Genomic DNA, 121,896 nt, shown 5'->3' on the forward strand with positions numbered 1-121,896 from the left:
GCCAGGAAGTTGGCCAAAAGGATCTAGCAGGTACAAACAAACACAAGGCACTGTTTGCATAGCTGGAATACTGGCACCTGGTGCTTGAGCCCATACCAAGACCTAGCCTAGACTTACAAATCTGCTTTAGCACTGTGGCAGTAAAGTATGTATCAATTTTAATACTGGCAGTAAAATATGTATCCGTTTTAGCTATTGCTTCTTACCTCAGAGTGCCAGGGGACTTAGACACTATTAACACATGTACTAAAGTCCATGTATCCAAAGACAACCAGGACAGTTCTGCAAAATCCTGCTCCTGCTCAAGCTGGCAGCAAGTTTCCTAAAGGCACCAGAGGAGCCTGGACTTCACACAGCCCTTTCACACAGTATAATCTATGATTTTATCTCATTCTACACCACCTCATGGAAAGCCAGGTGCAAGGATTAGTCAAAGGTAAATACAGATGTATTTACTTATCTGTATGCAGGAAATCCCCACAGCTTACCATACACCAATCCCTACCAATGCAGTGCAAGGTTCTAACTAATTGCTCCCAATCTAATGCTAGCCTGCAAATTTATTTTGGTTTTCTCCTACCTGAAGACACAATAAGCCTTTTACAGTCAAATGAAACCTTTTTTCCTGTTCTTTTGTGAAGTCATACTTAGAATTTTCACTTGTATTTGGTCTTACTTGACAAAAGATTACTATTACACAATGCTAATAGCACTTGTAATCTCAAATCACAACAAGAGTGAAATTCAGTGACTAAAGATGCTTTTTGTGAAGTATGCAGGAAATAGTTAACCAGAACATGTTTCCACCCTCAGAAGTTAAGAACAATTTTAGTTCATTGAAAATACTTAGTCAGATGATAAACTAAAAACTGGACAGGTTATGAGCATCTGTATAGAAGGCCATCACCCCAGCCATTAACGATTACATTCTCCAAATTTTGTTCTAGAATTTAATTCTTGAAAGCTTTGTCAGAGATGGTGCCACATCAGGTCTGAGAATTTGCTTCTTCCTACTCTACAAAAACTACATTTCTTAAAATTCTTCAAGGAATTTTAAACACTTAATGGCTCAACTCTTTCCAGCTTCAGTAGGCCCACAGTAAACACCACTGTCACTGCAATCACTTCAAGAATAAACATACCACTGCATTACATGTTACATATAACTTGCAATTATAATCTAGGTATTTTTAAATCTGTTGTGACTGTTGACAGAGCTTTTGTGTAGAGTTTCAAAGAGACAGTTAGAAATATCACATACTGCAATATCAAGTAAGCTTCAGTGCCTTGAGCCACAAGAAATGGGGTGCCCTGACAAAGAACTCACCTTGTGATGCAAGCCATTTCTGATGGGGTGCTGGGTCTGCACTGGGATCAGGAAGTCACAGGGAATCATGCGAGTTCCTGCAAGAAAAGCCAGGTAAATAACTCTGCTTCAGGTAAGTCTTAGAAAACCTTCACTTCTCACCCTATTTTCAGAGCTGCTGGCAGACTCAGTCATTTTTACAAGCTTTATAGAAGACCATTATTATTTGCAGCAGGGGGAAGTAACAATACAGCTCAGGAGTTTCAGCTTTGTTTGTCCTCCTTACTGTAGTTAAAACCTGCATCTTGTAGTCTTCACAAGCTGCCAATTAAAACCCATAGCAATGTGATGCTAGCTTAGATAGGAGTCCAACCTCTAAACAAGTGCAGACTCAGCAGCCATTCAGACTAATTCCAGAAGAAGGTATTTAACAGTTTGCTTACCTTGGTGAATGAGCTGGTAGAAAGCATGCTGCCCGTTGGTGCCAGGCTCTCCCCACACAATAGGGCCAGTGCTGTAGTCCACACGAGAGCCTTTCTTGGTAATGTATTTGCCATTAGACTCCATGTCACCCTAGAGAAGGGAAGGGCAGGATCACTCAGTATCAGTTTCCATATATACTTCAACTGCAATAAATAGTGCTTGTTTATAGAAATTTTCTAAGCATGAAGGATACAGCTGACTCATTTATGGACGCCAAGATAACAGACATATGAGGAAAAGGTCTAAGTGAGGAAATAAGCTGTATTGATCTTGGCACCAGCCTTTCAAGGCAATTGAAGGCACGCACTAAGGGACTGCAGTTTTATCTCACACACACACAGAGGATGCTGAAGCAGGGCAGAATGCTCCCTGCACTGGCTGCAGGCTGAGGCCAGCCCTACCTGCTGGAAGTAGGCAGCGAAGCGGTGCATGTATTGGTCATAGGGCAGCAGGGCGTGCGTCTCGCAGCCGTAGCAGTTGATGTACCACACCCCCAGCATGGCCAGCAGAACCGGCACGTTCTTCTCCAGGGGGGCAGTGTGGAAGTGATTGTCCTGCACCACACAAAGCAGAGTTACACTTCTGACAAAGCAACTGCCATCCCTCCCAACTCCTACATTGGTTTTATTGTTGTGTTGGTCCTGTGCAAGCTCCCCACAAACTGTCATTTTATCATCATTGAGGATGTGGGGAGCTGGACTTTAGAAATCAACATGCCTTCCATTTCCTTACTAACAGGAACAAATCTGAAATGGGCATCCCACACTCACCATCCAGTGGGCTCCTGCAAGCAGATTCTCAAAGTTGTCAAAACCTAACAATGGAAAGAAGACAGTTTGTATTTACTATTACAACTCAAACTTGATTTTTCCTATAGAGACAACTGTGAAACAGTTTTGATTCCTTGTATGCAGCCAGACTCCCAACTACTAATCAAGTTTAAAGGTGCACTCAGACTTCTCCTGATATTGCATCCCGTAAGCCAGACATTGACTTATGCTTAAAGCCCAGATTTCAGAGCAAGTCCAACTTCATAAAACATAACTCAAAAGCCTTTGCCTAAAATCTCCATTCAGACAGAATGAGCAACCAGAAGGAAAACAGAGGCCTTTAATACAGAGTCTACTTTGAGGCCACAGTTTTTAGCAAGTTTGAATACTTAATCACAGCCAGTGGGAGACACATCTGCCAAAAACAGGGCAAGGCTAGCACAGCAGGGATTTCTGCACTGGTGTGAGGAAGAACAGCTCTAATAAGATATTCTCAAAGAAAAAGGCTACCCCTCCCTTCCCTGTTCTCACCAACAATTCACCTGAGCTTTCTTTGCTTTGTAGTTAGGGTATTTAAACCTCCACTCACTTTCCCAAATTAATAGTTTCACTAAGGCTAGTCTTGAAAAAACAGAAATCCTGATTCCTACACAGCAATTGGGAGGTGAAGTGTTTGGACTCAAAGCAGCAGCTCTACCTACAGTCAGAGGCCAGCTGTGGGAGTTGAGGGGTCTAAGAGGAAGAAGTGGAGATAGGCTGGCATGTCAGCAGTCAGCACCAAATCTGTCTGACAGCAGCAGTGAACAGCTTATTGCAGATGAAACACTAAGTGCCTGACTTGTTTATTTTGCTCTTATAATAGGTTTTTCTACACATGAAAACTCCTATTCATATAATTCCAAAAAATACTAAACCAAATGTTATTCTCCTAATCCCAGTCTAAGGGAATTCTAGTTTTTGCCTAGAAAAATAAATGACATTACAGTTTCAGACTTTAAACATCTGAAAACAGTGATGAGGGAACAAAAGTAATCATCAGGCTCTATAGCCTAGACAAAGTACTGGAAACAAAAGGAATTAATAGTATAAGAACATAGTTAACAATGCTAAACAGAGCTCATATGCAGAACCAGAGACAGGATTTGGTGTTTGTGTGTGTATACTAAAAGATACTAAATATCCTGCTTAAAGTTTAGCAGTGTCACATGCAAGGTCTGATTTTCAACACTGCCACAGCTTTACATTAATCAGGCACTTTTGGTTTTGTGAATAAAGCAATGCAATTTGACTATTTGTCCCCAAGTATGGGGTAATTTCCAAAACTGTATTTGCAGTACTAAAATACCAACATTTCCATTACATTCCAGATTGTTTTTTAGCACCCACATTCAAGCACTCAGAGCAGGCAGGTAAATACTATTTGCCCCAAGTCTGATTCACAATCCACTGCTGTTAATGCACTCCACAGTTACATTCCTGAAGCAAACAGAGCAATTCTTGGCACGGTGACATCCCAGGAACACCTACCAATATGCAGGGCAATGGAGAGACCAATGGCAGACCACAGGGAGTAGCGACCACCAACCCACTGCAAACAAGACATGGCTGAGTTGGAGAAGTGCAAGGATTTTACATTCAAACTATTAGAAAACAGCAGTGTGTGTTTAGAATGTTCCCAGCAAAATCAATTATCCTTCTGGTTATAGTGCACTATGGATACTTGGCATAGTCAAGGGAACCTGCACTTTACAGTGCACCCTAATGAATGCCTTTTTTGAGTCTGACATTATCCTACTTGTCCAATTTTTATAACATCTCTTAAGTAAATAGCTTGATTCCAGTTAACTTCCAAATCCATTATTTGTAGCTTGTATAACTGCTTTCATAATATCACTCCTCTACAGGGAAAGCCTGCTTCAGCAAAATTCTGACACTTGGGAAAGGTAACATTCCAAACAACTCCTGAACAGCAGTTTATTTGTCAGGCAATTAGTCAATGAGACATACCAACCTGTTTCTAATTAAGTATAAGAACCAAGACTAAGGGCAGTGTACTTAAAATATGCATCTGCTACAAAATCTCTGATCAGGCTCCCATTTCTGATGCCTGACCTTTACCAGGCCTAGGTTATATACCATAGACACCAAGAGGCAAATGTCACAGCTTATAATAACTACTTGCATAGAGCAGTAAGTCAAGACTATCTCCTGTTACTCAGCAGCTGATTAGACAGCCAAGAACATGGAGGGCTCCTCTTCAGACCTTTGACTGGAAGATTTTAACAGACTGGGCAAGAGTTCTCTATTTTCCTTTAGTCAGGGGTTTTCAGTGCACTGCATACAACTCCTACAATTTAGGAGTTGCTGTTTTAAAACTGCATTTGCAGTTTCAAGACAGCTAGTTCAAATCATCTTACTTGCTTCAGAAAAAGCTAACAGTTAACATCTACCACATAACATCAGACATTTACTTACATCCCAAAACTCAAACATGTTCTCTGGGTCAATTCCAAAGTCTTTAACTTTAGGCTAAAATAAAAAACACCATCAGTTAAACCAACAATCACAAAAAGCTTTACACCAAGCAAGCAAATACAAGTTTGGTATCTATTAAATAAACAATCCTACAACTACATCTATTTTAAAAAATGCATTGCATCCATCACAAAAATTACATTTTCATTCCCAGAAATAACTATCACTACTCACAATTAAAAAATCAATGCCATACATTCATTTCCTGATGAATCTAAGTGGCCATACAGTTAAAGCTGGACTGATACTCAGTTTACATTTACCAGAACCATAATGTCAGTCCCTGACACCCTGCCAATGACTTCAGTGCTTTTCTAGTTACTGACAGTCTCTCTACTTCAAACTTTTGCATGAAGCACCACACAGTGTGCTCATCATAAGCATTTTTCAAATTGCCTCCACTATTTCAGCTCTTACCTAGAGTTTGAATAACATTTGCTTATATAACTGCATTCATACACAACTTAGGCAATTAGAGGTAACACTCATAAATAACAAGTCATTCCAGGCACAAGAGCTCTTGATTTCAGATTTAAAGCTTTAGCAGAAGAGCACACATCTATAATCTAAGTCCAGTCTTAGTACAGTTCAATACTCTAGAAGTATTTCAGTTACTCTGAGTAGGAAAAAAAAGCTTCCATTCAGGAGGAATGCAAAAATTTGGTACTCAAGTATCTTAAAGGATAGGCTTCCTTGCTAGATTTTAAGGTAAGGCTGCCTTAAAGGTACATAGGAAAAAATTAACTAGATTGACTATACTTACAGCATTGGTAGACAAGGCAACAAAATGCTTGGCCACAGCTGAAGGCTGAAATAAAAATAAAAAAATAGTTAGATCTAGAATATTAACTATTTTAATTTCTGGTTGTAAAGCTGATCTGCTACCATTTAAACAAAATGCTGTTGACTATCATCAGTTGTTATTAATTTGAAATCATCTTATTCACATTCAGTGTGGGATTTGGGAGCATACCCAAAGAGAACCCTCTGGGATATTCCCATCAAGCCCTCCAGAGAGGGGCACAGCCTCTCCTTCAGTGTTCCCAGCCTGGACACCACCACAGCTCTGGAGCAGATGGAGCTCCATGGACACCCACCACCCTTCCAGCCAGGGCAAAAAACCAAGACAACTGGAATTACTGATAAATACCAAGCTCCAGAGTCTTTTAGAAGGTGTTGTGACAAAGATGAGTTGACTGAACAGTAGTGTAAGGGGGAATTTCAAAGCCCAGCTTTCAAACTCAGTACAGCTACCCAGACTGGAACAGGTCACTGACCACATCTTAATCACCTGAACAGGCACTATCTGCTTTTTTCCTTTAAGAGATCAAAATAGGAGAGAATGAGCCAAACACAAGGTTTCTATTCATAGCACAGCCATCTGCCATAGAAATGTCAGTGTATTGTTCCAACCATAGCTTCACTTCTAGTTTTTAAAGACTTAGCAATAATTTCAATAATTTAGTACCACACACACTATCTTGTTTTCTCATTACTAGTAGTTCTACCAAATTATTGGTTAGCTCTAAGCAAACACTACACTCTATTACTTAACAGGCAAGATTTGGAGGAACAATGCATGAGAACCATTTATAATGAAAAACTAGTGGGTTATCACTTTGATTGGACAAAACAGCCTGTCATTACCAAAGCCCTGAAATGATCTAAGTACATCATCTGCTAAGCTTGTTTGGGCTGTTACTGGCTCTGCTCCAAGGCACACAGAATGACCAGGAAGAAACTGCACAACAAAAACTGCTGCATTCTGTTACTAAGGCTGCACATCTGGGACTTACATCGTTAGCAGCACGCAGGAACCACTCTTTGGCTGTTTCTGCATTGGTGATGGTTTCCTGTGTGGTGAAGGTCTGCACAGTGGAAAACAAGCAAATAAGTAAAACAGTACTCTTCACATGGAAACAACTTCAGGTTACTACAGCATCACATGTCAGATAACTAGAGCAGAGTGATTCTAGATGTTCATAACACAGCTGCTGCCAGATTACAGAAAAAAAAAAGCTTATTAATCCAGTGAACACTAATATTGCTAGATTTACCCATCTAGTTTTAAACTAGTATGTATCTGAAGTTGGAATAATTATTCCTCATCTCCTGCCTTCCCATTCCCCAAACTGTTTTGCAAAACCTTGAGACTAAAATTCTCTACTTTAGTATTTTTAGTAAAAGACCCAAGTTTTACTGTTCAACTAAAAACAAACTAATTGAACATCTAAACAGGATAACCCAGATGGACTGTCCTATTGTTCTTCCATTCCTACTTTTTCATGGAAGAGCACTCATTTCTGCCAAGACTCTCATCATAATTTTCCTTTTGCTGATTAGAGGAAAACATTTTCCTGCTTTACAAAATGTGCACAGAAGTTCAGTCATGCAGCTTTGCAAGTATCTACAACCATTCTGATTTACTCAGCCATCAAAATTTAGCTTTAAGGGTGAACACTAGACTCATCCTACTCTCATCCATCTCCAGAAATACTTCATTATGAAACATAAGCCTGTTATGGAAAGAAAAAAAATGTCATTCATCCTCTTCCAAACATACCCAATTAGCTAACTACAGTCTGGCAAACAAACTCAAGTGTTACTCTTTCAATCTGGCAGTTTTCTAAGCCTTTGAACTGTGATCCCTGGACTCATTATTGCAAGTGACCATCAGTATTACTGTGTGCAGTTTCCTTATTGCTCCATAAGCTGTGCTCAGCTGCAGCAGAGCCAAGATAAGCTAATGAGCACTGCAGAGCATGACCAGCACTGCACACACATTCACCAACAGCAGAAAGGTTCTACTGTGCTTGACAAATGAAGGCAACCCAAGTTATGTAACCATGGAGTTTGTCCCCACCTCCTTCCTCTGCCCAGACAAGCATTCCTCAGAGGGAGAGGGCTGCTGGAATTATTGCTTACAGAGTAAGTTCTTAGCAAGGCAAGACTTAAAGGCAGCTATTCAGTCTGCAGTCAGAAATAGGTGTCACCTTATGAAGTAGCAGCAGACTATCTTTACCTCTTTAAGTAAAGCAGCTTAGCTTTTATAGTGCTCAAGGAACTCAGCATTTAAGTTATTTAGGTGAAGGTGTTGTGACTACCCTATAAAATGGAGATTCTTAAAGAACATGCAATTCATTAATGCAAAAAAACCAGAACATTTAACAAGTCCACTGTACATAAAGGATCAAAAGTCCTTTAGGAATGAAATAATATCCAGAATTCCAAAGAAATAGCTACATTGGATCCTACATTCCACCTACAGAGACGTGCAGGAAAATAAACTTCTGTGAATAAAGCCAAAACTTGCATTGACTGAGAAATAAACCCCAGACAACATGAAATTGTTCCTATCTCTTATTTAGGTTAAGTAATTATCAGCATTTGACTTACAGATCCCCCAGTATTTCAGCAGCAACACAACTTTGTACTACAAGTTCAGAAAAAATCACAACAGGCCTGCTTAGAAATAATCCACAATGGAAGCCCCTGGTCTGGATATTCCTGTGGACAGCCCTCTCTGACTGAACTCTTCACAGCAGAGCAGGCCAAGGCAGAGCTTGTCTCAGACATACCTTTGATGCAATGATGAAGAGAGTGGTGTCTGGTTTGAGTTCAGCCAGGGTTTTGGCTATATGAGTACCATCAATGTTGGATACAAACCAGACACGAGGGCCTCCCTTGGAGTATGGTTTCAGGGCTTCAGTTACCATCAGAGGGCCCTGCACAGAAGCCACAATTAGATTTTATCCTCACTGGAAGCGTACACAGAGATGGGCAGGGTGTAGAGAAGTCAGGGCTTACCAAGTCAGAGCCACCAATGCCAATATTGACCACATCAGTGATGGCCTTGCCAGTGTAGCCTTTCCATTCCCCACTGCGCACCCTCTGTGGCAAAAAAAAACCATAAAACACACAACGACCATTTTATACTTGCACTAAAGCTACTGATGCTAACCCAGGACCAGGAAACAGGCTTTGTTTTCAGGTACTGTTGTAGAAAGTTGCCAAAGACAGCTTTCAAGCCTCCCAACATTAAGGCTTACACTCAGAGCCACCTTCTTAGCTAGACATTGTGTTATGTCTGAGATAGAAGCAAAAACACTGCAACATCAAACACTTAAAGAATTTAAAGCTCTCTCCCTACTGTGTGAACTGCTGTAGCATTTACAGTGTTTGCTAAGGCAAGAGACACCTATCCAAAAATGATAAAATCTTGGGCATTAAACTATGTGCAACAAATACTTGAACCTGAAGCTGTTCTTTAAGTGTCTTTAATTAGAAAGAGCTTCACTAACTAAGCTGAAGACAGTATGAATAAAGCCACAGAGATAAGAGATGTATTGGCAAACCACTCTAAAAGCTTTTCTCTTGCAAGTATGCTTTGCATTAGGATTTATTTCTGGGCTGCACCTTAACAGCACATGGTCTGTTCCTGTTCTATTCCTAATCTTTAAGCATCACTGAAACAAAACAAAATTCCAATCATTAACTGAAACTCTACACTGAATTTTGTCCATCATCTACCACCTATGCATTCAATCTGCTCCAATCACAAAAACCATCTTCCTGGTATCATGAATACTTCCAATTACATTCTCCAATTCTAAAGCAATTTTTCTACATAGCATTTAGTTATGCTGATATTTGCTCTCCTTCACTACAAATGCTTAAGCTTCTCATTTTTCCAAACAGAAAATCCATTTTTAGTAACAGCTTTCCTGTACCCATAGATGATATTGCCACAGTCCAAAAATTCCATCTGCTAAGTCAACTGAAACCAGCATTTTTGTTAATATTTTTAAAGAAACTGCTTGACATTGTTTTTATTTTGCAGAGAAGATACAGCCACATGAAAGTGATATTCACAGATTCTGATCATTGAAACCATAGAGCAAACAAGAGGATGGCACCAGTGAAAACCCTTGTTTTGCACTACCAAAACCTTGGCACTGTAGAATTTCTAGCTGATTAGACACTACAGAATTTCCATGGCCATTCAAGTCTCAGAGCATATGAAGAAAGTACCAAATCCACACCAGCTGGTGTCAGTTATTGTGGTTTTGGCATTTATTATTAAGAACAGAACAGAATGCAAGCCCATTCTGCATGGGTTAGATGCAAGAATTTGCAGTGAAACAGGGCTCTAGCACCTGGCTAAGACTCACAACAGCAACCAAGCAGGTCCAGGTCCTCACAGCCTCGTTTAAAATGCATTAAAACTACCCAGGTGGATACTCTGCAAAGAGAATAGAATTAAAGTAATTTGACCTAAAACCAGGAGATCCTTAAGGAACTATTTAAGTAGAGCATAATCAAATTGCAATTGAGCTGGCAACTTCTACCTCCCTCCTGATCTTGCACAAATGTTAAGAGGCAGTTTCTACCTGGTGCAGCCAATTAGTTGAAAAATTAGCAAGAAATAAATAATATTTGAATGGTACTTAATGATTTACAGGACTTCCCAAGTACACACAAGATTACTGCTGAAGGAACAAAAACTAGGGAGCCCATTAAAGAAAAACTGGAAACAGGGAGAGAAAAGTGGATCAATAAAATCAGCTCCAACTCCATGCTTGAGCCAGAACTACTGCAAACCTTAAAGAAGGACACAATTCAAGTGAACCAGCCTACAATCCACATGTAAGAACCTGGATGGGTATAAAACAAATACATAAAAAATAAGCTGTGGTGGTACTATACCTGACAGAAGTGTTTCATTTTGTCCAACACTTTGTTGACTTCTGGAACAACATCCTTCCCATCCACGAGGATCGGCACATTGGAGCGATTTCTCAGGGCAATGTGAAGCACAGCTCGGTTCTGAAACAAGGGGAAAATCAAGATGAGGATCTTCCCAAGTTACACCCCAGGGCCTCAGATCCTCATCCAGAAGGCAGTATAGTCATCAAGATTTAAAAATCCTTTAGATTAACTGGGATTAGTAGAGCAGCATTTTCAGTGTGTGTGCATACTCACAGCAGTGGCCACCTCAATCACCCCCTACTTCACCAATTCAGTGAGGGGGCTTACAACAGCACAGTATGCAAAGTAAGAGTTCACTTGGGAGAAAAGGCTGAAAACCCCTTTAAAAGTTCAGAATCCAGCAATATTCATGACCCAGCTATCTTTATTTTGGCATGCTTTAGGTATTCAAGAATGAAATTGTTTCTTACTGATGACAACACTAAAAAAATCAATTACAACAAGCAGCTGAAGTTATTTTCCCAGACATCTTCTCAATTATCCTGAGTACTCCATTTAATATAGGAAGAGAAATAATTTAAACATTTGACAACAAAGAATACAATAGCCACATCCCTCTAACCACTGCTCACAATTAAATACTGCCTAAACACTTGCACACCAAATATATGTAGTGGTTGTGCTATAAGAAAAAAATCTCTTAGCACACAGGATTTATGTTATTTCTCCACAGCTGCACATAAGTCAAAGCACCAAAATCTGCCCTGTGGTTTTAAGAGCTTAACAGTTTTAATCCAGAATGAAGGAATTAGTCAATACTAATGAACAAATTAAAAAATTAGTCTGCTCTACCTCATTGTTCCACAATGACAGGCACTGTGAGACAAAAACAACACAGACAATATGAACTGCCAAGTTATGATTTAAATACCAAATGCTAATTCAAAAATCATTGAGTTTGTGGTTACTGACTTGGAATACAAAAAACCCTCTTTCACTTGCTAATTAAAGTATACCCACTCAAATTTGGGGTGAACAGAGAAAATTTTTTGCAGCACTCAGCCATGGAATGGTATTTGCTAAGTACTGCTCACTATCAAGCTTGAAGGATGCTTTGTCTGGTCAAGAGGAGGAATGCTTCACCTGATCCCTATGGTTAAGCAGAAGTATTCCCTAAACACCATGCAGGCCATACAGCCTGTCCCCAGGATGAATGCTCAGATGAGTTATCCTGTAATGCTCTTTGCACCATATCCAGCTCCAAGTTTTAACTCATCTGGGACAAACACCTGGCAGTGACACACATGGGTGCACTATAAAGAACTTCCACATAAGCACACACCATGCAGCCAATGCCTGCAGCAAACAGACAAGTGTGGAATACTTCAGACAAAAATCCAAAGAATGTTCTACAGCAGATTAAGAGCAGTGGACGAGTCAGTTCTTGCCATCAAGAAGCTCCCTCCTGTCTTACTGCTTTAGGTTTATTCATGCTGTTTGACACCTGACAGCTTCACATTGTCCACATTCTCCTATGCCAGAGCCAAACCAACCTGATTTGATATTCTATACAAACAAAAATTACACAAACCCCATCTAAGTCACCTTCTGAAATGGAAGGAAGTAACTGAGGAATAGCCTGATATGAAGAGGTGTTTCTAGACTTACAAGATACACAAAGTGGTATCAAGACAGCAGGAAAAGAGGAAGCTAGCAGCAGAAACCAAACACAGAGTTTGATATTGTGTTTAGGTGCTTTCTGTGCAAACTGTACCCTTCTGACACTATAACTGCTACACCTGCTCTCAATACACAATGAAGAACAACTCTATAATACAGAGATGGCTAACTCCATGATAATTTGTGTTCCATAAGGCTAGTGAAAGGCAGTATGAGACAAAACAACCTCCAGACAGATTTAAGACTCCTCACCCTCCTTCCCTGCTTTCTTTTTTCAGTAGCTACATCTGTGAAATGAAGGCAATAATGCAGAAGGAACAGGAACCACTTCTCCAGTGAAACTGTATTTCTTTCTGTCTGTGCCTTTTCACAAACATGAATCATTCACAAACAATACAATGTCCAACTGCTGAGTTACTTTAGGCAAATAGCTTGTGCAATAGCTAAACCAGTCAATAGCCAACTCAAAGGAAATACTGGTTCCTCTGAATTTGCCTCAAACATACTTAGTAGCCCTAATTTTTAATGCAGACTAATTAAACCGACTGTACTGTGGAGTTCCCAGTTTTCATCCCATTTTTAACATCAGAAAAAGTACAGTTGGCTTTCTATATGTTTTAGTAAAGATTTAGTCATAACTAGAACCTTCAGATTTACAAAAGGAGGAAGGTACTCATCCTCTCACTGAAATACATGGCTAATTTCCCAAGACTGTTTATATTCTCAACTGTTAACTGCACCAAAAGACAAGCAGCATCACAAGAGATGAGGTCTTACACAATCCTCCCTTCACACCCTTTAGGCAGTTTACTAAGCTTTGTGAACAGTAACACCAGGCAAAAATCATGTAATGCAATACTCTGCTCCCTGTCCTTTGCAAGGTCTAACTCATCTTCCTCTCCACAAAATAGAAAAGAGAAAAAAAATACCACCAAAATCTCTAAAATAAGATGTACTGAAGGAAGGAGGTATTTTTAGTAAGAACTGTAAAATTTTCTCTTGAAGTAGTGCAGCAAAAATTACAATCACTGAGTATTTCAATGAAGTATTTAAAGTAAGTTTTTTCAGGCTTTGCATAAACATCCATAATAAGCACAACTGAAGTGGAAAGAACCATAGACAGAAATAGCCTTACCTCAGTGAAGTTGATCTTCTCTCCACTAAACATGCGCTCCCTGGCACTTTCCACACCCCTTGACTTTGCCTGAGAAAGGTAAATATAGATTCCTCTTAAAATAGTGGAAGCCAACATGCATTACAAAGATTCAGCTACATTAAAGAGTATGAACATTTAACACAAGACAGGGAAACAAAAATTATGGTAGATTAAAAGATCCACTAGATTCTAGGTAAAAAAAAAAAATATTTTCCTTTTCAAAGTACATTTTTATGCAAATATGCATTGAAAAATGGCTTTGTAACTCGGGGCTAGATGACAATGCAAAAATTTGAATCCTGCCAAGACTTGTAAACTGATGCCTTTTAACTTATATGTTAGCTAATGTTTATAAACAATGCTAGAATAGTGAGTTGCAGGTAAAAGTTATTTTGTTTATTAATGCAAGATTTTAAATAGTTACCAGTTCCATCAGCATTTTCATCACTTCTTCTGTAACAAGGTTCTTGGAGTAATCCAGCAAGATATCCCCATGGTCAGTATTCAGGGTCAAGCTGCCAAAAATCAACAGGTTGTTTAATTGCACATTCCTGAGGGGTGACTGTTTTAAGGGAGACAATGGTAACTCTGTATAGATTACAAAAATAATGGGAATCCTAATAACACTAACTCAGTAAAGAAGAGTGACGAATTTGCCCAAAAAGTTTCATAAAACGACTGCTGGTTTTTGAAAGCCGTGTTTTTCCACAATCTGAATTAGTGTCCACTTTCTGCTTGTGAAAACCCAAATACAATTAAGTGTATTTGATGTATAGTTGGACAATGACATATTGTTTCCACTAGCATTCTCTAGCAATAATCAGCTTTTTCCTAATGTATTATCAGTAAAGAGCTTTTCACATTGTTCTGCTGCTGGAAAATTAAACTGTCTTCCTAAAGGTCCTGTCATTCTTTCATACAGAGTCTTAAACAAGTCTAATTGAAAAATCTATACAACATCATGAACAGAAACATTGCCAACTACTATGCAGAATTAAATCCCATTTGTGCATGGTTTAGTCTCACTATCCTCATTGATTCAGTGGAGGGCTCCAAATTGTTTTACAAATTACCTGCAAGCTGCAGCCTAACCCATCAGAATAGAGGCACTTGTAGGTTCACATCTGAGAGGAAACACAGCAATGGGAGCCCAGCAGAAGCCAAGTGAGCCCATTTGTATTTACTATCCTTGTATCTGTGTGACAGGTTCCGTAGTTCCTCTAATCCTTTACAATATTGTTTTACCGATTTCTTCTTAGCAATAATTTCCAACCAAATCTATAAATTACTCTAACTGAAGAGCTGAATTCTGTAAGTTAGCCTTTGATAAAAGCACATCTTCCTCTCCCTGTTGCTCCACACACACCCCACAGGAAATTGCAGCCATCTAAATTCTGTGTTTCTGCCCTGTTCATTGTCTCCCCTGCTTCTTTCTCAATACCTGAGCACAGAAACATGCTCTGTTATTTTAGCCACCACACGTGCCAGGGACTTCACAGGGACACACCACAGCATAATTGCTCTTCACATATAACATGACAGAGCAGGCAAGATTCTTCAAAGGAAGAATGGAGCTGAACTCACAATAACAGTAATAACCAGCAAGGCCTTAACATTTCAGTGGTTTCACTTACTGTTAACTTCATTAACTGTTCATTAACAGTAACATCCTTCTTATGGCCCTAAAGTATAAGCATGAATGAGGAAAGGAAGGTGTCTTCAAGCACAGTCTCAGAACCATGTTTCTTTAATAGGAAAAGCAGTATCAGTGCTGCTAACCACCCTTCTGCTCAGGATGCCAACATCAATCCTGACACCCTGACCCCCAGCACCAGGATCCCTGGAATATGGCTAGCTACTGGAAGGACTGGTTGGGCTCACCTGCCACAATTGTTACTCAGATACAGCATGGAAGGAAAAGAGAACAAGTCTTTGATATTTGATGCAATTTATTTAAAGACATCTCAGACTTGAAGACATTTCACTAATGGTACAGCAAGACCATCAGCACACTAACACTTCTTCAGTTTCACTTCAGAGAAGTAGAACTCTTGGAATTCTCCTTCTACATTATACTGCAGCTGATAGCCTCTCCCAGTGCTCTACTCCACAAAGAAAAGGATTTCATGTTTACTTGAAATGTCTCCCACCTACAATTCATTACTTTACATATATGAACGAAAATCAATCTCACTAGACCTAGAAGACAAAATCTCTCATGAAATTATGGCTGGCTCTTCAAGCCACTGCTCACTTGAAGAAACTGCAGAAATGTGCTACCCAAGACTTTCCAGGCAAAGCCAAATCAAGGAATGGCCTCCCGATTTAACTTGCCACACACAAGGTGGAGCACACAGTGTACAATGCAATCCTGTGTAAGCCCTTATAGCAAGGGATCCATCCACCCTCTGTTTGAGCAGAGGCCCCAAGCCCTGCAGCTGAGCTGTGCTCTCCCAAGCACCCACTCTGCAATGCAGCAGCTCTGGCAGTGCTGCTCAGGGGGACAAGAGCCTTGTCACGTAGGCCACAGGCACCTCCAGGTGATGCAGCCTTAGCCTGCAGCATCCCAATGATTGCATCTCCCACCACATTACCCAGGTACACTCACATTCCATTTACTCTTATCCTTGACAGCGGACAAGCCAAGCTGCAGGAGTGTCATTCTAACACTTTCTGTCTGTATCAGGGGTACCTCTGTCACACCCAGACATCCCTTACCTGCTGAGTATGTGATGGCTGCATCATATCTCTTCTAACCCTTTCAAAACCAGCAGTTTCCACTGAACAACCCATGTTGATAAGAAGTCCTGTTCCTATCAGGCCTTACCTCACCACCTTGGGTGGCAAAGAAGGCAAAGATCACTTACAGGTGTGGCTACACTCCTTATCAGGCAAGCAGGACATACAAACTCTGAACTAGGAAAAAAAGTCAAAAGGAAGAAAAGATGTTTTGTATATATACTTGATAGGATGCAATCAGCGAGTGTAAGGTTCTTCCAATAATATTAAATAGACACTTGTGCCCAGATATAAAACACTCAGATTAAAAACTATTAACACCAGTCTGAAATCCCTCCAGAACCAGTATCAGGAAGCACTTTCACCTGGGTAGGTTTCTCTTTTCCTTTTAAATGAAGGAAGTCAATGATTTTACAACAACATCTACCAGAACTAAAAAATACTCATAAACCTTAATTTCACATGAGGGAGGTTGCAAATGACACAGGACCACGTGGCCAAACCACCAGAAAACAATTTTCCACAGATATTAGCTACCATCCTCCTGCTGATCTGGCTCAGAGCAGCCAGCACTGGCAAGAGCACCAGTGAAGCTATCAGCTCTGCAATTGTACTTTGCTATGAGGAAGTTCTCCTGGACTAGAATGAGATGGCTTTGCAGGAAACAGGACTGAAATAATTAAAAGAAAGGATTAAGACAGATGAAGCAAACTTAAGACTCTGCAACTGTTTACTTATGGGCAGCACAAAAGGGCATGAATTAGAGGAGCTATTTGAAATAAATAACTGCAGTAAAGACCATCTCACCAAAAAATACTGGAGATAAAGAAAACTTGCAATGGGAACTAAGTCTATTAGTGAGGATCTAGCAGATTTAATAAGATATTACTGATCAATTTCTTAAAAATAAGAAATGGCCCCTATTAAAAGGGCCAGGTGAAGTCAGTACTCAAAAAATTCAGCATAATTTTCTCATCGATTCAAATTATATTTTATCTCACATATATATATATGCAGGACTTCATATACCATCTTCAGTTACAACGTAAGAATTTTCTAATGAGCTCAAAACGGGGGAAAAATCCCTCTACGCAGGACAGCAATGAAAAGCTTGATGCACGCAACAAGTCTTATCACAACACTCTAGAATGGAAGGTCGGTTTATCTCTGTAACTCAGGCTCACTTTAAAACTCAAATCTGGGATGCATCACATAATATCAGACTTTTCCGACTGCTGCTATAGTACAACAACGTAACCACACACATGCTCTCTCAGCACGGCCTCCAGCAAACAGAAAATCCGCGTCCCATTTTACAAGATGAAGGCTCTGAACGCTATCACCATGCCTCCACTTGTTACTTCCTCCCCTACGCTGCAAGGCATTTTCCGTAGCAGCGATGGCGAGAGGCGAGGGAGGGCTAAACCCCCTCACGGCCCCCGCTGCCGCCTCAGGGCGGGCTCGTACGGGCACAGGGGGCTCAGGGGATGCGCGGTCCCTCGCGATTGTATCGCGGAGCTTATCGTGACTAAGCACGGCGCGCAGGAGGCTGCGAGTGCCGCCCCACAGTGCGGCTGTGCGAGCGCAGCGGGCGCTGTGCTGCCCGGCACGTACCCTGCTGCAAGGATGAGTCAAGGGCAGGCGGCGCGGCCGCCCCCCGGGCGCTGCGAGCGGCTCCCCCGCCCCCGGCCCGGCCCCCCCCGGCTCATGTGCCCGGGCCGCCATCGGCCTCGCACCGCCCGCCGTGGCGGGCACAGCACCGCGGGCCGAGCGCCATCCGCTCCCCGCCGGGGCTGCGCGGGGGGAGCGAGCGGAGCGGGGCCACGCCAGCCCTGCCCGCCAGGCCCGGCCGCGCCGCGCCCCTCGCGGCCCCGGCTCTCCGGGCCTCGTACGCGGCACCGCCCGGGCGCGGCAGCCCCAGGGCCCGCGGCCGCTGCCCCGCTCAGCCGTGGGGCCGCCCGGCCTCACCTGAACTTCTGGAAGCGATCCTTGTCGGCCTCGAAGAGCTGCCGCAGGACGAGCTTGGAGGAGTTGGCCTTGTGCCACTCCACCAGCTTCTTGAAATGGGGGTCGCCAGACAGCGCCATGTCCGCGGGATGAGCAGGCGAGGCGGGATGAACCGGGCAAGGCAGATGAGCTCTTGCCTCCTCTTCCGCTTTTATAGCAGCGACGCGGCCTCCTGCGGCCGCCCCGCCCCGGCCGAGCCCGGCCCGGCCCCGTCCCCGCCCTCCGCCGTGGGATTCCCTCCGTGCCGCGCCAGACGGGGAGGAGCGGCCTGCGGGTCCCGGCGCGGGGGCGGCGGGGACTGGAGCCGGAGCCGGAGCCGGAGCCGGAGCCGGAGCCGGAGCTGGAGCCGGAGCCGGAGCCGGAGCCGGAGCCGGAGCTGGAGCTGGAGCTGGAGCTGAGGCCGAGGCCGAGGCCGGAGCTGGGGCCGGGAGCCCCGGGGAACGCGTAGCGCTCTCGGTTGTAACTCCCGTGTGAGGGAATCGCGGTGTCCCCGCCACGGCTCAGCGCCTCCCGGGGCCAGTGTCCGCCCGCGGCTGTGCGGGTGCACGGTGAAAGCGCCGTATCTGGTCGGGCTGGTTTTACCCCGGGCCCGCCCGCGGCCCGTCCTGCGGCAGCGCTCGGAGGCGGCCTCAGCACCAGCTGGGACAGGGCTGGTGACAGGGCTGGTGACAGTGCGGACAGGGCTGCGTGACACCCGCAGCACCACAGCCGTGCACGCCGGGGCAGCTGCTGCTGGCCTGGGTGCCGGACCCCTGCCCGTGTCCCTGGATCCCAAACCCCTGCCCGTGCCCCTGGATCCCAAACCCCTGCCCGTGTCCCTGGGTGCCGGACCCCTGCCCGTGCCCCTGGATCCCAAACCCCTGCCCGTGTCCCTGGGTGCCGGACCCCTGCCCGTGTCCCTGGATCCCAGCCCCCTGCCCGTGCCCCTGGGTGCCAGACTCCTGCCCGTGTCCCTGTTGCCCTCATCCCTGCCTGCCACCCCGTGTCCATCGCACCTGGCTGAACTCTGGGCAGGCCGGGGCAGGCAGAGCAGCAGCTGTGCCATCCTTGGGGGCAAAAGCTGTTCTGGGTAAAGCAGGATGTTGTTGAAACATGGGTGTATAAAGGAGTTTGTCAAATTCCAGAGATTGCATTCTGCAGCTTAGGGGAGCAAATCCCAGTGAAATCATGTTTTAAGTACCTAAGCTCCTTTATGGATCTCAGCCCAAATCAGAGTCACAAAGCATGAAGTTGACTCAGAGCACTAAAATCACAGCCCAAGTCTTAAGCTGCAGAATCAGCATCTTGTCCTTGTTGCAAAACAAAAAGCATTCATAATTGATCCTTAGCAAAAGTCCTTCCATACCTCACTCTTGCTTGTTTCTAAGGTTTGCTTTTTCAGACTTAAAATAACTGTTTAATAGACCAAAACATTTTTCTTCAGCAAAATAAATCTTAATCACTTGATATATTCTCAGGGTTTTTTTACATCTTTGGAGGCCACTCTCAGCCTTGCCAGTCATAGGTTTGGACAACTTCACCAAGACAGAGCTGCTTCTTTCATGCACCCAAATCTGCCTGACCATTTTTCACTGCATGTGGTTCCCTGCATGCCTTCAAGTAAGGCAGGAAAATAAAATGGCAAAAATTAAACTTTGGAGTTGATTCCACAGAGGAGAACACAAGGGCCCAGTAAGTTTTTAACAAGACATGTCATGCACACTGCCATGTCATCTTTACATATTTTCCTTCCTGTCCAAGACCTTTATAAACAACCCTGAATAATCACAGACTCCTTTTCAGTCAGAAACTATAACCAAGTTGTAACGTGTGATGTAAAGTTCTTTGGCTTAATAAATATCTCCTATTAGTCACAGGGAGAGAACAAATACCCTTTTTAAAAATGTTAATATTACTGACAGCATTTGATATTCAGCCGTGAAACTCCTGACTCACCTGTCAGATTTCTCTCAAATCAGGGGAAGCAGAATTCATTAAAGTGTTCTTACCACATCTCTATCAAATCCAGGAGTCTCATACACACATTTTCCCAAGCTTTTCTGCTGTTATTAGCAGTAGGCATTGTTCTCAGAGCACCTTCACCTCTTTCTTCTGATCAGCCAAAGGCCTGCCATGTTTACACACTAACAGTCACTTCTCCTGCAGCTCCTCCCAGCTATCCTGTCATTTTTAATTGATGATAATGTCTCAATTTTGCACCAACTTTTCCACCTTTATTATTTCAAAACCGGCAATTCCCATCCTGCCTTTCACTGTGAAATTTGGATGGTGTCTGAGCTGTTACTCTCTTCATGTTCAGGATTTCACAGTCAGGTCACAATACCTGCTAAAAGGTCTTTTGACAATTCTTAAATCCTCATTCATTACTATACTTCTGTTTTATGGCCACCTCACTTTTCCACTTTCTTTCCAAACTACAGAGCCACATTAGCTTCTTACTGCTCTGATCACAAGAATTGTTATTATTGAAATTATTACCTTCCCTTTTCACACAAAATATGAATCCCATGGCCTTGTGCAGCACAGCTGCTCAACTGTATCTCAGTCCAAGTCTGAATTTCAGTTCATTCCTGTTTGACTGAGACACAGGTCTCAATTTTGTTTCCCTTTCCCTGTCTTATTTTATCATAGTTCTTGCGCTGTTTGAATTATCTCAAAATCCTCCATCTTTTAAATCTCAAAGATCTTCAAGTTTATCTGACTCAATCCCAAAATAAGCAGGATTTTTTAAACTTTAAATTCCAAGTCTACACGCATTCTTATGCTTAATTGTATCTGTGCAAGAACTTATAGGTTCAGGTAATCAATAAGGTAATTGATAATCTATTGATTCTAGTTAACAGTAGGGACAAACTGACTGTGACATCACAATCACAGGTTTGGTAGTCTGGCTACCAATTCTGTCTTCTAGAACACTGATTTGGTTACCCATTGCTAATGTGCCTGCTGCTCACATAATGTATATTCCATTGTCTTCCTTTTGGAACATTTTATTCTAAGATTTTGAGATATTCTTTCTCATTTCATTAACCTTAAGTTATATAAATTGTCTGCCATTCATATTTTCTTTCCTTAGATTGCTTTCCACAGAATCCTTTGGTTCCAGCACCTTCCTACTTCCTCTCTTTTTTTCTCTAGAATGCAGAGAGTTCTAGAATTCAAACTATTCCTGCAGCAGACTATGCAAATTTTATGACATATGAGGAAGATAAGAAGGCCAAGGTCCTGAAGGAGCAGAGGACAAGGTTTGTCTCTCCATAAGCTGTGCACCAGCTGAGCACCACAGGGACAGCATGGCCTGTCCCCAGTGAAAGCACCAGTTGATTTTACTGTGGAAGGTTTGGACTGGGTGTTCAGCAGGTGAACCAGCTGAGAGCTGTCATACTCATTTCCCTCAGGATTCATTTTAAGGCAGCTCTAACGTAGATAGAAGTGATAATATGGAGTCAAGGTAAGCCCTTATCTCATGGCAGGCAGAGAGTGTGAACACAGTGGTGCCTCAGCTGCTGCAGGATAACCCACTGAAACACATTCCCATTCCAGAAAAGGCCAAAGGCTACCACAGTGAGGGATGACATCCTTTGGGGCTGAGAAAGGGCATTTCAGTAAAGGATATTCTGTAATTGATGGAGATCAATTTTGTGGCTGATAGGGTACAATGGTGGATTTACCATTCCACAAATGCCAGCCTCTTTAACAACAGCTGCACAATGACCTACTTTAAAAACAGACAAGTGAAAATTCCATTTTGGAAGACAGCTGCCTAGAAATTAATATTTCCAAATTAATGTGGAGAGCCTAAATACTACTGCCTCAGGCACTTATGCCAGAAAGGTTAAGTACCACGTTTAATAGATAATCTCTATGATTAATTTATCAGAAAGAACCAAGTGGCTAATTTCCCCTAATTGAAATTTTCTGGCATGATAAAAAATTTTCATATATAATTCCACTTCCATTTAAATCCATTGTACTAACTTATTATATGAAAGCAAACAAAACTACGGTCTTGAATCCTGCTTTCTTCTACCAGTAATGGAACAAAATACTTCCACGGCCTCATAGAAAGTAGTAGAATGGATTTTCCTGAGGACAGACAATAAAAAAGGGATTAAACACTCAAGTCCAGTTCCTGGTTTCAAAGACAAAAAAGGACCCAGATTTTGCAGAGTGCTTCACAGCCATCAGCTTTTGTTTTTAGCTCTGGGACGAACCTGGGTAGGCAATTCCAGCCTGGGGAATTGGGTGGACTGGGGCTCACTGAGAGCACTTTGGAGGGGTTGGAGCAGCTGTGAGGCAAAAGCACAGCCTGAGGTCAGGGGTCTGTGTCACTGCACTAACTCAGAAATACTTGAGCTGCTGGTCTATGCCTACATTTTGGAGTATTTCTGATAAAATGTCCTGCATTTTCCTAAGGATGGGATGTTTGTCAAGGAGAGGTAATCTTTTTTTCCCACACTGATGTTCAGATACCAACTCCTCTTCAGATGTGGCACAGAGAGAGCAAATTTATGCTAAGCACAGACAGAAGAAATTGCTCTGAATTTAACTTTGCTTGATAAATGAGTTAGACAACATGAGGGGGGAAAGAAAAGGATACCTGGTACCTTCAACAGCGGAGGAACCTCACAAGGGGAAAAGTAATGCTGGTCTTGTACAGAACAGAGAACAGCAGTTACCTGTTTCCTTTGGGCACGAGGTGATTTGTGTGTGGAAAATGCCAAGTACTGTAAGATCAATGTCTCCATTACATCCATGTTGTCATTTTTGTTCCTGGGCTTGTCTTTGCAGAATACTTTTTAAAGCTTTCTAGGTGGTCAGGAGAGCAATCACAGGTGGTGCTTACTTTGGCAAGGCTCCCATTCTAATTCTGTCTGTATTGCTTTTCTATTGAAATTAATGGTTCTAGTAACTGTGTGGTTCATGTAGTCCTCATAAGGACTTTTGATTCATTAGATAACAGAATGTTTTGGTGTGTCCAGGTTTAGGAAACATGGATATTGGTGGATCTTGTGCAGAGTTCAGCACCTCCAGGACTTTGACTTCGCTGTACAGATCCTTGGCACTCCTGACACTTGCTGCAGAGCAGTTCCGTGTGGCAGTGCTGAGAAAGTGAACCTCTGCATGGTTCCTGGTGAGTCACTGGGACTGGGACTCCACACACCCAATCCCAGGTCTTGCACCACATCTTTTGTACTTAAAACTACAGCTGTCCATTAGATTCGTGATAGGTAAACATGTCTTGGCTAGAAAGTAGAGCTGTGCTTTTAATGCGCTGTTTATCTATCACAGGTTTTACAGGTTTGGAAACCGCAGAGAAGTTCTGCAGATTACACTCTCTACTTTCCCCTCGGAGGGGTGGGGGATTCTTAAATACTCCTGTTACAGCCCTGCCGGGTGCCCGCAGGCTTTGCCCTGGTGTAGAGGAGGGCGTGAGCAGTGCGAGCAGGGCTGGAGCCCCGGCAGCGCAGGGCGAGTCCTGCCGGGGAAACGCCGCTCCCGGGAGCAGCCGGCGGGAATCGCATCCAGCGGGACTGCGGGGGAGCTCGGGAGCGCCGAGAGCGGGCTGCGGGAGCGCGGAGTGCGGGAACGTCCAGCACGGGATGCGGAGGGCGGGATGAGGAGTGCGGGATGAGGAGTGCGGGATGAGGAGTGCGGGATGCATAGTGCGGGATGAGGAGTGCGGGATGAGGAGTGCGGGATGCAGAGTGCGGGATGAGGAGTGCGGAGCGCGGAATGCGGCGAACAGGATGCCGAGTGCAGGATGCGGGCGCGCTGCGCTGCTGCGCGGAGCGGTGCCGAGAGATGGCGGTACCGCACCGAGAATTCGCCACCCGCGTGTGGGGCCCGCCTGGTCCTTCCCTGCCCAGGAGCTGCCAAACCATCCTGGAAAGGAATTCCGAACGCCCCGCTGTCGCTGTTTACACACGCGATGGTGCTTCTGGGTGCCATCAGGGCGGTCCGTCTCGTTACCCACGGCAGGTAACGGGAGAGCCGGTGGTTTCACTGGGGATTCTCTTAATAATAAACATTTTTGAAAGATGTCACTCTTAAAACACTAGAGATTTGTCCAAAGCATGAGATTATTTTTTTTTTATATAAAACTCAGTTTCTGAAGTGTGAAACTATATTTTTTTAGTACGACATTTTGCTGGTTTCAGCTGGGGTAGAGTTAATTTTTTTTGCAGTACAGAGCTATGTCTTCAATTTGTGCTGAACAGAGAGCTGGATAGTATTAAAATGCTTTTGGTCTTGTTATTGCTGAGGTTACACAGAGATCTTTTCTACTTTTTGTACTGCCACACTGGCAAGGAAGTTGGGGTGCTTGGGAGGCTTAGGGGGGCAGAGCCAGGACAGAGGACCCCAACTGACCAGAGGGGCATCCCATGCCCTATGGCATCAGTCAGCTGGGACCTCCCCAGATTCCCAAGACTGCTCAAAAATCTTTCTCCTTTAAAGAAATCATTATGTGGGCCAAATCCCATGTAACACAGGCAGGCTAAGAACATAAATTCTACAATTGTGGGGGAAAAAATCTGATTCTGTATAATAGAGGTATTTCCTATCAGTTTCTCTTTATTATAGATAGTCTTATCTCTGGAAAAGGGAGCCAGAGTAGAAGTGAGCTTTAAACCACCATGTTTTAATTACTTGCCATTCTAAAAAAAGGTAATGGCTACTGAAGAGTAAAACACAGGTAGAAAACAGGCTAACTTTCAGAGAGACATAAAATTGTCAAACTACAGATTTTTTATATTGGAATTATACCAGCAATTGTACTGAATAAAATAATAGCTTTCTGTGATTCAGTTTATTTATCACTGATTTAGAAAAGAGCAACATTTGACAAGGGAGCAGCAAAATCTGTAGATGACAGGTTATTTATGTGAGGGTTAGAGAGGCCTAGAAAGAATTTCAAAAGACTGAGTTGGGCATCACCTGGGCAGGCTGATGGCACACAAAACTCAAATTTGTTAAGTACAAAGCATTGAGCTATGGAAGGCAAGAAGATGAGCTACTTCTATGATTAATTCTTATAAATGGTCCCAACTTAGAGAGCAGACTGAGGTCATGTTTAGCTGTGGTCAAAACAACAAAATACTGGTGTGCATAAAAAATGATAATTAAGAAGTTGACAAATGTTAGATAAATCAGTATTTCCATATGGAAGGAAGTGTAATGATATGAGTGGCAATGATCTCAATATAGGATATCTCAGGGATAGGTGAAATTAATAAAAGGATGAGAAGAATGACCTGGGCAAGAGAAAAGACAAAGTGAAAGATGTGTGGTTTTTACCCTAGAAATGAATCAAGCATGAAAGACCTTGATTAAAAAACAACAACACCACAACCATAAAAATTGTAGCATATTACAGAAAAGGTAGAACTTGAACCTCAGTCCTTGCTTTCTTGTAGCAGGAAACAAAGCAAAATTTGTTGTGAAATGAAATAATAATAATAACATAAACATGTAATTATATTACAAAACCTAATTCTTAAGAAAAATCATTGAGACCAACAGTTTCACAAGATTCAGAAGAGTTTCAGTGGCTAAATTGTTACCTGTGGGACTGGAGAGCAGTCATTTCTTTGATTAAAAACCTGTGGGAAGTATATGAAAATGCCATGCTTCATGTTTTTGCCATTCAAACAAATTTAAGGCTGAGATCTAATGCATACAGCAGATTATTCTTTACCTATGGGGCTTCTACATCTTCCCCCAAATTATCTGCTGGGGGCTTCCATTGGAAACAAAGCAGGAGGCTGTGTGTGCACCAGGTGAGCAAATTCTGTACTACACATTGTTGTGGTGAGTTGTGTTTTGCAGTGATCCGGTTCTTTCTTATACTGAAACCACAAACAGGTTGCAGCAAGCCTGAGATGCAACTCAATGGACCAAACAGTGGCTTCCTGATTTGCATATTATTTACCCTGAATTATAAGAGCAGGCAGCTTCCTGGGGAAAAAAAAAAATTACTTAAAGTGATGCAAACCTTTACATTTCTGCAGAACAGACAAAAGGGTCTCTGTTATTTCCCAGAGCATGCAACTTCTTCAAACCTAAGAACACTGCCTAGCTTCATAGCTATCAAATTTGGGCTCCCAAATACCCAACATGAAGCTTAAGGCTGCAGAAACATCCTTCTTTGGGTCCTGCTGAAGTTGTTCCATCTCTCTCCAAATTGTTGCTGTTCCTTTTGGGCTGACTTGATTGAAGATCCATGGAGTTCAGTACTGCATGAACAGTTAAATCTCTGTAAATACCTGATAAGGAATACACATGGAAGAGAACCCCAATCTCATTCTTTCTGGAAAATATAATAATTCCATGCTTTGGTTATCAGCCCACAAAATGAATGTAATGGTAACACTTTATGTGAATGGTAATGAGTTAATTAACATTTCTCAAAGTCCTAGAACCTCAGATTAATAGTGCTCTGGAGTATAAAGACATAATATTATTTCATTGAGCATTTGTCATTTAAAAAGCTCTATGCCTAAAGCTTTAATCAAGCTCTGTAAGAAGAGGGCAATTTCCTTTTTGCCACATTTGGGTCTCATCTCTGCTAAGATGCATGTGTAGTTAAACCCTGTATTCCTTGGGGAGGAGCATGGGTGCCACTGTTTGTAGGATCATGGGAGGCAAACCCAGCAGTAGAATCCTACACTTGAGAAAGTTGGAAGAGTTATTTTAGGAGATGCTTTTCCTGAGTTTACAAATTGTGTAATAAGTTGCTTCTATTAGCACAGAATAAAATCTTTTCAGTTAATTATTGTTTTGCTAAAGTTACCAAGTAATAGAGTTTCTAAAATGTCTTTTTTTCTAACAAAGACTGCTATTTTTTGTTAGATGAAACAAATACCGGCTACCATATATGAGTCAGTTTTGGTAGCCCACGAATACATTCATTTTGGGTACAATTCCTCTTTACACAATGGATTTTAACCATTGTGCAGGAAATTAATGTATAATTTCCCATTATATCAGAAAGTAAGGGTACTCTTTTGAACACCCACGAATTTTCAATAACACTGCTCAAGAAGGCAGAGCTTTCAGTGCTGGTCAAGAACACTTATTTGAGTGGCACAATTCCCTTCAGGTATGTATGTGTGACTAAAGGCTAAAATTCCACCGTCACTTGGCAGGAGCCCAGCTGAAAGCGCTGTGATCCCGGTGACTGGGACGGCTGAGCCAGCACCTGCAGGTGACACTCTCCACACAGGGACTGCAGAGAGCCCAGGAGCATTCCCTTCTCCATAAAAAGCTGGCAAAAAAAACCACACAGAGCTCCAGGTGTCACCCAAGTGCCACACCAGGCTGAGCGCATGGTGCCAGGGCGGTGCCAGGTGCCCAACAGGGTGGGAATGCCCCTTCCTGTTGTAGTGTGTTTTTATGTTTTATAATGGTTTTGTCTTTGTATCCCCTTATTTTCCCCAAATGGTTTACCCCAGAGTGCATCCCCTCCCTCTACCTGTGTAATCCCTTCCTTTGCTGAGATCATCCCCAAATCCCCGCCCTGTCAGTCTGTCAGTCACTCAGCATCCCATCCCCTCCATCTAGAACTTTCAGTCCAGGACATCGAGTGATTAGCCAGAGGCCAGGGGTCAGCCCCCCAAGTGTTACCCCACATTTCCCAGTATCCATCCCTTGAGTTTCCTTATTGGTCAGTAAATGTTATCTACTTTAGCTTTGCACCTCTCCCGGGCTCTCACAGCAGGAGCCCCCTGAGGTGTAGGGGCTCCCCGGAGCTCCTTGGATTAACCCTTGCTAAGAGTCGGCCCCTTCATCTTCCACCGCTGTCCCAGCATCTCCTCTGCTGCAGGCGATCAGCCTGGCTGTCCTTCTGTACCCGCGGGATCAGCCTGGCTGTCCTTCTGTCCTTCCACACCCCAGGGATCAGCCTGGCTGCCTTCTGTACCCCCGGGGATAGGGATCAGCCTGGCTGCCTTTGGTACCTCCGGGGATGGGGATCAGCCTGGCTGCCCTCTGTACCCCCGGGGATCAGCCTGGCTGCCCTCCGCACCCCCGGGGATAGATGGGGATCAGCCTGGCTGCCTTTGGTACCCCCCGGGCACGGGAGAGTGCCCCCACCCCTCTGTCCACGGTGTTGGGGGTGGCCAGGATTCCCTCAGTGGCACTCAGAGGGACTCAGTGGCACTCTGAGCACCCCAGGGCTGTTCCCACTCCTGCCTGGGAGCTCTGCAAGCAGAGCGTGGCACTGTGAAACCCCTGCCAATTGTTAAAAACAGGTTAGAAACTGTGGTAAAATAGTTGATAGTCGTTATGCATCTACTGTTAGTTTGGTTGTTATATGTAAAAGGGGTTAAAAGGGGAGTTATGAGAAATACAGTACTCAAGGTACCACAACATATTGTCTTATATATCAGGAGTTCTATATCATTATAATGCAAGGATTCCATATTGCCAGAGGTTCATACCTCCTCAATGCTTCACATAGGCAACTCCCCTAAGCACAGACTCTTCTTAGTCCTTACAGCAGCCATCTGACTCCAGTTCCCACCAATCCACTCTTTTATACCATTGTTCTTATTGGGTACAGGTGTGGCCTGTTAAGATCAGGCCTGCTCCTAATCTTTAGTAATTGCTCCAGCTGCAACTCTTTGGGGGTAAGATTACATTCTATACCATCTTCATTTACCCATACGGTGTCCCCCTACCATAACACACCTCAGTGAAATGCACCACGAGTCAGCCTGGACAGAACTGTCATGGTCAATCAAGCACATTAAACCTTCATGCAAATGAAGGATCCAAACAGAAACCAATCCAAAGGGACAAAAAACAGGATTAAAAAAGGGCATGTGACCCAGGGAAGCTGTGCTGTTCCCCTGGGACATCGGGGCCATTGCTGCTGAGCAGCCCCAGCACTGGCGCTGCTCCATCCCTGATGGGAATTGCTCGGCCCGGGCCCCCTCTCTTCAGGCCTTTCTGTTTGTTATAATAAATACTGAAATCACTTTAGTACTGGGAACCTGCTCCTGTTTTTATCAGCATGGGGGCTCATGACAGGTAAGCTCCTTCTGAGGTGTTTTTAGCCACAACACAGAAACTTCTCTTGCAACCCCCAGCGTTTCTTCTCCTTTACAAGCAGCGAAGCTGAAATAAGATTTTTACTCTTATTTCAAGTGTTTGGGAAAAAAGCAATGCTGACTCCTCTGATTTTTATATCACATTTTGTTTGTTGTTTCAATTTACTAGTTGTCAGCCTGGCCCATTTAATATTAAAAGCTACTACTGCTGACTTCAATATGAAAATGAAGATAAATTCAGGAAGTGCAAGCAATAATTCTGCTCATGATGCAACAGGCAGGGAGCTTATTCAGTCCTAAGTGCATTAGTGGTGACACAAGAACAGGACAAACCTGCAGGAGAAGGACTCGTCTAAAGAGAAAGCAAGCAGATCTTTCTTTCATGTAGAAGGGTAGCAAAGTTGTTAAAATAAATGTACTTTCAGCCTACATTCACAGTAAAAGCACAAGTTCACCTTGCCCAAGCCTGGTTTGCAGGTCTGTGATCCAGCTGTCCTGGTCTCGTTCTCATAAGGTGACTCCATCAGCCAGGGAAGTGGGGTTCTGCTGAAAACAATGGGGAATTCATTCTGTTGTTAATTGAATTACCTCACTTCCTATAACTATTACTTTTGGAAGTAATGTTTATCTTTATTATTTGTTGTACTAGCATTAATTAAATATTAATCATTATAATTATATACATATTACACAACATACTGATTTTGCACATATACTATACAATAGAGAGTAAAGGTCTTATAACATGCTATTGAGATTAAATGTTACATCTTTCCAGATTAGAGGTATTTTTCACAATGGGAATGCTTTAATACAGACATTTCAGTTACTTTGGTTTCTAGAAAAATATTTTTTTTGCTATCATAGGGCCTGATCTCCACAGCTTAATTTAACATTTAAATTTAAATATGCACATTTAAAAGGCAGCATAACTAAACTCTTGGAATATATTCCTTATTCTACACTCACTTCTCCAAATGTCCCTCACTGCTGCAGTGAATAGAATACATATCTGAGGATGAGGAATTCTCAGCACCAAACAGGAGGTGACTTTAACTGTTCTGGTCATGTGCATATTAATTCAAAGCTCTGGCAAATTCCCCACGTGTGATATTTCAATTGCAAGTGGAGTCCCTGAAGGGAAGCAAAGACAGCTTTAAAGCACTACTCACACGCAGTTCTTGGCAGCTGACCCACTAAAGCAGAGCTCTGAGGCTTGGGCTTTGCACCACTCCCATTTCTGCAATGGTTTCCTTCCTCCTCTCTTGGTGTGGCTCCTGCTGGGAATGTGACCCACATCACTGGAGAGGCAGGGATGTGCCAGCCTGCATCTGTTACAGAGCAGACTAAAAATACCCCCAACTGGACAGTGTCATTTGGTGCACAGCAGCACAAAGGCTGGGAATGAAAACTGGGCTGTCAGCAAAGACAAATGATGGTTCAGCTGCATGCCAAACCAATCTCGGGGTCTTAGAAAACCCAGAAACAACCATCTGATATTCTGCTCTAAACTTAATCTCTCAAGATTTATTATCATTGCAATTTAATGAATTTGCAGCAGTGAAAGCGTAATAAGAATGTCTCACCCAAGTTTACTATTAATATTTTAAGAAATGAGCTCATCTTGCAGCTTGTTTCAGTTCAAGGAAGTTCTCTGGAAATGTAGATTTTGTTCTAGAAGATGCTACCCTCAGGTTGACGTTTTTTCCTCTGCATATTAGATGATCCTGATTCTCTTGCCAGTCTGTCTCTTTAAAATCCCAGTTCTATAGACTGAATATTTTCAAAAAGATCTATATGTTACTGCTGCCCTTTCTACAGACTCTGTTTGAACCACCTGCCTGTTTGATTTTGCTTGTCTGTATTATGAGACACTTGAATTTAAAACGTATGGTCATAGAGGGGGTAAAAATCACTACACTGCAAATAACTGCCAGTTCTTAAATTACAGATACAACTTCATACCTCATCATTCACTATACCATCCAATTTTTCAGGGGATAAACTCTCCAGATCTTTGCATTTTTGAGGAGTTCAAATTCCTATTGAATTGGATTTTGAGGATATTTATAAATATTATTATTAATAAATAAATTGGTGACCTTGAACCAACTTCGCACCTTCATTTTATGTAAAATGGGAGTGTGATTAGATAGAGAATGGAATCATATTAAATGCAGGTCCTGGGCCTTCAATGAGATCTATGTGCAAATGGATCTCACTGGAAGAGCAGGACCATGGTTTTTAAAATTCATAAGAAAAAAACATGACTGAAGCTAACAAACTTTTGCTACTGCTACTATAGTCATGGCTGGAACTCCCCAAATTACCTGTATACCATTGTACAGATGGAGGAAAGATCTATACAAGGATTTCTGTTCATATGTTTTCAGGAAAATTATTGCAGACCCTTAAAAACATAGGGTGTAAAACCACTACAGATTGAACTTCATTCTTATTATGTTCTGTGCTGGTTTGCCAATTCTGCATACACAGAAACCATGAGAGAGAGAGAGCTCCAAAGCCTTATGAGCTTGTTTTCCTCAGGAAACCACCATTCCTAGAATTATATGATGAAGCAAAACATGGAGTTGCCTGGAACTTGCAATCAGAAAGGCCTAAATTAGCAACTCTGAACACTATCAGTGGCTTTTTAATCCACATGAGGAGAAAACCACAACTTCTGCTAGGGACATGTGTGTCTAATATCCAAATTTGACTTTTCTGTAACCATCCATCCCTGGGATCACCCTCCATACACAGGCAAAAGTTCATTAGTTTAATAGAGGGGTCAAGCTCATGTTTGTGGGGAGTTATTCCAGGAAATAGAAAATTGTGTTACCCCAACAAATCTACGGATTATTTATTCTTTAGAAACAATATTGAGCAGACTGGGGGATGCATGTGCATGTTCTACATTTTAAGTTGAAAACACTATAGGAGAAGTTTTTCATGCTTTTGTGACTACTTATTGATTAGGTTTTTTTATTTCCTATATGTATTTCAATCTCTTTTCTGCTCCTTTTTCTTTTATGCTAAACCAAACCTTTGTCAACTACATCACCATGGCTGAAATATTTTCCCATTAAAAAGGAAGAAGAGCTTACCCTGTATCAAATTTTTTATTGCCTTCTCATCTCCCAGCTCCTGGAATTACAATGATCCTTGAGATGTGAGCACAGTCTGTTGACACTCAATATCACTATCTAAGGTTAACTTTGCAAGAATTATATGATCTAATTTCCTAACTCTTGGAATTCTGAAAGAAAAACTAACATATGCAAAACTCAACAACAGAAAACAACTGATGTATAGAATTTGTCTTATCCCCCTTATCTTTTAGTAACTGGTGGCTTGATGGGTGCCTAAAAGGATCTGAAATGCACATATTAGACTTAGAGTATCTTGACTCATTACTGTGAAATGAAGAAAAGATGCATCTATAGGTGCTGTTTATCTTGTCTTTGAATTATTCAGCAGTGCACACACAAAGGAAGATCTTCCTCCCCTCAGCTGTCAGTTGTTACCACAGGGCTGTTGTCTCACGGTCCCCGTGCTCACAGATGTGACAACTCACACAAGAGTTGCATAATTCATATGTGCACTTCTGGTGGGACTGATGGTTTGTTTCCTGCCTCTCACACCAGGCACAACTGTGATCTGATAGTCTGATACAGACCTGGTAGCTTAATCTACCTTCTTTTACAATAATGCAATTGATTAGACATCATGCAAAAGAGCTGGGAACCACAATTATCAATTTCAGCAAAGCTACACACAATTTGTATTGACAGATGAATTGTGACCTTTGGAGCTCAACAACAACAGAGAGGTTTGTAGGTGCCTCTTGGAACAAGGAGGGCACAGAAATTGAGACAGGGGATGCAGAGAGCACCATTAAGCATCATTCAGACATCAAGGGCATCTCTGCCTGGTGCAGTTGAAGGATCTCAGTTCTGTGGGATGCCAGAGAAATAACTTCTGGTAGCCCTTAATTTTCAACTGTGGAATTTCTGAGCTGTGAAGAAGAAGACAACAGCAGAGTGAACCATAATCCCTGTGAGATCTGCTTCTGCATCCCTGGCATGTGTCCAGCAGTGCAGGATAGCTGCACCTGATAACAGAGCCCGTTGGTATTTTTGCTGAGAAAGCTTAAAGAGCAAACAAACAAACAAAAAATTACTGGGCACTGTATCATCAACTTAAGTTTAGTGATGAGGGGAGCAAGCTGCTCAAACCTGGTACCAGATGTGGGGAGGAGTGCCTGGCCCTGCAGAGCCTGATGATACAAACAAACCAAGCACAGCCTTGGCAGCAGTTCCTTAGAAAGTATGAAGGCATTGGAAGCTGACTAAACAAATCAGGAACTTGAAACCACCAGTGAGGTCACCTGTGCTGGTGCCAGGGAGGTCACCTGTGCTGGTTTTCCTGTTGGAGCCAGAGGAAAATGGTCCTCAGCCAGTCGAGCACGGAGGGCTGCACTCTCCATGGAGGACAAACAAGGCTGCATTGCCAGGTTTTGGTAGATAAGACCCACTCTTTGTCAACATCCTGAATATCTTCTCAAGCCAAAGCTCTGTGGTGGCCAGAGAGGAGCTGATGGGCATTTCATGATGCCACCAGGAGACCTGGCCTGGTTGGACAGGACACCCCAAAGAGGCTCTGCATGGTGGGTACAGCAGGGCTGGTTGGATCAGTCTCACAATGGTTCCTGGCAGTGGATTCCTGCCTTGCTGCACGGAGGGTACTCACATCCCAGTCTCAGGCACAGAGGGACCTGTGATACACAGTGAAACACTGAGCATTTCAGTAATTAATGAAGAATCTACTGAAGCAACATGTGACAAACATATGTAGATCTACTACAATTTCCTCTATGCTATCAAGTAATTCAGCAAAGTTTCATCCATAAAATATTAACTTATATGTTTCCCTCTTATCCTTCCGTTCAAACTTCTTTCACAACTCCATGTTCTCAATTACAAAATTACTCCTTATCTGGCAGTCTTCCACAATAAAAATCTGTATAGGCAAAAGGTAATAACAGTACCACTAAGGCAGCTGAAATTCAGTTGCCTTTGTTACAGTGCCCTGACAAAAACTAAGTCAATGCAATAGCATTTGGGCCCCTATCCAGTCCCCCTGCAACAATCCCATGATACAGGAATTACCACATGGAAATGATTTAAAACTACCATTTAGGCTTCTTTCTAGACCACTTTAAATATTTATATGTATTTATAAACATGTATTATTTTTGTGTATTTATATTAACATAACTTAAATAAAATTTACTATTTGTATGGTAAAATGTTTAGTATAGACTGTTAAAATAACAATTTTATATCCAATATAAGATATTTACTAAAAAAGTCAAATTTTGTTATCTGAAACATATACAACCCTTTAATGGAATCAGTTGAACGAGGTCAAACAAACACAACATCATTTGGTGGTCAGACTCTAATTTCTAACATTCAGTAGTAGGACACTATTTTTCTAGGCCTGTTTATAAATGTTCTAGAATTAATTCTAAATTTTGTTTCACTTCTTCCTAAATAGTATTTGGACTCTGTAATATTACAAGTCCTCAACACCCTATTAATGAGTGGGGTCAGTTACATAGATTTACATTTTACTTTTTGTCAAATCTTATTGTGCCATATATTTAAATGCCAAATTAAATAGAAAAAAAAAAATCAGTCTAGTTCTCATTCCCACATTTGCAGCATATCTGTTTTAAAACAATATTTGAAGTTCTAGTATGAACAGTTATTTTGTCTCACAAATATTCTCTCAGCTCCTCTGTGTTTGCAGCATACCTTGAATGGTTCTAAGGCAATTGTTAATGCCTTACTGAAAATGAATTCATGTTCATTTGTTAATCATCAGAATGATTTTTTAAATATAAAGATTTCTCCAGTATTGAGATGGCCATGCAAACTATTTTACCACAGCTGGCTGAGAAGTACATTTTTGTGGTTTTGCAAGCTGATTCCTTTTTGTGAAAGTTTTCAAAAAAACAAGGAAAATTAAACAAGGATCCCAGACATCTGAATCACCAGACAGTCAAAAAGAATTATGCATATGTTTAAGTATTTGACTTCCTAAAGCAAAAACATGGCAAGCCAGTGACCCCTTTGTGTGTGCAGTTGGGAGCAGCCAATTCCAGGCTGCAGCAGGCAAAGGATTTACCTCAGAGCCTAGTCCTTCACTCAAGCCCAACTGGAAGTCAATTCTGTAAGCAGAACAACAATTTAAAACCAAACACAGCTCCTTCTTCTCTGGACTAGGGACACTGACCTTATAAATATCTGAAATTCTTCCACTGCCTGTAAACAAAAATGGACTGCAGGCAGTCATGATCATGTGTCACTCTGACAAAACATTCTCACTCCTTGGCTACTTTTTGGAAAGGTTGTTTGCTGTCAATCAAGTCACAAGTTCTGTTTATAATAATGGTGATGACATCAGACCTGTGGAAGAGAAGATTAGTATGGGGAATCTAAATATATAAACCAGAAGGTCATGGGACACATCCAGTGTCAGCTGAAGTCAGTGGCCTCCGTTCAGTTCGATCACAACTGGGCTGATCCATGCAGGATTCAGAGGTTTATATACTTCATTTCTTTATTTTCCCTATAACCAGTATGGCTTGCAGCCTAGAATTTTTTTAAGGTGACCTGGATCTTTGATTTGTCTGACAAGAAAAGGTGATTGTCCCTCTTTTAATTTTAGGTGGCCATTTATAGCCAGCCAGGCTCAGTGTTTCCAGATGGGACTGGCCCTGTGGAGGGAGCAGCAGGAGCAGCTCCAGAGAGCTCTGGGGGCTCTGCCCACGCCTGCTTTTGCCAGTTGCTGCTGTTTACAGAGGCCTGGGCAGGAGGCCAAGTGTGTGCTAAGCCTCAGGTTGGACACAATGGTGGGCAGAGCACCGAGGGCACAAAGCACAGGTCAGCAGCTTTGTGGGAGGCAGAAAAGGACTCAATTTCATTTGTCTGAAATGGGATTTTCGTTGTCCAGGGCTGCAGGACAAAAGGACTGCTCTCACCCTGACAGCTGGAATGGATGATTTGTGAAATGTATTTTTAGAAGGCCGATTTGCCTACATGTATGCCTGCATTGTCAAACATGCAGGCAGCAGGAGAGGATCAGGCTGTGGCCACGAGGGCTGTGACACACTGTACAGACTGTACACCACAGCCCCAGCCAGAGCTGTGTGCTCAGCTCCACCTGCACACACAGCCCAAACTCCAGGGAACACTGCTCTGCTCGTCCTGCACTCCAACAGGCTCCCACTGCAGCATCCACAGGAATCACCGACCACAAAGGGAAAATCACTGCTCATACAATAGGACATTAGTGGTCAAGTCTGTTCTCCAAAATCACCCTGGTTTTCCCCACGTTTCCTTTTCCTAAACACATCTCCATCTGGTTAACAGAAACAACCTCCTGTGAATGAGGTTTTTCCTTTAACACACTCTTTGGGGATTATATTACTAACGTTCATCCTCTTAATCTTATCCCACACCTTGCTGATAGGCATATCCTTATTAACATCTGCACATGGCCATTGTGCCAGTGCTGCTCTTTTCCCAAGCTAATGATTTCTTCCTCCTACAGCCCATGACACTGAGTTGTACTCATAATACATTTCAAAGCTGCTTTCCTCTTTTTTAAAAAAAAAAAACATTGTTATATTTTTTTGTTTAAACTGTGCACTGATTTCCTTCCCTTCCTGTTCAAGGGAGGTCTTGGAAAGCACTCTTCTCTTATATGTAACATCAATGGGGAAAACATAACTGAATACATCTATTCTATGCTGATCTACATAGTACTTTACTAAATAGTTAATCATACTACCATCTTTCAAAACAGAATTAAAAAAAAATTTAAAAATAGACTACTCATTTTAGATATTGCATTGTAAGACCTCAGAAAAATAATTTTAATGTACAATGCCACAATAGATAGCTACACCACATATTTTCTAGCCCTTGAGAGTTTCCTCTTTATTCTTCCTTGGTTATTATACACTCTGTTGAATTGCATGTTTTCATGCCCCTTGTATATCAGGAAGTGTGAACTTCCTATTTATTTCACAGTCTGTCTAAAATTCCTGCCATCTGGTAAGACATATTAACTTTGAGGCTACAATTCTTACAAGTCCTTTGTGCCTTTATGCTCTCAACCTATAAATTTAATCTGCAGTAAATTTCAAATGAAATGTCTGCTCATTAGAGATAGTTATATGCTAAAAGTTGTTATACAGCACTGTAAAAAAAAAAAAAAAAAACAAATAATAAAAAAACCCAACCACCCTATAAGAATATGTAAATATATCCAGGGAGTCAAAATAAAAAATATTACTATTGTGTGTAACTCCACTGTTGGTGTTGACAGAACCACTTTCTGCACACTCACTGAATATACAATTAAATTTGTAGGATAACAGAATAGGAACAGATTTGGATACCTGCAGATAGTGAGAAAGAACATGTTGGTGTATTGAGCTGTAAGACTTAGTCTGCAGAACAGATTTCTCCCTGTGAATACAGGAACTTTAGTCAATATTGCTCATGTAGTGTTGGGATCTCTTGGTAAAACTGCGTGTTGGTAAAATGAGGAATTATGTGGGATTTTTTTTAGATTACCTTTAGATTTTGCCTCAATATCTGTCCTGGAAGGAAGGAAAATTCATCCCAGTACTTTATTTTCTCTTTCCCTTCCTCTTCAGCTTTTTTTGATTCCCTTTACACTCAGTTTTTCTACTTCATAGCCATACCTTCTTCCAAACAAAACCTTGTTGAAACCTCATCAGTCTATCTTTTTTTTCAAAATCAATGTCTCAGCAACCATTTAGTTAAAAGGAGAAAAAAAGGTAAAAAATTTACAATCTCCAGCCCTTTATTGAACTCTTCCTATACAAAGAATACTCAACACCTCTCTTTCTCTCTCTTGAAGGAACCAACAATATGACAGTCTTCTGTTCCCTTGTGTCTTTCCAAGTATTTCCCAGGTATCTCTTAATTTGAGGACTCAATTTACTAGGAAGAGACATGCTTAGTAGACATACAAGAATCAGAAGGGTTCAGAGGAAAGGCACTGATGAGGAGCCCGCTCTGCCAGCAACCATCTGTTCTGGAGAAGGAAACAAAGCCACAGATTGCTCCCAGGCAGCTCCCCGCAGACGCTACTTGAGGACTATTTCTAGCTTGTGGCTAGAAGGTGTCCAATAAATTGACAATTTCACTTCTTCCCACAGAGTTTTCTGATTAGCAGCACTGAAATTACTGTTATTTTCACTTGATGAGTATCATAGCCAAGTGTGTGGGTTTGGGGTTTTTTGGGGGGGAATGAGAGCCAGATGATTGGATGCTGAGCCCTGCAGGCAAAAATTTTGCTTACACGTATTTTAACAGTTTTTAACTACTCTCCTACTACTACACATTGCCTTATTTTCTAACTTTACTAGACATTTCTGTACATCATTAAATGCTTGTTCCATTTAGAAGGTAAGATTCTAAATAAGTCACAGAAATAAAAAGCAATCGCCTTTTACTAAGGAAGACAGGACTAACAGAGACTCTTTCTGTAGAAATAGGATTTGAAAATACATCATTTTGTACAGCAAATTTTTCTGTGTAAAACCTGCATTAAGCCTGAGAAATAATATGAAAGCAGTTTAAACTCACATCCTAGACCAGGCCTATTTCTTAACAATTCCTAAAGCTGGTAGCACCATGACAATTATGTCAAAGGGATCAGTTTGGGATGATGTTTGTGCGTTTTACATAATTCCCAAATAAATTGAACACTAGTGCTGAACCCTGCAGTTTGTTCAGCAAGTGACTTTGGACAGAAAAGGAATTCAGAACCTTGCAGGTGACGCCGGCGATCTCCATCTCCAACAGCTCTCCTGAATCGGGACGCTGCATCTGACCCCAAAACCACACAGTGGGAACCCTCACAATTTTAAGCTCATATAAAATATTCCCTGATTAATTAATCCCCTTCTCTCTCTTTGTGCCGCCGGGCCGCCCCTCGGGCTGTTCCCCCGCACCCGGTGCCGGTCCCAGGCTCTCCGCGCCCCCTCCGAACCCCGCGGTGCCGGTGCCGTCCGTGCCGCCCCCTCGGCCCCGCTGCCCGCGGCCGGCGCCGCCCGCCCGCTCCCACCGCCCCTTCCCGCTGTCACTCGCGGCTCCGCCCGCCCCTCGCCGGCCCCTCCCCGGCCCCGGCGGAGCCGCCGCCGTTTCCGGAGCGCTCGGCGCGGGGCCCGGGGCTGTCGCGGGCAGGTGAGTGAGCGCCGCGCCGACCCCGCCGAGCCCCGCGGCCCGGCCCGGCCCGGCCCCGCCCGCCCGAGCCCGCAGCGCGGCCCGCGGGCCCGGCCGGGCGGGCACCGGGCTGGCAGCGCCCGCGGCACCGGGGGGACGCGGCGCGGATGGCGGCAGCGCCCGGGGCAGCCCCTGGGCCGCTCGGGAGGCGCCGGCGGGGGCTGCGGCCGGAGGGGAGCCCCGGCCGGGGGGAGGCGAGGCGGCGGTGCCCGGGACCGTGGCCGCGGTGCCCCGGTGGGGCCGGGCCGGGCCGGCCGCGGTGTCGGGGGCAGCCCGGGGCGGTGTCGGGGGCAGCCCGGGGCGGTGTCGGGGGCTGCGGCCGCCCCCCCGTGACCCGTGTGCGGGCAGCCCGGGCAGCGCGGCGGGGCCGGGACTGCGCCTGCGGGAATTCCTGCGCACCTTCCTGCTCCACGGTGACCCGGGGCGCCCGCCCGGCCCGGCCCCGCCGGCCCCCGGCGCTGGGGCGGCCCCGCCGCGCGGCCTCTCCCGGGCGGCGCCGGCCGGAGCTCCCCGGGCACCGCGGCAGCGGCGCCGCCCAAAGCCCGGCCGGGCTCGGGGCCCCCGCGCCGCTCCGCGCCCCCCGGGCCGGGGCCTGCGGGCAGCGGCGTCCCCGGGCGCTGCAGGGGCTGCGTACCGATCCTCACCTGATGCGAGCTGCGAGTGCCGCTTGCTGTTGCCGAACCTTATGTTGGGTGCCTACGGTAGCTGCCAGCAGAAGAGGATAACGCATTTTGGGCTGTAGCTTCAAAGTTTACCAATGCTCCCTTGCTTCTGCCTGCTTGAGGGGTTTTATTCGTTTGAGCAGAGAGGAAATGGTAGAGGTATGTATTTGTCGGGTGGATGTCGGCTTAGGAACTTGAAAGCAGTCGGAAGGTCTTATTTATTTGTTTTATGTGAGGTTATAAACCCTGTCGGAGGTATAAATTGGCCGTTATTATTATCATTACTGATTTTATGGAGGCACAGATGTCTGGGTGTTGTGACGAGGGCCATGCCTCAGCGGTGCGTAGCTGCAGTAAACTTGGTGTTACCGGGTGGCTCCTCCGGAGGCACATGCAGCTGGCACGGGCTGGGGCTTGCCTCCCAAAATGGCACTGCATCTGGAACTGCCGGCTGCCCTTGGACAGTCTCTCATCTACAGCTGCTGGATTTTCAGGCTATTGTTGTGGATGTTTGTGTTTCCTCAGCTCAGTGCTGTGGGCAAATATGTAGTGGTGCTGTTGAGGAACTGTATTTGTTTTGTGTGGGCACAGGCGGCTGAAGCTCCCCTTCCCTCACCTCTCTGAGGTGTGTGCTGTGTGGCTCCTGGCCACATGAAGGTTTTGGTGTGCCGCTCATGGGATCAGCAGTGTTGGCCCATTTTGGTATGTGCACGGGTGCTGTTTGTGTATCATGGGTACCAACATGATTTTGCACTTGGCTCGAGTCTTCTACCGGGCAACGTTTCTACAGAAGATAAAGCTGGACCTTCTGTAAAGAGTGGCAAGTTTTCCATGTTCATGACTTGCAGGAGGTTTTTCTTTCTTCCTGTATTTTCTGTTCTTTCCTTCCCAGCAGACCTTTCTAAGTATTTAATGTCTGGTTGAGATGAAGGTGTGTTTTGTGTTCCTGGTGTTGGAGGAGCCAGGCTGGAGCAGCTCACAGCCACTACTTTCCGTGCCTCTCGTGGTGCTGCTCCCTTGGTTGGTGTAAGGCAGGAATGCTTCTGCTGGCTGCTCATTCTGCATCAGGGGTTACTCAGGGTGGTTAGGAAACTGGAAACAATGCATATGGAGAATATTTTCTAGTTGAAAGTCTGTTCTGAGACTCTGAAATTTGGCTAGCTGGTAAATAATCCCTCATAAAATGTAATAAGGCAAATGTCTGCTACCAACATGTAAACATGAAGTCTAGGTTTCTTCTGCTTCTTGGACGTCAGCTTGGGTTTGGTCACTGGCATTGTATTTTTCTGAGGGTGTGCTGTCTCCAGCTTGAGATCTTTATTCCTCACTTCTTCCCACTATTTATTATTTTTCAACACTCCCTCTGCCTCAGCGTACAAATGGCGGCCAGCTTTTCTTTGCAGCAAAACAATTGTATTTTTCTGTCCTAAGTAAGCTTTTCTTTGAATCTGACACTGACAGTGATTTTAAGTGCTGCCACTTGCCTTACTCAAAAGAGGGTTATGTCAAGAGAAATTGTGCTGCTGCTTTTGTTTTTGTGGTAGTACTGGAATAGGAAAAGACTTGTTCTTGGTACAATGAATGCTGGTACACCAGAAATCCTGCTAATGATAGTGATTAATGGGTGCTGCTCAAAATAGCTATCACTGCTGATATGACTAACTGTGCTGTATGAAAAGAGCTCCTTTATTCCCAGTAATCTCAAGGTGTTTCTAGAGTTCTAGAGAAGTGTCTGATCAGTGCAGACAGGTACCTGCACAGGGAGATGCAGAACCTGCTGGAGTGTGGCAGCTCTCAGAGCTTGCAGCACCAGTCAGGGCTGAGAATGAGCATTTTCTTGTGGTGATTGTAGGTAGATAGAATATTATTACTGGGATTGGGTGTTAGCCAGAGCAACAACCTACGTGTGGCAAACAATGCCAGGGTATTGTTATTAGCTACAGAAGGGGTTTATGTTGAACATGAAAGATGACATTTCCAGCAGCATGGGTAACCTCATCACAGGCTGCTCTGCTGGGGCTGGCTCTGAGGGCAACCGGCGCTGCTGCACTTGACAGAACTCTGTGTTGTAATTGCTCTGCTCTTCCTAGAGCTTGGTGATGTGTCTGGATGCCCTTCCCAGGCCTTTGCTGACAAGCTACAGGCAATCCCATGCTTCTGGGCCATGGTGCTTTCCAGGTTCTGTTTGGATTTTTTATGTGCTGGAAACTTAGTGGGGACTGTGGATCTAAACCATAGGAGGTCCTGTGTCTTGATACCTGTAAAATCTGAAATTCTGGCTTGGAGGATGAAAAAATGTACTGAAAATTAAGTAGAATATGTTAAAGATGGGTTTCACACTCAAGGAGAAGAAGCTTGAAGTTGTGTTTGTTGCACCTCTGGCTTTGTGTTTCTTCTCTTCTGCTGTTCATGTACCTCAAGACAGTTTTACATTAGGAGCTGTTGAGACATTTGTCCTTTCAGCCATCAAAGAAGCCCTTAAGGTGTGTGTCGGGGAATAGGACACATTCCATTCACAAATTCTGCTTTGCAGGTTTATTGCCAATTTGGTCTGATAGGATTCCAGTCTTGTAATGTTCTGTGGATAAACTGGTTTAGTCCAGTCCTTGAATTTTGTCAAAACGGTGATTAAAATGAGGAGAGAAAAAAAGAATTTTAAAATGGAACTTCAAAATGATAATTTTAGTGGTAATGAGGTGTGTTTCCCTTTGAAGAGCTCTAATGTGACTAGACAAATTGTTTTGAGAGCTGTGGTCTTGGAGTGTCAATCTGGTCTTACCCTGCTGTAATTAATGAATTAGTGTGTTGGTTATTTAAGATAAATTTTGGGGAATTGATCTGTGTGATTCTGTTAAGGTCACAAGCTTTGCATGAGGCAAACTAACTTCCAGGGATTCAGGCTGGAGTGCTTTGGAGTAAAAGAAAAAGGAGTGAATGTGTGTGAAAAAAAGCAGAATAGAAGGTCTAGAAATGCTGGTCAGGCTTTGAAGAATGACAGAAAAGGGCTGAAAAGGGGAATGTAAAGGAGCCCAGGTACAGCTAGGGGAGTCCTGGGATGTCTGTGAGTGCATGGGTGGGTCTGAGGTGGGAGTAGCTGAGGCTCTGTGAGCTTTCAGGCATCCTTGAGAGGCTGTGCAGCACGCCAGGCATTTTCCCAGCTGTGATACTGCATTCCATCGACGGCAAATTGGCTTCAGGCTGGTGATAACACACGGCAGCTTATCCAGCTCCAGTTGGAAGTGTGGTATTCCAGGACTTGGCTTTGAAGAACCATTTGCACTAAGGAAATAAATATTCTTCCTTCTAAGGAAAGCCCTCATAGGAGAACACAATAGCATTGGCAGATAGAATTTTTGCTGTATTAGCTGAAAAGCAAACGAAAAACTTAAAAAAAAATTTGCTGTAGGGTTTTACTGTTAGGGTCACACTGACAAAAGAATGCCTTGGGAAACATCTTTACAATGCATCCCTAAGTTGTGTCCAATTACTGCTTATGTTTTTAGTAACATTTCTCCCTGAAATATCTGATGAGTATTTTCTGGTTTAGGCTAGCTAGATTTTCATTGTTCCTTCTTTGTGATCTTTTGTTACTGGCTTTCCTAACAGTTTTCTGCTTTTTTAAAATGGTTTGGGGTCAGTGGGACTCTGTGGTTTATCAAGCATTATTACAGTGGGGTACTTGTCAGGCATTAACATTTTCTGTTAGCATTTCTGTACAACAGCATTGCAAAAGTTAGATTCTTTGGGAAATTTCAACAGGAGAATTCTTCCACCACCCTGTCGGGCACTCCTCATGTTGAGCTATTCTATTTTTGTTCTTTCCTGCCACTACCTCTGTGCTGGTTAGAATGCTGTGAGGGAACATGTCAACTGGCTGTTTAATAGCAGTGTTTTAGGTGTGACTCTTGTTTAGTTGTGCTCTCAAAGCTGACATTTAAATGGTACTGTCCAATTATAGAAAATTCCTCGGGCTCTGTGTCATGTACTCTGCAATCTGGGAGCAGAATAAATCTCCTCAACCTGAACAGCTTCTGAATGTAAGAGGAAGTTTGTTTCCCTCGATAGAAATAACAATTTTGAATTTAGTTTCTTTAATGCTTTATTTTAACACATTTTGGGAACTCTAAAGCAGAGTTGTAGAGGAGAGGGTAGGAGAAGAGCAGGAACAAGGGACTTCCTTTTTTCCATTTCCACAGGCATCTCTAGTGTGATTCATTCATGTGAGGGTTGTCCACCAATGAAATTTATCTCTAATTCTGTCAGTAACTGAGTGTTTTTAGTTTCCCAAGTAGATTACCTGACTGTTGTAACTGGTATGTTTGTGAGTTTCTGGATGGTGTTGGGAATTCCTCTGGATTTACTGAGGTAAAATGAGATCCTTTGTCCACATGATTTGTCTCATACCAGGATATTCAGGGCAACGATACTAGGCATTTTTAATGAAAGTTGAACTTCCAGCTCTTCTGTACATATCACAGACATTGGCTGTGTACCTGAGAACACTTTGAGTCCAAGCACAAGGACTTCCCTGGAGAAAGATAAAGCAATGAATGTCTGCAGCTCACATTCCAGGAGAATCTGGAGATCTTTCCTAAGAGTCTTAAGTACAAGGTAATATTTTTTGAAGTCCCTTAAAATATTTGTAGCTGGTAATCTCATCCTGAAGAAGCCAGATATTGTTTTTATATGATCATGTAACAAAACTCCTGAAAAGCAGAGAGGGCTGTAGTGCCTAGGAAGGACACACAGAAATACAGCTCTTCTTGAAAGATTCTTCTCATGGCTGCGTCCTCCCAGCTGCAGTGACAGCCTGGGGAATCACAGGGGAAGGAACACAGGGGGTAAATGTAATTCTGTGCCACACTCCAAAAGATTTGAGGAACGTAACCTCTTTCTGGTGACTATTTCAAAATGTTTCTCAGAATGCTGTTTGCAAATCTTGCACCAGATGGTTTTGTATCATGTGGAAGGAGGAAGGATGCAAGGAGGAAGAGGGTACCTAAAAATGCTATTCTTCGGTTCTGTGCGTTCTTCTTCAGGGCAACTTCAGTGTAGGATGAGTTTGTAATCTGCAAATACTCAGTTTGTCAAATGCAGGTAAAAATGAAGGAGGTGTTCATCATTTGTTAGAGGCCCCTGTGTTTGTAAAAAATGGAAAGATGCTGAGCAGAGAAGATTCTTGGTGAGAGGGAAGAGTAGCAGTGCTGCTTGTGGTCTGCAGCTCTTGGTCCGAGCAGGAGTCAAGGCCAGGTGGTGTGGAATAGCATTAACTCAAACTGTGTGAGGACATTGTTCCAGAATCCTGCCTCATCAGTGCATGTTTCTGAGCTGCAGAATAAACTTTATTTAGCCTCTTACCAAACACATAGTTAGATATTTATCTGTGGTTTTTCGGCTGAGCTACACAACTTGCAAATATTTAAATAATAAGGCAATAAGATCAACCCTTTCTGCTATATGAGATAAGCACTTGCAAGCAAGTGATGCAATCAAAAACTTTAATATGATGATGAAAAATAGATCTCCTCCTAAATATGCATGTATTCTTTAGGAAAAACGAAAGGCTTTAATTTACTAAATAAACAGAATGAAGAAACTTGGTAATGATCAGAATTTTGTTTTACTGAGTTCAGTTGTGAGTGGTGCAGATGAAACCAAGGCTGTTGTTGGCAGGAGAGCAGAGGTGTGAGTGGCTACTTGGGCATCCCTTACATACAGAGAGCAAACTGGGCATCCTTCAGTAACTCAGAGTGCAGTACAAATAAATTGTCCTTTCACCTGTGTGAATAGGTGCACATCTTCTGATAGAAACACAAGGTGGAGGCTTTGGTAGTGTTACACTTGTTCTGGCTGTTTTCAAAGAGAAGTTGCTGAAGTTTATGTGTAGAAGAGCAGAGTAGGTCAACCAAAAATTAAATTTCCTAAAGTAATGCAAGTGTATGTGGACTTGTAGTTCTGTGGCTTATTTTTCTTTTATGCTGATAAAAATTGTATGGAGTCCTGGAAAGAAATGTCAGTTTTTAGAACCAAACCCTGAAAAACAAAGCATGTTATAGGAACATTCTGCTTTGGGAACATGCTTGGCTCTACATTAAAATGTTGGAGAAGTCCTTACTCAAAGGAGTCTTTCTGTCTGTCTTGTATTGCTTTCAGAAGGAGAATGAAAACATTTTTTTTTTGAGCAATCCTATTAGATCTCATAATAAACTTCTTTGTGTAAACATTGCAATAATTTCCAGGGCAACAGATTGTGGTGTTGAATTCAGCACTTTGACCTCATTCCAGGCCCAAAGAGGAGCAAACCTTGTAAAGTTTTAGGCAGGTATTACAAAATAACTTTGGTAATTAGCAAATTTTATGTAAAACTTGGCTATGAATTTAACACAGACTTGTTCATACCTCCTTCTTAGCAAAGATATTCTGCAGATCCAGATTATCAACGCTAATTTAAATGTTGTCTTTCACATGAATGGCTATTTCAGTTTTAAGACCAAATGCTGGGTTGTGTGACAGTGTAAGCTCTGGTTTGGCAGTCTCTGGTCAAGTGCACTTAGAGCTTTTTCCATGTGGCAAAGTGGTACATCTGACCTGTGCTATTTTGAAGTCAATCTGTTGCTTGCTTTAGTGGTTAGAAAAGTTCCTTGACTGGTTAAGTGAATCTGTTGCTCTGCAGATGTTTCTGGATATGAAATCTGTTGAAAACCACTAATGATACATTTTTTGTTTTTGTATAGGAATGTTACATTTTTGTGGTGATGAATTGGTATGATAGATTAAATCTGTCGTTGACACACAAGATTTAGGGAAATGTTTTTTGGGTAAAGTGCATTTTCTCCCTTTGAAGAGGCAGCAGGGAAAGAGACTGTTTGGGTTTTTTTTCAAATCTTAGATTCTGGAATGGTTGGGTTGTAGGAGGTTTGACTGGGGTTGTCTGATACAGACAGACAAATGAATAACAGACCACGCTTTGCTCTGTACTTGTGTTTCTGCTGAACATGGGGTAGAAGATGAGAGCTCTTGTGTGTGCCCTCCTTTTCCACATTTCAGTGATCAGCAGGTGCCTGGTAGATGCCAGGAGCTCTCTCAGCTGGGTGCTGTGTGTTTGCTCACCTTTCTGAGGGCTGTTCTTGGCCAGGTGTGTTAGGTGAACACCATGGTGGGAATTGCTCAGGCTAGCAGGGGACAGGGCTGAGGAGCTCCTCTGCCTTTAAAGATACAGGAAATAAGTTTAATTTGCTTTTTTAATTTGCTCTTAAACAGCTGCACAGTTTGTTGTTTGTGCAGTGCATTGATGGGGGCGTTGTGACAATTTGCAGTGTTTTTTACACTAAGCTTCTGAGGACATGTCTGTAGGTTGGCATGTTGCTGTTCTTCAGGTTCCTCTATCCTTAACCCTCTTGTTCATGATTCCCATGCATTTAGGGGGATTATTGATGGAAATGTCTGTCTGTCTATTGATGGAAATGTCTGCCTTCTCCTGTGTTTCAGCATCTTCTGCTGTGTTTCACCTGAAAGACCTTCATGGCCCTTGACTTTGTGCAGTGTGAGAGATGAAGAAGACTGCTGCTGGTTTTATATGACTTGGCTTTATATGACTTTATATGACATTTGGCTTAATGTTGTGTTTTGTTCTTTTTCCTGAGACATTCACATTTTTATGAGGCTTTTTTTCAGCTTCACATTGCAGCCAGTGGGTGCTTTTCTCTGATGTCATGTGTTGTTACTGGTATTTTAAGTCACATTCTGAAACAGGAGAAAATGACATATTTCAGTCAGCTGCTTTCTGCTAAAAGGTTGTATCTGTATTTTGTTCTGAAATTGTTGTAAGACAGATGAAGCAGTTTCTTTCCAAAAATTCTTGTGCTCTCAGGGAGGCAATATATTGTGTCTTCTTTGCATATGCTGTTTGATATATTCTGGTCTGGAGCATGAGTTCTCTCTGCTGTGTTGATTGTATTTTGCTGCACATGAAATGAAAGACCAACAAAAACAGGTCTAATATAGTTTACTAAATTTTCTACACTACATAATAATGTTCCTTTTCCTTTTGACTTAAAGCTTTGTAAGTGATCCAGTCCTCATAATCACAAGTGTTCTTAGGGAGGTGTGCTGTGTTTTGATTCAGATGTTCAGTGTGTTGAAGAATAAATTATAATATGAATGCAGGGCATCTTGCATATTGCATCTATGCTAAATATTTTTCTCTAAAATGAATTCTAATGTGAGCAAAGTTAAACTGGTATAATTTGGAGCAGTAGACTTTAGGCAAAATTGGAAGTAGCTGTGTGTGAATATTGATTATTGTGCTCGGTAGCATGTTAAAAACCTCATTGTGCCTCAAAGCACTGTTGCCTTAGTGGACTTAAAATCCTTTATTTAGCTGTTGCTAAGGATTTGTGTTGAGGATTTTTAGAATTTCTTCTTTTACATCACACCATTGGCCTAAGTGCTGTAGCTCAGTGGCTTTCCCTGGCCTTACACTGTCACAGGCAGGCAGTGCTTTGGCCAAAGGATGGTGGGTTTCTGTCTGACACAGCCCAAACCTTGTGATCTCAGAGGATCCACTTCATATATTCTGAAAAAAAGCAGGGAATGGGAATTGCAGCTGCAGAATAGCCCTCAGAGGGGGGAAACACCTGACAAATTGACTTCCATCTATCAGTGTGTGTCCTCAGGTGTGAGATGCCTTTGTCTTCACTGCTGGGTGTTCCAGCACAGCAGGTCAGCTGTTGTGCCCCTCTCTGGTAAGAACCACCATTTACAGCACAAATACTTCAAAAGTGATGCTTTGTACGTGATGTGTAGGGAAGAACTGTTTTTTGTTTTCTCTGGTTAAATGACTTTTTTCCTAAAACTGCTGCTCCCTGTTCTTCCTTATGGAAGATGCTGCCTCAGCCTGGGCTGGTGGTGAGCTGAAGGTTGTGTGCCAGGTACTTGTGGCTTACTTGCACTTACACTGCAGTGCCTCTCCTTTTTTTTGTTTTCTTTTCTTTGTTCAAAATGTTGGGTTTTGTTAAATAGGAGAAGGCTGTAGTAAGAACCACAGCAAAGCAGTTACTCATAGTCATGAACTCAATAAGTAATTGAGAGAGACCATTCAATGGAATCCTTTAGAACTACAAATATTAGGTTAAAAACCCATATGAATAACAAGCTTAAATCTGTCACTTTTCCCAAAAGCATGTGATATGACAAGGGAGAATGGTCTTTGCTGAGTGGGGGGTAGATTTAGATTAAATATTAGGAGAAAATGATGCCCTGTGGGGTGCTGAGGCCCTGGCACAGGGTGCCCAGAGAAGCTGTGGCTGCCCCAGCCCTGGAAGTGTCCAAGGCCAGGTTGGATGTGCCCTTGGAATAACCAAGGATAACTGGGAGAGTGGAAGGTGCCCTAGCCATGGCAGGGGTGGGATGAGATGGGCTTTAAGGTTCTTCCAACCCAAAACATTCTGTGAATCCAGGATAAGTCAGGTATTTACAACATTGGTGTATGGTAAAAACGTCCGTGCCACAAGATGTTTTCATGGATGCTTTTTATTGAGTAGTATCTTCTAGGTGCTTACTAGTAGAGGTTGCTTAATTTAACATTGAAATAGTTTTTATTCGCAGTAAATAAGTGTTAGTTTGGACTAATAAAAATCCATTGTTGTGACCAAAGTGTGGACAAAGAAATGACCCCTAAACAGAGTGTATGCTTCAACTTCAGAGACAAAGAAATGCCAGCATAATCACCTGAAAAATATGAAAAGCAGTCCATGGAATAATTTCTGTTTCAGACAGAGAATAAAACATTAGCTCTAAGAGGAGCTAAGGTTCCATTTTACAAGTGACTCTGCTGTTTAAAGTGATTTTCTGATAGGCATGCAGCAACCCAGAAACCAGCAGGATGCCTCACTAATAGCATTTGAGAGCCCTAAAATATAGCGTCATCTGAATTTTGAATATTGTTATATTGATATGCTGTAAAAAAAACCCATCAGTTTCACTGCCAGGCACAGAATCATCTCCATTTTTTATGCTGCTGAATCCAGTCACTGTCCTTTCCCCTTGTGCTTATTTTTGTTCTTACTTTTAGTTTTACTTCGTTTTTTCCTGCTTTAAACTTTAATTGCCATATAAAACTCTCCTGATTGTATGTGTTACATAGTGAGGATTGGAATGTTAGCTGAAAGATGGGGAGAGGAATCTGCCATGCTGAAAATGCAAAAGATTTCCTGTTATTGTTACTGAGTTTGGTGCGAGTTAGTGTCCCTGGGGCAGCTCAAGCACTGCCCAAACTCTCCTTGCTTCATGGAAATGCACAAGTGGTAGCAGAGGATAAAACCCTTCAGTGTATATCCAATAATGCTGATTGTGGTTAGTCCCAGTTCTGTCTTTAGAACACATTGTTCCTAATAAAATAAATGCACAAAGTGGTATGGCCTGCTCCAGCTGCACAGTGTTACTGGATGCTTTGAAGGAAGGTAATTATCTGATTTATTTCTAGACTTGAAATTTTGAGAAAATGTCTCATTGAAATCCGACTCCCTCAGTGGGCAGAGCAGGAATTGTGCAGTGTGCACGTAGCAGGCATTGTTAGGTACATGCAGGAAATCCATATTTTGTATTGCTGTGGGTAAAACCAGATCTATAAATACCTCAGTGTGTAGTAAGGATGCTTGTCTGATGCTGTGGGGTTTAACTGGCTGGAGTTAATCTGAAAATAGGGAAAAGAAATTGCCAATGGACCCGTGTTGTTGAATTGGAAGTAAAAAAGCAGGATATGTTTTTAGTGTTCAGAATTTGCAGGAAACTCCAAACTTCAAGTTATGAATAGAAATGGAGAAAATAAATGTGGCATCCCTATAGTGTTCCCTGAGAGATTTCTACAGATACATATCGTGGGCTTATGTAGAATATAACTGTAATTGCCTAACAGAATAATTCTAAAAGCAGAGCAAAATCCTTACAGAGCTGTAGAAGGAAGGAGTGTTGGTGTAGAAGGAAGGAGTATTGGTGCAGTTGGAACACAGCTCCCTATATTTTCCCATCTAGCACTGTGGGGAGCAGGAGTGGATGGAAATCCTCCTGCAGGAACATTTGCTGCTTTGTTTGGTTGTGCTGCAGCCATTGGCACTTTCTGCTGCCATCAGTAATTCAGGGGCACAGGACACACAGGTTCAGGGTTTTATCAGAGCCTGCCTGATGGGGAAAATATGGAAGAAGGGGCATTATCATTAAATAGAGAATGTAATAGAGAACTGCAGTGGAAGTTGGAGCCTTAGATATCAAGGTCCAGCAGCAGGGCTCTTCCCAACCACCTCATTGTTCCCTGGGCTCTGTTACTTTGCTGCTTATCTTAAAGCAGATGCAAGGAGAAATTTTTTCCTAAATAATAACTTCACTTCCCTTCTCCAGAGCCATTGTGAAAGTTGTTGTTTCCATAGTATTGACTATGAAGAGCATGGACATTGAGTTTTGTCCAGAGTGAGCTGTGTGAGTGCTGTGTGATGGTTCCACTGGGGCTGGAGGGATTTGGAAGCAGTAATTGTGTGGGAAGGTCTTAGCTGAGGTCTGTGTTCATGTAGAAGATTCTTGGCTGAGGTCTGTGTTCAGGTAGAAGATTCCTGCTGAGGTCTGTGTTCAGGTGGAAGAGTCTTAGCTGAGGTCTGTGTTCAGATAGAAGATTTTAGCTGAGGTCTGTGTTCAGGTAGAAAATTCTTAGCTGAGGTCTGTGTTCAGGTAGAAAATTCTTAGCTGAGGTCTGTGTTCAGGTGAAAGATTCTTAGCTGAGGTCTGTGTTCAGGTGGAAGATTCTTAGCTGAGGTCTGTGTTCAGGTGGAAGATTTTAGCTGAGGTCTGTGTTCAGGTGGAAGATTCCTGCTGTGGTTCCTGGGGGTGGATCTGCAGTGCCCTCCCTGGCAGGGAGCTGTGTGAGCTCAGCCAGGTGTGCCAGGAGTTTGTGGCAGGTAGAGTCACAAGGCACAGTGTCCAATTAACTGCTTATTAGATCACATTGGTGTCCTTGTAGATCATACTTGCTAGTTGAAATGGAGTTGTTAAATTAATTTTTAAGCATTATTTTAATGTCTGTTGTTCAGTATCAAAGAAAGGCATCAGGCACTGGGTGCTCAGTGTCCCTGTCACCCTGCCCCAGCATGGACAGCAGTGATGGCAGCACTGCCCCCAGCACCTGCTCCAGTGCTCCAAGTGCTCCAAGTCAAAGGCTGATTTTTCAAAAAGTAGTTCTCAGGTTTTCTTTCAGAAATTAAAAAAGAATTGCTAAATTTTCAGTGAGTTTCAAAGCTTTTCATGAGCTCATTAGTAATTTGAGTGTTTCCTCTAAAGGATTGTGTGTTGGAAGGGTTGTTTTGACTCAGTTGAATGTGCATTGCATGCTTTATTGGAAATGAAGGCACAGATCAGCATGCAGCTCCAGCCTGCAGCAGTGACTGTGCTCCAGGAGCCCTTGCCCTGTGAAGTAATGATTTGTAAATGGTGTCACGTATGGATTCACTCTGCTACAACTTAGGTTTCATTCTTTATGACTAATGAAGAATATTCTTAGCATAATTAAAACCACCTATGCTGTGTTCCCACAAGTTTGTGAAAGATGGGAGTGGAAACAGTGCTGAAAAATTAAAGACTTTACTGCTGTCCTCTGTGAAGACTTAGAATTGCTTCAGTACCTTTCATAGTAAAGGCAGAGACTGTGGGAAAATTAACTTATGTTTACATTGACAAGCAATATTATATTAGTTCTTTAAATGATGCATTTTATAACTCTGGTGTCCATAAAATGCTTAATTAATTCAGTGTTTTGAAGTAGCTGGGTTTTGGACAGTGCTTGTTGTGATACTCTTTTTCCATTTGACTAACAGTATCCTTTTGAAAACATATTTTCACATATTTTCCTAGTGGCATGATAAATTTTTGTGGTTGTCATTCATTGACATGAGAATCTCAGTGAGGTTTTTTCAAGATGCTTTGAGTCCTTATTTTGAGGTGTGGTAGAGAAGTTTTCAAATGTTGACCCTTAAGACTCAATGAAGTTGCCATTCAAAATATGGGTTTATAACATCATGGTTTTGCTGAGGCATGAGGCAGTCCTGACTTGTATTTCTTTATGTTGACAGTGTAATTTTATTCATTTTTTTTTAAAGAAAGAAAGTATTGTTATCCCCCAGGAATTACCTAGGAATGAATCTCAGAGCTGCTCCTGTCATTGATAACTTTTGTTTTATGGTACCCAGTGGTGGATAAATGTGTTAATGAGGTGACTCTTGACTTCACAGTTTCTCTGTTGCTTTTCAGTCCATTCCAAAATCCAGCTCTGCTACCTTAAGAAGTTCTCACACTTGATTTTCTCTAGTCTGGTATGTGTTCACTTATCTCCTTCTATTCTTAATTGCTGGAGGCAGTCCTCCCACTTACACCGTTGGATTTGTGTGGAGCTGGTAAGAAATTCAAATGATGCCCTGCTGAGAATAGGATGGAAGCTGAAGGAGTGGGAGAGAGAAGTAGAACAAACTGATGGTATTTACTAGAACTGCCTGTGCAAAATGGTGTGAAACAACCCATATTGATTGTCAAGCACATTGATAGGGTATATATGTAAAAAAATTAACATATCGTGTCATAACACTTAATGTCATGGTTCAAGGATCATTCCTCTTTCTTAATTTTGCTTCTGTGGTCAAGTTGTCCTGTAACTGTTCATGTCTGAAATACAATTTGGAAAATCATTTTGTAAAGTACTAGTGGCAATTTCTTTGCTGTTAGCATCCTGGGCTGGCTGATTCTCTGATTAATCAAATCATATCAGTATAGTTGGCTTTGTTCTGAAAAACTTGGTGTGTTTTGGGGTGTGGGTCCATGGGAATTCCCTTTTTCCCTCAGTGTCAGTGAAGGTGGTCCCTAAGGGGCAGGGAGCAGGATGGGTGAGCACAGCCCTGGCTCAGCTCCCCTCACTCCTGGGGTGATTCCTGGGCTGAAATCCTCATTTTGGGGTGGGCAGAGCTGTGCTCAGCCTGGCTGGTGCTAACCCAGCTCCCCTCACTCCTGGGGTGATTCCTGGGCTGAAATCCTCATTTTGGGGTGGGCAGAGCCGTGCTCAGTGTGGCTGGTGCTAACCCAGCCCTGCTTGTACCTCTTGGCACTCCTGGCCATGTCAGGCTGCAACCTCCAGCCTTGGGATGTGTCCTGGAAACTTCTTGTTTTTCAGCACTTCAGAGACAGAGGAACCTTTTTCATTCCTCTGGGAGCTGTGGTGTGTCAAAGTGCTTTTGTGGGAGAATTTGTTCATGGAAAAACATTTGCCCTAGCAGCTCTACAATTGGGTATAATGGGTAAAATTAGGAAAGAGGGTTATAGATTGTGGTCATTAATTAAAAGTGGAGGTCTTGATCACTGCCATTGTGGCCTAGATGGCTGCCTGGTCCAGTAGGGCACTTTTAATTGGCTTTGTTTAGCAAAAGTTACAGAATCAATGACAAACAAACATATTTTGTCATTGCAAAAGCCCAAACCAGTTAAGGCAAAGTTCTCATAAATAGATGGTGTCGGATGAGATTTTGTAACAAACCCCTGTAATTTGTAGGACTTTAATGTCCATAGATAGTCTCTCAAGTATGAATAATTGCTGGCAGTTAATGCTCTGCATTGCAAACTGCCCTGAAGTGCAGATCTGTTGTATTTTAAGGTCTTTAGATAAACCTTCCAACAAATTAAGCTGTTTCTGTGCAGTGGAGTACTGACAGTCGTGTTTAATATCTTTACCAGAGAAAGCTTTAAACCTATATTGTATAAATACATTGTTTCTAATGCTCTTAAAAGCAATGTTAAATTGTCCTCAACAAGAAACATATGGCCATAAATTCTGACATACTCCATGCTCTGTCCTGACTGTCGGAAGCAGAGTGTGCAATGTGGAGGATATTTAATTTAAAAAATTGGGATAAGGGTCGTGAATTGTACGCTAGAAATAGAAAATAAGATTAGAGGTTATGTTTCAGGCATGGAGCTGTCTCTGGGGGGGGAACAGAACAAGGTTACTTCAAGGTTTGGAGCCTGGCTGGGGGATGGGAGAAGGGAGGAAATCCAGCAGTGGCTAAAAATGGTGCGTGGGGGAGTTTGTAGTAATGCACACAATAGGAGTTGCCAGGCTGAGGAATTGCCCTGATGCTGAGCCTTGTGCATTGTAGCCTTCTCCTTGCTGGTGCCAGATTAGTCATGGGCAGTGCTTGGTACCAGAGGGGGGGTCCTGGCAGCAGCACAGACAGTCCTGGTGCTGAAAAGGTCACTTTCTCTAAACCTGATAGGGGGAAATGTGTTTGGAAGGTGCCTGGCCAAATCCATGGTGGATGCATCAGCTGGTATTGAGACATTGCTTAAATGTATTTGGCATCTTTGCAATGTCTCGTGGCTGGCAGAACTTCCCTGTGTCACTGTTGGGGCAGCAGAAAAGCCCTTTGTCAACAAAAGCTGCTGGGAAGGAGTGTCAGCATGGCTTGAGTCACCTAAACTGCATTTAACTGAAGCTTAGTCTTTCATGTTGCTAATAAATGTTAAGTATAATTGACACATCAGAAGATGCCACTTAAAATTTTAAATGTTTCTGTCCTGTCTTAGTTTGTGAACAAATCCAGCTCTTTTAAGGAGTGTGGAGAGGTCTCCTAGCATGTATTTGATTAGAAGTGGGCTTGGGATCTCCCATTGGGTGTGTGCCACTGGTGGGACCTGGTGCTTCAGGGGCAACACACCTGAGGTTTCAGAAACATCTAACAAATAATCAAAGTTTAAGTCTCCAGGTTTGCCTCTGGATGTTGTATTTCTACTGCATAGATCAGTCCCATTGTGTTAATTTGTTTTATGGATTAAGACATTACATTTGTTTCTCTTTCAAAATGCATTATACCAGCATAAATATCCCATTGTATCCTCTGCTGCACAAAAGAGTTCTTGCACAACCCAGTGCAGAAATATTTGGCACATAACCTGGTGACAAATCATGCCCATGATTGAGGGCTTAGTTGTTTATATAAAACTCTCAGTACTTTTAATTTCAGGACGTGCTAAAGTGGTGTGACTGTGTTTTATATGTTGTAGATTAGGATTAATAAATATTTAACTACTGATGATTTTATTGGGAAAGATTTGAGAGTTTTTTGGTGAATAATTTTCAACCTAAGAACAAGGCAGTTTTTTTTACGGCAAAAATCCCATTCCATCAGTATTTCTGTGCAATCAGTGTGACTGCTGAGTGCCTTTCCCTGCTGTATAGTTACTGCAGAGCTCAGAGCTGGGAGGGAGGAGAGTGCCAGCAGAATTCTGTGTATGCATTTGTTAGCAAAGAGCTCTTGGGGGAAGTTATTTATACTCTTTGGTAGCATCTACCCCAGATTTATTTTCCAAACGTATAAATTTGTTTGTATTGAAAAAAATTAACTTTGTTTTTAAGAATGTTCACTCTGTTTTGAATTGTTAAAATATTAAAATACTTGCTTTTCTTAATAAAAGGAAAATAATCAAGCTAGTTTTCATTGGAAAAGCATATAAAATGTAAACCCCAGGAAACAATTGCTTTTGAAGAGAGAAATTTCTTACAGCTTCTCTGTGTAAGGCGTGGATGGAGGGGACCCAGGGCTGCTGCAGAGTTCCTCATGTGCAGCTTTTTGATGCTGACCCGTGGCTTATTTTGGCATTTGCGTTGTGTGGATGAAAGGCAACAAATGATGGTGTGACTGAAATAGCAGGTGGGATTACCGATGGAGGGCACTGGAATGTGGGTCTGAGCGCTGGGAGCTGCTGCTGTGTGCCCAGAGTGTGCCTGAGCCAGCTGCTGACAGCCCCTGCAGAGCCTTGAGCAGCTCCCAGGAGCTCCCAGCTCCTTTTCACTGTGTGCTGTGTAAAGCAGAGCAGCCAGATAAGCACCGAGCTCTGGGTGCTCTCCACGGGGGAGATGTTGCAGGTGGCAATTTTGGGCTCTGTCTTTTCCTTTGGATTTGTATTAGAGAGTTATAAACTGGAAGGGTGCTATATTTGATCTTATAATTAATCCTATTTTGGCCCCAGCTATGCAAGATGAGTTAGGGCTATTTTAAAAATCTCATCTATATTTAATTAAGCTTTAAAAATTCTGGCCTTAATGAGGAGGTGAATTCTGTGCCCAGGACACACAAGCAGCTTTTTTGATCAGAAAAAATGAGGAAAGATTATGAAGTATGCATGCTACTGCTTCTACTTTGCTAATCTTTATGATCTCAAATTACTTGTCACCACTGTTCCTTCATCAGCTACAGAGATTAGCTCTACATATGATAATATATTACAAACCCTAGATTTGTTAGAAATAAAGCATTTTGACAGTTCCAAAAGTCTCCTGTTACAGAAGTCTAGTTCAAGAATGATTTTTAGAATTAAAGTGAAACTACTCAGCTACTGCTTTTTATGGAATTGCTATTTACAGTGCTATTATGCTTTTATAGTATTATGTACACACTAGTGTTTGGTTTTGTTATGGGGAGGGAGGCTGTAATTCACACTGGATTGCTCTGGTTTATTCATATCCTGTGACAGTGAATCAGATACTGCTGGCTATATACAGACTGAATTGCCAGCCAGCTTTGGGCCCAAATATGGTAAACATAATTATGTTCATTTGCTGTAAAAATACATTCTCCTTAGTTTAACATTTTCATGATTACAGTTTTCTGGTAATTCCATAATTTTCAGCATGAGAGGGATATGAAAGGCGTAATCATCATGTCTCTCTCTTCAGTGGAGAAGATAGCTTGTTTTCCTGGGCAGAACTCCAGCTGTTCAGTGATGAATTTACTGCTGCTCAAATACAGTGAGCCCATAAAGCATTTGGAAAGGCTGTTCCTGGGACAGGAGCTGTGCTCTGGAGACAGAATCTCTGTGTGCACAAACAGCAAAACCCCATGGCTGCAACTGTCCTGTGGCATTGAGGGGATGTGCTGATGTCAGATTTCTGATATGGACTCCTGTTCATATTTTTGGAAATGAAATTAATATCATTTCAGAATACTTACCCTTCTCAAGTAGGAGACTTTCAGTGAATGAGTTGGGAGAGCATTAAGATGAAGTTCCTACTCTGTACTGAAGGGAATAAATATTGGTAAATATTGGATTAGGTTTTAATTTCAGTCACAAAGGAGTGTTTATGGTAATAGTTATTAAATGAGAAAGAAGATAGTTTCCTCATGGTAGATGGTACATGCTGGTGTGCCATTTCATTTATACAAGGGGGTTAGGATGAGTACATTTAATGCAGCTAAGAAAGTGCATTTGCAGGGTTTTTCTCATTGCTTTGATGTAGTCTGGTATTGAGAATGTTGTAGATGAATTCTGTGGCAAGTGTTGAGAATTCAGGAGCAGCACAGTAATTTGGGTGAGGAAAGATTGTTGGTGTTGAGTTACTCCAAATGTTTTGAAAGCTTTCATCATCCTTGCTGCAAACAGGCAGAAAAAAATCACATACAGGCTTTACAGGATTTGCTGTACATAATCTGTCTCATGTTTCTAGTGCTCAGAACTTCTTCTTCATAGAAGAGCTTTAAATGTGTGGATGAGCTATAATTTTCTCTGCCTTGAAATACTACTTTTATCCAACACCACTAAATTGAAATGCCTACTGAAGTGACTCCGAGTTTGGCTTTTTAAAGTTGTACAGCATCACAAACTCTTAAAGCAGTTTGGCTTAGGGATGTTTGTTTCAGTGGGAAAAGTCAAACGTGTGTGTGCTGGGAAGTGCAAGTCCTGGGGCATTTCTGAAATGCGGGATCTGTGTTTGCAGGAGCAGCAACAGGGCTGCAAGGCTGAGAGGGAACAGCTGGGCTGGATGAGGAAATGTTTCTGTTTGCAGAGGAGTTGTAAACAGTGTGTCCTTGTGGCACTCGTGTTCACTGCCTTCGGTGGGTGCTGGGGCTGGAGAGAGTGACAGAGTAAAAGTGGCTGATTCAGGCTCCGAAATGGATCCACCTCAGCCTCCTTTATTTTATCCCTTGGAGGTTATAAATGGATTTGTAGGGAAAGGCAAGAGCAGGGTGGATTTGTGGGCAACATTGATTTAAAACTGTCCTCAACAGCTTGCTGGGTTTCCTGAGCCTGTGGTCCGGCTGTTCAGTAAAACAAATGACCCCCTCTGGCAGGGAGGGTGATGAGACACCAGAACTGCACACTAAATTGGAAATGTGGGTAAACCATGGATTTATGCAGTGGCATAAGTGTGTGTCTGGCTCTTCCAACAAGGCTGTTCCCTTCCAGGTCTGTTCTTCTGACTCTGCCATTCAGCATCAGGCTGATGTTCAGCAAAGCCAGTCAGCTGTAGCACTGAGATCACCTTCCTCAGTGGTAATGATCAGACCAGAGCCCATCACTTTGTGTGTGAAGTTTGGATTATTTTTCCATGGATGAGTTGATAAATTTATCCCAAATTAATCTAGTGTCTTTAGTCCCTTAGTCCTGTGTGTGTGTATATATATATATATATATATATAAATGTGTTAGAGTATGCAGTATGTCATGCCTGAATAGTGTAATATTAACCTGGGTTCTTATTCTCACTGGTCTTTCCAAGTCTTGTTTAAGGTGTGATTTGTTCAGGACAATGAAAGCTTCCTCAGAAGAACCCAGCTGTTGAAGGAAGATGTGTTGAAGAATGATTTTTATTTATTTCTCTGTGTGCTTGGTCAAAGAGTGGGAATTATTTCCATTTTTCTGGGTGTGGAAATTTTTTCTGCAGTGTTTGAGTCCATGGACAAATCCTTTTAAGCTGATGAGAATAAAGCTCTATGTGGAGCCTTCTGCCTGGTTTCTTGATCTGCACTGACTCACACTGACTCAGCAGGAACTAAGCTCTTCAAAGGGATTTCCTAAACCTCTTTAACGAATTTTAGTAGAAATTTCTAGCATGGATCTTAAAATGTGTATTGAAAACATCTCTTCCCAGTTACTGAAAACAAAATATGACCTTTGCTTGTGCTGGAAAGCTGCAATTGATGGCGAAACAAGGAGTTTAACTTTTACCTGACTGTGTGGGAGACACCACTGACTGGACCTGGAACTAAACATGTGCCTAAGTTCATTACTGAAGTGAGCTCAGAGGTTTAAGATGTCTGCTGAAACCTAATGAAAATGTAGGATGGTTTAGTGTTGGACTTTCTTTTACTGTTTTTTATTGTATTGTGTTCACCCCCCCGATGTGAAAGCTGGTTTTCTGCATAAACTTGGAAAATGGTGATTTTTGGAGTTTTCAGTACACAACTGAGAAACAATTAAATTTGTTTTCTTAATGCTTGTTTTTTCAGTGAAGTTTTAAAAAGCAAGCACCATCATAGATTCTGTGTTTACATTTCTATTTTTGAATACAGTAATCAGGAGTGACAGGGTGAAGAAGAATTGTGGGTGGCTTCTGCTTAGAAGGATTTCAAGTGTGGATGTGATGGGGGTGGGGGTGCAAAGACAGACTTGGGAATTGTCTCATGTGGCCATAACTGCACCAATGTGCATTAGCCTGACCAGGTAATATTCCTGTTCCACATATTATAATGGAATATTTCTCTAGCTCACCCTTTCCTTTCTGACTTCCCTTCAGCAGGAAGGGAATCTGTGGCCTAAAAAGATCATTTACAGGAACATGTTAATTTAATCTCAGGATTTTCTAGACATTGTCAGCTGTCCCTGGGTTGAAATCCTTCCTGCAGTTTTGCCCCTGTTTGGATGGGCAGTTTATTTCCCCGTGGATGGCTGTCCATGGGCACAGGTGTCTCCTCCTGGGCAGTCCTGTAGAATTCTGCAGGTGAGCTGTTCTGGGAGGCAGAGCTGTGCCTTTTCTGCTGAAATTTGTGCTCCTTGTGCTTGTTCTCAGTCTGGTCCCACAAGGTTTTCCTCATCCCAGCACATTTTCCAGCCCTGCTGGGGGAGTGTGGTGGTGAGTGCACCCTGTTGGGAGATGGAGTCTCCCCTGGCTGACAGTCACGTGTGGGAATTTCTCTTGCTGTGTGCAGGGGCTTTGTTAGGCTGTATCCCAAAAGAATTGACATTATTTCCTTTCTGTTTCCAGAGGGGAGCTGGTCCTGCTTTCAGAGTAGGTGACATAAGCACCTATTGCCAAGGGAGGGTTGCAGCAGTGATCCTGATCTGACACAGGCACTATTTTTGACATTGGCTGAGGCACACAAGGCTGAAAGAAGCTCTGATTTAACACATTCCTTTCACCAGCTCTTCCTTTTGCTGTCATGTCTTATTGCTGAGACTGGAGTTAGTGCTATTTCAAGTGTTGTGAGTTTTACTTCAAACAATGTGCAGGAAGTCTCCTGATGGACTGTAGGCTCTGCCTTGGAAAAATCCACTTCACTGGGCTGGCAGGTCTGAATCTGACTGAGGGACACCTACATTGCATGTGTATCTTTTAGGGAGTGTGGTTACACAGGTTTATAGGGTTTTTGTCTGAAGGAAGTGAGGTGGTGTAGTGCTGAGCAGGCAGGAACCTCAGCACTTACCTAACTCCCCAAATTTGATGTTCTTCAGCCTTTGCCAGTTCTGTTTCTGAGTGGTTTTCATGACAGAATTGTTGGTTATTTGGATTTTTGGGCAGGGCACGGACATATTTTTGTCTTTGCTTGTCATTTTGGGCACCTAACAGAAATGCACCCCAACAGGATTTTTCAGTACAAATGCAGAAGACAGAAATAAGCACAAATAATTTACTGTGGTTGCTTTAAGGAGCATCATTTTGAAGGGAAGAAAACTCAGAAAAAAGCATAATAAATTAGTTCAGAGACTGTCTATAAATGCTAGGTAGGTATATCATCGGTGAAATTGGTATTTTTAGTTAATAGAACCAGGTTGTTGGTTTAACAGATCTCAGTGCACATCAGTGAAAGAGGGTCCTGTTCTTCATGAGCATAATCCAGTGACTTCTAGAGCAAAGGAATCATTCCATGAGCACCTTTGCAGTGACAGGAGCAGAGAACCAGCACTTTGGCCCTGGATTTTCCCCTTTCTGCAAATTCTAGCACTGGGCATTATTACCTGGGCAGGTTTGAGAAAATACAACTGCTGGGACGGGGAGGACACGGACGGGGGCATTGCCAGGGTGGCTGTGGCACCCCTGTGCCCCCAGGGAGCTGGGACACCCTGCGAGAAGGATGTGTCCAACAGGAGCTTCATGGATTCTCTAAGGATTCACTTGACTACTTTTTTGTTTTGGTTTGGTTTTTTTCCTCCAACTGTTCTGGGCAAGCAGCCAAAAAGGAATCCCAATGAGCAATTCATGAGCTCACAGGAGCTAAAATGATTTTGGTATAATGGTGTGTTTCTGACTTTGCTCCATCCTTCTCTAATAGGAGATTTTTACAACTTGGGTGACAAAAAAGCCCATCCAGGAGGTGCCTGGGTCTCCTGGAGGCTGCAGCCCACCCCATTAGAAAGCTCTGGAAAGCAGTGCTGGTTTTCCACCCTGGATGTGTGGCTCCAGCCCAGGAGCAGCTGGGGCTGGGTGAGGAGAGTCCTGTCCCTGCTGCCATTCCTGGGCTGCTCTGGTGCTGTGCCTGCATCCTGCCAGCTGTGGGAGTGGGTCTGGACAAACCCTCAGCCTCCTTTGCCCTGCTGGTGAAGATCATCAATACCTGTCAACCCCTATAAAAGCATTTGCATGCTTTAAGTATTTATGATGTGTTGGTAAGAAATCCCAGGTGGTGCAGAATAACTTGGTTGGTGTCAGAGGTGGGTGCATATTTTCTGCTTTACTTGAAGGTGGCTCTTCTTGTTGGTTTTTGAAACATTTTTTTTTCAGCTCTTGTATTATTCTGAAAAGTTTTGTGTTCACAACAGTGTTTGAAAATGAAAACAAATTTTAAAAGCCCACATACATTTAATCTGATGTGTTTGCTCTTCATGGGTGGATTGGATATAATAGACAGGTGCCATTCCTGTGGCAATTTTAATAAAAATAGATGTGGTGTATTGATGAGAATAGTGGAGAAGTTGTAGTCAAAGTCAGAATTTAATTTATCAGGTTGAGATTTGCTGCTGAAATTAGAACTGTTTTTATATTGAATCCCTGGTCTGGAATTCAATTCCAGACCAATTCCAATTTCTAGTAATTTCAAATTCCAATTTCTAGTATTTTTTAATAGATATGTTTTGTAGATGTAATCCATCTTCAGTTTGGGAGAGTCTAAAATGAATCAGCTCCCAGTTAAAAATGTGATGTCTGTCTTGAAATACCTCCTAAAAAGTAGTTGGGGATACCTGACTGTTTCCTGCCCCCCATGCCAGAGAGGTGCTGCTGTGCCACCCTGGGCTGTGCCCAGCTCTGTGCCCTACCTCTGTCACACACACATTTGATGAAAAATCCTTTCCTTAGGATTTTGTCTCCTGAGAAGCTGAGAGGCCTCAGGAACAAAATGTAAACAATGGTTATCTGCTGCTGTGGAATGCAACAGGTGCATCTGTGATTGGTCTCATGTGGTTGTTTCTAATTAATGGCCAATCACAGTCAGCTGGCTCGGACTCTCAGACACAAGCTCCTCTTCTCTTCTCTTCTCTTCTCTTCTCTTCTCTTCTCTTCTCTTCTCTCTCTTCTCTTCTCTTCTCTTCTCTTCTCTTCTCTTCTCTTCTCTTCTCTTCTCTTCTCTTCTCTTCTCTTCTCTTCTCTTCTCTTCTCTTCTCTTCTCTTCTCTTCTCTTCTCTTCTCTTCTCTTCTCTTCTCTTCTCTTCTCTTCTCTTCTCTTCTCTTCTCTTCTCTTCTCTTCTCTTCTCTTCTCTTCTCTTCTCTTCTCTTCTCTTCTCTTCTCTTCTCTTCTCTTCTCTTCTCTTCTCTTCTCTTCTCTTCTCTTCTCTTCTCTTCTCTTCTCTTCTCTTCTCTTCTCTTCTCTTCTCTTCTCTTCTCTTCTCTTCTCTTCTCTTCTCTTCTCTTCTCTTCTCTTCTCTTCTCTTCCCTTCCCTTCCCTTCCCTTCCCTTCCCTTCCCTTCCTTCCCTTCCCTTCCCTTCCCTCCTCCCCTCTCCTTCCCTCTCCTTTCTCTCTCTTTCTATTCTTAGCCAGCCTTCTGATGAAATCCTTTCTTCTATTCTTTCAGTATAGCTTTAATATAATATATACAATAAAATAATAAATCAGCGTTCTGAAGGATGGAGGCAGATCCTCATCTCTTCCCTCATCCTGTGAACATGGTCACTCATGTCCTTCCCAGCCGTGCTTTCCCCTCCAGGCTCTTTGCAGCTGGGTGCCCACACACAAATTGTTGTTCCCTGGTCCCCCTTCCAGCCCTGAGCCAGCTGTGCTGGGGACAGAGGGACACAGGGACACTGAGCACTCCTCAGGACGTGCTGTGCAGGTTTCCCTTGCTCTCCTGCTCCCAGCTGGCTGGGCAGGTGTTGAGGACCACATGGAATATCTTTGGTTTAGGTGTTCACCTTTGGGCATGGGGTGGCCTGGCCAGTGATGGGTGGGATGTGAACCTTGGTGGCAGGAACTGGGAGGGTGGAATGGCATCTTTCATTGTGGAGTGACTTTTGGATCTGCACCACATTTGTATCTCTAAATGTCAGGGAGACTTCTGTGTGTTTTTGACAGGAGGCCCTTGGCTCTGGCAGCTTCCTGGCCTTTTGGCCTCACCGTGGGTTTGTTTGTTCAGGCTGTTCCTGGGTAAGCAATCTGGCTGCTCTGGCTTGTCTCTTCTGGAGTTAGCTTTATTTGAACATTAATTAGATTTAGTTTGTTTAACGTAAATGGTGGGTGCGGTGGTGAGTTCATCCTGAGATTTGGAGTCTGTATCTCAAGCTAATTAAAACCAGCATGAAATAGCATGAAAAGTTATATCCAAAAAGTTGGCTCAGGTGTTTTGGACTAATTTACTCTTCTGTGTTTTATCGCTTTTTCTCTGGAAGGACAACAGAATCCATAAAGAACACCAACTGAAGGCAAACTTTTGCCAGTTTTTAAAGTTGAGGTCAGAACTTTTTTTAAAGCATTGCTTCCTCTACTCAGTTTCTTGTGTTGATTCAGGGAAAAAGTTGCCTTCTTTTATAGCAGGGTAATCCCAAACAGGACAGATGGGGGATTGGACTCCTCATGCTGGTCCAAAACAAACTGAGGGGTACCAAATTCCACTTGTCTGAAAGTCCTCCCTGTGTATTCAAATCTCTTGTGACTGGTGAAGTTAGGAAAAAGCATTTTCCTGGGAAGTACCCAAGCAAAAATATTTGGATGCTACATTTAAAAAAATTAGTGAGTAGATTTGCATTTGCATTCATTTTCCTGCAATTTCTTTTTCCTCTATGCAAATGGGGCCATTTTTAGAGGAGCTTGTGCAGCTGATTCTCTGGGAGTTCAAACATTCCAAACTCATAGCAGTTCCTTAAATTTGGAATGAAGTGAGAATGCAAACAGCATGTTGGGCTTTTCCAGTGGTGTTTTGCCAAGCAAGGTAGTGGAGCTAGGTATATATTATGTATTTTATGTTATATATATTTTATATGTTATATATATTATATATGTTATATATATTATATATTATATATTATATATTATATATTATATATTATATATTATATATTATATATTATATATTATATATTATATTACATTATAATTATATATTACTGTTTGATAGTACCTGAACAGCACTGTTTGGTTTTGGTTACATAAAGGAAGGACTAAAATACCTTTTGGCGTGGTATGGTAACTTTCTTGGTAATTCCTTCACTTGGTTTCTGTGAGTATTTCTGTTTTCCACAAAATGAAGTACAAGCTTAATGTTATATTTTGGGTGATAACATGCTGTTGCTGTATCACTAGAAGGAAACCCTTGGTTACTTTCCCCCCTAAGGTGGCAGAGGTAGATGGGGCTGAAGTCCCTGCAGTTCAGAGTGGAGCCCTCACATTTAGGGCACACACCCAGAGCAGTGGGGAAGGGAAGGCAGAGCGTGGGAACCCTCTGTGCTTCACTTTTTCAGGGGAAGATGCAAAAGGAGGAATGTTTGGTTTGTATGTAGCATGTCAGAGAGCTCATTACAGAGTTTCAGACGTGGCTTTCAGACACATGTCTGGTGTAGAGGCGTGCAGCTTTCCTCTCTCTGAATAAATATCAGCTGAAGAGACAAGCTGTCCTCTTTAAGATTCTGTGTAGGTTTTATTACAAGGGATTTTGAAGCTGAAGAATTGAGTAAGTACCTGCAAGTTTGACTACAAACTAGAAGTAAAACACAATGGTTTGTCATTTTTGTTTATAGCTGTAGAAAATATGAAGCCACCATTTTTTTCCCTATTCACTGCATTTATGTTCTTTTAAAAGGATGCAGCAGGTTTATGTGATGGCTAAATATCTGACCATTCCAAATGATGAGTTCAGTGTGTTTGATCCTGAAAGGCTCTGTGTGTAATCACTGAGCTGAGGTGCATCTCTGATAATCTCATCTAAATCAATACCCTGGAGCTTGAAAACCCTTCCTTCTTAGCTTTTTCTTTCATGATCATTTCTTAAGTTCCTCTGCAATGAGAAATTTCACGTCTACTTAGGAAAAACAATCATTAATTTACTTACATGTTGCATTTAAATTAACCAACTCTCTTATTCCTTCTACATTTGTGTGCAATCAAGGAAACCAATTTAATCATGCTCTCCACTGTAAGCCTCCATAACTTGTCAAACAAGGAGAAAATTTCTTTCAGCTCTGCATGTGATATCAAGACATCTTAGAAAATTATGGTTTTAATGAGTTTCTTGCATTTTGACACATTCAGTGTGAATATTGGGAGAAGTAGTTAGGGAGGTAAGTAGTCAGCTTGGAGTACTTTAAGGATACTGAAGTGAATATGGGAGTTTCTTTGAGTTTTAGGTTTTCAAAAGTGTCAGTAAGAAAGAATATTTGCTCTAGATCTCTGAAATAGAACCATCTGCAGCAATGATTTCCTAAAAAACTTGTATCCTGTTTTATTGGGAGTGAAACTGGCCAGGTCTGGATGTTTTGTCCTGCTGTGTTTTGCCTTCTTTATCTGTGGGATGCTTGTATCCTACAGATGTGCCAAAATGGGAATGAATGAATGAATGAATGAATGAATATTGTGTGTGTTCAGACAGATGGAAATAAGAAATTCTTCCCCAACCATTCTGACAATATTACTACAGATTTCATTGCTCAAATATAATAGCTAAATGAACATGTTGTTGTTTTATGAAAGGGTTCCTGGATTATTCTTCCAAGTGCCTGGGACATTGCAATTGCTGCAGTAAGGAGAAGGATGTCCTTGTTTGATAGAATCAGGTGGGGTGTGTGGGAGAGGGAGAGAGTGGCCTGAAGTGTGACTGGAGCTAGGACTGGGCAGACTGATGGCAGAGTTGGATCCTTCTGATGTGCCCTGGCACTGTGTGAGTGTCTGCTATTGAACACCTCGTGCTCCATCTCATCCCTGTCCCGCTGCCCAGGCTCTGCTCACCTTCTGCAGGCGCCCTGAGGAGCCCTTGGCTCTCCAGCTGCACCAGGCTGTGCCAGCAGGAGCAGGGCAGTACAGAAGTTGTGTTTCCTCCCCACTTTGACTGTGCTGAGTGCTCTTTAGAGCAGTCAGGTTCTTAGGCAGTTGTGCCTCGTGTACCACCTTGTGAATGAGAGGTGCTGCCTGCCCATCACACTGGAATGGGACATGAATGTGGTATTTCTCAGCTAATCTCAGGTAGCATTAATCTGCCTGCTAATCTCAGGCAGATTGGTCTGTTGTTGTACGAAATAAAAAACTAGGAACCTGTATCTGTTGACTTAGTAAACTATTAGAATAAACGGGAAGTTCTGCAATAAATTATGGTGAATGAAAAAAAGTTTTAATTTATTTCATTTTAAAATTATTTTTAAAGAATGAGATTAGAAAATGTGATTAACTCCCCTTGAGCTCTGCAGTAATAACCTTTTGCTGTTCTTAACTGTGCAGGACTTGCACTGGGGATTAAGCAGACTGTTAAGTTTGACAGCCTACAATGGAAGAATTAACAAGAAAATATCCCAGTGTTGAGTTTAGCCACAGGATGACTCTGGCTTCTCACAGCCTTTTAAACTTAGTGCAGCTCTCCCCCTTTGGATCTTGGGTGTTGCTGCCAGTGTGTGCCCAGAAATGTGAACTGGGACACTGCAGGAGTTAAACTTGCAAACCTCTGATGTATAACCTTTTTTTTTTTTTCCCTTCACAGGAAATGACCTAGAGGCCTTACAAATACATTTGTGCATTTTTGTTCTGAGTCTGCAATTGAGGGCAAACGCAGTCTGGAAGCACCACTTGTTAAAGTTACAACGGAAACAACTACCTCAACACACAGGGAAAGGGGAGGAAGGCTTGCAATAACAAACACTCTAGTTTTTAATAGCTTATACTTGCAAAGTCTTCTGTAAACAGTCCAGATTTCCCCCCCCCCCTCCAATATTAAGAAGAGACACTACAAGTAAACTGAGTTGGCAGACTGGATCTGTCAAGACATTTGAAGATATTTGATCTGCTGACATAAGGATTTGCTTTTTCAAGGAAAGAGCCTCTGCACTGTTTTTATAATCGCTGTTGATCGGTGGTTTGCTCCACTTTTCCTGATGCTACTAATGGGAGAATTGTATTAAGGTATTGCTTCTAAAACTATTACTGGCATTGACAAAATTAACTTTTGTAGATGCAGCAGCAAGGGACAATGTTGCTGCCCTGAAGAACTTGTAGGTGATCACTTCTCTGCTCCAGTTGGCTTTTCTGCCTGCAGAGGGGATACCACACAGGGGACAGAGCAGTACTGAGACACTTGGGCTTTGCTTTTTGAGTACAGTTTCTAACTGCAGCAGGGCTGCACCCAGCATTGAAACCACGGAGTCAGCAGATGTGCTGCCATTCCCAGTGCTGATACAGATTACACAGACGCTTGCCTTTCTGAAATGCCTTTTGTGAAACCTATGTACACAGTCCTGCGCTGTTACTGTACATAGATCCCGAGGAAGGAATCTGACAAGTGATTGTTAATTGGAGAACTCTCTGGACAAGCACTCACTTATGTATTGCTGCAGTGCACAAGAAAGCAAAATGGACTACAAGCGGCGCTTCTTGCTTGGCGGGTCCAAGCAGAAGGTGCAGCAACACCAGCAGTACCAAATGCCCGAGCTGGGCAGGACCCTGAGCGCCCCGCTGGCGTCCCCCAGCACCCCCCTGGTGTCCCCAGCTGCTGCTGGCGGCTGCTCCCACCCCGCCTCCCACACCACTCCCATCGCTGACATCCAGCAGGGAATCTCCAAGTACCTGGATGCGCTCAACGTCTTCTGCCGAACGAGCACTTTCCTCACGGACCTTTTCAGCGGCGTGTTCAGGAACTCGCACTACTCCAAGGCAGCTATGCAACTGAAAGACGTGCAGGAACATGTCATGGAAGCGGCCAGTCGACTCACAGCAGCAATAAAACCAGAAATAGCAAAAATGCTGATGGAGCTGAGTGCAGGAGCTGCAAACTTCAAAGATCAAAAAGAGTTCAGCCTACAAGACATTGAGGTAGGTTACCTGGGAGGATACTGTTTGGCATGTGAATTTGTATCGTGCCTTCTTAAGTGGATTTCTCTTCAAAATCCCTTCTACACCAAAACTTTTCTCCACCTTGCTGTCTGTTTGTGGGAAAAGAGTTTCTTTTCCCATCAGCATCACATATGGATGATGCTGGTGGGAAAAGAAACTCTTAATTTCTTACATACTGATAAAGTACCAAGTCATTTATGAGATCTGACCTCCATCTATGTTAATTAGGTATTTAATAGGTGTTTCTGTAGAAGAACCAACTAGACAAAAGTTTTAAACCATTTTCTAGTTTATGTTAGCCAATGTTTCTAAAACTGTTATGCCATCCTATTCTGAATCAGCCTACACTTCCCTCAGAGTGGATAATACCAAGGAGAAACCTGAGCACATGGGAGTAGCATGTTGTCATCAGTGTTTCAGTAAAACTATATATTCGTTGACTAAAGAGTGATTTTATCACTCTTTAGAATATTTTTATATTTTTGAACTGTTGTGAGAGGAAAATAACACACTGTGTGAGATACCAGTGCTGTAAAATTTGTCATGACTTTGCTGCAATGTTCCTATGCTGGCAGTGAGCACCCAAGAGTCAGATTCAGAGAGGATCCCCAGCTTCCTGCTATGCCTGCCTGGGAAAGTCTGGATATTTCTCCTCCACTAAATGTGTTGCCTAGCAGGCAGTGCCAAGTGATAGTCACAGATAAATCCCTGCAGTTTTAAGCAGCTCCTTGTGTTTTGACATATTTCTTCACTTTGCAGCAATCTGCAGAGTTATTCCTTCAGAACTGCATCCTGAATGGAGAACCTACTTTAAGTTCTCTTGGTTTTGATTCAGGTTTCAGGTGGCTTTGTCAGAGTGAATGTTTGTGCCTGTCAGGCATTATCTGCTTTCTCTAGCTTCTCCATCACTTCAGATGGAGTCCTTAGGGAGGGTGCAGTTTGTCAGTCAGCTCTGCCTGCAGTTGTATACTACAGTTCTCAGTGTTGGATGCTTGGTGTAAAATGGAGTAAGATATATATGTGCTATAAATGTCTTCTGTAGGTTGGTATTTTTAAAGACAATTCCATAATATCACTCTTTAAAGCTATAGCAATGTATACAAAAAAGAGCGAGTTTATGTAATTAATGGATCTTCATAATAGATGTGCTGAAAGACTTTCTGAATTAAAAAAAGCAAAAACATATGAAGCACTAGGTGTCTTCTGGGGGTTTTTGTGGGCTTGGACACGCTGTCCTTCCCAGTGTTGGAGCCTCAGCAGAGCTGCTTTTGCCACATGGGCAGGCAGAGGTGCTGCTGGCTGTGCCCAGGGAGGGTTTGCTCAGCAGGGAGCTGAGGAGCAGAGCCGTGTTTGTGCCAGGTGGGTGCCATCCTGCCAGCCTAAAGGCAGAGAATCTTCCTTTGGTCCCAGCTTTACCTAGCCAGTTCTAAGCCCTGTTCTGGGCTCTGCCCTGCAGTGCTCCCTCCCTGCCCAGAGCTCCCTGGTGAGCAGAGCAGCTGCTCCTGGGCCTTCTGCTGCACCTCTGGGGCTGCCCCAGCACTTCTCATCACACTTCTGCTGTCTTTTCTTAATTAAAACTGCATCTTACATGTGGCTTTGAAAAAAGTCAAAATGTGAGATTTATGGGCACTTCTGTATAATGAGATCAGTGTTGTGTTCTGCTTTGGCTTAAGCAGCAGCAGAGTGTAGGGGTTTGACAGAGACTCCTGTGGGTGTTCTGTGGGTCCCTCAGGACTGTGGGTGGGTGAATGCTGCAGCACAGAATTGGGTGGCTGTGCCCAGGGAGCAGCAGCTGCTCACTGCTGGAATGGACCTTGGCAGAGGTCAGTACAGGAATGTGTTTGCTTGTAGGTGATTTGAAAGCACAGGATACAAGTGTGCTGGGAGACCTGCTGAACTAAAAATAATCTTGGCCAAGTGAGTTTTGCAGTTGGGATGGAATTCAGAGGGGAAAGATGAATGTTGCAATATTTAAATGGACATTTTCAGCCTCAGGAGTGGAGCCCAGTGGGCAGCAGGTCTGGAGAGCAGTCCCAGGGCTCGTGGGAGTCATGTGTTGGGGAAGAGTCAGTGTTGTGCACTTGGAAATAATAAATCACTGCTGCTGTTGTGCAAAGTGACATTTACCATGTATTTAACACACTCTAACCTGCAAGAGCCATGAGCTGAACTCTTCACTGGTTATTATGGCCTCAAACAGAGCAGTGCAGGTGTACTGCATTGCTGGAGAAACAGGGAGCCAGAGGAGTGGAGCAAGAGTTATCAGACATGCAGGAAATAAGGACAGATTGAAAAGATGGACTCTGCAAAAGAGAGGCTGAGAAGGAAAATCAAAATTGCTCAGGTATGTGAGAAGCTGCCAGAACTTGTCAGTGTCTGTTCTTCATGTCCATGTAAGTGGAGCAAGAAACTTAAATTTCAGAGGGAAAGATTCCCATTAGATGCTGTGGAAACCCTTTGTGATGTTAGTGGAGCACTGATGTGGATTGCTACAAAGGGTAGGGAGCAGGGCTGACAGAACAGGTTAAACCTGCCTCTGGCAAAACTGACCCAGGTGAAATTTCTCCTTGCTAGGGACAGAAGGGTGACCTGGTGAGATCCTCTCCCACTGAGCTTTTCTGGGATTTGAAAACTCAGCTGTTGATGCTGAAATTTCAATTTTAAAAGTGGTTTGCTTTTTTTCCCCCTGGTGGATAGAGAAGTTAACATTTCATAAAACTGCCAGCAGGATTAAAAAACTCACAATGTAAGCAGAAAAACATAAAGGGCTTGCCTGACTTCATCAGAGTTTACTGAGCAGGGAAGTGATGGGGGAAGAGTGGGAGGCAGTGGAATTGTTCCCTGGAAAATACCAGGAGCGGAGTACAGGTGTATCTGAAGTTGCTTTGTCAGCTTCCCTATGGGTGACTGAAAGAATTCACAGCTCTGAGAGAGAACTGGGAGGTGGTGAAAGCCCTGAGGGGCAGCAGAGCCTCAGCAAGGCCCTGCAGGGGCTCTGGTTTAGGGAGGGTGTCACAGGAACAGGGGCAGCAGAGGTGCTCCCTCTGTAATTCAGGGTGCACTGGGGCACAACCCCAAATTCATGAGAAGCACCTGACAATGAGGCTTTCTGTGTGTGAGCCCAGCTAAGGAAAATGCAGTTTTCCTAAACCTGGCTTAACACAGGCTGCAGTTTTTGGGAGGAATGAGAAGTGCAAGCAGAGTAGGTTTGGCTTTAGGAATCAGGCAGAGCTGTGGCTTTCCTCAGGTGTTTTATCTGCTGTGATGGGCTCTGCCCCAGGGAGGGCAATATGAAGAGAACTTTAGTTTGGGTGAACAAAACTGACTTGAATTTGGACTGGAAGCTGTTGTGCACCCTGGACTATAGCACCACAGGATGAGGTTTTTAATTTATTTATTTGTTGTTACTTAGAACAAAGCTTGCTAGTTCAGAACTGCCTGCCAGGCTGTGTGAGGAGGTGACTCCTCTTGATCAAAGTGTGGTGGCAGATGGAGTTTCCCAAGGTTTCTTCATTTCAGAAATGCAAATGCTGGTTTTTATTTTCTTCTTTTTCTCTTCTCCTTTCAAACACCTTTGAGTTCTTGTGTATTCTGTGCCTTGGGTGAGGAACAGCTTGGAAATCAGGGTAAATGAGAGAGTGTTTTCCATATCTGTTTGTCAGCTGGGGGAATGCAGTGACTCTCTATTTTAATAAAAGCATTAAAGCAAATTCATAGGGAGGAGCAAAACTGGTAAAAGTAAGTGTATTTCTCCATCTCTTATGAAGTTTTGCAGAAGCCTCAGTGCTGCAAAATGTGAAGAATTACTTTTAGTTACCCAGGGCTTGTGTATTGTCTTAGAAGTGGCAGTAATGAGAGGAATGTCCCCATTGCCTTACTGTACAAAAGGGAAGCATGGATGGGAACCTGGTATATCCTTGGCTGCTCTGTTTTGTATTAAATTCAGTTAATTTTTGACTTTTATGTGTATAAAATAACCTAAGATTTTTTTGAACAAGAATCTTGTGAGACAAAAATAGCTGAGTAAATATTAAATGTAATATTTAATATTTACTCAGATATTTTACAATGTTTCCTTAGCAAACATTGTAAAGCTAAATTTAACTATTTTTTAAAATTATTCTTTCCTGGGATTTTCAGGGATTGGCTCCAGACTCCTTTGTGTTGAGGAACTGTTGGTAGCAAAAAAATATCTTGTCTTACATTTTAATTGCTGCTTTTTATTTTTAAAATGTTTCACACTTAATTGTTTTTCTGCTAAATTATAGTGGCCACTTCAGTAGCTGTCAAGATCAGATTATCATGAGTGGATTTCAGGGTCACTGCTGGGAGAAATGAGTCTGTTGGGTTTCCCAAGCCTTGCAGCTTCTGCTGGAATCCTGTTCAGCCTGCAGGTGATTCCAGCCCATGGGCAGGACTGAGCCTTCCCTTGGAGGTGTTCTGTTCATGAGATCCCTCCTTGGAACTGCTGGGTAGTGGAAATGAATAATATTCTGTAAAAATGAATAATATTCTGTAGAAATAATAATGAATAATATTCTGCCCACTTCTGGCAATGTACAGGAAGGTTGTTGGCTCATAAAGGGGCACACCAGTTCAGTGGCAGCCAGGCTGTGCCACCAAGGGCACTCAGGGGAAACCACTGAATAATTCTGTTGTAGTGTTTGACTTTTTGAGAATTCTTGTTTAAGGAAATAGCCAAAAAAAGGGGAAAAAAGAAGAAAATTTTACTGCATAAAATGGCACTTGGAGAACTGCAAGCCAGTGTTTGTATCAAGTGTGGGGGACTGACACCTGCTATTTGCTGCTTTATTACTGGTGGTGTTCTCTTGTAAGGAATCTGTTGGACAAGATTTTCTTGCCCGGCAGTTTGTATGGCATCCCTGCTTGCAATAAAAGTGGCAATTTTGTGTGCACTTTGTCCAGTGCAATATTCCAAAGTTGACTGTGTGTCCCCATTAGGAGAATAAAGTGGGACAGAGCAACATTGACCCCTCATCTCTGGTGCTCCCATTGGTGGGGAGCCAAACATCCCATTGCTTGCAGCTGCAGGAGGAGAGAGATTGCTGCAGGTGAGGCTGTGCTGGGACAAAAGCTGGCCAAAGCTGTCCTGCCTGACTCAGGCCAGGGAAGTGAAGGTGCTGGAGCTGAGCCCTGTGGGACAAAACGTTTGGAAGCTGAAGAGTTCATGATGGAATAGAAATGAATCTAAGGAATGAAGGGAACATCACCACTCCAGGGAATCTCAGTGGGTGACACCTGAGGTGATTCCAGTTCAGCTTGGATTCCTGCACAGTTTGGAGGGTTTGTGTTTGTTCTGCTCTGAAGGAGGACAGTCACACACTCCTGCATGGAAAGTGGGGCAAATAAACTTGAAAAAGCCCTGCTGGTGTTTGTAGCAGTGGAGAGCTGCATCCATGTGCTGATGCTGGTCAGGGTGTGCAGAGGTTCCCTGTCTGCTCCCACAGGGGTCAGTGCCCAGCCCTGGTGGGGAGGGATGGGTAAGGCAAAGTTGGGGCTCTTTGGTGGAAAATCTGACCCAGTGAGCTCTTTACAGCTTTAAAATGAATTTGGATCTCCTATCCATCCAAAGGGAATGTTTAACAGTGCAAAACTCCTCCACCACTTTGGTAGTGAAGCATTTTAAACCACCCTTACCCATTTTGGAGGAAGGCTGAAATTGATTTTTTTCAAAAAAACTCCTCCAGCACTTTGATAATGAAGCAATTTAAACCACCCTTACCCATTTTGGAGGAAAGTTGAAATTGATTTTTTTCCAAAAATCTCCTCCACCGCTTTGATAGTGAAGCATTTTAAACCACCCTTACCCATTCTGGAGGAAAGCTGGAATGGATTTTTTTCAAACAAAATAAAAGTTCAGTAAAGCAGATGTTCTTAGTTATCTCCACTGTTTAACATTGTAAGTTATAAGTAGGAATGTTGCGTGCTGCCACTTAAAACCTAAATAATTTATTTATTTTGATCATTATTCCCAGGCTGGGGAAGCTTCAACCTTTGTACCTTAAATATTCTTTGAAATTTAATCAGCTTGAAATTCCTAATGAGTGCTAGTTTCATCTTCCCCTGAGAATTGCATTCTTCCTACACAGAAATAATTCACATCACCAATTGCCTCTTCCTGCACTTTTCTTATAAATCTTTCTAATCTCATACCCAGGAAAGTTGGAGTTTTCTTTATTTTATCATTTGCTGACTGTTTTCTTTAATAAGGCAAGCTCCCCTTTCAGAGGTCAGTCAAAGTACCAAAAATGTTTAATTTTATGCCTTGTACAAAGAAGGGAAGTGATGGAACCAGAATGGAATGTCAAAAGGAGTCTGGATGCAGTGGAAAAAAGCATTGCCACCACCGGTTCTGCTGAAGGAGATAGTAAATGCAAATAACTGGTGCTGTGACTGCAGAGTCCTGCCAGGAACATACATTGGGTCTGAATAGTTTTATTCCAGAAGAATGTAGCTGAAAATAAGGCAGATGATTTAATGGCTCCAAGGCAGCATGGCTTTGTACATTATCTGTGTATTTTATGAATTATTCCTAAAATGGAATTCAAGTAGAGTCTTTTTTAATAAATCAAAGTCAAATGCACATTTTAAAGGCTTTGTGTGATGAGCTCCATAAAAGAAACACTTTGAAATTCTTTTTTTGTTGTTGCTGTTTTGGGTTTTTATCAGAAATTCAGCCAGGGCTTTGTGCAGGTGGGTTTTGGTGTTGGCTTGGTCCTTGTGATAATATGCTATTCCCATTTTTGTGCTGATTTTGCCAAGTAACTGAGCAAGCTTTTCATTCCTCAAGTAGTCAGAACTTGAGTACAGAATTAAAAATGACTCAGAGTTATTCTGGTGTCCCCTTCATTCATAGAAACGAATGCTCACTTATTACTTTAAGTAAATGGTTAAATATCATGCCATATGATCTGAAGTATTATTTTAATTTAAAAAATCAGGGTTTAGCGCAGTTCCTTACCCCAAACACCAAACAAAAAGCAAGAAGTGAAACTTCCATGATCTCTTCCATGTGCTTGAAGTGGTTTGTTTGTCCCCACAGGTTCTGGGGCGATGTTTCTTGACCGTGATGCAGGTCCACTTCCAGTTCCTGTCGCAGGCTCTGCAGAAGGTGCAGCCAGTGGCTCACTCCTGCTTTGCTGAGGCTGTGGCTCAGGAGAGGAAGAACATCAGTGGGACTGGAGCCTCAAATATCAGCCCCACAAATGAGCTGGAAGATGCAATAAGATCCTGGAGAGGAGCAGCAGAGGTATGGAGGGCTTGCTGTAAGCACAGGGGTTTTAGGGAAACCTAAAGTCAGCCTGGGTGTCCTAACAGAGGAACAAATACCTGATTTTAAAGCCAGGCTGCATTTGGAGGGGGGAATGTGGCACAGTTGGTTTCAGACACTAAAACTCATTTTACTAATTTTACTCACGTGATGACTGCACTGTCTTTGCCCTGTGTAAAGTTTTCTTTCTGATAGGGTTGTGCACAAGGAGCACACACACAATGCAAACAGATTTTTGTTATTATCAAATGGAGCAGACAGAGGGAATTAAAAATAAAACCTCAACAAGTCTTTGTGAAAACAAAGCAAAATCTTGATGAAAAATAGTCCAGATAGTGTCTATTTCTCTCAAATTTTGAGCACAAATTCTGTTCTTTATTTTAAAATCTTTGTGGTAATTTTTAACACTTCTGTCTTCATGCTAAGCTTGGTGTTGCTTGATCCATCCATTGTTGGTATGTGACCATGTTACTGAAATGTGCCACTCTCTGGACCTGTGCTTTCACAAACACCTGACACTGTGGAATCCTTGCTGTGCCAGCCCAAACCAGGACTTTATAAAGACATTCAGGTTTATGAGCTTTTCTGCTGTCCCTGGCACTGCTGAAACCTGGAGACTGATAGATAGAATGGATTCAGACACAGAGTGTGTGTTTTCCCCAAATCCAGATCACTTGGAGCACGAGCTTGTGCAGTCTCATTTGGCCCACATGGTTTGTTACTCATCCTGAGCAGAAATCTTGTCAAGGTCTCCATTTATCACTGACATCTGCAAGGTACAGGAAAGCAAATGAATTACATGGATGCAGAGGGATTATTTGTGATTTTTACTGCAGCATAAATTTGTTTCACTGGGTAAAATGGGGATTTGGGAGTGCTTTAGGTGTATTGCAGATAATTGTAACAGGTCTAATCCTGGTACAGCTGTACTTCTTTGGCATAAAAGTAATTAATTTTATGTGTCATGTACTTAGCTTCTTAAAACGACTACAGTTTCTAGAAATGCCCTGCAATTGCTATCAAATTTATTTAAACTGTGGTTAAAATTAAATTTGTCTTCACAGAATCAAGGGCTTAAATTTTATTTTTTACCTTTTGAGCATCCCACTTCACCTATTTCTGTTTTTCAGAAATACAAAACCTATATTTCAAAATAGTTTTGTACAAGTATTGTACTAATTAAATCCTGTATTAAACATACATGGGGAGGAGAGAGATAAAATACAGATTCTCCATAGTTCCAAAATAACATTAGCAGAAACTTCTCAATTTTCGATTGACTGAAATGAATGATTTGGAGTATTTGTGTAGGGTATCAGGATGGCATAAGAAACATACGTGGTTTCTAAATAAATAAAATCTCTCTCTTATAATTAGATAGACTAATATAAATAATTTTGATAGGGGAATGTGAAATACTGAAATCTTTGCCAATTTTTTCCTTTGGAGTGGAAGGCAATCCACTGTTTTCCTATAAAATCACCCTCTCTGGCATAACACTGCTGCTCCAGAGTGAAGTTTAAGGTGATGCTTTGTCAGTAGCTCAGAACTGGTTTTGCTCCTTCAGGTTGACTTTGGGAAATGCAGTAATTCTGTCTCTCAGGTGAGCCCCTGTCTGTCCATTGGCTGTGGTACCAGAAGCCCTCAGTTTGGACATCCTGCTTTAGAGCAAGACTCCTTCCTAGACTGGAAAATAACCCACATCTACCTGCTTTATCCTGCTCAGTGATGTAGGATTTTACAGCTAGAAGTAGATATTTGGCTTATTTTTTCTTTTTAAAATTATACTACGCAAAGTTGTTTTCTTGCTGTGCTAAGCTGATTTAGCATTGTGTGGCACTTCTCAAATTGCACCACAGTAATCACCCAAACTTTATGAAATGTGTCATCCTGTGAGCACAGGAGTGTTTGTAGACATGATTTAACATATTTCTGTTTGTGTTGGAGTCACAAGTCTGTCCCCATGGTGTGGGCTGTGTAACAGGATCCTGGTCCTGGCAGGGAGCTGAAATAGAACAGAAACAATGCAGAGCCCAGGTGCTTGCAGCACCCCTGTGCTGTGCAGGTTCCTTCAGTTCTGCTTCCACAGTGGCAGTAGAAGAGAATAAGTTATAATAAAGTCTCCTCCAGGTCCTTTCCCCCAGGTGCTTTCTCATCTCCTGTAGAAGATTTTAAAGTCTGTGTGGTTTTTTTGTTCTTTTCTGAAATTTAATTAAGCCTGACCTGGTTTAGTGCTGACCCTCCTCACCCTGGGTTTTTATTTTCCATTGCAGGCCACGTCTCGACTGCGAGAACGAGGCTGTGATGGATGCTTGGCAGGAATTGAAGTTCAGCAGCTTTTCTGCTCACAGACTGTGGCCATCCCTGAACATCAGCTCAAAGAGCTAAACATGAAAATTGACAGTGCTTTGCAGGTGGTTTTTCAAGTCTGCTGCTTTCATGTGCATGTGGTGCAGTCAGTGGGTCAAGGAGTGCAATAGGGGAGGAGTGTGCTCCTGCAGAATTGTGCACACAGGCAGCTCACAGGTGTTTGGGAGCTGCAGCTTTGGAGTGTGGCATGATAAATGTGTGTGTGCCATAGACCTGAGAGGGGTAAATCCTTGTACCCAACACAGTGGCTGTGCTTCCTTCCTTGCTGACACACCTGTGCTGTCTCAATTTCTGTTCCATGGCAGGCCTACAAGGTGGCTCTGGAGAGCTTGGGTCACTGTGAATATGCAATGAAGGCTGGCTTCCACTTGAACCCAAAAGCAATTGAAGCAAGTCTGCAGGTAGGATCTGCTAAACCTGCTCTCTTTCATCCCTCCTCACCTTGAAAAATACACAAACATTTGGGCCCATGGTAGGATTTTTTAATGTCTTCATTTCTTCTGTTGGATGTGTTCTGCCCTGCAGGGCTGCTGCAGTGAGGCTGAAGCTCAGCAAACAGGAAGGAGACAAACTCCACCTCAGCCCATCCAGTGTGAGCTGCCCACTGTCCCTGTGCAGATTGGATCCCATTTTCTGAAAGGAATCTCCTTCAATGAGTCTGCAGCAGAAAACCTGAAGCTGAAAACGGTAATAACTCCTAATTAACCACACAAATAAAGAGTAGAATTCATTAAAATGTAGAGAACAACAGTAATGGAAGTTCCATGCCAAACCTGTGTTTAAAAGTGCTTTTTTTCAGCCTGGCTTCCTGTGGAAACAGGATGTTGATAACATTGTAGGGCTACACCTGTTTGTGATAACATTTTGACCATCTGAGCAATTTTGGTCAAATATGAGAGAAGCACAGGCATAACAGGAATAGAGATCTAGGGTGCAGTGAAGCTTCTGGGAACTTTTTGGAAAGAGATGTGTTAGCTATGAAGAAATACAGAGGAGAGTGAGCCCTTACAGATTCCCCAGCCAGTGATGCATATCAGAGCCTTCATCTGCTTAGGTGCACAAGTCAGCCCAGCCTGCTACTGAGGGAGGTACTTGAAAAAATTACTTTGTAACAGAGCTCCTTTTGATGTCATCCTACAAACTGGAATCAATTTTTAATAGAATTTTAAATTATGGACATGTTAATTGTATTTTCAGAATAAACAAATGGAAAAGAAACAAATGGAAAAATTATTCAGAAGTAATTTGGGCAATTTTAATCAGCACTTTCACTTTTTCTAGATAAACCCAGTTCCTTGCTCCTGAAAGAGTTGAAATAGCAAGTTATATTAAGAAATACTCTAATAAGAAATAATCTATTATTTCTTATTAGAAATAATAAGTGCTCAAAATGGTGCTTTTCTGTTGTCTTTGCAGTGCTTTTTGTAGTTTTGATTAAACTGGTTTGCAGGAATATGAGCAGAAATACAGTTTATGATTTTGGAGCAGTGTTGTGTTCCAAGGAGCAGAGACAATCTTCCATATTTCTGTTCTGCAGTGAAACTCTCCTGTTATACAAAGAGGTTGCAGACATGATAGCAGTTTGGGAAGATGTAGAACAATGAGAAATGCATCTGGAAGCCTTGCTGGTGCCATGTGTGAGTGGTGTGCTGGTAGCACAGAGTGTTTGTTCTCTTTGCAGCACACAATGCTGCAGCTGATCAAGGAAGCTGGGTGCCACAATGGACTCACGCCCCGGGACGACTCCCCTGTCACTGAGGTGCTCAACCAGGTCTGCCCTTCCACGTGGAGAGGAGCCTGCAAAACTGCTGTGCAGCTCTTGTTTGGCCAGGCTGGACTGGTAGGTGATGCCCATGGCCTCAGGAAGACAAAGGTTGTGTAAACACCCTGAAGGGAAGCTTGGTGTTGGGGAGCTGAGGAATGAATTTGCAGTGTGTTGCTCTGCTTTTAGTGCTGCAGTTAATTTGATTTCTGAGCAAATGTGTCCCTGTACAGTGGGGCTCTGTTGGTGGTGTCCCTGTTGGACAGGAACAGAAGAATGCACCAGGTGCTTCCTGGTCTCCATTTCAAGAGAGAACACAAGAAATGAAACTTCTGCTTCATAAAGAAATAGAAATGCTTTCAAATCTATAGATGACCATGTTAAAAAAAAAAAAAACAAACTAAACAGACCCAAAGACACATCTACCCCCTCTCAAATTGGCTTCAAAATTTGCCATTTTTTGGTTTCCTCTCTGCTTTGACTGGAAGCTGAGTTTCCTGCCCAGCATAAAGTCTCTGCCCCAGGTAATGCTACCTGACATCTCCAGCAGAGGACAGGAGAGTTAAATCCTGCTGTAGACTTTGTGTTCTTGAGGGGAAGAAAACCAGTGGAATTTACAGTATCTTAGCAGCTGATAAAAAGAGATGCCTGGAACATACTCTGATAAGAAAATGCATTTGTGCTGCCATTACTAATGACTGCAATCTCTGCACTTGGTGAAGTGTTTGTGCATGACTTGTAGGATTTTTGGATTATTGTGAGTAGGGGAAGAGGCTGCACCTTCAGCATAGGAAGGCAATGCAAGGACATATCACTGTAGCCTGTGATAGTTTTGTCAGGTGTTCTTTGAATTGTCCTTAACCTACAGTGCTGCTTGCTGGTTCATTGCTGATTCCTTGTTCAAGGTGATGGGGGACCATGAGGGCTTTGGAATTAATTTGTGATTAAAGGACCCAAATAGCTGCATATTTTTAAGTCTGTTTTTCAGACAAATTCACACAGCTGGTTAGGTGACCTAGACCTGCCATCCCAGCAAATTAAACCATGTGCTTTTAAAAGGTTCTCCAGTAATGTTGAATGATAAATTTGGAATGATGAATTTGCCAGATATTTCTGCTTTAGCATCCCTTTGATACTAGATATTAGATAGTCCCTTAATAAATACCTGTGAGAGAAGTAGATTGAAATTATACTGGAATTCAACTGATTGTTCATATAATGGTGGTATAGAATTCATAAAATCAGAGGGGCAGACCGTGAGTGTCAGGACAGCAGTGCCTCTGCTGTCAGTCCTTCCTTCACTGAGACACAGGGGCTGAGGGCAGGGGAGAGCAGTGCTTTGGCTGAGAAGTTTTACAGGAGCCACAAGAAGGTGGTGGTGTTGTTTTTGCAGGGGCAGAGAAACTGTAGAATAACAGGATTTATCAAATTTCTGCTTTGGTGTTTTGAAAGAAAATGTATATTAAATACTAATAAATAGAAGGAGGGCTTGAAAAAGGATAGGGTTAAATGGGATTGTGCCTTCAGCTGCCACAGTTGGGGTGGGATGCTGGGATCAGCAGTGAGGTGCAGGAAATGAGGCCAGGGAGGAAGGAGATTCTCAGCAGCCCTTGGAGTGCTGTGTGTGAGCAGCTGTGGCTCCTGAGTGTCTGCAGGAGCAGAGCCTGGCAGGATGCTGCACCTTCCTCCATTTCCTTCCAGGGGTTTCAGTGCTGTGCACACCCAGCTCCTGCCCCGGGGGGTTTCAGGAGTGGCACTTTTGGAGTCAGGAATTTGGAAATCTGGTGTCCCCCAGTCTAGACAGAACGAGTTAGACCCGCTGCTAATGGGAGCACTGACATTCTTCAGGTTTGTCATCACTTTTGGAGAGTGTCACTGTAAAACTTGCTTACACATTCTCCCAAATGGCAGTGCTGAGCTATGGAGTTTCACTTGTGTTGTGTCCTGAATGTCTCCAGAGATTTTTGCATGAACATCAGGTTCTGAAAGTGGCAGGCTTCTCTCTTCAAAGGCACATCATGAGCTGTGCACATGCCAGAGGACCTGCAAGCCTGCTCTGCTTCGTTCTCTCTTGGATTTGTTACAGTTCAGAAGGGAATGAGGGTTGAGGTTTTCCTTTACAAACTGTGTGCCATCTTTGTTTTACAACATCCAGTTCTGCTTGTATGTAGCTTCATGCAGAGACAAGAAATTGTACTTTGGGTCTTTAAAGGGTTCTTTGGGTGGAAGGCAGAGAGGAAGCACCTGTACAACAAGAACAATGCATGTCTGAGGTACAGGAAGCTGTTCTCCAAGCACCACCAGGCGGGGAGGGAGGATGTGTTCATTTGAAGTTTATTTTGTGAAGAAGGCAGATAAATGAGTCATGGCACAGTGTTATGTAGGCTTTGCTGTGCTGCTTTCAGATCCTGGGCTCTCTGCATTCATTCAGAATTGTGTGCATCTGTATCTTAAATGCCCAGTTGGAAAAAACATTCCTTGGCAGTCTCACTGCTTTTAGCCTATCCTGTGCCCTTGGGCCTTTTAAGAAGTGACTCATTAAGTGTGGAAAACACAATGAGTTGTGACTTAGTGTGCTTGGTTATTTTGGGCTGTAGTTTTTTAACATTAATAATTTGAAGTGCTGATTTTCAGTTCTTACCTTAACTTGTATGTAATAAGAATTGCATTTTGAGATTTGGGTCAGCTGATGAAATCTGCATGTTTGAATAAAAATAATGTACATTCAAATGGCTGAATTCAGAGGATCAGCAGAAATAAAACTTCCAATTGGCCTCATGCAGAGGTTAGCAGATAAAACTCTTTTTTTTGTGCAAGTAGGCATAGCAAACACCAACATGCATTGCAGGAACACTAAATCACCTAGCAAAGTTTAAATCCCAGATTCCTGACTCTGACAGATGTTGAGAAATGTGAAGCTTTTTGCAAAGGGAAGAAACAAGGGGAAGGAACACCCCAACAAAGCCTGGACCATGGGCACCAACCATGCACCACAGCCAGAACCTGACTCAGACCTGCACAAATCAGAGTTTTACCTGACCTCAGGTCTGAGTGCAAACTGTATTTTTCTTGAGAGTTGATAACAATCACTCCTGAGTTCATTTCTCCTTAGCACAGTTATGAGGAGTGATCTGTTAACAGTTATTAAGTGTAATCAGAGTCATAAATTACCCCTGCAATAGGACTGAATTGCAGATTAACAAATTAAATAAAACTAAAATATACAAACATCAAGAAAATACTGCTGGAATTGTCCTGTTACAAAATGAGAGGTATTTTCAAGGGTGGATGATGGTGTGGCCTTTTGTCACTGTGCTTAGACATGTTTAAAATTAAATAAACCTGGGCAAAGGCTTAGAATCAACTGCAGGAAAAAGAAGGCCTTATGCTAAAATATTTGAAAGGTGGGAAATAATTATGTTCAAGGGTTATTTGATGGTTTTGTTAAAGTGAGAGAGAAGAAACCCAGCATTTTGTTTCACATTTTTTCATACCCAGTAACAGACACCTGGTGTAGGTTGGGTGATGACAACAAAGTCAGTAATGTCCCTTGAGGCTGAGTTACACCAGGGGACTTGTGGCATTTCAGGGATAAATGGTGCAGCTGATCTGCCAGCCACTGAAGCACAACTGCTGACTGCTGCCAAAAAGCTGCTGTTTCTGCATGACCAAAATAGGAAATTATGGAAATTATCAAAAAGGCCAACCCACACAGCCTGGACAACAACAGAAAGCACAAACCAAATATGGAACTTACTATCACTAAATTAAAGTGTCTTACTATCTTACTTATCTTAAACTGTCTTACTGTCACTAAATTCAAGGCTAAATGAAGCTGAAGTGAATCCATTCCTTTTCCATTGCCTAAAAAGAAAGGTTCACGACACAGGGTTGGTCTTCAAGACTTTCCTCTTCATGTCTTCATGATGTCTTACAGGTGGCTCAGAATCCAACAAACTGAACAGTCACTCTTCTTCTCTTTATTTAATCAGGAATTAATAATAGTACAGTTTCATTAGGTAGAATAGAGAAATGTTGGTGTGGAATTTTATAACCTTAAAAGGAGGAGTTGTGTTGTTTATTTTGAAGGGTTTCTGGCTGGATATTACTTGTCTATATCATACCATGCACTACAGTGAAATGATTTAAAACATTTTGCTGAGTAGGTGTTTGGGAACTCCTAAAGTAGTAACTGTACTAAGCTTCTCAAAAATACTGAGAACTGCCAGCAGGGAGGTGGAGCAGCTGGTAACAACATAGTGATGCATTACTACAGGGTGTAACTGAGAAGAACTGAGTCCTTGAAATACAGGTTTCTGCACTAAACTAATTTTATGTTAAAATAGAAGTAAATTTACAATGATTTTGTGAGTTGGTTTGGTTTTATTTGCGTTTTTTTTTTTTTTTTTTTTTTTTGTACGTGTAGTATGACTGGGAGGGGAGATTGTTAGAGTTTAACTACAGGGGTAATAAAATCATTAATTCTTAATTTGTTTCCCTTTTATTTTATTTGATTTGCTAGGTGGTTGTGGACACGGCACAGATTGAAAATAAAGAAGCCTATGCTCCTCAGATAAGTTTAGAAGGATCAAGAATAGTGGTGCAAGTTCCATCAACGTGGTAAATAAAAATCTTGTACTGCAGATTGTGACTGGGGAAAATTGTTACAAATGGAATAGAGAACATGCACAGTTATGGCACAGCTTCCTTAAGCTCCTCTGTCTGCACTGGTTGAACACCTCCATTGCTGACAGGCTCCTCTGTAGGAGACAAGGCAAGAGGGGCAGTGCTGGGGCACTGAGACTTGTAGGAAATGTAAAAGCTTGATGATAAAAGAGAAAGTTTCAAAAATAATAATCTGCCAGTCCTGGTGTCATGTTCCAGCCTGGAGGTCCCAGCTGGAGCTCAGGGAGGCCAAGAATTGGCTGAGTTTGTGTGAGAGCCTTTGCTCTTCCTTCACTGGGCTGATCCATGGGTGATCCTGTGAGCCATGGACCTGTGGGCTCCACGAGATGCTGCTCCTGCCAGTTCTGGTGTCTGCCTAGCAAAGGATGGTTGGGTGCAGCTTGGGAGGATTTCTCCTGCTCAGAGCAGTGGGAGCTGGAGGCAGTGGCAGCTCTGGTCCCTAACTGGGAAGGAAGCAGTGTGACAGTGTTCACAGGGGTCTGAGGGTGAGGGAAGAGATGGGAATGTTGACTCCATGTTTCAGAAGGCTGATTTATTATTTTATGATATATATTATATTAAAACTATACTAAAAGAATAGAAGAAAGGATTTTATCAGAAGGCTAGCTAAGAATGGAAAAAAAATAGAATGATAACAAAGGTTTGTGTCTGACCGAGACAGCCCAAGCCAGCTGACTGTGATTGGCCATTAATTAGAAACAACCACATGAGACCAATCCCAGATGCACCTGTTGCATTCCACAGCAGCAGATAATCATTGTTTACATTTTGTTCCTGAGGCCTCCCAGATTCTCAAGAGAAAAAATCTTAAAAAAAAGACTTTTCATAAAATGTGTCTGTAACAAGGCACTGTTAGGAGTTTCAGTACAACACATTTGATTCACTGGACTCCTCACAGAGACAGCCAGTTCCTCATGGTGCTGCTGGCACGGCCCGGGGGGGAGGAGAGCCCCGGTGCTGTGTGCAGAAGGAAGCAAGGCAGGAAGGAGTGTCCCGGGCAGGGGAGGAAGAGAGGAAAGGAAGGGATGTGTATGTGAATGCATGGTGTGTGCCCCGGGGAAAGGAAGGAAGGAAGGAGTGTCCTCGTGGTGTGTCCTGGGGGAGGGAAAGAGGGAAGGAAAGGAAGGAATGTATGTATGTATGGTGTATGTCCTGGTGCTGTGTTCCGGGGAAAGGAAGGAAGGGAAGAAGGAGTGTCCCTGTGCTGTGTCCCCGGGGAAGGGAGGAAAGGAAGGAAAGGAAGGAATGTATGTGTGCGTGTGTGCTGTTATGTCCTGGTGCTGTTTGCCGGGGGAAGGAAGGAAGGAAGGAGTGTCCTGGGGGGAGGGGAGGGGAAGAAGGAAGGAGAGTGTCTGTGAGTGTGTGTCTGTCCGTCTGTCTGTCCGTGTCCCGGAGCTCCGGGGTGTCCGCGCTGCCGGGGGCAGCGCCGCCTGCTGGCGCTGGGCGGTACCGCGGGGGGCACGGCCCGAGCCCCGGTGCCGCTCAGGGACCCCCGGCCCGCGCTGGGGATTGTGGGAGCCATCACTGGGATGTGGGAGCCGTCACTGGGATGTGGGAGCCATCACCTGCCCCACGCTAGGGGATGTGTGAGCCATCTCTGGGATGTGGGAGCCGTCACTGGGATGTGGGAGCCGTCACTGGGATGTGGGAGCCATCACTGGGATGTGGGAGCCATCACCTGCCCCACGCTAGGGGATGTGTGAGCCATCTCTGGGATGTGGGAGCCATCTCTGGGATGTGGGAGCCATCACCTGCCCCACGCTGGGGGATGTGGGAGCCATCACTGGCATGTGGGAGCCATCACTGGGATGTGGGAGCCATCTCTGGGATGTGTGAGCCATCACCTGCCCCACGCTGGGGGATGTGGGAGCCATCACTGGGATGTGGGAGCCATCTCTGGGATGTGGGAGCCATCACCTGCCCCACACGGACCCAGCCACGCTCAGGCTCTCGGTGTGTGTGGGGTTGTCTCAGGCTCCTGCCGTGTTCCAGAAAGGAGTGTTGAGTGTTGTGTGTTCTGTGTTTGTTGCTGTTCCTGCTACAGAGCTCTTGTCAGTGATGAGTTCAGTGCACTGTACTGCTGAACCTCACAGTTAGGTTAGCTCTGTTCCACAGCAGGCAGAGCTTAGGCTGCAGCCCAGGAACCACCAGGCATTCCCATGTGTTCTGCAGGAGTGCAGCAATTGGCCTTCTGTATTCTGACTGATGTGGTAGAATTGTTCAATGTAAAAAAATGAGCATTGTGATTTCTAATTTAAACTTAATGATGACAGGTGTCTGAAAGAAGATCCAGCAACGATGTCTTTGCTACAGAGGAGTCTGGATCCAGAGAAAACTTTGGGGCTGGTGGATGTGCTCTACACTGCTGTGTTTGATATACACAGGTGGAAGGAAGGAAGGTACATCTCTTTTCTAGTTCAAACTAAGCTGTCGTCATTGAATAATCTGTGCTGAGGGGTTTGATAGTGCCAGCTCATCAGAAGGGAAAACAGGAATCAGACTGAGAGTGAGGCACTGTTAATCCCCACAGATACCTTCTGGGTACATCCAGAGATGCAGGAGACTGCTTAAAACCAAACCAGCAGCATATCCAAGGGTTAGAAAGTATTTGCTTCTCTCTTACAAAAACACTTGATTTATATTAAATTCGTCTCCATTTAGGTCTTGAGGCACAACTAAAATTTAAGGAGTGGAAAGTATTGCAAATATGAGGAATAATTTGCTTTGTTACCCTAAGAAGTAGCTGGTGGACTTGGCAGTCCTTGGTGTTGTTTCTATATTTGAGCTATTACTGAAATACACGTTTTCCCCCAAAGTACAAACTCAGTTATGTTTCAGGTGGTTTGACATACATGTTTTTTGTTGATGCAGGGAGCAAGCTTTACCTTGTATCCAGATCCAGTTACAGCGTGAAATCTCAGAGTTTGGGAGCCAGGTTGACATGCCAGCGGGGAATGGAAGCAAATCTTCAGGGGGTCTGCAAAAGACATTTTCCAAACTGACTTCACGGTTTACAAAAAAAACTTCCTGCACCAGTACAAGTAACACAGGGAGTTACTCAATCCCCAACACACCTTCCAAAAATGTCTTCATAAGTTCCAGCTCAGAGGAGAAAGCTAAGATGCCCTCGGCCATGGACGCACGGCTGCAGAACATCCTGAGCATGGGGAGCTTCCCTCGGAGCGCCGATGGCCTGCAGGCAGCGCAGAGCTCAGCCAGCCCGCTGGCCAACGGCTTCCTCGGGGAGAGGCGGGACAGCTTCTTCAAAGCAGATGATGGCAAGGATGACAAAGGTATGAATTTACCAACTGACCAAGAAATGCAGGATGTTATAGATTTCTTGTCTGGTTTTAACATGGGCAAATCCCAGCAGACTTCTCCGATGGTGAAAAGAAGGAACTCTGTTGCGTCCTCTACAGCAGCAGAACAGAAGTCGGGAGCGGTTCAACAGCAGCCACAGTCTGTGTCTCACACCCCACTGCATCCTCCTCAGCAAGGCTTGTCCCAGCAGCAGTCCCAAAAGCAGCAAATGCAGTATTACCAACACCTGCTTCAACCTATTGGACCACAGCAACGTGTACCTGCCAAATGGCTCAGTAATTCTTCACAGCAGCAAGCTCCGGCTGTTGGAGCTGGGTTGTCTCATATAAATCAGTGGAACAATCCTGGTTTTTCAGATTTAAGCTCTGATTTGTACAGCTTGGGTCTTGTCAGCACCTATATGGACAATATGATGGCAGAGATGTTAGGACAGAAACCACAAGGACCTAGAAACAACACGTGGCCAAATCGTGACCAAACTGATGGAGTGTTTGGGATGTTGGGAGAAATCCTGCCTTTTGACCCTGCAGGTGTGTGTCTTTTCCTTTATTATGCTTTTTGTAAGGGTTCTTTGTAAAAGAATTCTGTGAATATTGCTGGCAATAACTGTCACTTCCCTGTGCTCACTGGATGTAAGGGTGCTGATCAGTGCAAGCAGGGATTTGTGTGTGTGCTAATTTGCTTTTTTAACAGAAGATGATCTGAAAACTCATTGATAACCAAGCATGGGAACCAATTTCTTGTTTCTTGTACCGCTTGTAGTAGTCTGACCTTTCCCATATGGAGCACACCAGAGTACTGAAAAGATACTCACAGATGATGTTCCTCCTATACTTAGTTTGTAAAATTGTTCAAAACAAACTCTTGAACTCAGGTGTGTTCCCTCTCCTCAAAATTATTCTTCCTGCTCTTTAGCAGTCTTGTAAGCTGGAGATACAGCTGGGTTGCATCTTTCCCATATCCCCACATTTTCCATCCATTGCTCCCCAGTTCCCTGGGAGTCATACTGGTTCCTGTTCTACAGCTGGTTCTGCAGTGAAAAGTTTGGATGTCAAAAGATTAGAGACTAAAGAGCAAGTGCCATGAGGTTTGCCATATGTGTTTAAACCACCAATAAATTGTAAATATAGATGAATTGAGATAAAATTTTAGAGTCATAAACAAACATCTACAGACAAGAAATTGACTGTGGAATTTAAGAGGAGATGAATCCCCATGTGGGTCATTGGCTTGAGAGCTGGACTTGATGATCCTTGTGGATCTCTTCCAACTCAGATATTCTGTGATTGTGTGATTCTGATGGTGGCATTAAGAACAACTTTCACAGCTGCTACCTTGTAAATGTAACTTCTGTTGGGCTGGAACACAGCTGCAGGAATGTTGGAGTGTGCATTTATGGCAGCTGCCTGAGGGAGGAGCAGAGAACAGGGAAACCTTTTATCAAAGCAGGGCTCAGTTTCCCGGGCTCATTGCACTCGTCTGTGTCTGGAATGTGTGGGTGTCTCAAAGCAGCTCCTTTGACTCATAATTATGATAGTTATTTTGTCAACTTACTTGATTAATTAGTGGAGTTTCTATGGCAAAAATAGCCACCATAGTTACGTTGTTGCTTAATAAGTGTAAGTCTGAATTAGCATCACCTTAGTTAAACAGACTTAGGGTATAGACTTAAGGATTATCACAGCCTCTAAGGAAGGACAGAATTATTCTCAGCAAGCACTAAGCCCATGTGTGTGTGGGAAAAGAAAGCAGGTATGCAGAGGACTGACATTCTCAGCATTGAAAATCCATTCTATTTCTGTAGTATTTTCCTTTAGCTGTACAAAAAACTCCTCGTGTTCCATTTGATGAATGTCAGGGATGTAGAAAGTGGTACCTGGAAAGGTGACTTACTCAAGGTCCATAAATGGTGCTCAGTGGATTGATACACACTTCTGTGGTTCTGTTAGTGATAAGTAAAAACAGTATTTTTCACAGATCTGGCATTTAAAAAACAAAAATCAAACAAAAATCCTTCTAACTGAATACTTTTCCACTAGAAAGAACTTTTCTTCATAGAACTTGCCAGGTTGAGCTGTGGTGTAGAAATCTGCATTTTAAGCTTTAGTGTTGTACAAAAAGCTGTAAACCAGAACACTTTTTCATTTCCAGGGTTTCCTAGGACTGTACATTTCTCATTTGAAACAAAACACATTACTTTCTTGATAAATACTTTTAGAGTCTGAAAATGATGTCTCTCTTCAGATGCAAAACTGCTGATTAAGAATTTATAAAACTGAAATTTATGGCTTTTTATGTTGAGGACCTAACTAGTCCCAACAATGTATTTTGTAGTATTTAGTCATCACTAAGAACCTGATGAAGGAATGTTGCAATAAGAACTAATAGAAGGAATGTTGGTAACTCAAATCTTTTGGAGTAAAAAACTATCTGATAAAAACCTGTTCACCTGATGTTTTCAGTGAGGTAAAAATTAACATAAGCTTCTATTTTGAATATTATCAGCACTTTAAAATTTAATGCTGTCCACAGGTAAAAAAGCCTGGATGTCCTTCAGAATCCATCTAGACTCTATTCTTAGATCTGAGGAACTGTCTGGCTTCCAGCCTCATCTTAAATAGACATAAAGGTATTTCAGAGGGAGAACAGGCACCACTGGGGATGTTTTGTTCCTGGATAGCTCTCAGATAGCCCTTGCTTAGTAAAGAAGGTAGAGAAACAAAGTTTTCTTCACTGTCTATTTAATTTGCATTCAGCAAAACATTGTGGAGGTCTTTTCTGGATGTGCCAAATGAGAACTAGGAAACATATCTTCCAAATGCAATAATTGAATGTAGGGAGGTGTCAGGTGAAAGATTTCTGCTTTGTGAGCTGTGCAGGATTGCTGCATGTTCTTCAGTCTTCACTCCATCTCCAGCTGAGACTGGCAGGCCAGCAGCTCAGTACTTCCCACTGCAATTACTGTGCTTTTAGTCTAGACATTTTCCATAAATCCAGTCAGATTGCCAAGTTTTTTTCTCAGAGAAGAAAAAAAAAGTCAAAAGAAAGAGAAGCTGTGGAAATTCAGTTAGTGACTCATTATCAGCAGTCTTTTGAATACAGCAATTGCTTGCTCTGATCAGTGGAGCATTTGAAACACTTTTGGATTGAGGCTTTTGCTGTGTCTGCTCAAGAGTGTGCTTATTTCTTATTGGATACTTGGGACACAAAAAGCATGTTGAGAATGGAAGAATTTTTAAATTACTGCTTTGTTTTTGTAAATATAATTCTTATTTTGAGATATTTTGTAGTCAGAATCCAAATGTTTTCAGAATTGTCTCATCCTTATAGGAAGGAGGCAGTTTTGGTGCTCTTGTGTTCCAGTATGATCCGAGCAGGCTCACAGCATAGCTGGAAACCATGTTGCACTCTGGTATCAACTACAGTAACTGTTCTGTTGTTTTTCACGTGTGTGGATAAATGTCCAGTGTCCATTTCATCAGTGTCTGGATATTGGACCTTTCAGCATAGACACCATCATAGTACAAACACAATTTCCCTGATGGAATGCAAGGGGCAGGTGTACTTCCATGTGATAACTATTATCCACCGTGGATGCTGTGTAACTCATCTTTGTAAAACTTTGTAAAACTTTCTTCACTGCTCCATGCAGAGCCATCCACTGCTGGCTGCCATTTGTCAGCAGGGAGCAAATTACTGTGGTGTGGGGTATGATCAGACCTGAAGCACTGGAAGTGTCAGCAATGGATTTGTTGGTTTCTTTCCCTCAGTTGGCTCTGATCCAGAGTTTGCTCGCTATGTGGCTGGGGTGAACCAGGCTATGCAACAGAAGAGGCAAGCGCAGCACGTCCGGCGCCCGAGCACCGCGCGCAACTGGCCCCTTCCTGATGATCCCCACAAAACCTGGCCCTTCCCTGACTACTTCACAGAGGGGTAAGAGACTGCACAGGCTGCATGCTTTTATTGTGGGACTTGATTTTGCACCCAGACGTGGCAGAATGTGGGAATACTGGGGGTTTTTCAGTTGCTGCAGCATCTGTGAAAGCTGCACTTCACTGTTCAGAGTGAGCAATGTGACCCTGCCTGCTCTGCTGATCCAAGGCACTGACGTGCTTGATGTCATCCTTAGAGTGGCATGGATACTGACTGGGACTCCCACAGAGGAAATAAGGAATCTATAGCACAGATGTATTCAGGAGAGTTTTCTTTGAGTGTTTTAAAAACAGCTTTAAGACCTAGTTTTGATGAGAAGTGATGCTGTCAAAGTTGCAGAGCGGATAATTATTAATTTCCCAATTACACTGTGGGCCCTCAAGCAGCCATCAACAGAGTGTGTTAAAGCTCTACACTACAAAAGTATAAGAACTTTATGACTCCCTCCCAATAACAGGCTAACCTATATTTAAATAGGAGAATTAATGCTAGAATGAGTAACCAGGGTCCTCCCTCTACGACGCAAGCTTACATCCATACATTATTAACAAATCATCAATATACACAAATCAAACAAGCAGAATATTAAGTATCTTAATCTGACAGAGGAGCATCCATTAAGAAAGATTAAAACCTGTAAAACAAAAATAAGGAATCTATAGCACAGATGTATTCAGGAGAGTTTTCTCTGAGTACTTTGAAAACATCTTTAAGACCTAGTTTTGATGAAAAGTGATGCTGTCAAAGTCGTGGTGCCTGATTGAAATCAGTTTTCCAGATTTTAGCCACTTAATCCTGCTACTAAAAGGCAGGTACCTCACAGCAGGTACATTTGTAGTTTTTAATATCTTCCAACTCATAACTATTTACTACACAAGAAGTGTTTCAAGATTCTGTCCATTTGTCTATAATGTAAGAGCAGTGAGTATCTGGTGTAAAACCAGTATGGATATGTGTTCTAGCTCAGTTTTGCAGTGAAAAAGTCAAGTACTTAGTGATTCCAAACCCAAGCATCACTTGTTTCTCCTTCCTGAACAGGAGAGGTGCTTCTAATTGATATAATTATTGTAGTTATATGTATATAAAGAGGCTGTAACACCTAGAGCAGTTAATGTGACCACTCAGAACTAGTGGAAGTACCTGTATTACTGGCACATTTTACCAGTTGCTGAAATGTTGTGCTCTGAGGTATCACCTGTGACAAAGATTCAGCACAACTGTGGCACACAGTCTGGACAGGCACAGTAAATACAAGGACTAATCCAACTTTCTGTCTTGCAGTGATGTGACAAACAGCTGGTCTGGTACTCAAGGAGACTCTGCCAGCTCAAGCGATGAGACCTCCTCAGCTAACGGAGACAGTTTGTTCTCCATGTTCTCAGGGCCAGACCTCGTTGCTGCTGTAAAGCAGAGGAGGTGAGCAAACTGAACAGCAATGGACCACTTTGTAAGATTCCTTTTGTTTATATGTAATTTCATTTGAGTAGCAAAGGAAATTCCTGGAAATGAGACAAGTCTCCACAAAGATGAGTTTGTGTGCTACATGGTGATGTGAGCTGTATTAGCAGCTTTCTCCTTGTACAAACCAGCACTGTGCAAACAGCCAGCCCTTACTGAGGCCACTATGGCATGAGAGGGCCCTCCTGCATGAGAGTTCTCCTTTGGATACCATTTCCTGGGGCTTTATGAGATCCTCACTGGTTCTGTGGAGTGCCTGGCTGCAGCTGGGCCGTACCTTTGGGTGGGTTTGGGTGCCTTGGCTGCAGCCCTGGCACTGGGGAGAAGCTGCTGCTGACCTGGTGTGCTCCTCTCACCTCAGTGCTGCTGTTCTGGGAGTGGGAAATCCACCCCTGCTTAGTTCTCTGTGTCTCACAGCAGGAAGAGGAGGCCAAATTGCCTTTGTAAATAATTTCAGTAATGGAAAAACCAAGCCAGGATTTTCAGCTGTGAACAGGCCACTTCTATCAGTAGTGTGAATTACAGCAATTCTGCTTTTCTAAAGGGCTGGAGGCTCGGTGTCTTTGGAACCTGATCTGTGATTGCACAGCAGAGGGTAGTCAGAACAATAGTAACAAAAGGAACAAGATGAAGCATGAATACCGACCCAATTCCAACCTGGAATTGTTCTCTCAAACTATTTTTCAGTCTTCTCTAAAAATGAAATAAGTGGCCAAATATTTGTTTACAGTCACAGAGTCATTTGGAGTCAATACATAGATACAAGATTGTCTGTCTGCTTTTTGGTGAATGAAAAAAAGTCAGTGCCAGTTTCTCACAGATTCTACCTGGATAGCTATTTTTGTATGCATTACCAGAAATGGATAAGATTAGCTACTTTCTGAATCTTTACACTTAGCCAAGACTTCATAGGGAGGGAACAAAAACTGAGCTTCAATGAATGCTAAATTGAAATTAATGGGAAAGAGCCATCTATAAACAGTCACAGAAAAAGTAGTAATTACTTGTTTTTTACAAAAAAGCAGGAGGGAAGGAAAACAAACACATAAGGGTGATTTATGTCACCAGTAGATAGCTGGAGACTGATCATGGAGCAAGAAGGAAAGCCTGTGGTTTATGTAGTGCTCTAAAGGGCAGAAGAAAGTGCCCAAAGAGGGTGCTTCACTGCCCAAAACCTCAGCTGAAGTCACAGTACTGCTGTCTCCTGTTACCTGTAGGAAGAGCAGTGTTCTGTAGATCAGGCCTGACAACAGACCAGAGCTAAAGCTGGGCACTAAGAGGAGGCAGAAGGGCTGAGTGAGCTAAAGGTGACCTGCAAAGGGTTGCTGACCTATGGGAGCCTGATTGGAGCATGCTGATTGGGGTTTTTACAAAAAGGATGAAATAAAAGATTCTGCTTTAATCTAAACCCACTCCCTTAATTGCTCCTCCTAAAAAAAACCCAACCAATCAAACAAAAAGGACCAAAAAATCCAAGCAAAAACATCTTCCAGAATGCACATATAGTCAGGGACCTCTATTTGATAACTAGGTATTAGGTCACAAATTTAAACTGAAGGTAGAACATTTTTCTTCAGTAAAATTAACTGTGCTTCAGCAGATGTTTCACTTCCTCAACTGGTGTTTTGCCTTACCTGTAAGGTTATTTCAGAAAAGATACTTTAAAAAACCCAAAAGAAACCTAGCCATAAGAGCAAGTAACAGAAGTAAAAACACAATTTCTGGCAGTTTTCTTTAAAAGCTTCCTTTCACCTCTACAGAAATTTTGAATCTGTAGCTCGAAGAACTACTGCGTTGTCATGTCCCTGACAGTTTCTGTATTGTTGCTTTTACCTGTACTGAATGAAAAGTACATGAAACCAGGTGTTTCTGAAAACAGTGCTGTAGGCTGATCTGTGCCAGTGGCAGATTAATGAGGGTGACTCATTTAAACCAACAAGTCAGTGTCTGTCTCTTCCTGCAGAAAACACAGCAGTGGTGAGCAGGAGCCCAGCACGCTGCCATCGCCTCCCCTGCTCTCTGCAGCAGATGACCGCAGTCAGGTGAGCTCAGCGGGGCTTGGCTCAGTCCCTTCCTCTGCTGGCACCTGGGGTGGGTGTGCATGAGGCAGTCGGCTGGGAAAGCATCTGCATCTCCAGATTGCTTACTTCACTGAAAACCTAAACCACCTGCACTCAAGTAGCACGAGGTGCTTTTGTCAGCCACCAAGCTTAATTTATTAAAATTGGAAGTCATTTACGTAAATGGTTTTTAACGGGCAGACTTTTAAGAATTGAGAGTGCTATATGTAGGCATCAGTTTGGGTTTGTCACAGACATCTTTTATGAAAAATCCTTTTTTAAGGATTTTTCCTCCTGAGAAGCTGAGAGGCCTCAGGAACAAAATGTAAACAATGATTATCTGCTGCTGTGGAATGCAACAGGTGCATCTGTGATTGGGCTCATGTGGTTGTTTCTAATTAATGGCCAATCACAGTCAGCTGGCTCGGACTATCTGTCCATGCCACAAGCTTTTGTTATCATTCCTTCTTTTCTATTCTTAGCCAGCCTTCTGATGAAATCCTTTCTTCTATTCTTTTAGTATAGTTTTAATATAATATATATATATCATAAAATAATAAATCAGCCTTCTGAAACATGGAGTCAGATCCTCATCTCTTCCCTCATCCTCAGACCCCTGCAAACATAAACTAATCTTGTGACAATATCTCAAGGAGGTGATAAGGTGACGTTAAGTATTGTCTAAAAAAGCAGCGTCCTGTTGTTAAACCAAAGCACCCTAACTGATTTTGCTTTCTCAGGATAACAAGACCAAAACGTGGCCCCCCAAGGCGCCGTGGCAGCACACGTGCTCTGTGCCCAGCACGCTGCCCAGCCAGAGCACGTCACTGTACCCCATGAGCAGCCCCGTGGGCCAGTGGAGTGACACCATGCAGATGCTGCAGTCGCCCATGTGGGCCACCGAGTGCGGCCCCGCCGGGCTCTCCTCCAGCTTCGCCTACGCCCAGCAGCAGCAGCAGTCCCAGCAGGCCTCCCAGCACAAACAGATCAACAAGGGCTTTAAATCCTTCCCAGTGAAGCATGAGCGCAGACCATCTTACCTGCACCAGTACTGACTGCTGCTCCTACTGCACAATGCGGCACAGGGCCAAATGGAAATCACGTTACTTTGATTCACAGTGCTGTGTTGGCTCTATCCTGTTTCTCTCTCCATGTGGGATTGAGGGGGTTTGGGTGAGATAGACAAACTCTCGGATACTGAGTTACAGTGCTGAGCAAATATGGCCAATATGTTTGGTGTACATGAAACAGCCCAAAACTGTGATGTAGAAATGCTTTTAAAAATGTGTAATTGCCTTTACTTTCAAGACATTTTTTTTTTCTAAAAAGAACTGCTGAAGGACTACCATACAAGAAACACTGTATTTTATAGCTATTTTTCATATAGATTTATAGTTAAAACATCTTACTGAAACACATTGAATATGTTGAAGCAAATATATAGTGGTCACTTTGCTCAACACTGTGTTTAAATTTATAAAGGACAAGCTGTAGAACCTTTGTATTCTCCATTACAGCCTGTGGGCAGCTTTTTTACAATGAAGTGCAACAGCAGCTTTTCCTGTGCTACACAAGCGAGTTCATTTGGGAACTGCTGCAGAAACAGTCACAAAACTGAGTTTTGTGGTAGTTTCCTTCCTTTAGGTGAAGATCAGCAGAACCACTCAGGCTTGTGTTGTCAACATGACCTGAGCTGCTTGACATGGATGGCACCTCTGTGGACAGAGGGACCCTGGTTCCAGATGTGTGTGGACAGAGGGACCCTGGTTCCAGATGTGTGTGGACAGAGGGACCCTGGTTCCAGATGTGTGTGGACACTGGGACCCTGGTTCTCACACACCTCTGTGGACAGAGGGACCCTGGTTCTCACACACCTCTGTGGACAGAGGGACCCTGGTTCCAGATGTGTGTGGACAGAGGGACCCTGGTTCTCACACACCTGTGTGGACAGAGGGACCCTGGTTCTCACACCTGTGTGGACACTGGGACCCTGGTTCTCACACAGACCCTGCCCTCTGGCTGCATTTGGCCAAAGGCACTCTCCACAAGGTGCTCCTGCAGTGTGTGAAAGCAAAGCCTAAGAGACTACTTGCATTTATTTAAAGTCTTATTTCAGATGCTACAGTTGATTAAAAATTGTGAGCTGGCTCAGAAGATAGTAAAACTGAAATGTGGGGTAGCAGTTAGTTAAAAGAACATTATTTTTTTTAAAAGGATAAAGTAATTATTTGCAGTCAATATGTGCCATTAAGTGAACCTGTGGAATTAGGAATAATCTTCCAACCAAAGTGGATGGGGGCGAGTGACTGGTGCTTACAAATTCAAGAACAATGGTAAATATGTATACCTATCCCACTGTATATGAATTGAGATTACAGAAGATTCTTTATATAGTTAGAGCTTATTTAAATTTTCATATTTCATCTTTGAAAGAGTCTAAAAACCACAATATTTTCTGGTATAAGAGTTTTGACAGTATTAATCTTATTTTTGTATTTTTCTTAAGTCATATCATTCTAATATGTTAACTACTAGTAAAATGGGTTATTAGTTCTAACTACATAATTTTTCAATGAAGACAAAGCACATTTTTTGGTTTTGGTTTTACAAACTAAGTACATCTATATCTGAAGATACCAAAAAATAAATACATTATATATATATATATATATAAATAAAAAGTATACACAACACTAAAACTATTAAACATTTGGGTATTTAAAACCCATCCACCTTTTTTGTTTGTATGGTGACGGGCTCTATTTGCAGGCCCAGATTGTTACCTTTTGTGCTGTTTGAGGATGCCAATGTTGCCTGTATTTATGATATTGTCACCATGTTTTCTGAAACTTCATACTTACCATGTTTACAAAGATTTGTTTGCTGTACATAGACTTTTTACAGTAATGTGCTTTGCACAATCAGTGTGGCTTCTGTCTGTAAATTGTTAATGGTCTGTACTACTATGATTTTGAAAACCTTCCACTGAAAATGTTAGTGGTTATTTAACTTCATGAATGGTTTCGAGTTTCCTAAATCTTGTTGTTTAGATCTAATATTAAATCCCAAATTTGGTTGTACTTACTTGGTTATTCATACTGACCAAAATGGAAGTTAATGAAAACAACTTAATTTTGAACTTTTTTTCTAACAAGTGCCAAAATGATTGCTATAGTTTTTGCAGTTTATTCATAATTACAAATGCTGGCAAGTTTCTGGACCTACATAAGTGAATTGTGAACACAAAGAAAGTTTGTCTGCATTTTGACCACGTGGGTGCTACTCTGTCCTTTGCTTCCGATTGTTCTGAACACTGGTAATTTTAAGAATTGTTGCACTTGGCAAATGAGTCTTGCCCTTAAACTTCACTTACACTGCCAAGTGCAAGGGTTTGGTGCTTAGTTAACTTACCCTTATTGCAGTGCTTCTTGTGAATAGCTAACGCTTCTGAACTGGAACTGTACAGTTTGTATTTTAAAGCTTCTGTAAAAGTAAACTATTTGCTTTATTAAAGATATACATTTAATAGGTCATACCTGTTTAAAATATGCACCTTGCTGAAAATGAGCAGCACCTTAAACTGTAACTTCGGTTTGTAAAGATCTTATTACATTAACATGGGATTATTTAACAGTTTGAAAATTGTCAACTGCCTACTTACTGACTCTATCATATAAAAATGAACTTTATGCACAGTCCAATCTTTAAAGGTGCTTTCTCAGGTGATGTCACAGAAGAATGTAGTACAGACAATGCCTCAGCAGGATCTTTGAACCAGTAGTGCAGGTAAACATTGCCAAAATCACAATATTTGAATTTTTAGAGTCAGTAAGTCTGATGGTAGTAAGCCAGAAGTAAACTCTGTCCCCTCTGCTGTGACCAAGGCTGTTCAGTCAGCGTGTGTTAACTGTGGCACTGGAATGCTTATGCAGGGTGTGCAAAGCTGCTTTCCCTTACTGGAGAGGAGCATACATGCAGCTGGCCAGCAGTGCTGACAGTATTAAGGAAGCACATGAGCCCATTCTGACTGTGCAAGAATTGACTTGTTTACAGAGCATATCAAGCAAGAGAAAAAGCCTTAATAAACTTGGGCAAAAGCTTCTAAAATAATAGCTTGGTTTCTCCCTTACACATAATGCTGAGTGGTGTGGCAATCCCACCAGTCCTAGGAAAGTTAACATTTTTGTTTGACTAAATCACGGAGCAGCTCTTTTGTTAATGTATTATATTAATTCAGAATATACTACAATTTACAAAGAACATATTTAGTTTATTTAGCACAATTGTTCTGATACAGGATACAAGAGTCTACTGCGTTTATATATGGAACACATGCCCATCTTTGTCATGTTGAAGGCAGGAGTCACCTAAGGTAACATTTTCCTTGTTATTATAGAACCTTACTCATGAAATGGGCTCTGCTTCCCATAGTGCTGTCTTGACAACCAGGCTATTCCCAGAAGTACACTGAATTGAGTTTTTCAGAGGAAAAGGGAATGTGATAACTATCATTCTTAAGCTGTGTTAGTTACAGTAACAGGGGAAAAGCTGGCCTAATACTACACTGAAAACTACATTCACATTTTAAACACACAAATACAGATCACTTTTTACCTGCTTTTTTCAAACCCACAACTTGTTTTTCAAAGCAGGACTCTAAACTATTTCTACAGCCTCTGAAAGCAGCACTGCTCATATCCAGGTATTGCTGTCAGTCAACAGGCTTCTGCGTCCTGGGCGGGGTGGCATCAGCAATTGTCGCTAAATAAATGAGGTTCCTGTGCAGGATATGCTGGTACCTGTGAGAGGAGGAAACGCAGGGTCTGGAAGACGTTCTTTTCTAGACAACTACCCGTACTCGCTCTCGTGTACTCTGATCAGTATTTGCAGTTAGGGAAAAAGAAAGCAAACTAGAATAGTAAATCAGGGGGAAATTAGTGTTCCTCTCATTCTGAAGGCCGGTATAAGGCACTGAGCTGCACTCGGTAGCCGAGCATGTGCTACCGCCCAGCTTGGATGGGAAGGAGGGCACGGAGCTCGCAGCCTGACAGCCGCAGACCGCAGCGGAGCAGGAGCTCAGAGCTGCCCGCCGGGCTGGCCGGAGCAGCCGCAGCGCTCCCCGCAGGTGCCGGAGCGGCAGAGCCGCCGGCTGGGTGCGCACACACGGGCACGGAGGGCAGAGCGGGCCCAGGAGCACTGAGCAAACACCCTGAGCAAGGCGGCAGTGTACATCTGTGCTTCATACGCGTCTGAAAACGATTCTGGGGAAATCCCTTCGTAAGGCCACAGCTTCCTGGTGGCGGCAGGAAAGCTCCAGGAGCTCCAGCCGCGTTTGGCTCCCCCTGCCCGCCCGTCGGTCACTCACTGTACGCAGTCGGTGGCGCGGCCCTTGTTCTGGTACTCCACGATGCACCGGATCAGCTGGTCGTTCTCCTCCAGCAGCTGCGGCACAGACACCGTCACCGCCCGCCCCAGCTCTGCCCCAAGCGGGCCGGCAGGGCTCGGTCCCGGCCCAGCCCCGGCCCCGTCCCAGCCCCGTGTGGCTCACCCGCTGCAGCGTGTCCTGGTTCACCTCGGCCGCCCCGCGCAGCCGCTCGGGCACGAACGCCACGGACATGGCGGCTGCGGCTGAGGGGCTGCGGCCCCGCCCCTTGGCCGCGCACGCGCCGCCGGAAGCGCCCCGCGCCCCGCCCCGCCCGCCCCGCGCAACAAAGGAGCGCCGCCGTGCCGCTTGTACTGAACAGTTTATTCTGGTTTAAAATAAAAAAACAGAAAGCCTGGCCGGGCGGGCCGGGCCTACGCAGGGTTTGTGTACCCCCGGCCGCGGCTCCCGGCCCGGGTATTTACAGCTGGAACACCTCAGACAGTAAAGAGTTATTGCAACAGGACAGCACTTGCCTCTACGGTCAAAAATCTCAACAGGTGTTCAGAATCATGACTTGTGGATCCCAAAAGGCAGTTGTTAAACATGCAAAAACATTACTAAACAATATTATCTAACTTCTACGGCTGTCAAATACTTGACCTTAATAAGGAAACCAATTACAAAATACTTCCTTGTAGTGCTATACAAAAGTTATAAAATTAAGATTCTATCAACCACTTTTAAATATTCCAATTTTTCAACAGTGCAGTTTTTCACGTCTTTATCACCACTGAACATTCTGAAGTAAAAAAAAAAATAAATCAGCAAATTAGATCAAAGTGATGTAATCTTTGGATCCCTTTATTCCTGTGGCCTTCATATACATACACAGACACAAATGACCAGGTTTCTATTTCAGCATATCAGAAAGTTGCAACTAGTTATCCAGAATTGGCAAAAAGTCCGTACTGTCATTTGTGACTTCGTGGTCTTAGAACCAGAGTCTCAATGTCTCCAAGCTACGGTCTATCAAAATGCAAACAACTTCAAACACTAAGAATTCTTTAAATTGCTCATGTCTACAGGTATTACAACAAAGTTAACGTTTCAAGAATTGACAAATGGAGACAGACTTTTACCCCAGGCATTCCAGGAGAATCACCAACTCGTGTGCCTGGTCCATTATTAAAAAAAGTTAATATTTCTCACTAAGTAAAATTAATTGCAAATCTTGACATATGAAAATTCCTTTTCTCCTTTTTTGTTTTTTGAAAATATCTCCTTAACTTGGTCAAATCCTGTGATATACCAGAAACTACAAAATCAAATTCTTGCAAGAGCAGTGAAGCGTGTATCCAGTTTTGTGTAATGGAAGAACATTTTCAAAACTTCATTATAGTCCAAATATAAAATCAAACATTTAAGCTTGAAAAGCTGCTAAAGAAAAAGAAACCCAACTAATTCAGTGTTCTTCAGCATATCAACTTTCTGCAATAACAGTATGTTTACCGACTTAAAAATGTTTATTCTTTAAAAAATTAGTTGCTTTTTATACAGCTATACAAAGTTTGTAATGTTTCTTTGGCAATGGGATATAATGGAATTTTACAACTATATAAAAACTTTCCTTTGCCTAAGAAACAGTATTTACTGTGTGTACATATCTGACTGACAAAGCAAGTTTTCTACTGTCCAGCACCCTAGTTGATACAAGAACAACTACCTCAAAAGGGATTTTACAGGATTTCCAAAAAACAACCTTCGGTGGGTCAAAACACTCACAGTATCGACGGCCTTCTGCATACCATTGTCCTTACAACTTGAAGCAATTATCAAATACAGTTTAGTAATAAGAAAAATCCTTTCAGTGATGAAAAAATACTTAAAACTCCATCGAAGTACTGCTTATAATTAACTATACATAAGAAATTACTTATCCTTCTGTCTCAAATATATTTAATGCTTACTTGTTTTCAAAGATGGCCATTTCTCAAAAGTAACTGCATTACACCCCTTTGAAATTAAATAGTTAAATCCCAGTGCTGGTGACAAGTATACAGCAAATTAACTTCATTCTTTGCAGAGATCAAAACTAATTCTCTGATTCAAGAAGATCTAGACGTTCACCTGGTTTGCAGCTTTCTTGTAGACTACGCGGCAACTTTGTTGTCTTTCTAGAGGGAACAAAAGCACAGTGTGAAAATTCATTTTGCAAAACAAACCCTACAAACTCATCCGGGCAACAGCCCTGGGAGCAGTTGTGCTGTGCTGGCTGTTCCCCATGTCCTGCAGCAGAAAGCAGACCTCAGAGGAGATCAGGGTGGCACCTGGTGAAACCCCCTCAGTCTGGCGCTGAGCAGAGCAGCTCACCACTCCAAACACAAAGCACAGCACAAATCCTCAGCCCTTGCACCACCTCCTACTCAACTGGAAAGCAGCAAAACTCTCGTTCAGAAATTCAAATTGCTGATCTTCAATCCCTCATTTCCATTCACATTCAGCTACCCAAAGTTTCTTTAAGTCATAGGACTAACTGTTGAAAACTTATCAATGAACAACTAAGGGATGTTTCTCTCAACACAGAGAGAAATGTACTGTGACATAACCCTCCAGTTTTTTCATTAAAAAATTAAAATTTCTATTAAAAAATCAGATATTCTTGTCTGCAAAACTCTAACTGCTCATGCAATAAAGTAGCAGAACTTGGTGTTCTGTCCCAGTCAAAACTCTAAAAGCCCAGTTTATCTGAATCAATCTGGATAGCTGTCTGATTCTAACCAGTACACCAGCCTATAAGATTTGTGCCAACTCATTCACAAAGAATTCAAAAGTTTGTTTCACAATGGAAGCTAGTTAAATTATTCCCTCTCATCCTTTATATTTTTACAATATTTTACAAAAATGCTTGCAATTTACATCTCTAACACTTGCATTCAATCTGTAGAACTTTTTTTCCCCTTCATTTTCTCCTCCTCCCCGATAGCAGCTATCAAATAGCTACTCAGAGATGTGATGAAAAGCAAACTTTACTTTTGGCTATCGATAGTAAAATGATGCCATGTAACTAAAATTTCAGCATTAATGGACTTTCTAAAAGGTAGCTCAGAGCCCTGCAAAGTAGTTCCAGTTCTAGTAAGAAGTTCTAGTGCACCATCAAACCTAGAAGCAGGAGATAGTGAGTGCTCCTTTCCCAGAGCAGCGGGCCGGGTCAGAGGAACAACAAGAGCACTTTATTTACCCTATATTCGAAGTCGGCGAACTCGCGGCCGCCGCGGCCCCCTCGGAATCCGCCGCGGAAGCCGCGGGGGGCGGGGAAGGCGCCCCTGCCGCCGGCCCGGCCCCGGCCCCCTCGGAAGCCGACGACGCCCCTGCCCCTGTAGCCGCCGCGGCCGCGGTTGGGGCGCAGGGGGATGCCGAAGGTCTCGGCGTTCAGCCGCCGCTCCTCGGCCCAGGTGGGTCGCCGCTCCCTGCAGCACAGAACAAACGGGGATGGCTTGAAACGCTTGGGAAGGGAGGGACAGCGCCCTCCGAGAGGGTGCAAACGATACAGGAATCACACGGTGAATCTGCACAGCATCCCTTCCTCAAGAACCCAGGTGTCTGCCACAGTTCACCGGGCTCATCGAGAAGGAATATGGTACAGAGTCATTAATAATGCTCTAAGAGTTTGCCATACTGAAAAGCACACTCTGTATCCCCTGCACCCAGTATCATTTGAAGCAAGAAACAGTTTGCAGTTACAGATGTTATTTTATCTGGCTGTGAGTACAACCAACAACTTCCCCTCCTGCAAGTCAAAAGAGGTCAGCAATCCACATCATCGTGTCTAATAAAAAGGCAGCAGCAAAAGATAAGCTTTAATTTTCCTGAAATGCTATCTGTCCATTTCAACAACACTACTGGCTGAGACAGTTATGTAATCTGCTTAGGAACCATTACCAAAGCAGGGTCGTAATTGATTTAACTAAAGTGTTAATTTAGCAGCAAAGCAAAACAAACAAACCCTCCACATCTTAGTTAATCTGGAAAGGAGATTCTGTAGCCTGTGCATTAAGTTCTAAGAGCCTGTGCATTAAGTTCTTAAAGCCTAGCTCTAAAACACCTTAAAATACCTTCCCATGACCATATTGCACTTGCCCACAAAGAAATTTTGCACTTCTTGTTCCCATTTTATTTTTGCCAGCTGCATGTGGAAATAAGCTCTAATCACCTTTGACTCAGAGTTAACTGTCAGTGCTACTCATTGCAATATCTTATGACATAAACATGCATTAAGCAGACTAACAAGCTTCTCCTTGCAGGCCTTACCTATTGTCATCACAGGAAATGTTATCAAAGAAGGATTTGGTTTTGTCATAGTAGCAATTGGGTCCAAGTGGATCTTCCTCATCAGCATTCCCTTCGCTATTTTGGGTATCAACACCTGAGTCACCTTTGTCTTCTCCATTTACAGGCTTCTCTGGTTTCTCAAGTTTATCTTCTGGAAAATAAAAAGTAAACAGAAGCCTAAAAAAACCAGCCTAAAATAACTGTTAAGTTACTCCCAGAGAGGAACTATATTGCATGCTATAAAAATAATTTAATGTGGAAATCAAATAACTTGACATGTAAATTAGGATGTATTGCTGTCTGGAGGTTTCTATGCTTCCTGTGGGTTTAGTTACCAAAAAACCCTGCAGCAGAACAGATTTGACACCCATCTATTTTCTCCCCTCTTCAGCTACCTCCTTCCTGGCCTTAAGAGCCTCATTCAGAGACTCCTCCTAAAAGCCATCCCATGGTTTTGTTCATCCTTGTTGTCCTTCTCCTTTGCCTTCTGGTTTTGCTGCCATCTCCTCTGAGAAGCAGGGCCAGCATTCTGACTTTGTGATGTATTTATTTCCTAATAATGCCTCAAGTTCAACTCACTGTTTTAACCAGTACTGAAAACAAAGCTGATGGTTCAACATCAACAGCTATTGCTATCTTCAAATCTCATTCCTAAATGTCTACAGCTTAAACCTCACAGTGCTGTGCATAAACTACAGACAACCAGCTCAACCTTTCCACATCACACACAAGAACTACCACACTCCAAACATTTCTATAGCTATTTATGGTTAGCATTCCCTTTCTCTTTATTATTCTGAAAAAACAGTATCAACAGCAAACCATCAACTGATTGAGAAATGATCCAGAAAAACAGGTGAGCACCACAGGACAGATCTTATGGGACTCAACTGGAGTTTTCACTCTACGTTGAAATCTGACCATTTATTCCCACCTCTTGTTTCCCAGCCTTTAGCCAATCATTCACTGAAACACGGAACTCACTGTATTAACCTGCAACAATTTTGTCCAAAAATAGCAGCAGCAGTGTAACAAACAGGTGGCTGGTCACAAGAGAATGAGGTAATCAAAACAGAAGCCTGCTAGAAAATGAGTGCTGGCAGCATGGTTTTTAACTACTCCTGTGTTCCTCTGGAAAAGGATAAAAGCAAGGAAATGCTAGAAACTTTCAAACAAACTCTCCTACATACAACAATGAAGTTCTGATTTAAACTCCTTTGCTTTTGGTCTATAATTGACATTATAATTTTGGTCTAATAATTGAAACCTAAAACATGGATTTTCTTTTATTGCATCCTTTCCAGAATTTTAAAGTAATAAACATTATTGGGACTTCTGGTTAAGTAAACTGCATTTTTAACACAGACTTGTTAGAACTTCACAGATGATATCTGCTAGTTAAAATTTGTTAAAAACCTCAAACAGTGATCCAAGTATTTAATTAACATATGACCTCAGTTTACTTATTAATTGGTTTTTAAATTTATTTTTAATGACTGCAAGCAAGACTTAATACTATATGCCTTTTAAAGAGTTGTTCTCCAAGGTAGGATCAAAACAGCAAGACACAGTTTTTCCATGCTCAAATCTAAAGCAAAAATTGTTTTACCTTTTAATTTAAGTTTATTATGAAACTCTCTATCAATCTCCTCCTTATTGAATTGTGCATTTGCACTTTCAAAGTCAAAGTCCTTCTCAAACTTCATTGGACCATCCCTCCTGATACCAAATCTTCCTCGGCCCCCTCTGTGACCTCCGCGGCCTCTCCGTACTGCAGGTGCACCTGGAACTGAAAACAGGGAAATTCTCTTTGGTTTTGCTTTGTGGATTGGCTTTTCTCTGAGGATGGTGGAGGGTGTTTTGTGGTTTGGTTTGATTTCTAATTCCTGGGGTAACAGGCTGGGACTTCAGAAGTGCAGGAAGAGAATGCCTGTTGTTTAAAGTCCCATCAGAGCAGCTTGTCATTTGTAAAGTCACTCACAGTAACGATGGAAGTGGCACAGAAAGCTTAACAATACTAAATTTGTGTGTTAAAGACTCTCTAGAAGTCATTAAAAGCTTTTGGAGGACAAGTTAAAATATTAGTGGCTTTTCAGTCAAGTATATTTCTACAAAGGCCTTTATTTCATGCTATTATGTTTATAAATCTGTGATGTAAACATATACTTGATTCATATTTTTATTTAAATTGATTGCTTAGTATAAAACAAGAAAATACTTTTCTCTTTAATGTTGACTTCATTTGCTTGCATTCTTCTGGCACAATGCAAAGTTGTTACCCTCTCAAAGCAAAATGTGAAAGAATTTATGTATTTCAGCAAATTTTTAAAAATGTATTGGTCTGAAAGCAATGATAGCTATTTCTCAAAACATGATTTACCAATTTGTCGTTTGTTTTCATTTCTGAGTTCATTTTCTGATCTTGAAACCTTGTGTGCTTCAGCTAAAGTTGGAAATAAAAACATGATTTGTTTATCCAATTAGATATTTTTGATCATACTTTTGTATATAGTTGAGATTTTTAAAAAAATCCAAACCTATAAATGTAAATCACATGTTTAAATCATAAAAGAAAAAAAAAGTATTTTAGAATATATGCTTAAATTTAAAAAGAAATATGTATCTAATGCAGGTCTCTGCTGGGCAGCCTACCAGCAGGAAAATTCCTCTGTACTACCCTTTAAAAGGGCACTTTGTATGTGGATGGAAGGAATGAAGCTGTATGAAAACCATCCAAAGCTACCTCGTCTGTGCTCTTGGCTCTCTAGGGATTTTTGGCTTGCAGACACCAAAGGTCTGGTTTGTACAGGACTCCTCCTCCCAACTGGTGCTGGAGTGGGCAGGTGGGCTGAAGCTGTTTGTACAGCTTGTTCCATGGTGGGGCTCCTTCTCAAATGGTCCATCTGAGGGCTTGAACGACCTGGGGGGGAAAAAACCAAACCAAACCCCACAGGGTTAATTCTCATCTACAGAGGTGAGTTACTGGAGTTACTGGTCTCAGCCAATCCAGACTGACAGGTTTATCTGCCTTAGCAGTTAAGGCAGCTGTGTACAAAAAAAAAAATATTCTGCACCATCAGATCCATTAATTCAGAATAAAGGATGTTTAGGGATACCCCTTCCCTCAGTCTATGATGAAATAATGGGTAGGACACCCAATCCCTACCAACCCATTAATGATGTACATTTAGCTGTGGAATCAAGCTTTGGCATTGACTGAAGGTAAAAATGCTCCTCCTGCCCCCCTGGGATGCCAAGTGGGAAGGGGCTGCTCCCAGGGCAGCTGTGATGCAGCTGAGGCACTGCTGCAGGATCCCTGGCACACCAGGACAGTGCCACGGGCTGGGCTCAGTGCAGGGAGGGAGCTGGGGGAGCTGCCCCACACAGCCCTGCTCACACAGGCAGGAGCACCCCCAGCATGGAGCCACTGATCCAGGCAGACAAGCTTACAACATCAAACAGCTAAATCTACTAACAAATTAGAATAAGACTCAAGTCCCAGTAAGTGAAAGAACAAGGCTCTATCTCATTACAAAACTAACAAAGGGAAAACAAAAAATAAACCAAACCCATGAACAAAACAATAAATCCAACCATACCACATTTGCAATTGACAAAGGCAAAAAATATTCCTAAAAGCAAACACTCAGAGAAAACCACAGGAAATGTTGGGGCAGAATGTATGTATGTTCACCCAGAGCAGGCTTTAACTGCAGAAAACCAAACTTGTGTTTCAACAGAGAAATGCTCAGCATACCTTTGCCCCTTGCATTATTCCAACAAAGTAGAATCTATTTTTGGCAACCCACTCAACTAGTCTTAGAAACACTCCTAATGGGTATACAAACCTCAGCTGGAATTTAGGGAAAAAAGCTGCTCTAAGTGTTTTGCCTTTTAACATGACTGCATTATTTAAAAACAGCATTAGAAATACATCTTGGCACACACTTTGATAGCAAGGAAGAGTGGAAGAGCAGGAAATAATGGGGTTTGGGTTTTTAAGGAGCAATGTCTGCCTGAAGGTGAAGGTGTTTAATGTTTAGTTTCTTTTTTCTTTGCCATTCAAATATCATCTGGAATCTAATTTTTTCCAATATTACATAAACTATCTATACAGCTTCTGTTAATATTAAGCTGATTTAAAAGTCATGTCCCCACCTCTACAGGAAATCAGGTCTGCTGTTAATATCATCTATGTAACTATGCATGAACAGAACTACAGTTAGGAATAAAGATTTTAAAATTTTAAGCTGAAGGACTTTCCATTTCACTCAGTATGAAGTATCTGCAGTTCTGCCATGTTATTAACAAAACTAAATACTGAATTTCCACATGTATCTGTTTGCTAACACCATTTCACTTAATTAAGCCCTACTTCTCAGTACAGGTGCCTTGAGGGTAACAATGAATGTGTTACTGCCTGCAGCACTCCAAGATGTAGAGAAAACACATTTAAAGAGCAAACACCTCTCAGTGTCTCCTGGGTTTAATACCAAGTGTTTTCATGAGAAAATTCACTGTTTGGTTGGTGTTTCTGGCAACCACCAAAATCACATGGACACAGCTCATCAAAGAAATACTGAAGTCACTAAAAAAGATTTTACCTTGAGACATCTGTGTTTTTAGTGATCTTGCATCTGTTGTAAACGCAGAACCAACTGCAGTGCTTTGGGACATGCTAGCACTGCCTGAAGAGTCTGTTCCAAAAGATGTTAAAGAACCTCCTGCTTTGAAAGAAATAATAAAGTTGTAAAATCTGGTTTAGACTTTTTTTAAACTAGCACTAAATGATTAGTGAAGCTTTATTAGGCAGTTATTCTAGAGTACAAGTAAATCTGCCCTTCCCATACATTTTTAGTTTAATCTAACAGATGTATGCACATAGGCTGGTAAGACTAATATCTTGATTTTTCCATCTAAAATGAAAAACAAAAGAGCACTTCTAATTTCACCATCAGAAGTATTAACAAAACACAGTCACCTTACGGAGCCATACATGTTATTGGTATATATTTCCACTTAAGATCCTTTCAACAAAAATATGATTGTCACATATTGTTAATTGATATCAAATTATGGCCAATTCTACAGACATTCTTTTGCATGGCTAACATTTTCAGGAGTAGCACTGCTGCCAGAACAGTTATGAGACTTTAAGTTCCTATGAGAAAAACTAAACTGTGAAATAAACTCTCAGGGAGGAAGGAAAGTTGGTTGGTGAGTCTCAGAGAGATGTGCAGTCTAAAGGAGCAACTAGCCCATGCAGCTCACAAATCCTTCCAGCATCTATTTCACAAACAGCCGAAGGATTGCACTGGCACGTGGTTGCTGAATAATCCAAATCCTTAGTTAAGGCACACAGCACCTGGTCAACCCAACAGCTGTGGGGCTTCTCTGGAGGGGCTGCCTCTACCACTTGTGAAATATAAGGAATACTCGTCCCTCTGAGATAGGTGTTTAGTTCTCAATCATAATTATTTTAAGATGCAGACTACTAAGAACTCTCTACTTTCGAGCTAAACTGCAGAACTAACAGAGATAGAAGACTGAATCTGCCTTAGGATAAGGCACTGATGAAATTCTGGTGACATTCTAGGCAGTGGTTGCTGTCTGAGCACACAGAGCCTAACTCCCAGGAAAGCAGCGGGTACCCACAGTGAACGTACCGACTCCCACGGCGCCGAACTGCTGCCCCACCAGCGGGCTGGGGCTGAACTGGCTGTACGCAGGCATCCTGCCAAAGGGGCCGTAGGAACCCACAGACTGGAATGAAGAGGTGCTCGAAGATCCTAGTGAAGACTGGAGACAAAGCACACAACACACTAGCAAAAAGTCATATTTACACCAAAATTAGGAAATAGTTCTGTGAGGCAAGACATGTAGAAACTAAAATAAACATTTTCACAAGTATGTACAGCTTACAGACCTGTGGAAACAGTAAGACAAAATTTTGCAATCTTTTCCCTATAACCTCAGACACTGTCTTGTCCAACAGACACATATCAACTTTGTTGGCAAATTTAGGAAGTGTCCTGTCTTTTCCCTTGAAGTTCCAAACCCCACAGGTACAATAGGACACCCAAGCATACTGGAGGAGGCTGGGGTTATCACTGTTATTGGGGTTCACAGTAATGCAGCTTCACCACTCTTGACTACACTGACAGAGGGACTTGCACCAAATTTAATAAAAGTCCTTGGAGAAATGCAAGGGCACATCACAAGGAAGTTCGAGTATTTTATCCTACAGAATAGATAAAGTAGAAGATGTGTATTACATGAGAGTATCAACCTCCATTTGAAACAAGAGATTTCCTCTTGCTCTCAGGGATGAATTCTAAGATACTCCTTAAGCACAATCAAAAAGCCAACAAATTTCTAAGAAAACTATTTATCATAGTTTTCATTTATCATTTATCTGTTTACTGCAAAATGACAGACTAATCAAATCTGAAGGCTTCAAGCTGTAAGCTGCTTTCCCCTCAGAAACCAAGTATTCACTATTCAAATAATTGCCTTATAGTATGAAGCCTGTTTAAAAACATGGCTAGATGAAACACTTGAAAGTCATAGTTAGCAAAAAGTGTTAAACATTAAAACAAAAATAAAACTAACAAGCAAACAAAAGCCACTAATTATCTGCAGATATTTCATCATCTACTCAATTTGATTTATACCAAGTTGATCTTCCCAAGAACTGTGTGTCCTAAGCCAAGTTCCTTCCAAAAAAGGCATCAAAAACGGCATTAGTTGCTTTTGAAAAGACAGCAGCTTTAGTATGTAGTGCACTGTGCTAGAGTTAGATTTCAACCTTCATTTTCACAGTTAAAGACTGTGAAAGGGGAAAATCCTTCCAGAGTTCTTTACATTGGCTTGTGAATGTGATGAACACTTTAATTTTTCAACACTCAGCTAGAGAACACTTCAGCAGCAACGATTTCCAGCTGTGCTGGACTCACCTGGACAATGGCAGGGTCCTGTGGCAAGGAGCACTGAGGTTTGGGGGGCTCACACACTGTCAGGTCCTTGATGTCACTGCCACGGAATATGATGTACTCGAAGACCTCATCGCGAGGGGGGATGGGTCTGTCCGTCGGTCTGTCCTCCGTGCCAAAGGAGCGAACTGCGGGGCGGGAAGGGAGACAAACAATGAAACGTCCCACGTTCAACAAAAGGGTTTTGAATATACTGCAGAGACAAACTGCTTTAAATGAAAAGGATAAAATTTCATTGAGAAAAAACCTTTATTGAATAGGCATCATATTCTTTATCAACTCTCCTCAGACAAACAAGTCATTTAAGCTAAAAAATCTCAGTTAAAACCCAAGCCAAAAGACTGAGACATCACTTATGGCATTAATTACATGTTGAATATTTCAAATGTTTTGTGAGGGTAATTTTGGCTGCTAAGTCAATCCTATGAATCAAGAAATAAATGAGTTTACATACTTCATATTCTGCATTTCTGCATTTGCCAAACAGGAAAACTATGCTAATACTACTAAAATCTGGAATATTAAGAATTATCAAATGTGAATTTCTCAAGAGATTCAAAATTTAATAAAACAACAAGAATTCTGTGGTATGTATGTACAATTTTTCCCTAAGCAAAATGCATTCTTCTTGCTGGTGTAAGGTTCATATGATGTCATATGATCTCTGCCAAATTAAGCAAACTCACTGAGGCAGAACTATCTTCCTAGTGTGCACCATAGCAAGACATGAAATTCCTTGTATGAATTCCAGCAGCTTTCTGACTGCACAGCAATGCAGCAATGAAGCTCTTCCTTTTGCACTATGTACAATCACTAGCACTGCACATGGATGCCATCACTTTGCTGTCACTGCCCTCTCAGAAAATTTTCCCCACCCTCAGACTGCCAACCCTGGGTGAGCATCAAATAAACAAACAAATAACTGAAGAAGAGAATTGTCTCCATGGCCTAGCTGTGTAAGCAAAAACTAAACAATGGATTGAAACCAGAGAGGGCAAAAAACCAAACCCCCAAAATCATGACAGTCACATTCAATCACAATCACAATAACTTGCAGCAGCTTAATAATCCTTCATGACTGTTTTTGCTCCAGCCTTTTAGAAAGTGTTTGTTTGCTTTGCAAGGTACGGGTTATGCTGAGAAAAAAATATCTGTATTTTGCTTTAATTTACCAGAATTAGATTTCCCTCCATTTTCAGACGCATCAATATTTTGGAGACATCATTAGGCACTTATTTGCAGCCAGAGAATCATTAGTCAAGAAAAGCAGAGTCTCCTGTAGAGATGTATAAAGTGATACTGAGTCACTTCTCAGGCTGCACCAGCCATCTTCCATCACTGCTGCTTCTTGTGATACTGCATAAACAGAGCTTAACATCAGGTATTAAATCTTTTTCAGAAGCATAATTCAGGGGTAAAGAGATCATGCCCACACTACAAAGAAAAATATCATTAAGTAGTTACAATTACTTTGTTCATGTATCATCTAGTGAGCTGGCTTTCATTATCTTTTCTGTTTCTGTGCATCTGAAAGTCTGCTCTGAATGGTGCTACAAAGTGTGAGCAATGTAAAAAGGCACACACTGTTCAGCTCATGTCAGTCCTTGCTAGGAAAGGAATCTGTCTTCTTTTCCTCCACAGAAAAAAATGTCTGGAGCTTAAGAATTCACAGAAATTAACTCAAAATAATGCACAGTAGCTTAATGACATTATCAGGGGTCACGTGCATTCCTGGGTCAATTCATTCCATGCTTTTTATTCACCAGGCTTTTCTATTTCACTGGCTTGACCATGGATCTACCCTCACTTTCTGGCCATCTTATACTCATAAATTATCTTGGACTTTCATTCCATCATTTGACCTGCTGCCTTGGTAAGTAAAACCAAAGTTGATTTTGTACTGCTTCACATTGAAATGTTTCTCTAGCAGCCATTTTCTCTATAAAAGTGCACAAAAATAGCCAGAGTATGATCAGTTAGTTACCAAAGGATTTTACTTTCTAGCTAAAGCAAAGAAACTACTCTACAGAAACATCACAGAGAAAGGGTAGTAAGTTGGGGGGTTGCATCTTGCCTTTACATGGAAATAAAAATCTGATCAACTGTGGAAGAAATAAGTTTTGAAAGTATTTCTGTTAAGTCAGAGCTACACTACACAGGTAAGTATTTCAATATTAATAACCATGTCCCATCATCACACATACAGGAACAGTTCTAACACCCAGCAATTACCTTTCTCCATTCTAAACCAATTAAAAAAGGGAACCACCAGACTTTCATCTACTGACGTGCTGAAAGAAGTAAAGGGATTTCAGTTATGTTAAAAAACAATCTTTCTCCACACCATGAAATTACCACAACATCAAAAGGAAGCCTTTCAGTGCCAAAATTGAGAATTCATCTTTAAGAGATTCCACTGTCTATGCAGCTAACTCAAGACACTGATAGAGTTGCCAATGGTTTATCAATAAAACACGTCAAGACTTGCTACTAAAAGTTTTGACTCCTCCTTTACTTCTCCCCTGCCCCAAATCAAACTGGTTTTATCACAGCCTTCTGCAAAATAGAAACACAATTTCATCCAATGAAGATTTGCTCTGCTGGAGAGGGGTAAGCAAACTCCCCTGATTTGCAGCTCAGACTCCTCTCTCACCACAAGCAACCAAAATAACCCCTCCAAGTCCAACTTCCTTTTCAAGCAGGAACCAGAACTGTGTGTGGTGATCTAGGAAGGGCTACCTAACGAGTCCACCCCAGTCAGGTCCTTCAGAGTAGCATTAAGGAGTTTAAAGTTACTTTTTGTGTATGGCAAAGGCACACCTACCTTTACAGTTTGTATTTCCCTCACTCAGATTAGGATTTAACACAATCTGAGCTCACGAAAGTAAGAAGTCTAATATTAGAATGGCCAGAATAGCAGAATTTTAGAAATAAATAGCTTTTACCACGTTTTCTCATACTCAGAGTATCAAAAGCACAAGGTATTGGGGCAGCAGCAGGCTTAGAGCTCAGTCTGAGGAAATTACCCAAGTGTCAGAGCTGGACAATCTCCTTCCTCCAGAACAAGGTGCAGTTCATCTATAGCAAAATACTAAAGAGGGAGAGGAGATTAAAATAAGCACAAAAAGATCGTCTTGTGGAAGGCAATCTTACAACTGCAGTAAATCTAATTAATTTCACCTTCTCTATTTCAGGATTGGATTTTTATGTTATTTTTGAAAGAGCTAAACTGGCTTAATCACTTGCAAACAAAAGGACAAGCAGTACATGTTAAAAGCAAACTTATTTTTTGTCAGTGTAAATATACACAAGTCAGTAGCTAAATAACTAACTCTCTGGAGCCGATTAATCTATAGACTTGTGCCCAAGTGAGCACATTTTTGCACAAATTTTCACTGTGATATTACTAGTATATGATATTTCAATGTATATTACCATATTATACTACCGTAGCATTCAATGGCAACACTGCAACTTCCCCAGTTAATAGATCTATTACTTGTTGATTAACCCAGGGAATCCATCAGAATGTCAATGAGAAGTGAAGGCACTGACTCTGCTGCCCACAAGGTGAATCCTGCAGCAGCTCAGGCTGTGCACACACTGCCTCTCCTCTCCCCAGGAGCACACACAGACACATAGACACACAGAGACACAGACAGACACACGCACACACAGACACACACAGACACGCAGAGACACACACGTGCAGACACACACAGACACGCACACACACACAGACAGACACACAGACAGACATGCAGACACACAGACACAGCAGCTCTCCCTGCTCCCGAGGCACCAGGAGCAGCACAGCACTGAGAGGACGCCACCACAAGTGCACGAGTCACTTCAGTTGCCACCTCTCCACCCATCACCAGCCCTGCACTGCAGCCAAGCTTTGATGCCTGCACAGCACAGCACAGCACAGCACAGCACAGCACAGCACAGCACAGCAGCTCCTTCCCCAGACAATGACCTCAGCCTGCATTCCCCTACTCGCAGGGAGATGGAGCAGGCTTTGACAAGAGGAATTCCTCTGCTGTGACATACTGTGCCCAAGTTTGGTTTGGCACACGGGCCCTAACCTTGGAGACATGCAAGGAGCATGTTACTTAACTGACTAAAAAATACATTCCTAAAAAACTGATAGAAATGTAACCCTTCCCTTTGCTGCTCCCACCCCTGAATGAGCCCAAGCTCAGGATTTCAACTTTCCTCTGTCTGCATTTCTGAGTCGTTCACCTGCAAATAATGCTCTGTAGAAGTCTGGAAGGGAAGTTTTCCTTTGGATGTGTCATTATACCATGGATGGTTGAAAATGCCAGAAGTTTAACTACTTCTTAAAACTACCAAAAGCTGTCTCATTAGTATCTATCAATTATCATGGTCCCAACTGCAACTCTCAATGGTCCAATAACTGCTAAGTGAGAACTGATGCATTATAGCAGACACAATATATAATTGTTTATATATATAATATACATAAATATAATTGCTTATATATATAATTGTTTATATAATTGTTTCATACCTAAGCATTCCCTGTTGTTGAAGGAACAAAGCTTTTTCTGACAATATCGTTGTTCTTACACAACATTAAAAATAACTCTCTCTAAATCAGTGCCTTGAAATAGAAAACCATTATGTATAACTGATATGAAAAATCACATCTCCCTTTTAGTGCCACAACATTTAAGATTATTCTGTAAATGCCCCAGGTAGGGCAGCAATCATTCCAGCAAGAAAACCAACCATAGCTTGCAAACTCCTCTTAAACTGCTTGGGCTTAATGATGTTTTAAAAATTAATAACAATTTTTTTTAAAACTAAGTGTTAACTAGAACCATGAACTAGGACATTTCCATTTATTTCAACTTGCAGCTTGCCAATAGGAGTGAGTGGGTTTTGGTTGCAGACACTGTCTCTGAAAAGCTGCTGATCCAAAGAGAACATATGCACCAATAACATTACAGAACCTCAAATGTGTGCACAGCTTGCAGTGTTTGGGATCTACCATGGATGGGGTTCCCCTGCTATTTAAACAACTACACACTTACACACTCTGTGAGAGGATGCACACTTCACCTTCCCAGACTCCAGCTCAGGTTCAAAATGTTCAATATTTAACAGCTCCTATCCTTCTCTGTGAGACAGAGGCCACAAGTTTAGCTCAGTGGAAAGATCACCACGGTGTGAACAAAATGCTGATTAGAGAACTGGAGCAGATTGCCCCCAGTAAGGAAAGGACTAGAGCCTGTGCTGGCAACCCCAAACACTCATTTGTGTCTGAAAGCCTCGACTATTTAAGACAAATGAGGGCATTCCATGAACACAACTTTGTGAGATTAATCTCTGACTGGTTCAGCCCACACAAATCCTACAGCTGGGCAAACCTGTAGTTATTCAGGACCAGACTGCACCTCTACCTCTGCACTTTATGGCACCGTTTCAGGGTCCTCAGTTAGAGTATGAATAATGCTAAGGTGCCCTGCATTCAGTTCAGGGAACACTCACATCACACACACTACACAGCTCAGCAACTGAAAGCATCAAATCTTTTGGGATTTTTTTTTTCTCTCTCTCTGGCAAAAAAATTAATTACATTTGTAGTCATGATTCACAGTAAAGGGTTCTAGTCTGACTTCTGCACTCAGCACAAGAAGAAGAGGTAACTATGAGCTGATCAACATAAAGTTCTGCTTCTTTCCCAAACAGAGCTGGCCAGTAATGCAGCACTCCTGCCACCTTCCATAGACACTGTCACACACATCCAGGGCCTGAGCCTGCAGAAACTGAACACTCTGGAGTGCAGCATTCTGCCCATGAGCACACAGAATGCTCCAGTCTAACATGGGTGTCAGCAGCTCCACATTAATCTCAGGATTTTTGGTTCCAGGTGGCCTAGAAATACTGGTTTATTCTCTTCTGAATCATAACACTATTACAAAACACACATTCTTCAGCTAACTCAGCCAAGTTCTATTAAAGTAAATTCAGTGGTTTAGATTTACATTTCTGATGAGAGCAATGAGAAGAGAGTAGATCAGACTTGTAACTGTAGTTTGATCTATCAAATATGCACACTTTGGCAGATACATCACAACATGACTTAACCACTCTGGAGAAGTCATGCAAAATTGCCTTGGTCAGCACTAAATCAGTCTAATTTTGGACAAGACTATCACAAGGTCCTCAAGGATAGGATTCTTTTTCTATGTGCTTTTGCACAAACCTTAACAATCACAGCATGCAACTGGAATTTCTGAACATTTATTTTTAATCACAATACCCAGCTTTTACTTGTATAAACCAAAACCAGCTGTCCTTTCAAAGTAGATAATGCAACTTCAGCCAGGCAGTTTAACCTAAAGGCAACTTTAGAAATGAACAAAAATCACAGTGAAAGCCAACTCTGCCCCAAAAGCGAAATGTGCAAGGCTGGGACCAAACTCACCGTGAGGTGTTTCAAAGCCCACGTATCAGAGTTTACAAAACAGAGGAACCTATTTCTTAAACAATCACGGGGGGAGGTGTTGCTTGCGAGGAGGGAAGGCCTTAAAGTGACCCAGCGCACAAACCAGAGTTAGCACAAAGGGCAGCGAGAGCGATCGCACTCCCGGTGTGCACCAGCACCAGGGAGGCTGTGCAGAACGGAGCGGACCGGCGCCAAGCCTTTCCTACCGCCAGGAACCGAGCTCTGGAATCCGCTCTGCCCCAAAGATTTCATTTACAAGCACTAAGTTTTCCTCTTCCCTAATGGCTGCACAGACTCTCTGCTTTTACATACGAATTTAGATTACTTAGCAAGACTTCACAGATGCAAGAAGTGTAAAGGAAAAAAAAGCTGAGTGTTGCAGAATCCATTATAAAGAGGTTATTAAAAGTTCTGACTTAATGTTTTACCTTGAGAATGAATTCTCATGCATGAGAAACACTGAAGTCCTTAGGACGCCCAGTTTCAAAAATTCTCTTCTTTGGCCCCAGCTCTCTTCTCAGTAAACCTAACTTTATTATACACTCACAAAGATCTCTTGTCTTTCCCGATATAAAAATGTGTATGTATGTATATATATATATATATATATATATATATTATCTTGTGGCCGATAACATTCTCGTACCATTTCGAACTACAGCGTGCCATACACCTCGAAAATTACCAGCTTACGTTCAGCTTTTGTCGGTAATCCAGCACTGAGGAGCCCCCTCAGACCCGAGCTGTCTGCCGTCCTAACATGCAGAGCAGCCCAGGCATACACAGCCCTATACTCTGTAGGTCTGGAATTCTTAGCGAGGCAAAGAAAACCTCCTTCCAGCCTCCCCCTCCTACTCCCTTTCAGGCACTAGCTGCGGACCGCTTTCACCGCACGGGTTCCATACTCGCACTCCACAGGGAGCAGCTCCGAGCACCTCGGCACGGAGGCGCTGCCGGCTCCTCTCGGCGAGGGTCCCTTCCCGGAGCGGGGCCTCGCAGCGCCGCCGCTTCACGCCAGACCCTCTCCCGTTCCACCTCCCTCGCGGGACGAGGCGGGCTCTGCCCGAGCTCCGCCAGGCCCCGCAGGCCGAGGCCGCTCCCCGGGGCTCCCCAGCGCCCGGCCAGAGCCGCGGCTCCGGTTCCTGGGCCGATCCCGGTGCCGCGGCCTCGCTCCCGTCCCGCGGCCGCGCTCCCCTCCCGCCCCTCCCCGAGCGCCGCCGGGCCCGCTCCTCCGGCCGCCCGCGTCCTTACCCTTGGCCAGCGCCACCGTGGAGTTCTCGGTGTCGATGGTGTATAGGATCCCCTCATAGCGGATCTCAGCCTTGGAGATGAGGCTGATCTTGCTCCCGATGTAGGGCGTCCCCCCGCTCATGGCGCTGCTTCTCGGTCAGGGACACCCCTTCGCCGCTGCCGAGGACTCCTTAAGCTAGGCACAAGTAGCCAAGCAACCCCGCCCCTGAGTCGTAGTAGGCGCTGTCCTCCCGTCGCCCCGAGCCGCCGCTCCCCACACAGCGGAACCCTCGGCACAGCCCTCGGCGGAGCGCTCAGCACGGCCCGCGCCCCGCGGCTCCCAACATGGCCGCCGCCTTCATCTTCCCTCACAGCGCCCCCCCGCCCGGCCCGCCAGGTGCATGCCGGGAGCGCGGCTACTCTCGCGAGAGCTGCGGGCGGGGACGCTGACTTGGGGGTGGGAACGTCGCGGAGCGGCGTCGGGATCCCGCGCGCGACGGCGGGAGCGGAACTTCGGCACCGCTCGGTCCCGTTCGGCTCTGCCCGGCACCGCTCGGCACCGTCGGGCCCTGCTCGCTTCTGCTCGGCACCGCAGGGCCCAGTTTGGCTCTGCCCGGCACCGTCGGGCTCTGTTCGGTTCTGCTCGGCACCGCCCGGC

The 121,896-nt window shown here is 42.7% G+C and overlaps 4 protein-coding genes across 11 annotated transcripts in view; 1 reads left to right on the forward strand and 3 right to left on the reverse strand.

Moving 5' to 3' along the window:
• The window catches only part of GPI (glucose-6-phosphate isomerase), a 22,453-nt gene extending 3,880 nt beyond the window's left edge, over positions 1-18,573 (reverse strand). Inside the window, exons 1-15 of the mRNA XM_059481290.1 lie at positions 18,347-18,573; positions 14,064-14,154; positions 13,619-13,687; positions 10,801-10,920; positions 8,902-8,985; positions 8,673-8,819; positions 6,891-6,962; positions 5,858-5,902; positions 5,035-5,088; positions 4,087-4,147; positions 2,560-2,603; positions 2,191-2,343; positions 1,750-1,879; positions 1,328-1,404; positions 1-23 (exon numbers count right to left, since the gene is read on the reverse strand). The exon at positions 1-23 is cut by the window's left edge and continues 106 nt beyond it. Coding sequence (XP_059337273.1) covers positions 1-23; positions 1,328-1,404; positions 1,750-1,879; positions 2,191-2,343; positions 2,560-2,603; positions 4,087-4,147; positions 5,035-5,088; positions 5,858-5,902; positions 6,891-6,962; positions 8,673-8,819; positions 8,902-8,985; positions 10,801-10,920; positions 13,619-13,687; positions 14,064-14,154; positions 18,347-18,465 — 1,289 coding nt within the window. The 5' untranslated portion in view covers positions 18,466-18,573. The remainder of the gene's footprint in view (positions 24-1,327; positions 1,405-1,749; positions 1,880-2,190; positions 2,344-2,559; positions 2,604-4,086; positions 4,148-5,034; positions 5,089-5,857; positions 5,903-6,890; positions 6,963-8,672; positions 8,820-8,901; positions 8,986-10,800; positions 10,921-13,618; positions 13,688-14,063; positions 14,155-18,346) is intronic.
• A 21,089-nt stretch (positions 18,574-39,662) lies between these two features.
• On the forward strand, positions 39,663-98,639 carry GARRE1 (granule associated Rac and RHOG effector 1). Of its 4 annotated transcripts, none has more exons than XM_059481643.1 (14): positions 39,663-39,734; positions 68,618-69,942; positions 77,027-77,233; positions 79,528-79,668; positions 79,930-80,025; positions 80,150-80,311; positions 81,306-81,464; positions 85,909-86,006; positions 88,346-88,471; positions 88,944-89,923; positions 93,164-93,326; positions 94,608-94,742; positions 96,748-96,826; positions 97,585-98,639. In XM_059481643.1, exons 2-14 carry the CDS (start codon positions 69,454-69,456, stop codon positions 97,897-97,899), a joined length of 3,150 nt encoding a protein of 1,049 aa, XP_059337626.1. In that variant the 5' UTR covers positions 39,663-39,734; positions 68,618-69,453; the 3' UTR covers positions 97,900-98,639. The 4 variants fall into 4 exon arrangements, 3 of the variants coding, with proteins under 3 accessions (XP_059337626.1, XP_059337625.1, XP_059337627.1); XR_009419355.1 differs by lacking the exon at positions 39,663-39,734 and adding an exon at positions 40,368-40,594 and having other exon boundaries at positions 96,729-96,826; positions 97,585-97,822; XM_059481642.1 differs by lacking the exon at positions 39,663-39,734 and adding an exon at positions 40,368-40,594.
• Positions 98,640-101,093: 2,454 nt separating this feature from the next.
• Positions 101,094-102,521, reverse strand: SS18L2 (SS18 like 2). Its single transcript, XM_059481264.1, has 3 exons — positions 102,393-102,521; positions 102,210-102,286; positions 101,094-101,643 (listed from the first exon to the last, which is right to left on the reverse strand). Exons 1-3 carry the CDS (start codon positions 102,459-102,461, stop codon positions 101,556-101,558), a joined length of 234 nt encoding a protein of 77 aa, XP_059337247.1. The 5' UTR covers positions 102,462-102,521; the 3' UTR covers positions 101,094-101,555.
• A 48-nt stretch (positions 102,522-102,569) lies between these two features.
• LSM14A (LSM14A mRNA processing body assembly factor) lies at positions 102,570-121,600 on the reverse strand. Of its 5 annotated transcripts, none has more exons than XM_059481258.1 (10): positions 121,260-121,600; positions 113,495-113,658; positions 112,205-112,337; positions 111,143-111,262; positions 109,282-109,458; positions 108,919-108,981; positions 108,148-108,327; positions 106,518-106,689; positions 105,448-105,676; positions 102,570-104,383 (listed from the first exon to the last, which is right to left on the reverse strand). In XM_059481258.1, the coding sequence occupies exons 1-10, from the start codon at positions 121,378-121,380 to the stop codon at positions 104,360-104,362; spliced, it is 1,383 nt and encodes a 460-aa protein (XP_059337241.1). In that variant the 5' UTR covers positions 121,381-121,600; the 3' UTR covers positions 102,570-104,359. The 5 variants fall into 5 exon arrangements, with proteins under 5 accessions (XP_059337241.1, XP_059337240.1, XP_059337242.1 ...); XM_059481257.1 differs by having other exon boundaries at positions 111,143-111,265; XM_059481259.1 differs by lacking the exon at positions 108,919-108,981 and having other exon boundaries at positions 111,143-111,265.
• Between the last annotated feature and the right edge of the window lie 296 nt (positions 121,601-121,896).

The sequence above is a fragment of the Ammospiza nelsoni genome, chromosome 13 (genome assembly GCF_027579445.1).
Source record: "Ammospiza nelsoni isolate bAmmNel1 chromosome 13, bAmmNel1.pri, whole genome shotgun sequence".
In the NCBI taxonomy this organism is placed as follows: Eukaryota; Metazoa; Chordata; class Aves; order Passeriformes; family Passerellidae; genus Ammospiza; species Ammospiza nelsoni.

What these genes read in the sequence shown, in the direction of transcription:
- GARRE1 (XM_059481643.1), top strand. Translation starts at nt 69,454, where the DNA reads ATGTATTGCTGCAGTGCACAAGAAAGCAAAATGGACTACAAGCGGCGC. An exon ending in AAATTGACAGTGCTTTGCAG is followed by an intron (nt 79,669 to 79,929) that starts GTGGTTTTTCAA and finishes GTTCCATGGCAG; the next exon opens with GCCTACAAGGTGGCTCTGGA. An exon ending in CAGCAGATGACCGCAGTCAG is followed by an intron (nt 96,827 to 97,584) that starts GTGAGCTCAGCG and finishes TTGCTTTCTCAG; the next exon opens with GATAACAAGACCAAAACGTG.
- SS18L2 (XM_059481264.1), bottom strand. Translation starts at nt 102,461, where the DNA reads ATGTCCGTGGCGTTCGTGCCCGAGCGGCTGCGCGGGGCGGCCGAGGTG. An exon ending in ACCAGGACACGCTGCAGCGG is followed by an intron (nt 102,287 to 102,392) that starts GTGAGCCACACG and finishes TCTGTGCCGCAG; the next exon opens with CTGCTGGAGGAGAACGACCA. An exon ending in CGCGCCACCGACTGCGTACA is followed by an intron (nt 101,644 to 102,209) that starts GTGAGTGACCGA and finishes CTCCTCTCACAG; the next exon opens with GTACCAGCATATCCTGCACA.
- LSM14A (XM_059481257.1), bottom strand. Translation starts at nt 121,380, where the DNA reads ATGAGCGGGGGGACGCCCTACATCGGGAGCAAGATCAGCCTCATCTCC. An exon ending in CACGGTGGCGCTGGCCAAGG is followed by an intron (nt 113,659 to 121,259) that starts GTAAGGACGCGG and finishes CCCGCCCCGCAG; the next exon opens with TTCGCTCCTTTGGCACGGAG. An exon ending in AGGACCCTGCCATTGTCCAG is followed by an intron (nt 112,338 to 113,494) that starts GTGAGTCCAGCA and finishes CTTTGTCTCCAG; the next exon opens with TCTTCACTAGGATCTTCGAG.